A 135,609-nucleotide genomic window follows, 5' to 3' on the forward strand; every position below is an offset into this window, starting at 1 on the left:
GGAAGAAGCTGGAGGTTTGGGGCTTGCCTGAGACCTCAGGATATGGATCAGGAAGATGTTGAGAGGGAAAATCAAACTTCCCAGGTGCTCCTGCTCTGGGGAAGAGGCCAGAAAAAGGGGAGGAAATTGTCGCCATCCGGATAATCTTTCTACAGGCCAAAAAACAACAACAAAAAAACCAAAACAAAACAAAACAAAAAAAAAAACCACACCAAAAAAACCAACAAAAAAACACCCCAAAATAAACTAAAACAAAAACAAAAAACCCAACAACAACAAAACACCAAACAAAAACCCCACAAAATATCCCCCCCCAAAAAAACCCAAATAAAGGAGGGAAAAGAGAATCTTTCTCCTAATTTGAAATCTGACCTCACTGGGGATGTTCCAGGTGCTCTTTGCTATTGATTTCTAGTTTTTCAAGGCTCTTCAAATCCAGTTTAACTTGTAAATCATCTTTGCTATAAACCTGGTGTCAAAAACCTCAATATTTGTGTCACCCAGTGCCTGTATTATTTTTCTCCTGTTCCTTTTAAATCTGAGTTTTTTGCATGACTTCTTTTCCTCCTGCTCCCCAGCTTTCAGATATTTCACCTGGGAGGGAAATATTTTTAAGTGCAAAGGCTCTTTTTAGTGAAAAGTTGCTACCAGAGGATGTGTAAAGGTTCTTAAAGGATGATCTCTTTTCAGGTTAATTAACAAAATAACAGAAGAAAAAGAGTAGGAAAGGCATCTGGTGGAGGGAATGGTGTATTTTCCTCTTCCCGAAATCCCATCCTCAGAAGGGATCACTGTCCATGGACCCCACAATAGCACCTTATATTTCTCCTCAGGGGTTTTGGGGATTTTCTGTGCCACTCCCCATAGCTCAGGGGGGTCTGTCAGCAGCCCAGCCCCTTTCCCTCTCCCTGAGGCACTCGTTTTTCCGTGCAGGAGCTAAAATCCCTGTTGCAGTGAGGATGACCTCCAGGTGCAGGCAGCAGGATGCCTTTCCCCATGGCTTTTACCCAAATCTGAGCTTTCCCCCTTCCCCTGGCAGGCTCCAGAGCTCTGCAGGAGGCTGGGCAGGAGTTTGAGCCTCCTGTGATCCATGAATAATCCCAGCTTGCTTTCTTTTTAACCCCCCCCCCCCCCCCTTGTTTTTTCTGTCTACCTCGGGTACTCTGAATACCCTCCTTGGCTGCCTCAAAACACCCTGGGCTCGGCTCCTCACCACCCTGTGCCCTCCCCCGGCCCTGGGGCCACAGGCAGCACATTCTGGGCCCATGGCTGCATTATCTTCTCCCCATTTCTGGTCTGCAATCCTGTCCTTCCTCCTGTGCTGGGACTGGGAATGTGTCCTGCAGATGCCTTCTGGACTAAACATCAAGGACTCCTCCTAAAAATCTGTCTGGGCTTTGCATTGCCACCCTTGTGCAGCAGCTGGTTTCTGTTCTTAGTGTTAATGGTCCTTTTTTAAAAAGGAAAAGGAGTTCTTGGGGGAAAAAAAATTCCAATTAAAGCTGTTACTCTGCAGTGCTCCTGGTTAGATGCCATCTGCTGCTGTCTCTTCATCCCAAAGCAGGGTAGGATTAATTTAGTGGGGTCTCCACTGTGCCAACACCCAGAGCCAGTGATCCTCAATCCCATCTCCTCCCCTCAGCCTCTCCATCCCACTTTCTCCAGGGGAAAAGTGGCTGGAAAAGCTCTCACCTCCCAGAGCACCCTCCAGAGAGTGCTCAAACTCCAGGTAAGGAACTTCCTCAAGTGGGACAAGATGGGGTTGAAGGATTTGTTTTAGTACAGGATTTGTTTTAGAGGAGTTTTCCTGGTTGTTTTCTGGCTGGAGAAAAACACCCTTGTGTTTAGCCAAGGCTGTTGTAGTGCTCCCAATCCCAGTGGAGGTCAGATCCCAAGCCAGGGAAGGGAAAGATTCTGGTTTCTGCTGGGGCTCTCAGGCCCCTCCTGCCCTGCCCCAGCTCTGTGGGGTGGGCACAGGTGATGCCCCACCTGCTCTGGGAGATAGGGGCACCAGCCAGGTGATCTGGGGAGTTCCCCCTTGGCTTCTTCCCTGCTGCCTGGCTCCCTGGAGCATTTCAGCTTCAAGGAAGGAAAGGATCTGGCTTTTTATTCCTCAAGGGACAAAGTGCCTCATCGCAGGTCACCTTGCAAAGGCACCCCCACAGCACTTTCTCCTCTGCTTCAGCCCTCACAAGTGAGGAATCATCTCCCGTGGGCTCATCCAGCTCCAAAAGGCTGAGGGAGAGGTGCCAGGAGGGACATGGAGGGGGAAGTGACCCCGTGGTTATCGGGGTCTCCACACAAAGTGTGGTTTGCAGGGAAATCTGGAGCCTGTGACGAAAGACTCCGGAGCTCTCCGGGCGTTCGTTTTCATCCCCAGAAATCCCTGCTGGAAACCACGGGGCTTGTTTCCTTCCCAGCTCTTCATTCAAAGCCTGTTGTGGATAAGCAGGACACGGTGTGAGGAGCTGGTTGTTCCCAAGGCTTCCTCAGGTTTTTCTTTTGCCACCAAATCCCCCCTTGCCAGGGCTGTCCCCTGATCCAGGCCCCTGTGGGGGCCTCATTCCCATGCCAGGTGGAGACCTGATGGTTTGTTTTGTGGAACGCCTTCAGTGGGGATCACAATAGATTCCCTGGAATCCTGCCCTGGGTGCTGGGATTTGCTGGCATTCCTGGCACACCCACTCCTGTTCCGGGTTTGGGTTTCCTTGTTTGCTGGCTCCTTAATTTTTTTTTTTACCTTAACAGCCCAAGGTGACTTAATCAGGCCTGATCCCTCACAAAAAAAGGGCTTGAATGGCTGGAATTTAAGGGAGATGATGATCATCCCGGGAAATGCAACTCCCATTCCATGTTCACAGCATGACCCGCTCAAGCCTCCTTTCAAAACCCTTTTTTTTAATTTTTTTTTTATTTTTTTTTTTTTTTTTTTTTTTGTAACAGGCTTTACCAAAAGCATCCCCTGGGGCTCTCATCTTCACAGCTCAGCAGGTTTAATCCATCGCTGGAATTCAGGGGCTTCTCAACAACAAATGGCACCTTTGGGCTTTTTTTTTTTTTTTTTTTAATTATTTATTTTTTATAATTGTGGGGAAAGAAGGATCCCAAGGGGTGTCTGATTGCTGGATTTTGGCGAGGAGGACCCTGATGTCCAAGTGAAAAGGAAGAGGGCTCTGGCTGGGGGGGAGGAATGTGTAAATCTTTTCCTGCCTAACAGCCTCACTCGGTGTTGGGAGTGCCGCTGGTTGTGGTTTCTCTTTCATCCCCTAGCCCTGAATCACCCTCCTGCTCTGCTGAGATCATCTCCAAGGGGCTGGGACCAAACCAGCCCCTAAGGATGGCCTCAGCATCCCTTCAGCAGCCTCTGCAATACAATTGTGGGTTCCTCTGATATCCCCCAACACAAGAGCAATTAAAGCTTCCAGCTCTGTGGCATCATCCAGCACAGATGGAATCCTTGGGACTGAACCACAGAGGGATACTTGGATCTGCCCGAGTGAAGCAGGGGTCACCTCTCCCCCTCCCCATGGATAATCCAGGCTGGTAGCATTCCTGGGAAGAAATCTCCTCCTTTGATTCAAGCTGGTTTTATTAAATAAGCCAGGCAGAGCCGGCTGGGGGGATTTGGTTCTGCTCGATGATTCACTTTTATCATCCTAAGCAATCAGATCTGGCACGGGAGACCTTTCACCCTTCCTTTAAAGAAAGGGAATTGATGCTCCCTCCCCGTGGAGGGAGAGTCTCTCCTGCCCTTTGTGTCAGACATGTTGGCAACCCCTTCTCCCCAGGTTTCATCCCACTCACCTATAAATAACTCCTAAAAACACCTCTGCAGGTGATAATTAATCTGAGGCCTCTGTGGCTGCTCCAGCTGAAATTGCCTGGGCTGTCTGATGCCAGCTCCCTGTCACCCTCAGGCAGTGCCAGGGATCCAAACTGCCGTGGGATGGGACATGTCCAGTGCCAAACCCTCTGGAATGGCAGGGATAACTCTGGGGGATGATGCAGGAGCATTCTGGACCACTTCCCATGGGCATTGTCCCTGCACTGCTCCCCAGGCTGGCCCCCAAAGCCACCTTATATTTTGTGGATGCGCTTGAGTTTGGGGTGGGTTTGGGTGTTCTTTGTTAAATGAGGCTGGTGCTGCTCCTGGCAGGTTGGTTTCCTTCATCCACACTCCTCATCTTCTCATGTCATGCTTCCTTACAGTGGGAAGTGAGCTCCTGGAAAACCTCCCCAGCCTGGAGTTGTGGCTGGGTACCAGCAGCAGTAAGTATTCACTTTTTACAAAGACACCCAAAAGGTGGATTATCAAATAAATGAATTAAATGATTAATTGCAGGTCTGAGGGTGAGCATCCAAGTGAAAGTGTCCAGGGCAAGGGACCCACCTTTGGGCAGAGCCCTGCACAGGTAAGGAAAAGGGAGTGTTCCAGTGCCTGTGAATAACCAGAATATTTATTTATATGGACGTTTCTCTAAGGGGGAATGGCTTTCAGCTGACAGAGAATAGGTTTAGATGGAATATTAGGAAGAAATTCTTCCCTGTGAGGGTGGTGAGGTTGCCCAGAGAAGCTGTGTCTGCCCTTAGATCCCTGGAAATGTCCAAGGCCAGGCTGGCCAGGGCTTGGACACCATGTCATGTCCCTGTAGCGACACTGGGGAGGTGGAGGAGCCTCAGATCCACCCAGAGCTCCCATGGCAGTGGGAAAACCTCTGCCCTTGAGGACTGGGCTCAGGCTGAGAAACCCTGTGGCTGCAGAAGAATGCCAGCAATTGCTGTCATTTCCCATGCTCTGGCTGGTGGGAAGCAGAGAGAGATGACAGCTGCATCCTCCCTCCCTGGAGCCAGGGCTGCTCTGTCCCCCAGGACACCCCATCCCAAAACCAGATTGCTCCAGGGCAGCTGGGGTGGGTCTGAGCAGTCCAAAAGACCTGGGAAGCAGCACTGCCTCTTTCCCAGACTGACTGGATGTTAAAATCCAGTCAAAAAGTGCCTGGGTGGGAGCAGAAATCAGCAGCTCTGGGGGGAGAAGCTGCTGAGGTGGGAGGTGTTTGTACCCCCGTTCTCCAAGGGCAGCAAGGGCATTTTGGCTGCTCCCTTTTCCCAGATTTGAAAGATTTGCAGGAAAAGCCCAGCCTGCGGTGCCTGGGGAGCTCAGGGAGAGGAGCAATGGTTGGCCCTGCCTCAGTTTCCCCTTTTGGGAAGTGTCCCAGTCTCAGCTCTGGTGCTTTTGGCTGGACTGTGGCTGTGGATTTCTCCATCTCCCAGTGAGGGAAGCCAGGCTGGAAGCTCTGCCCTGGTTTTTTGGCTCTGTTTGGCCCCCAGCTAAGGGGCAATAAGAGGGGACATCATCCCCTGATTAACCCTTCTCCTGGGCAGGTTTGGAGGGCCTGAGCTCTGGTGATGATCCCAGCTCCTTCCTTGTCCCAAATGCTTTGGCTCCTAACTGGCTCTGGAAATCCTCTCCTGGCAGCAGAGCCCATGTTCCTGGAGCACCTGGCGGGGCTGGGAGATAAATAAGTCCTTCTGGAGTTCCAGCCACCCACCTGGGAATTTAAAAAAAAATACTTGGGAAACATCCCAGAAAATTTAGGGGATTTGGGGGATTTTTTCCCAGAACTTTTCGGGATTTTTTTTGCCTTTTTTTTTAAAAAAAGGATTCTTTTGTGTGGATTTTTTGGCATTTTAAATGGGATTTTTATAAGATTTAGGGGCTTCAGGGGCACCCAAAAAATTTAGGGAGTGGTCTGGGAAAATTTGGGAAATATTTGGGAAGGTTAGGAAAAACTTGGGAATTTTTAAGGACATTTTAAGGGATTTTTTGAGGATATTTTGTGATTTTTTTAAATGTTTTTTTGAGGGTTTTTGAGTGGCTTAATGTTATTTTGGAGTCTGAGACTACCCAAAATTAAGGAGGAGTGTGGAAAAATGTTGGGAAAAATCTGGGGAAAGGGAAAGAAATTTTGGGATTTTGGGGGGAATTTTTCAGGATCTTTTCTGGATTATTTTTAAATGTTTTTTGAATTTTTTTATTTTATTTTTAAGGGGATTTTTATGGGATTTTGGGGGTCTGGAAACCTCCCCAAAATAAGGGAAACACCTGGGAAGATTTAGGTAAAACTGGAGAAAATTAAAAAGATTATTAAGAGGTTTTGGGTGAGAGAATTGTGGATTTTAGGGGATTTTTAAGGATTTTTGGGGTCCTTGGGTGAAGTTTTGGGGTCCTCACGTAAATTTTGGGAGTCCTGGGGCAGATTTTAGGGAAATTCTGAGATTTGTGGATGAATTTTAGGAGACTGATGGGGATTTTGGGGGTCCTGGGGTGGAATTTGGGAGGCTGTGCTGGCTTGATGGGAAGGGTGGCTTTTCCCTGCTCCTGCCTGTGGGTGATCCCAGAGTGTCCTCTGCTGGGCACAGGGATGCTTGTCCAGCCCTGGCCCTGGGCGTTCTTTCTCAAGGGAAAATAAAGAGCAGGATAAAGCAGTGAGGGCGAGGAGGGCAAAGGGAGGAAGAAGAGGAGGGTACCTGGATTCTGCAGCTGTTTTTCTTTGGCTGTGTCAGAAGTATTTCTGAAATGAAATAAGTCATGGGATGGGCATTGCGACACTTCCTTCCTTTAAGTTTTACTTCTCCTGCATGAAGGGGTTGGGATGTTTTCATATATTTTTCCTCGGCTGTGCTCCTCTGATCTGAAATCAAAGAGTTTTCCCCTTGTCCACACAGAGAAAGTCACTGGGTTGATCCAGAGCCAGCCTGCAGCAGGGCACTCGGAGAACTTCTCCTCAAGGGTATTTTGGAGTGGGATTTTTTTTGGCACTGGACACTGCTGGGATGCTCAGAGGGGACTGGAGCCAGCACTGGCTGTGCTGTGACAGCCCAGAGAGGTCACCCAGGGTCTCCTCTCCAGCTGCACTGCTGTCACCAGAGCCCCAGGAACAGCCGGAGCTGTCACCTCAGGAATGTCTGGAGCTGCAGCAGCTGCATTTCCCAAACAGGGCAGCCCTTACACACCGTGGGGAGTCTGCACACCCCAAAGAAAGTTTTCCTTCTGTTTGTGGTGGCAGGAACAGGGAAAGGGAAGTGCTGGACAGGTTGTGGGCAGGGTGGGTGTCCAGGAGATTTGGGAACTGCAGTGAGGACAGGCTGAGCACAGAGATTGCCTTGAACTTCCTCTGAAATCCCGGCTTTTCCAAACAGCCAGAGAAAAGAGCAGCAGCAGGTACTCAGGATACCCCAGTTCAGAGCCCAGAATATTCAGCTGGGAGCTGTGGCAGCCCCAGGATGTCACCTCTCAGCAAGGACCAAGTCACCAGGCAGCAGGGACAGGAATGAAGGGGATTTTTTTTTTAGTATCTCCCTTCTCCAGCTTTTTCCATGAACAAACAAGTATCCCTCCCCTCACAGCTCTCAAGACAGAAAACACAGCAGCCTTTATTTTTGGTATTTGGGGTTTATTTATAGGGCTGGGCTTTGGGGTCTTTCCCTGAGCATCACTTACAAAGAACAAATCAGCTGTGGGGGTTGATAAAGAATGCTTACAAAGATCTCAGCAGCAGGTGAGCTCCAGGTACAGCACACCTGCCTGATGGGGAGTTTGGGGGAAACCCCAGTGGTTTTCCAGCAGCTTCCCTGCCAGAAACCTTGGTTTTGTTCAGGGTTTGCACTCACAAAGATGTGCATTGAGCTTGGTTTGCGTGACAGGAGTTGAGTGTACAACATTTGCCTCTCTTACAACAGCAGCCACGCAGAGATTTCAAACAGAAATCTGACCAGATGGTGCTCTTAAAGTCCTCCAAAATCCCTACATACCTCTGCTGCAGGTAGAGGTTAAAAGAAAAAGTCACTGAGAGTCCTCTCTGCACACTGATGGGGGATTTCAGACTCAGACCTTCCCAAGCAACTGAAGCATTCCTACACGAGGCATTTTTAACCACCCATTCTTAATTAAAAGGCCAAAATCAGATCAGTGGGACCAGCCAAGGATCCCTATCATCCCTCAGCTGAAAATCATAGTGTTTAATTTATTGCAGTGAAATTTGTGCTATTCTCTGACCCTGCCGCGGGTCTGGAGCAGGAGCTTTGTCACCCACCACCGTGGGGAGCTACTGGGACTTGGCTTTGGCGGGCTTCCCCGTCCTGCCCTTCTTGCAGAAGCACCTGCGGCAGCAGCACAGGCAGCACTTGAAGGAGATGAAGAGAGAGAGGAGCGTGACGGCGGCCAGGAAGGCGATGACGTCCAGCGAGTGGTACTGCACCCAGTTGAGGTCGTGGGCAGCCGGGCGCAGGTGAGGGGCCCCCTTGTGCCTCATCACAAACTCCACCCAGTGCACGGCCAGGTCCAGCGGGTGGATGGGCCTGTCCAGGTGCAGGTCCGAGAGGCGCTGGATGTTCTCCTTGTACCTGCCGAGGAGAAGGCGTTCAAACATGGGATTGATGCCTTAGGATTTTGGCTTTTATGGTTTTTTAAATCCTCTACTGCTTTAGGGTGTAACTCCAAAACTCCACAGCTTGTCAGCAGCTGCTCTGCCGTTGTATTCAGACAAAACAATCCCTTCTAGGCCTGGGACTCAAGGGCACAAAATGTAAACAACAGTGAATTGGGATGGGAGCAAACTGGGGGTAAATTACTTCATTACCTGAAGCTGTAGTTGGAGGATTAACCCCTGATATGCAAATGGATCAAACTTAAAATGGTCTCAGAAACTCGTGACCATTGTCCATCTTGGGTGCCAAGGTGTACCTATGGAAGGCTTTTAATAAATACCTGCATTTTATCCTCTTAATCTTGTCTAGCCTCTCTTCTAGGTAGCCACTCCAAGGCACCAGTTTTCTGGCACCCCAGATGGGAGAAGAAAGGCTTTGGAAAACCCTTGGACCAGAGAAACATAAATATCCACTTCATTCTGCTAATCTTGTCTCGCTTTTGTTCTAGGTAGCCACTCCAAGGCATCAGTATCACAGGGTGGGGTGTGTTGGAAGAACCTTAAAGCTTGTCCCTCATGGGCAGAGACACCTTCCACCAGGCCAGGTTGCTCCAAACCCCATCCAGGCCACTTCCAGGGATGGGGCAGCCACAGCTTCTCTGGGCTCTTGTGCTACTGAGCCCCTTGAGAAGGACAATGGCAAAGTTGCAGGCCCAGGAAAGCACTGTTTCCAATGACAAAACAAACAAACAAACAAACAGACAACAACAAAATGAGGGAAAGCTTGGTTTGGGCTTTCTGCAAAATCTCTGGGGTGAAGGTCTCTGGCTGAATAATGGGGTTAAAAAAAGCTGGGCAGCTTTTCCAGCTGCATTATCATTGTTGTTTCTGTTGGTATAGTACTATTGCTGTTGCTGCCATAAAAATTGGGAAATTGGCTAGGAAACAATGTCAATAAGCTGCTCTTTCTCAGGAACGTGGTGGAGTTTCTTAGTCCTTAGCATCTTCAAATGGGAGCAGGGAAGAGCTCTCATGTCTGAAAGAAATCTCTGTGCTGCCTTTAAACCCCTTGGGCGTGCTGACTGCAGCGCTGTGACGTTCCCTGGGCTTCCTCAGTGCATCCCTGCATCTTCCTCCTGCTCCATGCTGGGATTGTCCAGCCTTGCTGAGCCAAGCAAGCAGCTCTCTGTGCTCACAGAATTCCTCACGAGCACTGAAGGGGAGGGGGTGGGGGGTGGGAAAGGCCTGAGAAAACTCACCTGTAAGATAAATGAGTGATAAATATGTTTGATAAACCCTTTTCAGGCTCCCCATTGACCTGTGTGACCACAGGGTTGGGAACAAAAGCTGTCTGCCGCTTGTGTCAAAGCCCTCTCTGTTCACTGAGATATCTTCTCTCTGTCACTGCCTTGACTTTAAGAAGGTGACACACTTTCTTGGCAACTTGGGACTCATAGCCCATGTCCCCTGCGCCCTGCATCCTCCCTTCTCAGCCACCTCTCGTCCCCTAAAGGGGACAGCCTGAAGTTAACCCAGGGTGAGCATCAGCTTCTCCATGGAAGCAGCTGCTACCAAATCCACACCTTTGACAAAAGAAGCCATTTAGGGAGAGAAAAACACTGTGTTAAGCTGGAAGTGAAGGTGCTGGGGACACACAGTAAGGAGGGGGGAGGCTGTGCCTCTGGTACTGACTTTTTCTCGTTGATCACTGCTTTCAGGGCGGTGGAAATGTCCTTGGAAGTCATCTCCAGGATGTTCAGGGTCAGCCCTGCTCCCCGGGACTCCACTCGCTTGGCGTTGTCCATCTGGTCCCCAAACAGAGGCATCAGCACCATGGGCACTGCATTGCATATTCCCTCATAAACACCATGGGAGCCTCCGTGGGTGATAAAGGCACGAGTCTTGGGGTGGGCTGTGGAGGGAAACACAGGCTTGCTTAGCTCCCAGAATTACTGACTCCCAGCAACACGTCCCTGGGGAAAAACATGCACAAAAAAGGGCCGTGGGTGGGATAAATCAAGGATTTGGGGTTGTTGTGAGCATCGTCCCCCATGACCAGACTTAGAGATTGGAACGCTGTAGACCTCTGTCTTGGTTTTGGGTGATCCTCCAACTTTAGGATGAAACCAGAGCCAGGAGAGGTTAAAAAGGATGTTATCACCAATCAGTTTTTCACCATCTCTTCCATGGCAGTGAAGGTCTCTCACAGCTGAACCTGTTCTCTTACCAACAAATGCTCTCCTGACAACAATTTCACCACTTTAAAAGCCCAAAGACCTGCCTGGAAGTGCTCCCTTGAGGACCATGAAGTTTCTTTTTCAGGCCAGAAGATGGGACAAAAACACAGCTGGGTGTTCAGGCTGCTTAGTCAGAGATAAAGACTCCCATTTTTGCCTGGTACTGAAGTGTCAGAAAACCTTTTCAAACAGAGTCATTTCATAATTTGGCAATTCCCAGCCAAGTTCCTAAAGGATGAGCCCTGGCTCCAAAAGCCAAGGCTGCAAGGAAGGTTTGTGCCCCACATGGTGGGTCAGGGGATGGTAACTCACACCTGACGCACAGATGCTGCCCTTGGGGCCTCACAGCAGCAGCCCTGGAGTACCAGCACCACCCTGCTGTGTCAGACCTACCCAGGAGGTCGTTCTGAGGCAGCCACTTGACGAGCTTCACGTTGCTGGGCAGGTTGGGGGGTGCCTTGCCCGTGTAGCGCCAAAAGACCTGGCAAGGGAAGCAAAGCCCACGTCAGATCCCAGCAGGAGAAGGGAGGGAGGAGGGAACAGTGTGGAGCTACTCTGCTGGAAGGGGAAGAGGAAACTGGTACCGTCTGAGGGACTGTTCCCAAGGCCTCTGCGATTTCCATGGCTTTCTTCATGGGAATCTCGGACACCATGGAGCCCAGCGAGAAGACAACGATGCCATGTTCTCCAGAGGCGTTGACCATGGCTTCAAATTCCTGCCAAAGGAAAGCAAGCCTTTAGTCAAAGCCCTTTCTCTTGTCAGAGGATGGAATTGCTGCCACATTCCCACAAAACTCTCTGGAAAGGGAAGAGAGCAAGCAGAGAGCACAACAAAGTTAGGACTGGGAAAACGATTTCTCATGGACAGTTCTGCATCCAAAGCAGCACAGCCAGCAGATCCAGGGAAGGGATTCTCCCCATCTTCTGAGACCTGGAATCCTGCATCCAGCTCTGGGGTCATCAGCATGAGAAGGACATGGGACTGTTGGAGCAATTCCAAAGGAGAACCATGGAGTTGACAAGGAGACAGGAGCTCCTCCCCTAAGGGGACAGGCTGGGACATGGGGGCTGTTCAGCCTGCAGAAGAGATGATTTTTGTGTGGAGACCTCAGAGCCCCTTTCCAGTGCCTGAAGAAGCCTAGAAGAAAGCTGGAAAAGGACTCTTCATGAGGAACAGGAGTGATGGGACAGGGAGTAATGGGTTTGAACCAAGAGAGGAAATTTGTGTTAGATATCAGGAAGAAATTCTTCTCTGTGAGGGTGGTGAGGCCATGGAAAAGGCTGCCCAGAGAAGCTGTGACTGCCCCTGGATCCCTGGAAACTGTTCAAGGGGAGGATGGAGAGGGCTTGGAGCCACCTGGGCTTATGGAAGATGTCCCTGCCCATGGCAGGAGGTGGGACTGGATGGGCTTCAATGTCCCTTCCACCCCAACCTGTTCTACGATCCTGAAGAAAATGAGTCTTGGGGAAGTAAAAATAGGCACATTTTACCCAAGCCTGGATTCAGAGTTGATGTTCTTCTTTTCAGGCCACGCAGCTACAAGAGAGAATTAAAATCCTGGAAGAGGGTCCTGACAGCAGGTAACTCAAATTTCTAGTATCTTGATTTATTGTATCTGCTGTGGGTATGATAACACTGAACTGCTGTCAGTTTTGTCTCTCTTTTGTTTGAGTGATTTAAATAAAAGAAGATTTAGTGTTGGAATCCAGGAACAAAAGGATTCCAATGAAGCAGAAAAAAACAGCCCAAGGCTGGAGCAAATATTCTTTGAAATAGAAAAAAATGTTTGGTCGAGCCAAGGAAGGAAAGGAAAAACTGGAGGAAATTTTTGCAGGCATCAGAGTTAAATAAGGGGAATACAATGAACTAAATGTTCCTGTAAGTCTGGCAATTGCCATGTTATCTCTGGGATCTGAGGGGATAACCAGAGAACCACGGAATGCTTTGGGTTGGAAGGGGCTTTAAAGATTGTCTCATTCCAACCCCCCTGCCATGGGCAGGGACAACAGAGACTGTCAGTTTATGCTCTTTTCCATATTTTTCTGGCTGTCTTGAGGCATATTTAATCCTATTTATATTCTGTGGGACATCGGTTTTACTTTGTTTTTTAGGTCTTTTTGAATTCCAAAGTCCAACTTTCTGCTCAGAAGTTCTACTATGAGGAAACTCTTTGCAGCCCTGCTTTAGGCATATGCTGATTATTCTAGTAGTGCTTTTTAATCAGCACCTATTCATACTTTTATGAAATATCTACAGTGGAGATTCATGGAAAAATAAGAGAATTAACAGGATTTATTAATGGAAAGTGGGAGATATCCCATACTGAGGAATTTTGGCACAGTTGAAGCAAAATACAGATAGAGGGCAGAGTATTTTACATAAAAGTGGCAGAAGTGTTGCTTCACTGGTGGCAGGAATTTCATTCGGGTCTGTCTGAACTGTCTGAAGTTCATGGAACATCCTCAGTTGGAAGGGACCCACAAGAATCCAACAAGAGTCCAACCCCTGGCCCTGCCCAGACACCCCAACAATCCCACCCTGTGCATCCCTGTCCAAAGGCTCCTGGAGCTCTGGCAGCCTCGGGGCTGTGCCCATTCCCTGGGGAGCCTGGGCAGTGCCAGCACGCCCTGGGGGAAGAACCTTTCCCTAAATCCAGCCTGAGCCTGCCCTGACACAGCTCCAGCCATTCCCTCAGGTCCTGTCCCTGGCCTGAGAGAGCAGAGATGGGAGCTGTCACTCCACTGTGCCCCTTAAGGAAGCTGTAGCTGTTGTAGGAAAAAGGAAGAGGGAATGGAAACAGGAAGAATTGGAAAAGAAAACCCCCTTTTCTTTTTTTTTTTTTTTTTTTTTTTGTGTGCTGGTTTGACGGGGACTGCAGTGTCCCACAAAGTAACTTTTCCCTCGTTGCTCAAGGGATGCAGCGGTGCAAAATGCATTCCCAGTCACTTTCATCTGACATCAGTTACTGCAGCCTGGGAGCTCCATCTCCTGGAGAGAGCTCACAGCGCACCCACAGCTAAACTCGGGGAGGAAAAAGCCGGGAACTAACCTGGGATAGTTTGTTTTCCCGAGTGCAGCCTATGCCTCCAACCAAGACCATGTTGGGCATGAGGGGCCTGGGGTACTCAAAGGCAAAGTCGTATTTCATGAGCCAAACAGCGGCGTGGCTGAACAGCTCGGGCACGGTCGCCTCCCGCCGCAGGAACTCGCGGATCAAGGGATCATAGGGGGAATAAAGGACAGAGCAGGCCAGGGAGCTGCCCAGGGTGGCCAGGAGGTTGCCCAGGCGCTGCCAGAAGGACATGCGGTCTGTGGAGCGTGTGAAGAACCTCGGGACGTAGGAAGGAGGGCTGGGACACATCGTGGCCTGGAATTCCAGGCTGCACGGCAGCCCCCGCAGGAAGTACACGGAGGGCAGGGACAGATGTTCTGCCAAGATCTGCCCACATGGGAAGAAGGGATCCATAAATACGGCATCAAATTTGTTTCCCTCGAGGTATTGGATCAGCTCTTTGTCAGACAGGAGACGCTTGCAGGAATCCAAGAACATGCTTGTAAAATTGGCAATTTTGGAGAGTTTTTCCAAGAAGGGCTGGGGTGTGAAACTCCTGTGGCCCATCTGTTTAAACTCTGCCTCCACAAACTCCTTGGTGTAGGACACAGAGTAGGTTTTCAAGGTGTAAAGTGGGGATGAATGGATCCGCAAATTTATCTCTGGCGCGACCACCACGATTTCATGTCCCTTGTCCCTGAGCTTCTCCACGACCGGGCGCATGCTGAGCCAGTGGCTGCCATCGATGGGTATGACCAAGAGCTTCCCACCTTTGCCAGAGGTCCACAGCAGCAGGAAAAACACAGCCCAAGAGGCAAGAGAAAGAAATCCTGTCTTTGGAGAAACCATTTCCCTTGTGCTGCTAGTGAAGTTTTAAACAGCAGTGAAACTGTGGCCAGGGATGAGGAATAAATCACGGGGTGCTTCCCACTTGAATTTTAACTAAGGTGGGTTTTTAATGTTTTACAGGCAGAAATTGGGGTAATTTTTAACTGTGTGTAAATATCGGGTTTATAATCTGTGTGCAGGGAAGTCTGTCAGTGAGTAAGGTGAAGCTGAATGTTTGGATTGACACCAGGAGGGAGGGAGTGACCAACAGCCTGTGGGGCTGAGAGACTGAATGAGAGCCATGAATGGGACTGACACAGCAATCACTACATCGTTAACATCCAGTTAATGATCAACCCCCTGCCTCAAGTCCACTGCACTGATTGGACACGGAACTCAGCTCAAATCTGACCTTTGGATCGCTTTGTGCCCCTGGAGTGTAACCAAGAAGCAAAGATTGACAGAGGTTTGATATAGAGTTGGTGGTAAAGGTTTATCTCCAGATTTGTTGCTCTATCACAGCAATTATCAAAGTGAAAGCCTTGAGTTTACTTGCAGTAAACGTGTTGTAAGCTGAGCAATAACTCCTGCTGTTGCAACACCAGGATGGTCTGAAAGCAGAATGAACCGGGGATATCGGCACTATTTGCACAGCACGGGGGGAATCTGAACAAGGGACAGTAGTTACAGTCCTGAAGGCTTCCTTTCCCAACCATCCTCTTACTTGCTGTCTTGCACTGCTGCTTGCACAAATCCAGAGGCAACAGAGCTCCCTCTGCTGTCCTTGCACACCCCTGTTTTTGGGCTGTTGGCGCACATGGAATCATGGTATAGACTCCGTTAGAATATCCTGACCCACAAGGATCACCCCTGGCCCTGCACAGACACCCCAACAATCCCACCCTGTGAGTCCCTGGGAGCACTGTCCAAAGGCTCCTGGAGCTCTGGCAGTCTCGGGGCTGTGCCCATTCCCTGGGGAGCCTGGGCAGTGCCAGCACCCTCTGGGAGAAGAACCTTACCCTAAAACCCAGCCTGACTCTCTCCTCTGGTGTTCTGTGCTTCACCCAGCTTCATGGTCAGTGGCACAGCAAAAGTGCCTGGGTATATCCACAGAGTTCATTCTGTATTTCCAATTTTTGTCCAATCAAGTCTCTTGCAATTAACTGGCATTCCACATCCCTTAGGGATATTAAATCTAGAATTATTTTGTCATTTACCTGGATATAGAGCATGCCATAAGTGATGGTGACAACTCGACCTAAGCTCTCCTGGAGAGAAACCCTCCAGCAAGCCTTGTGATCATCTCAAAGCCTAAGATTCCCACTCCCATGCCATCCTGGGATTTGATCACACCCTGCCTCAAACACAAATATCACTATAGGAAACACTTAAAAACAGCACATGGGGAACAAGCACCAACACGACCCCCAGGGTAAGCAACGACAAACCTTTGAGAGTGGCTTCTTTTCCTGACAGTTGATGCCCCCAACATAGACCATGTTGGGCATGATGGGGCGCGGATACTCAAAAACAAAGTCATATCTCATCAGCAAAACTGATGCTTGGCTGAACAGCTCCTGCATGGTTACATCCCTCTGCAGAAACTCGGAGGCCAAGTTCTTGTATTTCAAATAAAACAGGTCGCAAAGCAAAGGCTCTGAGACCCCGATCAGGAAGTTCTTCACGCGCTCTGGGAACGTCATTTGGTCAGAACTGGATGAGAAAGTCCTGGGAACGTAGGACGCAGGGCTGGGAGACTGCATGGCTTTGTAGTCTAAGGTACAAGGAAGGCCACGCATGAAGTACACAGAGGGGAGGGAGAGATATTCAGCCAGAATTGGCCCACAGGGCAGCACAGGGTCCATCATGATGGCATCGAATTTGCTGTCCTGGAGGTACTTAATGAGTTCTTTGTCATATAAGAGGTGCTGACAAGCAGAAGAGAACATGTTGGTCAGCTCTGAGATATTGCTGAGTAAAACTGAGAGCTTTAGGGGCTCAAAGCTCCTTTCCCCCAGCTCATTGTAGGATTGATCCACAAACTCCTGGGTGTAAGGCACTGAATATGTTTTGATGGTGAAGGACTGGGAGCTTTTCAAGAACAAGGCAGCATCAGGAACCACAGCCACAATTTCGTGCCCCTTCTCCCAAAGTTTCTCCAGGACCACACGCATGCTCAGCCAGTGACTTCCATCCTGAGGCATCACCAAGAGCTTCCCACCATCTGCCAGACTCCAGAAAGCAAGGAAAAGCATAAGCCCAGCATGTACCTGGTGCCTCCACATAACTGTCATGGGGCAGGAAAAGAAATGAGCTGCTCCTCCTTATGTTGTTCAGCAGCACATGAAGAAAAATCTGCTTGTACCTCATTTATATCATGATGGACTCTAATGTTTATCATTACAAAATGATGCAGGTTATTGGAGCTCGAAGGCCACACTGCTGATAAAAGCCTTGATTAAAGTGATACCAAGGCCCTTGTGCTTTTATCTGCATTTATCTCGGATTGTTCAGAATAATCAACAGAAAAAGCAGTAGTTCATGGAGAGGTTTTGCTGTGTCAGGGTTGTTTCAAGTGACTCACTACTGTGCACTCAACTGTCCTGGGCCAGATTCAAGCCAGGAATCAAATTTATGGCCACTCCACAGAGCTTTTATCAGAAGAATTGTGTTGCACTGTTGACACACAAGACCTAAGCCCCCAGTGTCTGCTCAGGAAGGTGGCTGGAGTTCACAGAGAATGTTCTCCACGGCAAGCAGGAGCCTGCACATGGAACAGCGGAGTCACCAAAGTTCGGGTAACACATTAACCAACCACCTTTCACCTTTTTAGCATAACAGTGATATAGCAGAAAGCACAGGCTGTGCTCAAGCGGGGTCACCAGAGTTTGTAGGTAAGTGGCTAGAGGCTAAACATTTTTTTGAAAAGCAATGATGCAGCAGAATATGTGGCTCTTGCTCAAGAGGGGCCTTCAATGGGATTTCAGGGTAAAGAGATTACGGGGCAAATTGGTTTGAAAGTTCTTAATAACAGTCCCTTTCTCAAATTTCAGAAGGCTTGGCTGTGGTATGTAGAAGTCCACCCTTATGGACAGAAGGGCCTGGCCAAGCAGATCTCACCTGCATATTCCTCATGGATAGGGAAAAGCTGGGTGCCGAAAGTTTGCAAGTTTACAAAAGCAATACAAGATATGGAAATGGTACCTGCACAAGAGCTGGCTGGAGAAGACAAATTCTTTTAGACCCTCCCAACCAAGCCCTCCTGAACAGAGGGAACTCTGAGCAGTTTCTCCATGCCTGGAAGACTTCTCTTGGAGCAGAATGATGGGAAATCTGAATCATGAAATGGCTACCTTCACCAAAGGCACCTGAGCATGATAAATACACTCCAAGGCTCATCATAAGCGTTATTCCAAGAATAAGACTAAGTGTGTCCTAAAAGGTTTATTTGGAGAGGAGGTCCTCTAGGTGGCCTGCTAAAGGAAAGGGGTTCTTAAAAGCCAGCAAGAAGAACTGTAATGTTTATGGAAAATGCATGAAATAGGAAGGAATTTCAGACATCAGTGGGGACGTTTAGATTGGATATGAGGAAAAATTTCTTCAAGAAAAGGATTGTCAAACAGTGGAAGGGGCTGTCCAGGGCAGTGGTGGAATCACCATCCCTGGAAGCGTTCAGAAAATGTGTGGATGTGGCACTTGGGGACACAGTTTAGACCTGGCAGTGCTGGATTAATGGTTGGGCTGTGATCTTAGAGGGCTTTTCCAGACTTAACAGTTCCATGATTTGATGCAGTCCTATTCTGCAGCTGGTGAAGAAGAACAGTGGCTCCAGCTGGCAGTGGGGTAGCATTGAAAGACCAAAGACTACAGGAGGTGGAAGGAAGGAATTCTTACCTGCCAGGGCTGCATTTCCATATTTCTGTGGTAAAAAGATCTCAAATAATGAGGTGAAGCAGCATTAAACAAACCTTAAGATGGCAGTACATACTGAGGTAGCTAACTCAGAGCTGCAGAAACACTCTTACCCTGCATAATGGCCTCTCAAATCTCATATTTGGTACATAGTTGCTCCCATCTAGTTCAGTTCTGCTAACATTTCAGGCAAACATGTATCATCTACGAGACACTAAAACAAAACCCTATAAAATAACACTAAAGATGTAAAAAAAACCCCTCAGCCCAAACCCTTGAGGCCAAGCTCAGAAAAGTTTTTTTTTCAAAAAAAAGGTCAGAAAAGTTCAGCAAAAGTTCACAGAAGTTGTGACACTGGATTTTGAGCAGCATGCAAACACACTCCACGTGTTTATGAGTGCAGAGACTGAAGTCCACAAGTCCAGCCCCTTCCAAAGGTGAGATAGCGGGAGAAAGTCAAGCAAAAGTACAGAATTGAGTGCCAAGGTTGTAAGCTGGAAACAGTACAGCAAATATTCTAGCTAAGGGAACCCATGATTATCTCTCCTGTAAGCCTACAAACCCTGGCAGACAGCCTGTACCTCTTATTAACCCCCTAAATCCCTTTTAAATTCAGAGGGTTAGTCTACAAAAAAGAAAATCTGAAGCTCTTGAGAGTCTGATTTGGGGTTTTTGGGGCATGGTGTGAAAAAATACCCCGCTTTGTTTGCTCTAAGCTTGCTGCATTTCAGTGTTAGTCATAGGACAAATATTGGGAGAAACTATCAGTTCCCCTTGCGCCTTTAGATATGATTTTCCAGATTTTACAGACCTCTGCCATATTTTTTTCCCTAGCTTTAGCTGTGCACTTTATTCCATCTCTGCTTTTCTAGCCTGAGTGCCAAGTTTGAATCCTCTTAAAAATCCTCTGTTTTTACTGTGTGAGATTGGGCTTTTTCTGAAATATCAGCCTTATCTCAGCTTTTGTAAAGCTAATATCTGAAAAACCCAGCAGAAATAGTTATTATTAAAAAATAGAATCTATGAGGATACTCTGCAAACCACAAAATCTATTTGAAAACGTATCTAAAAAAAGGCTGACTTGAATCCAACATTCATCTTAGAAGAATAAAGTAACTTATACTTTATTTTTTCAATTCTGGGTGAAAATTTAACCAAGTAGCATCACTGGCCTGGGATATATGAGCTGGAAGAATGAGCCTATGAAAGCCTCATGAAGGCCAGCAAAGGCAAATGCAAAGTTTTGCCTCTGGAATGGGATAAGCCCATGCCACAAGGATAGGTACACTACAGCTTGACTGCAGGGGATGACAAAAAGGTAATGAAAAAAATTATATTGACAGTGACAAGATTTAGTGACATGATAAGAGCCAACAAACACAAGCTGCAACATGGAAGATTTAAACTGGAGACAGAGATTAATTAGATATAATAAGGTGTGTTCACTGTAGGAGATACTTAAAATTTGACAAGACAGAGAAAAGAAAAGCCTGACCTGGAAACATTCTGATAGGAGTCTCTCAGAGAGGCCTTATAATGACCTTCCAGATGAAAATGTTTTATGAGTCCATGACAATTCAAAGCACAAAGAACTGTTCTTTAAGGGAAAAAAGAAAAAAAAAGAGAGGAAATCAGCCAGAGGATAAATGAAGACCTCCTCAAATCAGAGTGTGTCTTGCACCACATGAGCGGCCTACTCCAAAGCCAAAGCTACCTTGGAGCAGAGGCACAGGAACAATGGAGTCTCCCAGAGCTAATTCCATATACAACACTTTCTCCACCTTTCTACTCTGATAATCCTTCACAGACACCAGAACTGGCACATCTCTGCCAAAGATGAGCAGTTTGAAATCCACCTTTCTAACAAAAGCTGTCTTTCAGCTTCCTAGAGATTTCCAAAGCCCACAAGAACAACAAGAGAAAGCAGAGCGTGACCCACCTGATTTAGCTTCTTGTAAGCACAATTTACTCCGCTAATCAAAACCATGTTGGGCATCAAGGGTTTTGGGAAGTGCAAGACAAAGTCCAGCTTCATGAGCCAAATGGAAGCCTGGCGCAGGAGATCCGGCACGGTCACCTCCCGCTTGAGGAATTCTGAAGCCAGTTCTGCATAAGGTTGGAAGACAACATCGCAGAGGAAAAGATTTGGGATGTCATAGAGCATGTTCTTCACCCTCTGAAGAAAGGTCATGCGGTCTGTGAGGTCTGTAAATACTCTGGGGACATAGGAAACGGGATTGGGGCACTGGGTGGCTTGATATTCCAAACCACATGGAATTTGAAGCAGGAAATACACGGAAGGCAGGGAAAGATACTCTGCAAGGATTGCCCCACAGGGTAGGACAGGGTCTGTGAGGACAGCATCGAACTTGCTCTCCTCGAGGTACCTGATGAGCTCCTTGTTGTGGATTAAGTGTGTGCAGGTGGCCAGGAACATAGCTGAGGTCTTCTTTACCTGTTGATACTGCCTAATAACTCTTTCCAGAAAAGATCCTCCTTTAAATAAATCCGTGATTGACCCTTTGAAAACTTCATCCATCTCTTCCTGTGTGAAAGGCACTGGGTACGTTTTCATCACAAAGGTCTTTGATGGTTTGATGTGCAAGGAGACTTCAGGTGCCACCACGACCACCTCGTGTCCCCTCTGCGTCAGGATGTCCAGCACTTCCCGCATGCTGAGCCAGTGGCTCCCATCCACCGGCACCACCAGGAGCTTCCCAGCAGCAGCCAGACCCAGCAGGGACAGGAGCAGAATCACAACTGGTGGAGAAGCCCTGAGCTCCAGGCCCATTCCTGCAGGGATCAGGTGAGTGCCTCCAGGGAAAGAAACCTGCCTCAGCACCAGAGCACCGGCAGCAACTCTGTGCTTTTAAGCAATCCCTGCCACAGCTTAACTTGTGAACCTTATTTTGTTTGCCATGAGGTAAATGTGTAATCACGGGTGGGATAAAAGGCTGCATAACCAGCAGGTTCAGGTAGCTGATAAATGTGGGGAATGCACCAGATAACCCTCGTGTTTCAAAACAAAATTTTTGGCACTTTTGTCTCCTTTGAGTGCCATCTGCCAAGTCACTGTTGACCCTAGAGACCTCTGAAATTTGCTGTTACGCTGCACACAGCCATCAACAAGCCAAAATTTTCCTAGATCTGCCTGCAAACAGAGAGGCTGCTTCTCAACCTGAGAGCCCCCAACCTGCCACGTTCTTCCAGATCCCAGCTTTGGAAATACCCGGGTGAAGAAGCGGTAAAATTCATCGGCAAGGAAAGATGTAGTGAGGTAACAAGGACAGAAGCCTGGGGTGCATTTCTCAGTAAACACCAGACCCAACTACAGCAATTTGCTAATTAGGGATTGCACCTGACTGCAAGGCTTTGCCAGCCCCACAGACTCATTCATCACTCACTAAGAGAATACCAAGTTACACAAAGTTACCAAAAATTAGAAATTGTTGGGACACTTAAAACTGGACAAGACAGAGAAAGGAACATCCTGACCTAACTGGACATGTCTTGAGAGGAGGTTCTCAGAGAACTCAAATGTCCTTCCAGATGGCAGTATTTGATGAGCCTATGATAATTCAAAGCATTGAAAATCCTGCATGAAAGGAAAGAAAGAAGACAGAATTGTGGAGGAAATCAGTCAGATTGGATCAAAGGATAAATGAGTATGTCCTCAATTCAAATTGTGCCTTGCATCACATCAACAGCCTTGATGGAAGAGGCTCTGAGGAACTCACTCCAATCCAAATGCACACTGGAGCAGAGGCACAGTATCAATGGAGAGTCTCCCAGAGCTAATTCCATATGCAACACTTTCTCCACCTTTCTACTCTGATAATCCTTCACAGACACCAGAACTGGCACCTCTCTGCCAAAGATGAGCAGTTTGAAATCCACCTTTCTAACAAAAGCTGTCTTTCAGCTTCCTAGAGATTTCCAAAGCCCACAAGAACAACAAGAGAAAGCAGAGCGTGACCCACCTGATTTAGCTTCTTGTAAGCACAATTTACTCCGCTAATCAAAACCATGTTGGGCATCAAGGGTTTTGGGAAGTGCAAGACAAAGTCCAGCTTCATGAGCCAAATGGAAGCCTGGCGCAGGAGATCCGGCACGGTCACCTCCCGCTTGAGGAATTCTGAAGCCAGTTCTGCATAAGGTTGGAAGACAATATCGCAGAGGAAAAGATTTGGGATGTCATAGAGCATGTTCTTCACCCTCTGAAGAAAGGTCATGCGGTCTGTGAGGTCTGTAAATACTCTGGGGACATAGGAAACGGGATTGGGGCACTGGGTGGCTTGATATTCCAAACCACATGGAATTTGAAGCAGGAAATACACGGAAGGCAGGGAAAGATACTCTGCAAGGATTGCCCCACAGGGTAGGACAGGGTCTGTGAAGACAGCATCGAACTTGCTCTCCTCGAGGTACCTGATGAGCTCCTTGTTGTGGATTAAGTGTGTGCAGGTGGCCAGGAACATAGCTGAGGTCTTCTTTGCCTGTTGATACTGCCTAATAACTCTTTCCAGAAAAGATCCTCCTTTAAATAAATCCGTGATTGACCCTTTGAAAACTTCATCCATCTCTTCCTGTGTGAAAGGCACTGGGTATGTTTTCATCACAAAGGTCTTTGATGGTTTGATGTGCAAGGAGACTTCAGGTGCCACCACGACCACCTCGTGTCCCCTCTGCGTCAGGATGTCCAGCACTTCCCGCATGCTGAGCCAGTGGCTCCCATCCACCGGCACCACCAGGAGCTTCCCAGCAGCAGCCAGACCCAGCAGGGACAGGAGCAGAATCACAACTGGTGGAGAAGCCCTGAGCTCCAGGCCCATTCCTGCAGGGATCAGGTGAGTGCCTCCAGGGAAGGAAACCTGCTGCAGCACCAGAGCACCGGCACCTTTAGGCACTTCTAAGCTCCGTGCTTTTAAGCAATCTCTGCCACAGCCCAAGTTTTTATATCCTTCCTTTATCTGCTGTGCAGTAAATGTGTAATCACGGGTGGGATAAAAGGCTGCATAACCAGCAGGTTCAGGTAGCTGATAAATGTGGGGAATGCACCAGATAACCCTCGTGTTTCGAAACAAAACTTTTGGCACTTTTGTCTCCTTTGAGTGCCATCTGCCAAGGCACTGTAGCCCCTAGAGACCTCTGAAATTTGCTGTTATGCTGCACACTGCCATCAACAAGCCAAAATTTTCCTAGATCTGCCTGCAAACAGAGAAGCTGCTTCTCAACCTGAGAGCCCCCAACCTGCCACGTTCTTCCAGATCCCAGCTTTGGAAATACCCGGGTGTAGAAGCGGTAAAATTCATTGGCAAGGAAAGATACAGTGAGGTTACAAGGACAGAAGCCTGGGGTGCATTTCTCAGTAAACACCAGACCCAACTACAGCAATTTGCTAATTAGGGATTGCACCTGACTGCAAGGCTTTGCCAGCCCCACAGACTCATTCATCACTCACTAAGAGAATACCAAGTTACACAAAGTTACCAAAAATTAGAAATTGTTGGGACACTTAAAACTGGACAAGACAGAGAAAGGAACATCCTGACCTAACTGGACATGTCTTGAGAGGAGGTTCTCAGAGAACTCAAATGTCCTTCCAGATGGCAGTATTTGATGAGCCTATGATAATTCAAAGCATTGAAAATCCTGCATGAAAGGAAAGAAAGAAGACAGAATTGTGGAGGAAATCAGTCAGATTGGATCAAAGGATAAATGAGTATGTCCTCAATTCAAATTGTGCCTTGCATCACATCAACAGCCTTGATGGAAGAGGCTCTGAGGAACCCACTCCAATCCAAATGCACACTGGAGCAGAGGCACAGTATCAATGGAGAGTCTCCCAGTGCTAATTCCATATGCAACACTTTCTCCACCTTTCTACTCTGATAATCCTTCACAGACACCAGAACTGGCACCTCTCTGCCAAGGACAACCAGTTTGAAATCCACCTTTCTAACAAAAGCTGTCTTTCAGCTTCCTAGAGATTTCCAAAGCCCACAAGAACAAGAGAAAGCAGAGCATGACCCACCTGATTTAGCTTCTTGTAAGCACAATTTACTCCGCTAATCAAAACCATGTTGGGCATCAAGGGTTTTGGGAAGTGCAAGACAAAGTCCAGCTTCATGAGCCAAATGGAAGCCTGGCGCAGGAGATCCGGCACGGTCACCTCCCGCTTGAGGAATTCTGAAGCCAGTTCTGCATAAGGTTGGAAGACAATATCGCAGAGGAAAAGATTTGGGATGTCATAGAGCATGTTCTTCACCCTCTGAAGAAAGGTCATGCGGTCTGTGAGGTCTGTAAATACTCTTGGGACGTAGGAAGGGGGTTTGGGGCACTGGGTGGCTTGATATTCCAAACCACATGGAATTTGAAGCAGGAAATACACGGAAGGCAGGGAAAGATAGTCTGCAAGGATTGCCCCACAGGGTAGGAAAGGGTCTGTGAAGACAGCATCGAACTTGCTCTCCTCGAGGTACCTGATGAGCTCCTTGTTGTGGATTAAGTGTGTGCAGGTGGCCAGGAACATAGCTGAGGTCTTCTTTGCGTGTTGATACTGCCTAATAACTCTTTCCAGAAAAGATCCTTCTATAAATAAATCCGTGATTGACCCTTTGAAAACTTCATCCATCTCTTCCTTTGTGAAAGGCACTGGGTACGTTTTCATCACAAAGGTCTTTGATGGTTTGATGTGCAAGGAGACTTCAGGTGCCACCACGACCACCTCGTGTCCCCTCTGCGTCAGGATGTCCAGCACTTCCCGCATGCTGAGCCAGTGGCTCCCATCCACCGGCACCACCAGGAGCTTCCCAGCAGCAGCCAGACCCAGCAGGGACAGGAGCAGGATCACAACTGGTGGAGAAGCCCTGAGCCCCAGGCCCATTCCTGCAGGGATCAGGTGAGTGCCTCCAGGGAAGGAAACCTGCTGCAGCACCAGAGCACCGGCACCTTTAGGCACTTCTAAGCTCCGTGCTTTTAAGCAATCTCTGCCACAGCCCAAGTTTTTATATCCTTCCTTTATCTGCTGTGCAGTAAATGTGTAATCACGGGTGGGATAAAAGGCTGCATAACCAGCAGGTTCAGGTAGCTGATAAATGTGGGGGATGCACCAGATAACCCTCATGTTTCGAAACAAAACTTTTGGCACTTTTGTCTCCTTTGAGTGCCATCTGCCAAGGCACTGTAGCCCCTAGAGACCTCTGAAATTTGCTGTTATGCTGCACACTGCCATCAACAAGCCAAAATTTTCCTAGATCTGCCTGCAAACAGAGAAGCTGCTTCTCAACCTGAGAGCCCCCAACCTGCCACGTTCTTCCAGATCCCAGCTTTGGAAATACCCGGGTGTAGAAGTGGTAAAATTCATTGGCAAGGAAAGATACAGTGAGGTTACAAGGGCAGAAGCCTGGGGTGCATTTCTCAGTAAACACCAGACCCAACTACAGCAATTTGCTAATTAGGGATTGCACCTGACTGCAAGGCTTTGCCAGCCCCACAGACTCCTTCATCACTCACTAAGAGAATACCAAGTTACACAAAGTTACACAAAATGGCTCTGAATACATGAAATGAAAAAAACAAATGCAGAGCACACATTATAAGGATGAAGGTATAGCACAGATGCCTACAAATGGAAAGGGAGAGTAAAATTCATGAGCATTCATCCAACCGCCTGAAATACGTACTTGATTCCCATCCGCAACACAAGATTGAAGCCTCCTTAGATAGAAATCCATCACAGCACAAATTAGAAACAGTGTGACCCACCTGAGAAAGCCCCTTGTGAGCACAGTGTACTCCCCCAATTGGAATGATGTTGGGCATCAAGGGTCTTGGATAGTCGAGCACAAATTCCAACCTCAGGAGCCAAACAGAGCCCTTGCGTAGGAGATCCTGCACAGTCACATCCCGCTGCAGGAACTCGGAAGCCAGTTTTGAGAATGGATCAAAGGCAAAATCACACAGGAAAAGGTTTTGGGTGTCAAAGAGTAGATTCTTCACCCGCTGGAGAAAGGTCATGCGGTCTGTAAGTTGTGTAAATGCCCTGGGCACGTAGGAAGGAGGATTGGGACACTGAGTGGCTTCAAAATCTAACCCACATGGGACTCCTCGTAAGAAATACACAGAAGGAAGTGAAAGATGCTCAGCCAGGATCAGCCCACAAGGTACTACAGGGTCTGTAAGAAGGGCATTGAACTTGCTCTCCTCAAGATAGCTCATGAGCTCTTTGTTTTTCAGGAGATATTCACAGCTGATGGTTGACATATAACCAAGTCTTTTCATATGTTCGAACACTTTAAGAAATCTTTCAATAAAAGATCCTTCTTCAAATGAACTGTGTAGAAATGCCTTGAAATCTTTCTCCATCTCTTCCTGTGTGTAGGGGACCGAGTAAATTTTCATCACAAAGGTCTTTGATGGTTTGATGTGCAAGGAGACTTCAGGCGCCACCACAACCACCTCGTGTCCCCTCTGCGTCAGGATGTCCAGCACTTCCCGCATGCTGAGCCAGTGGCTCCCATCCACCGGCACCACCAGGAGCTTCCCAGCAGCAGCCAGACCCAGCAGGGACAGGAGCAGGACCACAGCTGGTGGAGAAGCCCTGAGCCCCGGGGCCATTCCTGCAGGGATCAGGTGAGTGCCTCCAGGGAAGGAAACCTGCTGCAGCACCAGTGCCTGCCCCACACTTTCAAATGATCTGCGCCACAGCCCAACTATGGATTTTTATTTTATTTGCTGGGTGGTAAATATGTAATCACTGGTGTGATAAAAGGCTGCACAACAAGCATGGGATTCCTGCCAAGTCCATAGAATCACCAGATAACTCCATCTGTCTCTATCAGAAGAACAGTCCAGAGTGCCCTAGGAAAGAGGCAGGGGTTGCTCTGTAACTGCCCTTCTGATTCCTGTCCTCTGGCCGGATTTCTGCACATGTGTGCGATGTGTCACATGTAGGAGATGTGTCACATGCATATCACCATTCAGACCTGCAGAGGCTTCTCCTTTCCCCTGGCAAGGACTGTCTCCTCTCCCCCTCTCCTGGAAAACTCATGTGTGGGTGACCCAGACCCCACAGCAATTGTGGAACAGCTCTTTAAAATGGTTTCTAGAATGAGAAGGCAGAAGAGATGGAAGGATGATGCCAGGTTTCTGGACAGAGATTTATGAGGACTCTGTGAGGGGGACCTTCCACAGAACAATTCAGGACCCATTTCTGGCTTTGTTTTTGCTACTGACAAAGCACCAATGCTGTCCAGCACTGGTGGGGCTTTGTGAATGCTCACGTGGCAAATCCCGGTGTGCACGGGGATATCTGTCAGATGTCACAGCCACCTCCACACTTGGGGATGGGTGGAATAGCCACAGGCTTCATGATCCCAGCCCACATCACACCAATCCTAAGGGACAGGACTGAAGAGAAAGCCAGAGCACCAAAAGAACTCACCCAACTCACCAGGCTCTCCCCTGGAACAGCAGAGGAGGCTCTCCAGGAGGAAAACTGCACAGGGCTCTTGCCAGCATACCAGGGAACCCAAAAAATTGGCATCATCACCAAGGCTGCACTCAAACCCTCAGTGCCAGTCAAGCCATGATGGATGTGTCAAATTTGACCTGCTCCAAGGCATCAGGGTTGGGCTTGTCAATCAAAAAAGAATTGTTAAGCTTTTCTGGGACTATCCATGGGAGTTGTTCATTAAAGGAACCCAGCATTTAGTCTTACTATTCACAGATTTCAACAACCTCATGGCTGGTGCAATCAACATCCCACCACAAACCCTCCTTAGAAGACCCTGGTGTTTACCTAAAACTGAGCAGCATTTAAAACCCAGGAGGAACAGCTGCCTACACAGGAAGTGGAAAGTCAGGAAGACAGCGAGAGAAAAATAGTTCCTGTCATGAGGATTCACCTCAGCAGAAAATAGGAATTTGATTTTTATCATAACACAGAATTCCCCCCTCCTTAACACAGAAATCCATCAGGGCATGGATTAAAACCAGACCCACCTGCGGTAGCTCCTTGTGAGCACAGTTTACTCCTCCAATTGGAATGATACTGGGCATCAAAGGCCTTGGGTAATCGAGTACAAAATCTAACCTCAGGAGCCAAACAGAGCCCTTGCGTAAAAGATCCAGCACAGTCACCTCCCGCTGCAGGAACTCGGATGCCAGTTTTGAGTAGGATTGAAAGACAAAATCACAGAGGAAAATATTTGGGATGTCAAAGAGCAGGTTCTTCACCCGCTGGAGAAAAGTCATGTGGTCTGTAAGGTGTGTAAGTATCCTGGGCACATAGGAAGGGGGCCTGGGACACTGAGTGGCTTCAAAATCTAACCCACATGGGACTCCTCGTAAGAAATACATGGAAGGAAGGGAAAGATGCTCAGCCAGAATTGCCCCACAGGGTAGAAATGGGTCTGTAAGGACAGCATCAAACTTGCTCTCCTCAAGGTACCTGATGAGCTCTTTGTTTTGCAGGAGATGTTCACAGCTGGAGACCTCCAATTTAGTGATTCTTTTCATACCTTCAAATACTTTAAAAAATCTTTCAAAAAAAGATCCCTCTTCAAATGAAACCTGAAAGAATGCCTTGAAATCTTTCTCCATCTCCTCCTTTGTGTAGGGAACCGAGTACATTTTCATCACAAAGGTCTTTGATGGTTTGATGTGCAAGGAGACTTCAGGCGCCACCACGACCACCTCGTGTCCCCTCTGCGTCAGGATGTCCAGCACTTCCCGCATGCTGAGCCAGTGGCTCCCATCCATCGGCACCACCAGGAGCTTCCCAGCAGCAGCCAGACCCAGCAGGGACAGGAGCAGGACCACAGCTGGTGGAGAAGCCCTGAGCCCCGGGGCCATTCCTGCAGGGATCAGGTGAGTGCCTCCAGGGAAGGAAACCTGTGTCTTCACCAGTGCCTGCCCCACACTTTCAAACGATTTGTGCCACAGCCCAACTGTGGATGGTTATTTAATGTGCAGTGTGGTAAATATGTAATCACTGGTGTGATAAAAGGCTGCACAAGAAATACGGGATTACTGCCAAGTCCATAGAATCACCAGGTAACTCCCATCTATCTCTATCAGAGGAGCACTTAAGATTGCCCCAAGAAGGAGGCAGGCGTGGCCCTGGACTTGTACTTTGGATTCCTTCTCTCTGTCTGGACATTCTGACATGCACATCACTATTCAGACCAGCTGAGATTCTTCTTCCCTCTAGGAAAGGACAGTCCCCTCTCCCTCTCTCTTGGAAGACTCATCTCCTGGAGACCCAGACCCCATGAAAGCTGTTGAACAGCTCTTTTAAGACAGTTTCCAGACTGAGAAGACAGAGAAGATGGAAAGGTGATTCCAGATTTCTGAGCAGATTCACAAACACTCTTTGAGGGGGACTTTCCACAGAACATTTCAATGCCTATTTCTGGCATTGTTTTTGTCACTGACAAAGCACCAATGGTGTCCAGCAGTGGCGGGGTTGTGTGAATGCTCACGTGGCCAATCCCACTGTACATGGGGATGTCTGTAAGGTGTCACAGCTACCTCTGTACTTGGAGCTGGGTGGAATTGTCACACACTGGGCTTTGTGATCCCCAACCTGCACCACACAACTCCTATGGAACATGAATGAAGAAAAGGGCAGGGCACCAAAAGTAATCACCCAACTCTCCAGGCTCTCCCCCAGAGAAGAACAACAAGCTGTCCAGGAGGAACTGTGCACAGGGCTGTTGGCAGCACCCCAGGGAACCCAAGCACACGGCATGTTGGAGCAGTTGGTATCATGGGCAAAGCTGCACAGAAACCATCAGTGCCAGTCAAGCCATGCTGGATGTGTCAAATCAGACCTGCCCCAGGCATCAGAGCTGGGCTTTGGAGTCAGGAAAGACTTTTTAGGTTCTCTGGGACATCCCATTGGAGCTGGTCATTAAAGGAACCCAAGATTTTGTGTTACTGTCCACAAATTCTGACAACCCCTTTGCTGGTGGCATCAACGTCCCAACACAAACCTCCACAAGAACACCCTGATGATTCCCTTCTACTGCGAATCCTTTCAAAGCAAGAAGGAACAGTTGCCTACATAGGAAGTGGAAATTCAGCAAGAAAGTGAGAGAAAAACAGTTCCTGTCATGAGGATTCACCTCACTCACCCTAAACAGGAGCTGGATTCTTATTGCAACACAGAATTCCACCCTCCTGAACATACAAGTCAATCAGAGCCAGAACTAAAAACAGTGGCACCCACCTGATGTAGCTCCTTGTGAGCACAGTTTACTCCTCCAATTGGAATGATGTTGGGCATCAAAGGCCTTGGGTAATCGAGTACAAAATCTAACCTCAGGAGCCAAACAGAGCCCTTGCGTAAAAGATCCAGCACAGTCACCTCCCGCTGCAGGAACTCGGATGCCAGTTTTGAGTAGGATTGAAAGACAAAATCACAGAGGAAAATATTTGGGATGTCAAAGAGCAGGTTCTTCACCCGCTGGAGAAAAGTCATGCGGTCTGTATTGTCTGTAAATACCCTGGGCACGTAGGAAGGAGGATTGGGACACTGAGTGGCTTCAAAATCTAACCCACATGGGACTCCTCGTAAGAAATACATGGAAGGAAGGGAAAGATGCTCAGCCAGAATTGCCCCACAAGGTAGGATAGGGTCTGTAAGGACAGCATCAAACTTGCTCTCCTCAAGGTACCTGATGAGCTCTTTGTTTTGCAGGAGTTGTTCACAGCTGGAGACCTCCAATTTAGTGATTCTTTTCATACCTTCAAATACTTTAAAAAATCTTTCAAAAAAAGATCCTTCTTCAAATGTAATATGAAACAATGCCTTGAAATCTTTCTCCATCTCCTCCTTTGTGTAGGGCACCGAGTACATTTTCATCACAAAGGTCTTTGATGGTTTGATGTGCAAGGAGACTTCAGGTGCCACCACGACCACCTCGTGTCCCCTCTGCGTCAGGATGTCCAGCACTTCCCGCATGCTGAGCCAGTGGCTCCCATCCACCGGCACCACCAGGAGCTTCCCAGCAGCAGCCAGACCCAGCAGGGACAGGAGCAGAATCACAACTGGTGGAGAAGCCCTGAGCTCCAGGCCCATTCCTGCAGGGATCAGGTGAGTGCCTCCAGGGAAGGAAATCCCTGACAGCACTGGAGTACGAGTCCCTGCGTCGTGCTCTCAAACGATTTGTGCCACAGCCCAACTGTGGATGGTTATTTAATGTGCAGGGTGGTAAATGTTTAATCCCTGATATGATAAAAGGCTGCATATGACAAAAGCATGGGATTTCTGCCGAGTCCATAGAATCACCAGGTAGCTATCTATCCCTTTTATCTCTATCAGAGGAACACTAAAGAGTGCCTCAAGAAGGAGGCAGGTGTGACTCTGGGTCTGTACTTTGGATTCCTTCCCTTTGGCTAGACCTTCTGCATGTTCAGATGTGTCACGTGCAGATGTGTCACATGCACATCACCATTCAGCCCAGCAGAGGCTTCTCCTTTCCCATAATCAAAGCCCGTTGCCTCTTTCTTGGAAAACTCATCTCTAGGAGAACCAGACCGCACAGCAGCTGTGGAATGGCTCTTGAAGATGGTTTCCAGCCTGACAAGACAGAAGTGGTGGAAGGATGATGCCAGGTTTCTGAGAAGAGATTTATGAACACTTGAGTTTGTTGAACACAACGTGGCTTTTAGTGAAGGCAGAGGAAGTGCCAGCAGGGACCACATGACCAGCAGCAAGAGGCATGGTGAGGAATTTCCCAATGTGGAGCCAGGAGGGGATCAACCTTGCAGCACTGCAGGACTCTATAAATTAGAACTTGAGAACAAATGAACATATGGACACCAATTCTCTCCTGAGTTAGAGAAAAGGGAAAAGTGAAGACACGTGAGGAGAACAATATGGAGATACTAAGGGGCCTCAGAGGTGAGATTCTTCCAGAAGCTGTGGTTAGGACTATAATACAACAAACTATTTCCCTGGAATTCATGAGGTGCATGGGGGGGATGCAGAGTTCACCTGCAGCCCATGAGAAAGAGTGCTCACACTGGAGTGCGTGGATGCTGAAAAGCTGTGATCTAGTGAGAAACTCAAACAGAGAGAGAAGACCCTTGCTTCAAGGGATAGAAAAAAAAGACCCTTGCTTCCAAACTAGAACAACTCATCCTTAAAAGACTACAGCCCATGAACTAAAATGACTCACACAAACAAGTTGTAGAAGACTGCTTTGCCTGTAGGAGGGACTCACGTTGTAGCAGGTTGGGCATGACTGCGACTCATGAAAATTAGAACTGCATTGGGAAAGCTCACAGAGAACTGTCCCATGAAAAAGACCCCATGGCACAGTAGAAGAGACTTCTCTCCCTAAGTAAACTGAAGGAAGATTTTTACAAGTGACAAACTGACTAAAAACCCCCATGTTTTGTCTCCCTGCACTGTTGGTGGGAAGGAAAGAAGGGTGAGGTGCACAGGGGAAGATATTCTAAAGGTTTATTTTACTTCTCATTATTCTCTGTTAATTCTGTTAATAGTTTTTCCTTTATACCTTTTAAGTTTTGAGCCTCTTCTGCCCTTAAAGTTTCTTCCCAATCCTTACCTCTACTCATGAACCCCTTTTGTTTTTCCTTTCCCCCTTGTCTGCTCAACTATAGCAGGAGAGAATGAGTAAAAATTTTTTTTCTGGGTGCCTAGCTTCTAGCCAGTGTTAAATTCTGACACCACTCTGTGAGGGGGATCTTCCACAGAACAATTCAGGACCCATTTCTGGCTTTGTTTTTGCTACTGACAAAGCACCAGTGCTGTCCAGCACTGGTGGGGCTTTGTGAATGCTCACGTGGCAAATCCCGGTGTGCATGGGGATATCTGTCAGATGTCACAGCCACCTCCACACTTGGGGATGGGTGGAATAGCCACAGGCTTCATGATCCCAGCCCACATCACACCAATCCTAAGGGACAGGACTGAAGAGAAAGCCAGAGCACCAAAAGAACTCACCCAACTCACCAGGCTCTCCCCTGGAACAGCAGAGGAGTCTCTCCAGGAGAAAAACTGCACAGGGCTCTTGCCAGCATACCAGGGAACCCAAAAAATTGGCATCATCACCAAGGCTGCACTCAAACCCAAACCCTCAGCCATGGTGGATGTGTCAAATCTGACCTGCTCCAGGCAGGAGCTGGGCACTCTTTCTGGTGGAATCAATGTCCCATCACAGAACTTCACCAGAAAACCCCAGTGATTCCCTTCAACTAAGAAGCCTTTAAAAGCCAGAAGGAACATTTGCCTACACTGGCATTAGACAGAAACAGTTCCTTGCATGAGGATTCACCTCACTCAGCAGAGACAGGAATGCAGTGCCTATTGCATAAAAAAACTACCCCCCTCCTAACACAGAAATCCATCAAGGCATGGATTAATACCATACCCACCTGAGGCAGTTCCTTGTGAGCACAGTTTACTCCTCCAATTGGAATGATGTTGGGCATCAAAGGCCTTGGATACTCTAAAACAAATTCTGACCTCAGGAGCCAAACAGAGCCCTGGCGTAAGAGATCCTGCACAGTTACGTCCTGCTGCAGGAACTCAGATGCCAATTTTGAATAGGGTTCAAAGGCAAAATCACAGAGGAAAGTATCTGGGATGTCATGAAGAAGGTTCTTCACCCGCTGGAGAAAGGTCATGAGGTCTGTAAGTTGTGTAAATCCCCTGGGGACATAGGAAGGGGGCCTGGGACACTGAGTGGCTTCAAAATCTAAACCACATGGTATTCCACGTAAGAAATACACGGCAGGAAGTGAAAGGTGCTTTGCCAGGATCGCCCCGCAGAGTAAGACTGGGTCTGTAAGGACAGCATCGAACTTGCTCTCCTCAAGGTACCTGATAAGCTCTTTGTTTTGCAGGAGATGTCCACAGCTGGAGACCCCAAAATTAGTGATTCTTTTAATACCTTGGTACGCTTTAACAAATCTTTCCAGAAAAGATCCTTGTTCAAATGAAAAATGAAAAAATGCCTGGAATTCTTTCTTCAAATCTTCCTTTGTGTAGGGGACTGGGTACATTTTCATCACAAAGGTCTCTGATGGTTTGATGCGCATAGTGACTTCAGGTGCCACCACAACCACCTCATGTCCCCTCTGTCCCAGGATATCCACCACTTCCCGCATGCTGAGCCAGTGGCTCCCATCCACCGGCACCACCAGGAGCTTCCCAGCAGCAGCCAGACCCAGCAGGGACAGGAGCAGAATCACAACTGGTGGAGAAGCCCTGAGCCCCGTGGCCATTCCTGCAGGGATCAGGTGAGTGCCTCCAGGGAAGGAGATCCCCAGCTTAGTGATTTTAAGCAATCTGGTCTCTGGTTTTTATGGAAGATCTTTGGATTTATTTGCATTTGGTAAATGTTTAAACATGGACATGGCAAAGATGGCAGAAAAGCTGTTAAAGTTCATCCCAACTGGCAGACACAAATCAGGGCAGGAGCTACCCTGGGAAACACTCCCCTCTCTGTATTGGTGGAACACCGGGTTTGGAGTAACGCTGCCTAGTTATGTAGGGAGGGGGTGAGGAAGTCCAAGGTGCAGCTGGAACTGAACTTGGCCAGGGGTGAAAATAATGAGAAGGGCCACTGCAGGTCTGTCAGCCACTACAGGAAGGTCAAAGGTAGTGTTTCCCCCCCACCCCCCAAGATTAGGAAACTGGTAATAATGGACAAGGTGAAGGCCGAGTGACTCAAGAACTTTTCTTGCCTCAGCCTTCACCGGCAACCTCTCTTCCCACACTTCTCAAGTAGATGGATGGCAAGATGGGGCTGGGGAAGCAAAATTCCACCCAGTGTAAGAGAAGATCAGCTTGGTGACCACTTGAGGAACCCAAATGTAAGGGCACCTGATGACCCAACCCATGGGACCCCATGAGATGCATCCCAGAGTCCTGAGGGAATTGGTTGATGGAGTTGCCAAGGCACTCTCCATGATACTTGAAAAGTCCTGGCAGTTAGGTGAAGTCACAGGGAAAAGGGAAACTTTGGACCCACCTTGAAAAAGGACAGAAAGGAATCCCCTGGGAACTACCAACCTGTCAGCCTCACCTTTGTGCCTGGGAAGATTACAGAACAGATCCTTCTAGGAGACATTCTATGATTTAAGTAAAAGGAGGATCCTTCAACAAGTGGTCTGCTCAAAAGAGCTGATTAACAGATCTTCAATTTTCCAAACAAGAATTTTCAGTGCAAGATAATTCCTTCTCTCCTGATATTCTATATCATTTTCTGTTTGCAAAAGACTGGAAAAAATATTAAAGCTTCACATGGGAAATGGTCTGGATTCTTCACCAGTTTTATATTGTGACACTGCAAGGAAAATGGAAAATTTGCTATCAAAGTTCATTTCCCTGCAAAGCCTCTTTTTGGAAGGATAAAGTAGAGGCTGGAAGGAGGAGGGACATAGCCATGGTTTTTGCCAGCTGTACTTAAAACTCGATTAGCAACTCAGAAACACCATTCTAGATCAGTCTGGGAAGAGTTTGCCCCTGGGCCATGAAAACAAACAATATTAATGCACAGATAGGATTTGCAGACAAGCCCTAATCATGAAAACTATTACACAGAAGTAATTTTGACAGCAGAATCATTTAGTGTTGACATTGATAGCCTGCACCAGAATATTTTTAAGGACATTTATAAAATTATTGTGGCTCTAGGCACATCCTTTGTAGGGAAACTTTTGGGAAGGCAGCATAAAGCTCTTGCGGATGCAGAGGCTGCCAGTGCAACCAGAACATTATCTACCACTTTGTGCATCATGGTGCTTAATTTCTAAATTATGAAAGGCAGGGTCTATTAACCAAAAGGATTCCCTGTTTTTAAAAATTAATTGTAACAGTAAAACCAATTAACGGACACAGAGACACACAAAGCATTCGCAAACAGCATTTAACATTCATATATTTTACCATGGCAATCACTGACCTGAGATAGTGGCTTTTTCTTTCCACAATTTATACCTTCAATAAAAACTATGTTGGTCATCACTGGCATGGGATACTCAAACCCCAGATCTGTTCTTTCAAGCCAAATGGATCCATGGCTTAAGAGCTCCTCCACTGTTACTTGTCTGTGAAGAACATCTGAGCCCAGAAGTTTAAATGGGAAATAGGCAAAATGGCAAAGGAATGGAATGGAAATGGAAGGAATCTGTGAACTTGGGAACTGAGTTTTACACATGCTGGATAAACACAATGTGGTCTGAGCTATGTGTAAATGCTCTTGGAAAGTAGGAAGGCAGGTATGGGGACTGAGTAACCTGCAATTCTGAACTGCAAGGAAATCCCCAGAGAGAGAAAACAGATGGGACTGAGAGACGCAGAGACAGGATTTGTCTGCAAGATACAAGAGGATCCATGAGAACAATGTCAAATTTACTGCCTTGGAGATACTGCATCAGATCCTTGTTGCACAGCAGACTGCCACAGGAGGTGTAGAGGTTGGAGATGAGCCAGACTTTTTCAAGGACAGCAGTAATTCTTTGATGAAAATATTTTCTTTCAAAAAGATCATGTGGAGGCCCAGGGGCCTATGACTGTGGAGGCCCAAAAGCCTGTGACAAGAATCCCCACACCCCAGTTGTGGAAAGGAGGCCCTAAACAATGCCTCCAGTCTGGGGTTAGAGACACCTCTCTCCCACAGATCTCTGCAGCTGTATGTTAATATGTTGTTTCCCGTTGGTTTATGTCACCCAGTTCAGCCCCAGTTCACCTTATCTGTACTTTCCCTAGAATGTTCTCCCCTCCCTGTTTCCCTATTGGCCCCAGTTTGGTGCATTTCTCCGCCTCCATTACCCTATTGGTCCCCCTTAGTAAGTTGCTCCGCCTATGCACCACTTTCCCCTATTCCCATTGGCCTTTGACCCTCAGATCCACCCCTGTTGGGGAAGGTGAAACAGGGAAACCTTATGAATGTAATTGTTTGGCAGAAGATTCTAAAAATGTGAGGGCTAGAATCAAAGTAGAAATGAAAGCCTGCTTTGAGTCATAGGCTACTGAGTACTGTTTAACCAAAGAACAATAGCCTAGCCAGCTAGAGGAGAATCCCTGTTGATAAAACAATGTCCTTCTGCTGATAGAAAAGTACAAAGGTCAAGAAGCAAGGAAAGAACTTGTAAAGTTTTGTAGAATCTAAAATGCAACACTGTATGTTAATATAGGGAAGCGCATAGGCTGTATGTAAATTCTTTAGTGGGTGTGTCTCATGGTGATTGGTTACTAAGAATTAAAATATTCACGATAGAAAAAGATATATTGGATTGTAACAAGAGCTTCGCTCTCTTAGCTCTCTTTTCTCTTAACTCTTACCTCTTACCCCTTACCCCTTAGCCTTTCCCTCTTACCCCTCTACCCCTCTCCCCCACTCCTAACTCCCAGCCCCCTCTCCCTGCTCCTACCCCTCTCGTCTTCCCTGCTCTCTCCCTCTGCTTTTTCCCTCTTTCCCTCTGCTCTCTTACTCCCTCCCTCCCCCATCCAACCTCACCTCCCCTGTTCTACCTGTTCTCTCTCCCCTCCCCCGGACCACGTGGATGCCGAGGCTGGTGGCGGACGCGGGTCTCCCCTCCTTTCACCCTTATAATAAATTGCTTATACTTGAACAGCTTGACCCTGGAGAAGTCTCTCACCGCGAGCGAGCATTTTTTACACTCCAATACACCCCTGTTTCCCATTATATAATCCTGGACCCTCCAATCATCACTGTCTTTGTCCATGGACACCTTCAGTGTGTGGCTGCAATACACCTTCACTGGAGCTCCATACAAAGACCCTTTTGGGAACGCTTTCAGAAGGTAGCAGCCATCACCACCATCGCACATGCTGCTACAAGATCATTCTCAAGAGTTATAAATAACCATGTAGTTGTTGGCTTTCACTATTATGCATTGGCTTTTGCAAATTATTATTAATCATACAGTTTGTAATCACTTTTAACTGGTTTTGATACGGTATAATTTTTCAGCTTTTGTGGCCAATGTCCTGGCCCTGTGTAGCTCATATATATACCAGTGTGATAAACATATATTATAGTTTAGACTTTTGCAAAATATTAAAATAGAGACCATGTGTTATGCATTGTAATGTTAACTTTTGCAGAAGTGGCTAATGCCTTTGTTTTTTTAACTAATGGACAATAGTGAGAATAACTCAGATAAGTCTGTGGAAATAGCTAAAACTCTCCATATGAGTAGATAACATTGAAAGAACCACACATGTAACACAAAAGAAAGGATGTGAAGAGGATTTCTGCCACTGATCATTCGACTATGAATAACTCCCCATTTGTTGTTGTGAGAAAATAGCATACACAACTCTCAAAAATCAAATCTACACTATTGCACGACGGGTCAAACCAAGCTAAAGAATTCCTGGAACGTGTAAAAGAACTCAAAAGAATGCTTGAATATGTATAATCTTCATAAATACTCATTTCATCAATGCAGTGAAAAAGTAGATAAGAAGAGTTATTACCTGGTGTGCATCTAGCTATGGCTATGCATCCAGCACTGTAAAGGTCCTTTTTTATCGCTTATTAAACTTTCAACATTTTAAAGACTGAGGCTCATTTCTCACAGCAAGGGAGCGCACACGTGCTCTCAGCTCTTCCCTATGTCATGGCACTGGATACCTTTTGAGGGTGCAATATGCAGATTCCACACTTGAGTTTGCATCTGGTGCCATGGTGACAATGTTATAATACATAGTTGTATAATTCGGGTTTTATTGTATATGTATATAAGCAGAAAAAAGAAATAAAAATTGTTACAAATGTCAAACACACATGCACAGCAAGGAATTGCAACAGCCAGGAGCCGAAGGAGAAGGGTAATTTGCAGAAGAACAGGATGGCACCAAGGAGAACAAGGCCCACCCGAGCAAGATAGGCGTACTGATGACCCTGTGATTTACGCCTGATACCGACCTGATCTGATTCTCCAGACCATGCATCTCAATACTCAGTTCCCACGAAAACCACTCAAACCTTTCCTTCCTTTCTTGGAAACTTAGTACCAACAGAAAATATGAATATGCAACAAATTCTGGAAGAAAGAAAAAACTAAGTCTGCACAGCCTCAGGCTGTAAAAACTGTATAAAACCTCATCTCTCCAAAGGACAGGTGGTGAACTTGGGGGAGTCAGTGCGATAGAGGCTGAATCAGAGTTCACTCAGCGCTGATCCTGGGCTTGACGCTGACAGTGATTGTGGTTGTTTCCATAACTCAGTTTTTGCAATTTTTTCAATAAAAGAATTATTGTATTATTGATAAATTTGGCTGATTTTATTTATAACAATGTGGTGGCCTTTCTGGCTGAGGGCCACCAGCAGCAAGCACAGGCTGAGCCGGTGATTCTCATCCATGGGCACCACCAGCAGCTTCCCACCACTGGCTGAGCACAGCAGAGACAGGAAAAGCAGAATCCCTGATGAAAGAAGAAACTGAGGAGCTGTATTTACCCACAGGAGACATGTTCCCAGAAATCCAAATTCTGCTTATCTATCTCGTCCTAGCAGCTTTTAAATACAGCCTACATACCCCCATTAACGACCTGGCTTTTCCAGCAGAACCATTCACTGGTAACTATTGAAGGCACTGATGAACCATTTAAGTGATAAATAAATGTGGGTTGTGCAGAACTTGGGCTTGGTACTTGAGGCTTCCTTCCGCCTCAATCTGTGCTGATTGATGCTAGATTGAAAATAAAATCAGGCTCTGCCAAAGTAAATCCCCTAGAATAGTGCTGGCACTTGGAAATAATCAGGCTTGCTGATATAAAAATGCTTTCTTTCTTTCCTTCTTTTTGAGAAGCATTTTACAGTTGTTCTGAAATGCTTGGTGAGTTATATTTAAAATTATAAAAGTGTGCCACTACACAGCACACTATCTACGTAAACCCGTAGGAAGAGGCTCTGGGATTTACATACAGCTCAGCACTGGAGTCAGGAACACTACCAGGTACTGATTTAATCCAAGCAGGGAGGCTTGCATCAGTGAAGGGAAAACACTGGATTGATGCTGTCACGCACACCACTCCTTGTTCTCATCCTGACCTATCTCTCTCCATCATTTTCTCCTTCCAGGAGCAATAGGAAGAAATCAGGAGTGAAATCAGTATTTCTGCAATAAATATTGCTACTGGACTATGGTCTTTATCCCCTGGAAAAAAAAAAAAAAAAGAAAAAAAAAAAGAGGGAACCTTGCCCTCAGAGAATAATTTGGTTCCACTCTGGAGCTGCTCCATGGCTTTGCCTGCAGGCAGGATATCCTGCTGCTTTCCCAGAGGATCTGCCTGGCCTTGTCCCTGAGGAGCTGTTAACCAGCTCTGATGGACAGGAGAGACAAGAGAAAGCACTGCCCGGATAAAAGTGGGGCTTAGTAACAATTTCAAAGAGATTTTAGTAAAAAAACAGAGCAACAGAAACAAACAACTCAGTGCTGGCACTAGGGAAGTGTGAGGAGTGAAGTAAAGCCCAAGGGTAGGGAAGGTTGGCTCTGGGGAAGGTGTAAAAAGCAAATCTCTTTTCTTGTGAATATTCTCTCATTCATGTGCACAAAAGCCTGTAAATTTGAGAGAAGAATAAGAATGGTTCTAGGCCAGAAGAATCCATTCTAAGGGCTCTGGGAAGACTGGCAGGTGAAAAAAGTTTGAGGGAAGAAGAGAGGAGAGTTTTAAGTAAACTTTTTAAAGTAATATTCATAAAGATAAAACTTCTTCCTTTTTAGGAAACCAAATGATGAATTGCTGAGACAGCAGCATGACACTAGCTACAGATCCATCACTGTTGAGGAGAGTTCCCTTCTCCTCTATCTCCTCTTCCAATTAATCCCTGGAATATGAGACTGTTCCACTGACAGCACAAGCAAGCAAGAATACACATCACATGCAGCAAGAAGCTAATGTACCTCCTGAGCACCACCAAGCTAATCAATGGCTTTTTAGAGCACAGATTCCCCAGCAACCACCCGTCAACATTTCCCCATCCAAACTGGATGTGTCCTAAAATAGCAGCCAAGATTTCAGATGGTTTTCATGGAAGCTGTTAGACCTTCACCACAAAATATGAGCTTTTGTCTTAAAAGCTGCTGGTACATAACAGAGAACATGATGCTCTTGCACCATGTGAGGTATAACCCAGTGAGGTATTTTTCTGACTAGATAAGCAGCTAATGGTCTTGAAGAAATATTCTCCAGCCTTCTACATGAGGCAAAGAATTACTGGAAGAGCTGTTATAATTCACCAGCCACTTTCGGCATTAATTCCTGCCAGAGAATTTCTGTGCCTGATTTCAGCTGGAATTAAACACAGCATAGCACATGATGCCCTCATGAAACAAAATCCCCAAGATGGGCAGACCTAAAGAAAGGAACTGGAGTCACATCCTGTGCTCCTGGCCTGGATTTTATGTGGATTGGCTGTAAAGAAAGTCTTAAGCTAAATTATATCCTAAGGTAGAATGCTAGGATGGTTTGGATTGAAAAGGACCTTAAAGCTCATCCTATTTCACCCCCTGCCATGGGCAGGGGCACCTTCCACTATCCCAGGTTGCTCCAAGCCTCATCCAAACTGGCCTGGGACACTTCCAGGGGTGGAACATGTCATGAATAAAATCTCTCAAGAAATCCACCCTGGTTAAAATACTGTGTTTAATTATGCACAGTTAATGTTCTTATCCCATTTGTAAACCTTGTTTGTTGTACCCGTTGTTTACTCCGATGGTTATTAGTAATGTTAATTACTTACCAGTTTTTGAAGTGTTTTAAGAGTTCTTATGAGACATTCCTCTATCCCTTTTCCTGACTTCCCTGCCACACTGTAACAAAAGCAACCCCTTAAGGAGCTATGCCGCAGAACCAAGCAACTCCCATGGGAGCTGTGCAACCGAATAATAAGCAAACTAAGGCATGCAAGACACAAAAACAATGAGCTAACAAAAGAATAAAAGGACAAAGAAACATATTCTAGCAAGCTATGATGAAAGATCATCTTCCTCCATCACCTAAGCCTGCTTAGAAACAATTTTCCTGCATCACCATGACCTAAAGAGGACTGGAAAGGACGGACCACCCTACAAAATGAGCCAGAATGACAGGCCTTGTGGTTATTTCCATGAGGATGGAAGCCTGAGCTCTGCAGAGTGTGCTGCAAAGCTGAATTGTGCCTCCTCCTTGGAGCTGCCAGTGTGAGAGCAACTGTGGTGCAAGCGACCCCTTGGGCCCCCACCGCAAGAGTTGAGCCCTAATAAAGGCATAAAACAGGAGTCTTGTCTCCTAGCCAATTTCTTTCAGAGCAGCCACATCTTCTCTGGGCAACCTCTGCCAGGGCCTCACCACCCTCTCAGGGAAGGATTCCTTCCCAATATCCCATCTAATCCTTTCCTCTGACAGCTTAAAGCCATTGCTCTTGTACCATCACTTCAGGCTCTTGTAAATAGTCTCCCTCCGGGAGAGAGAAGATACATCCCTATCAAACACCTCACTTGGATAAGACAGAGGTGTGACTGCCACAAGCTCTCCCAGCCAGCCACTGACCTGAGATAACGGCTTCTTCTTCTCTCCACAGTGGATGCCTCCAATGAAAACCATGTTGGGCATGACAGGCATGGGATACTCAAAGACAAAGTCGATCCTCCTCAGCCAGATGGATCCATGACTTAAAAGCTCTGTCATTGTCATTGGCTTTTGGAGGAACTCTGAGGCCAGCTCTTCAAACGGAGAGTAGGCAATGTTGCAGATGAAGGACTCGGAAAGGGCAATCAGGAAGTTCTTCACCCTCTCGGAGAAGGTCATGTGGTCGGTGTTTTCCGAGAACATGCGTGGCACGTAGGATGGTGGGTCTGGGCCCTGAGCGGCGCGAACCTCGAAGGCACATGGAACCAGCCGCAGGAAGAAAACGCTGGGGATGGAGAAGTGCAGGGCAATGATCTGCCCACAAGGTGACACAGGATCCGTGAGCAGGGTATCAAAGTGACTGTCTCTGATGTACTGCATCAGCTCTTGGTTGTACAGCAAGGACTTGCAGGAAGCATGAAAAAGGGTCCCACTCTTCTTGTAATCTCCCAAAAGCTTCCAGAATCTCACCAGGAAAGGCTCTTGGCTGAAAGTTCTTGCAGTAGTAGACCGTATGTGTTCTTCCATATCCTCCTTTGTGAATGGCACAGGGTAGGTTTTCAGTTCGTAGACACCCGAGGAATCAATCAGGATTTTGTTGTCCGGTGCAATGACCACAATTTCGTGCCCTCTCTTGCTCAGCTCGAGCAGCACTTTTTTCATGCTGAGCCAGTGGCTGCCCTCCATGGGGATCACCAGCAGCTTCCCAGCAGCAGCCGGGCTCAGGAGGCACAGGAAGGGGAGAAGCAGTGCCACCAGCATGGTGTGGGCTGTGCAGAGAAAAGCCCTCGCACTGGAGAGGCCAGGGCTGCTTTGCCAGTGCCTCTAGCCGTGCTCCACCTCTTCCCCTTTGTCTCACCTCCCATTTCGGGTCCACAGACCTTTGCAACAAGGTCACCGATATCAATAAATTATTAGGAAAGACTCAGGGCAGGTTTGAATTTCAAAGGTGGCTTTGAGTGAGTCAGGAAAGGTGTGTCACTGTCACACACGCCAAGTGAAGGTTATTGGCTCAATGCCACCTTCTTCCCTCAGCAGGACCCCAGCTTTGTGGCACTTCCTGCTGCCAGCCCACCACGCCTGAGGTCCAATGACAAAATGCAGGGAAAATCCGGGAATGAAATGCACCCATGGAATGGATGGAGCAGAAACACTGCTGATCCCTCATGGGAGGACTGTGCCTATCAAGGGAGCACTGCAAGGACTCTTTTCCATCGCTGCCACTGAAGACTGACAGACTTGTCATAGACTGAGGTCATTTAGCAATTTTTCAAAGCATTTTCCACCCTAATGAAATGGATGCAAGTTGTGCAGTGAAACATAACTTGCTGTAGAGGTTAATATGAGCAATCAGTGTTACAGTACCAGGGTACAGGTCGGTACAGTTTTGGTTTTGCTGATTTTTCAATAGTCAAAACCAGCTGGCAGCCTGAGAAAAATGAACTTTCCTTCATGTAGACTTGCATTTTTTTGGAGGATAAGCAGCCAGCAGAAAATCTTTCCCCATGTCTCCGTATAACTTTCGTCTAACCCCTTACCCTACCAGACATAAAATGAAGTTGTAAAAGAGCATTTCACCCTTGTACTCCAGATAACAAAGACCAACAACTCCTCTCCAGTTCACAAAGGCAGGAATCATTCACGGCCAAAGAGGGGTCAGTTCATGACCAATGTTGGGTCAGTTCATGACCTCAACCCGGTATCCAGGTCTTTGTTGGCTCTAAATTGCTGGCGGGTTATTGCTGGTGATAACCTCTCATGAAAGTTCCTAAGTAGGTGAATATGGGAAACAATTTCCTTCTCCAGGGCATCCTGGGCTTTAAATTCTTCCTGAAGCTTTTATCCCCCATGCAGTTTCTGTGTGTTCCTTCCCAAGCCTGGTGGCAAATCTTGGACTTTGCTGAGAACCTGCCCTCCAAAAGGAGCAGCAGCTCCATCACCTGCTCTGAGCCCATATTGGTAGTTTAAAACATGGATTAACTTAATGGGGAGATTTCAAACAGCTCCGAGGAAGGGCATGCACAGAAGAGGGGCCATGGCCTCAGACAAGGCTGCCAAATGAACATGGGAAGGTTGGTTCACAGAAGCCCAAATGGACATTGACAGGAGATAACCATACCCAGAAAAGCTTAAAGCCTAATTCAGCAATTTAAAAAAAAAAAACAAAAAAGGGGGAGGATGGAACTGAAAGCAGATTTCCTGTGGGGCTTAGCTATTGACACCTTGACAATAAAGGCAGATGGAAAGGAGGCAATCTAGTGGATGTCTCTGATAGCAAAGAGGTAAAACCTTCAGCCCAAGAACCTTCGGTGTGGATGAAAGGAGAATGGATATATGGAAGTATGGAGAGACAGTCCACAGGACAGCTGGGAAAGGAGGATATCAAAAATTCTTGAGTTCAACAAAAAAGACAAGCATTTGCATAGAAGCTCTATGTCACTTAAATTGTCCTAATTAAGTCTGGTAAGGCTTTAGGTTTGGCAGGATGTGATATCATCTGAATGCTGGGTATGAGGAAATAACATTTCTGCATCATGCAGGATTTCTATCTTTAAACACCCAGCTGCTGTCAGTCAGGATTTGATGTAAGGATGTGAGTGACATCCCTTGCCCAGGACAGCAGGGGGGTGAACTGAGATGATCTTGAAGGTCCCTTTCAACCCAAGCCATTCTGCAATTCCATGACACATTTCTATTTTTGCCTTTGCCCTCTAAAAACCAAAGAAAATTTTGTACCTGAGACAGTTTTCTCCTCTGAACACAGTTAATCCCTCCGATAAAAGCCATGTTTGGCATCACTGGTCTCGGGAACTCAAACACAAAATCGTATCTCATCAGCCAGAAGGATCCACGGCTCAGGAGTTCTGTCACTGTCACTTTCTTTTTGAAAAGCTCGTAGGCAAGTTCTTCAAAGTTATCATAGATAGGCTTACAGTAGAAGAGCTCCAGCAGATGGACCAGCATGTTCTTCACCCGTTGGGAAAACATCATGCTGTCTGAATTATCCAAGAATAACCTGGGGACATAGGAGGGAGGGCTTGGACACCGGGTAGCAGCGGAATCCATTCCGCAGGGAAAGCCCCGCAGGAAGTAGATGGAAGGAACAGAAAGATACTCAGCCACCAGGGGCCCACACATCAGGATGGGATCTGTGAAAACCACATCGAATTTGCTCGCTTTCAAGTCCTGCATCAGCTCCTCGTTCTGCAGCAGGCTCTTACAGTTGGTGAAGAAGATCGAGGAGATTGCTATCGTGCTTTGATACGAGGTAAGAACAACATTCAAAACAGATTGTTCAAGAAAATGGACATTAATGTAGGTCTTGAGCATTTCATCCAAGTATTCGTCTGTGTAAGGGATTGGATACACTTTCACTGTGTAATTCTGAGGCTCCTTTGTACAACCACAACAACTTGGTGTCTGTTGCTATATTTTATATATTAGTAAAGGCCTGTATGCACAAACCAGCCTTTGAAATAAGTCGTAATATTAATGGCTAAAGTCCTTGAAACCTTCATGCAGAAGAGAGAGTAAAGTAAAACAATATCCTTGTGTGTAGGAGAAAAAATGTAAACTCTGTGTGTTAGCCAATAGTAGCTTGCTCTGCCTGCGGACCCTGTAAAACCTGATAAAAGGTGTGCTAAAGATAGAAATAAACAGCGATCACAATTACTTCTGTGAAGACTGGTGAATAGCTGGGGGGTCCTTCAACATCTGGCGCTCCGATCAGAGACACCCCTGCGGGCAGAGGGGTTTTGGAGTCAGCGGAGTGGATCTGGGCGTTAGACGTCGCGGGCTTGGATAGGCACCAGATAGGCAGCCTGAGCGCGGTGAGACGCGGAGCAGTAGAACGTGGAAATTCAGGCTGCTGGGGGGGACCGAGAGGCGAGAGCGTAGTAGAAGGGTCGCAACCTTCCCTCTCGCGGGCCGCTAGCATGGATGTGGAATTTGCGGCGGCGGAAAAACTGCTTCTCAGCATCCTCGTTAAACGAGGCGAAGCAGCCCGGGAAAACAACCTGTATATGCTCATTATATGGGCTAATTATCACAGGCATTTGCAGTGCTCACTGCTTTTTGCGGTACAAGAACGGACTGATATATATCGGCTCTGATATGGGAAACGGCAATTACGGAAAAGAGCAAGGACACTGTGTTTCTTGGTCGAACTTGGCAGATTGTAATTAATACCTTAAAAAAGAGAAAAATGAGATATGCTGAGGCTGTGAACCCCGTAATTCTACCTGCGTCACAGCGGCAGACGCCTTTACCTCCCACTGCTGGGCAAACACTCCTATCTATGCTGCCCATGGAGAGAGGGAGGGAGAGTCAAAGAGAAGAAAATAATGAGAAAAAAAAAAAAAAAAAGTTCCACAGCGAATGCTGAAACAACAAACAGAATCTGTTCAGTTATGGCAGGATGTGATACATCCAGAAATATTTGCTTCATTTTTGGAGTCACTTTTAGCATTACAATTTTATTTAAGTTCCATCTTTACCACCCTGGAAGAAAAGAAGCCAAATTTAGACTGGTTTCCACCCGAACCAGGGGGACATGGGAGAGCACTGAGGTGGGCGCAGAGAACAAAGGCACCCTCGGGGCAGAGGCAGCGCAAGAAAAGTTCCAAGGCCACACTGATGAGCTGCAATGGTCGCCGTTGTTAGCACCTGGCCGTGAGAGACTTTTCATGTAACATCGCCTGCTTCTGTAAAATCGTGCCCTTTTTCCTCTGTCGGCGAACAACAAGAGAGATTGAGAGAAAAAACTGCATTTGTTAAAGTTAACTTTGTGAGGTTTTTTTTCTTTTTCTCCATTTTTCCTCTCTGCGAGAGTATGTAGAGAATGTAAAGAAAGATAACAGCAGCAGAGCTGCAGCAGCAGCAGGGCAGGCAGTCCACCCCCCACTCCCTCTCTAAGAAAAAGCACCAGGATAATACCAGTTTGTTAAAAAGTCATGATTTATTGGGTTTTCAAAATGTTTTTAATTTTGTGTTTTAAGTAATTATGAGTTTATGCAATTGCAGTTTTTAGGATTTTACTAGAGAAATTATTGTGGTTCTTTGAAAGTTAAAGAAAAAAAAAAAAAAAGAGAGAGAAAAAGTGTTTAACAGAAGTTGCCTTGCAATAGTTGGTTTTAGAACCCAAGGTTAAAATATGGTGTCATTTACAACTTCTAAGAAAACCTTCCAATTAATTTCTACAGAAATCTACAGAAGAGATTTGTGGTGTAAAAAATAATTAGTTAGGAGAACTTTACGGTACAAGACAAAGTTAAGTTAGAGCATGTATTATCTATTTGTTCATTTTTTCCACAATTTTAGTAAGGTAATTTCAATGTGAGTCCTTTTGTTATATAAAACACATATAACTGCATATATACCAATTTGGATTTTGGATTTTAGATTAAGAATTGGACTTGATGTTCTTGAAAAGCGCTACAAAAGCTAAATGGCAACTTGCCAAATCCTGTGATATTGTGGTTTTTCTCTAGAAAAACTGCACTTTAAAATCCTAACCAATTTCAGCATATACTAGGCAAATTTCTGTTATGAATAAGTATTTTTAGTAACATTTGCAGTTATTGTGGGTTATTCTCAAAGCTAGATGACATAGAATTGTGATGTATTTGTTACATTTTTATAATCTTTATAGTGAATCCATGTTATTGTTATATTGTGTTTGAAAGGTATATATCAAACTTTTATCTGCCTTTTGTAGTCACAGAATAAGATTATGTTTTTATTTAATATAGATTAAGTGTTAATAGAATTAAGGACAGTCAAGTTTTATAATGTTTAGGCTTGAATGTTTTTAAGTTAAGTTTTATAACTTAGATATTCTTTTAAGGTTAAGTTTGTTATTTCCTTTTGTCGTAAATAATTATTGTTAGGTTTAAATATTTTTTAATTTAAATTTTTATGTTTTATTGGAGACACTTGTCTAAACTGCAAAGTATAGTTATTTTTCTAGAGATATGAAGACAGCCACAACTGAAACATCTGTGATAGAAACTGCTTGTGGATAGAAGTGAATGCAGTCTGTGACACCCTTGATTTCATTGGGAGTTCTATTGTTTGTTGCAATCTCTGCAGTTTTTGTTTGTTACAGCTTTCTTATTTTTCAGTGTTTCCAGAATTTTAAGAAGATGTACCATTGCTGAGGATCAGCTGCCAAGGGGGAGGCTTCAGATTAAACCAACTGCTGAATGGTTTAATTGGTCTGGTACCTAAGGCTCCTGATCATTTGCTTTGTACAAATGCATTTTAACAGTTTGCTGTGCTGTAAGCATCTCATAGCTGCTACTATTGAGAACCTTGTTCTAAAAATATGTTAAGAGGCATCTTTCCAGTTTAAAGTCTTAGGCCCTGGCCAAGCCCTGACTTTACCTGGACAGAATGTTTGCCAAACAGATCCAGATGTTTTCTGTACCAAATCAGTATCTGAGTCACTTTTTGACTCAGCAATTTGACCCTATTAATATGACAGCTGGATCAATTTTGAAGTGAGCTTGGAGAATCATTTCCGGAGAATCCAATCCTTCACTGATGAATTTTTGTTTCTGTTTGTTTGCTAACTATGCGATGCTAGTGCAGTGTTTTAGTAATTAATAGTAGTTTTATATTACATATGTTATTAATAATGTTTATGATTTAATTGATTTTTAACTGGTATAAGTTCTTATTAATTGTGTATATGGTTTTGTGTTGATGTTGATGTTTATAACAGAAGTACATCTCATTTTTATTTTTTTTTAAGAAAAATGGAGGAAATGGATGCCCTAAAAGCATTTAATTAGTGTAATTCATTAACTTCAAGAGGAGAAGTGTCTGTGTTTTGTTGGCAGGTTCAAAAAGGTCACCTGTTCATCTGACCAGACTGTGTGCCTCTGAACACATGAGATCCAGTGAACAGAGAAGTCATCACACAGCCTTGGTACTCCAGACATGGATCAGAAGTGGAGCTGCCAGGACACAGTTGTGTCTGAACACTACACAGACAGTTGCCAACAGAAATTTTATGTTGTTATTATGATGTTGTGTCTCTACCAATTTTTCCGTTATCCTTTGTTTTAAGATTTAGAAGGATCTGAAGAATAACCTGAACATCAAAGCCCTCAGTCACCGATCAGCTGCCAGCTGACATCACAGGAGCAGTGAACATTCCAGGACTGAATCGTGCTGGAGAAATTCTGTAGAAGACCTAAGGAAAGTGTAGAGACTCCATCTAACTGTATATAAAGCAAAATGTAGTTGTGTTTTTAGCCTTTCAGCAAATTGCTTTCACGCTTAAACTACATATATACCAGAGCACCTGTGTTAAAAGTAGTTAGATAATAGTTTAAGATAAAGAGTTTAGTCTGTGTAGTAATTGCTATGTTAGTATAAAGTATAAGTATTCCCCCTTCAAGAGCTAGTGTAAGCATCTTTGAAAGTTCATTTAATGATTGGAGTTTTAGCTGTGAGCTTGCAAACATGATGTCATTTGCATGGGACAAACTGCTTATGGTAATTGTGATGTGTATAGTCCTGACCAACTGTCTGCTAACTAACATCCAAAAGTGACAGAACATATGGGTCACTCTGGCACATTGAACTGGCCAAAGGTCAATGTGTCTGAGCCCAGCCACACCTGGAGATCCCCTTCGCACCTGTCTCATAGGAGTCCCTGAATGGGATCCTCCAGCATTTAAAGGTTTAATTAGTAACAAGACCCGACTGAATTGATTGGCAATGTTGCAAGAGTGCAGTCGCACTGTTGGCTTCACATTAAGACAACTTGAAGTCTGTTGGCAAGCAAAAATTACCAAAGTTCTTAATGTTACCATAGAACCCTCAGAAGAATTAGATTTGTTAAGTTCCACCAATACCTCAGGTGGATGGATAATGTTTGAGTCCCTGACAAAAGTAATTCCAACAAAGTAATGCAGCACTGGGATGCAGTCAACCCTATAGCTGATCTCGTTACTACCATTGAAAGTAAGGCCTTTATTTGTGGTGCAATCTCACAGAACAATTACCAAAGCGATTACCTAGTTCCATATTCCTAATCTGTGGAGATAGAGCATGGAATTAGATTCCTGCTAGTCCACATAGAAGACCCTGTTATCTTGGGAAACTCACTTTATTCCACCCAAGCTTACATCGATTGCTGAATGTAGCTGATAAAATGAAAAACATCAAATAGTCAAAGCGAAGCCTGAATGAATTAAGGCTTAGCAACTCTAAAAAGGCTCACTTGTTAGACTAAGAAAGAATTGAACTTAACATCCACAATGTTAAGTGAACTTTCAGCCGATGCGAGTAGTGTACGTCATGCAGTATTATGAAATCAAGTTGCAATTGACTTTTTGCTCTTAGCACAAGGACATGGTTGTGAGGAGTTTGAAGGCATGTGCTGCTTGAATCTTACTGATCATTCAGCTTCCATCCATGAGCAACTACAACAGCTACAGGATGGGTTACATGCCCTGAAAGAAGATAGTGACCCCATTGGAAGTTGGTTCGTCAGCTGGGGCATCACTGGATGGTTGAATCTCTTGTGCTAGAAGGGGGATGGACTTTACTTATAATGTTAATTGGGATGACAGTGTAAGTTGTATGTTATCTTATCCAAAGCCTGGTTTGTGCAAAAAGGGGGAATTGTTGCTATATTTTATATATTAGTAAAGGCCTGTATGCACAAACCAGCCTTCAAAATAAGTCGTAATATTAAGGGCTAAAGTCCTTGAAACCTTCATGCAGAAGAGAGAGTAAAGCAAAACAATATCCTTGTGTGTAGGAGAAAAAATGTAAACTCTGTGTGTTAGAAAATAGTAGCATGCTCTGCCTGCGGACCCTGTAAAACCTGATAAAAGGTGTGCTAAAGATAGAAATAAACTGTTCACAATTACTTCTGTGAAGACTGGTGAATAGCTGGGGGGTCCTTCAACAGGTGTCCCTTTTGCTGCAGTTTCTCCACTACTGGGCGCATGCTGAGCCAGTGACTTCCATCCTGGGGTACCACCAGGATCTTCCGACTTTCAGCCAGGATTACAGACAGTGCCAGGAGAAGAAGTACCCCGGCACCTTGGTAAAAAAGAGCCATTTCCGTGGGCGTGAACCAGAGGGTTCTGCTCCGCAGGGATCCAGACCCTCCTTTATATGATGGTCCATGCAGACTAAGCAGGGGATTTGTTTGCTACGGGAATTAATATTTAACTTTCCAACAGGGTTGTGATTCGCCTGTAATGTTGCCCATGTTTGTGGAAGGGAAGGGAAGCCGTATTCAGAGAAAAACAGTTGTACTTTCTGTTAATGTTTAAGCTTCAAAGTCTGTCAGCACTAAGTCTGTGACACCAAGAGCAGGGGTGTCACGTTGTAACCATAGCTGTGCTTAGAGCCATTGACCTGGTAAAAATACACACCGAGAAAATAATAACAATACACCCCGCAGAATGGATGTAACTCCATTCCTGAGGCTGACACGAGGCTGATGTTGAATTCCCACACCCTGGAAGCAGCCAAAGCTGCAGCTCTTACAAAGATGGCAAAGCCACCAGGGTGTACCATGCAATCCCAAGTGTGAGGAGAACAATCCCGATTGGCTTGCTTCCTCCTGGCACTACACCAAAACAGTGAACTAATGCATGCGTTCAGGGCAAACAAAAGGAAAGGAGGCCAGCGCAGGGACACAAAGAAGGAGTTTTGGTCTTTGTTTGTGGTCTTGAAACCCCTTTTCATGTATTGTGAGCAAGACAAAAAGTAGGAGAAGGTGTGATGCCTTCCCCTAATCCCACAGCAGGAGTGTTTGGACTGTGCAAGTAAAAGCAATGCCAGAGCAAAGGCTTTTGAATGGTGCTGAGAAAGAAGTCCTTGTGATGAAAAACTATCATCATCATCATCATCATCATCATCACAGAGTTTCTCCCTTCTTTTTATAAATGGTGGTGGGACTCCCAGCATCCTCAGTCGGGAGAAAGAAATCCATGCAGCCTGAGGCAAAGGGATTTGTCTCATGACACCCAAAGGGTGCTGGCACTCCCTGGAATAGTTCCACTCTGTCACACTGGACACGGAGGAACCACCCTTAGACATGGAAAACCAATTTCTGGAGAGGGCCAGAGAGGCAGGAGAGGTGGGAGACAGCACAGACTGAAAGCAGGAGACTGAACAGATCTAGAAAGAATTCCCATTAAATGCAGGGAAGCTGGACGCAAAGAGTTTATTGCAACTGCTGTGACAAAAGCTGATCAAATTAACTTGGGAGTTGCTGCTTGCTGTGCTTTCTACTCTGGACTCAATCAGCTTTTCAATGGCAAAACCAGTTGGCTGGAAACAGCCAATACAAGATTTTTCCAGGTGCATGGAAAATGTGATTTTCACCTAACGGGAGAGTGAAGACAAGAGCTGGCAGAGATAAAATGAGGGCAGGATGCCTCCACCCTTGTAGCAAAGTTACGAATTCTTTGTAGCTCTGAGACCTTCAAGATAGAAAACAAAAGACTTGTGTTGTGTAACCAGGAAGAATTTGCCTCTTAAATCTCAAACTAGTGTTACTGTTGTGAGCCTAATGTGATAGAATGCCTTAGAAATATTTGTGTCCTAATATTCTAGTTAATAGTTATATTCTTTGTCATCCTTATCAGGTTTAGAGGGCTCTCCATAAGCGAGTCAAAGAGCAAAAAAGAAATCTGAAAGAAGAAAGAAAAAACCCACCCCTTCAGCTCAAAGTCATTGGGCAGAGATATTGTGTGACCACAATTTGGAAGTGAGGGAGCAATTTCCTAGGAAAGAGATTTGTGCCCTGCTTTGTGCCTGGAAAGAAATGTCCAGTGTTATAATTTTAGAGATTACATGGTGACTATCAAAATAGATTTTGATTTCTAGATTAGCTTTAAAAACCCTGCAGAGCAACTCTGGTAAAAGTAGATGTCAAGAAGTAGGTGTGAAAACTGATCTCAGTTCTGCATTCAGGCGTCATTCACTCTCCTGGGTTGATTATGATGTTAAATTGTATCCCCATTCGTCCACCTAACCCAGACACAGGTTTTGTATTCTTAAAATTCCATCTAAGAGTAAAAGTGAATGGAAAAGAAGTACCGAGTCTGTTATCAGAGACTGTACTCGCTCCCCCCACATCGGGAGTTTTGACTACAGCACAGACAGACAACAAGACACAGATCGCCTTGGCTTTCCAACTAGCCAGAGCAGAGAGGTCTTCCTGGACTGTTTTCTGTCCCTTTTCTGAAACAAATCGAACCTGCTTTGGACTGGGGACTCAGGGGAGCACCGGGAGCTTGCACCTGTGGACTACCGGGAGCCCAGCCTGGGCAGCGGCATTTTCCAGCGCCAGAGAGATTGAAAACAGAGCGAACACCCACAGGAAAGAGACCCTCTGAAGTTTGTCATCTCTTCTGAAAGGCAAGAGGTTTTGTAATTTGATACTGTTCATTTTTGTGCTGGGTAGTGCTGTGCCTGTGAAATAAACAGGTTTTTTCCACTTCTCTCAGAGAAATCTCTTCCCGGACCGTTTGGGGGGTGGGAGAAAGGGGCCACGTGGGTTTGCTTCCCAGGGGGGGCCCCCATTGGAGGTTTTCTCCCAAATTTGCCCTAAACCAGGACATTCACCAAATCCACGATCATATGATTATTTCTTGCCATTTCAATGCAACATTGATATATCACTCCCACAACAGGAGTAACTCAACGCAGCCAGCCAGTTTGGAAATAATTTGTTGTGAAAATACATCTGAAAAGTGAACCAACTGATGCTGATGAGCCTGGAGTTAAAAACAGAAGAGGATGCTTGGGTTTTGGATCAGATAAGAGAAATATGTGTCAGATGCCATTGAAATGTAATCAAAACTGGATATGATGGTGCTTAATACACATTCACTGAGGACAGTACTTTCCATCAGGTAGGTGAAATGCCTCTTTTGTTTGGCTTGTTAGAAAACCCTCATGAATTCAAGCAGGTCGCTGTCAAGAGACTTGGGATTTCAGCCTGTGGAAAACAACTACCCAAAGCTGGTTGAATTCAATCATGAACAGAAATAAAAAAAAAAAAGTCAGTAGCGATGAACTTGCTGAAACCACAGAATGACTTTTCATTGGGAAATGTACAATTTGTAGGTGAAGGAACATTACCTTATGCAGCGGTTTCTTCTTAGCACAGTTGATCCCCCCAATAAAGACCATGTTGGGCATCACAGGCCTGACGTACTCGAACACAAAGTCAAACCTCAGGATCCAAACGGCGGCGGAGTCCACAAGGTCCGTGAGGGACACATCCCTCTGAAGAACTTCTGAGGAAAGCTGAAGTGCTTCCCCAAAGAAACCGTTGCAGTACCCAAGCTCCAGGAGGGAAATCAGGGCATTTTCCACTCTCTGGAAAAAAGTCATGTGGTCTGAGTTGAAGCTGAAGAGTCTCGGGATGTAGGACAGAGGGCTCGGGGACTGTGCGGCTGCAAAGTGCAGGTCGCAAGGGAACCCCCTCATGACGAACGCAAGGGGAAGGGAGAGATGATGGCCGAGGATGACCCCGCACATGAAGATTGGATCCGTCAGGATGGCATCAAAGCCGCTTTGGTTGAGGAAACTCAGGGTCTCCTGGCTGCGGAACAGGTCCTTGCACTGCCCAAAGAAAGTCTTGAAATTGTTCACCGAGGCCCTGTAAATTGCCAGGACATTCAGGGGGAAAGGCTTCTCTGTCAGGTGCACAGCAACGTATTCCTGGAAGGCATTATCCAGCTCCTCCAGGGTCTGACTCACTGGGTACGTGACCACCTTGTAGGCCTGCGTCGTCTCCATCTGCCAGCTCACCTCGGGAACCAGCACCACCACCTCGTGTCCTCTCTTGCTCAGCTCCTCCACCACTTCTTGCAAGCTCAGCCAGTGGCTTCCCACCATGGGCACCACCAGGAGCTTCCCTCCATCCAAGAGGCTGGGCAGGAGAAGGAGGATGGAAACCCAGGCACAGCAAAGCCTCAGAGCCATGTGAGCTGGAGTAGGGGCCGTGGAAGAGATTTCTCCTGCAGGTTGTAGCCTGAAGGTGCTTTGGAAAGCAACTGTAGGGTGCATTGTGCTGCCTGTGCCTTTTGGCAATCCTGTTGTTAATGATTCACAGCTTTGGATTGTGGGTGGTTCTTTTTGCCTTTTCCCTCCTTGTTTGAAAGGCCAAGGTTTTGTGACCCTTTCAATGCTGAGTCTCTGCAGCTCCTCAGTGTTCAGTTAGCTCCTTGACCTGCAACTCGGATCCCTCAGGACTCCACATCTCTGTTGTGTCTTGTGTGATATCTTGCCCAGGACCCAGGGAGGCAACCTTGCTGTGCACAGCTCCCAGCCCCACAGGAACAAATACAAACAGCCTCTCCATGTTGGGGACAGGGATCCTCAGGTGATTCCTCCAGGGATAGAGCAGGAGACCCTCAGGACAAGGCTCAGAGCTCTTCTGAGCTGGAAGGAGTCTCCTCCTTTGTGGCAGGGACGCCACAAAGAGGTGCTGAGAGAGGCTGACCTCTCTCTGTACAGCCCAAGTTCTCACTTTACAGAGTTGTTTCCCAGCCTGAGAGGTGGCCCTCAGGCAGCTGAAAGCTCCTCCTGACCACGAATAAGACCAGCACTAAACGCGTTTTAGCAACCACTGGGGCCTCATTGCACACCTGACTCAGCAAAGGAGCAGGTTCAGCACAGACGTGATTTTCCCAGCCTCACAGCATTGCCATTGATGCCAAAATTAAAAATACCCACAGCTCAGGATATTCAGAGCCACGCAGCCTCCATCCCTCAGGCACACAACCTCTCTCATCTCCCTTCACATCACGGTCAGTGCACCAAAATGAAATGTATATTGCTTTCCTCAGATCAGCTTTATTTATTTTTCATGTTTTACCAATGTCTTTAATTATTTCTACTGGAAAGGTGGCAGAGAGCAGTCTTATGTCACAATGGCTTCTCAGAAAACAAACTTTTTGAGCCTCAGAGTCAAGGGGGGAAGCTCTGAGGTGAAAGAGACTAAAACACTCTCTGAATATTATAAGCAGTAAAGGAAAAACACCACAGTAAGAACTACTAAGTAGGTTCAGATTTTTATAAAGCCCATTGGGAAGCTGAACAGTTTAGCAAACAGCATTTTCTCATAAAAAACAAGTTAATTCATGTATTTTGTGAGGCCACCCAGCTGTTTGCCAAAGTGGGATCAGGTGAGGGTTAGCAGGGAAATATCCTGCCCTCCCCTCCCTCCTGCTGCAGGACCAAATTTCCATCCAAACCTTCAGTGTGAGGAGTGGGTGCAAAGGCAATCTTGGAACAGGTGAAGTTGATCATTACCTCAGTGTTTGTCAACTTGTCAAGGGCTCCCTCAGTTGGCCTGGTTATCCCAGGATATCCCAGCCAGGAATTCTGGAATTTGCTGGGTTCAAGGCATGGTGAGATCAAGGACGCTCCCTGCTCACATTTGAGCAAAGGGAGAGTGGGAAGGCTGGATTTGGGTGAAAAGTCCCAAATTTGGGGGCAGCCATGTTCAGGGAGGGGCTACAGAGCTGAGGAAGGGGTTCAAAAAATCTCCTGAGCTGAGGGAACTGGGGCTGTTTATGGAGAAAAGGAGGCTCAGGGGGACCTTGTTGCTCTCTACAACTCTCTGACAGGAGGTGGGTTGGGATGGGGATGTCTTGCTGTGTCCCAAGGGAAAGGATGAGAGGAAATGGCCTCCAGTTGCACCAGGGGAGGTTCAGAGTGAGTATTAGAAAATAAAAATAAAAGCACTGGAAGAATGGTTAAGCATTGGAATAATCTTCCCAGGGAGGTGGTGGAGTCGCCATCTCTGGAAGTGTCCAAGAGGAGCCTGGATGTGGCTCCTGGGGACGTGGTTTAGGGGTGATGATGGCAGTGAAGATGGGACTGGGTAATCCTGGAGTTGTTCTCTAAGCTTGATTTTGTCAGGTGCTGGCTGGGGCATTTGAGGCTCAGGAGGGAATTACTAGGGTAGCTAGAACACACCAGCCAAGGCTGGAATAAATCCATGACTGGAGGTCCCCAAATACCTCTTATAAACCCATGAAAAGAGATCCCCGAGCCTCTCTAATAAATTCAGGAGAATAAATCCCAAAGCCCCTCTAATAAATCTATGAAAGGTGGTCCCCAAATGCCTCTAAGAAATCCATGACAGGAGATGCCAAAATTCTTTAATAAACGCATGGCAGGAGATCCCAAAGCCTTGTAATAAATCCATGACACAAAACAACAGTTTGAAAGAGGGACCTGGTCACTGAAGAATGCCAGGATGGTTTGGATTGAAAAGGACCTTAAAGCTCATCCCATTCCACCCCCTGCCATGGGCAGGGACACCTTCCACTATCCCAGGTTGCTCCAAGCGTCATCCAGTTTGGCCTGGGACACTTCCAGGGCTAGAGCAGCCACAGCTTCTCTGGGCAACCTGTGCCAGGGCCTCCCCACCCTCTCACGGAAGGATTCCTTCCCAATATCCCATCTAATCCTTTCCTCTGACAGCTTAAAGCCATTGCTCTTGTACCATCACTTCAGGCTCTTGTGAATAGTCTCCCTCCGGGAGAGAGAAGATACATCCTTATCAAACACCTCACTTGGATCAGGCAGAGGTGTGACTGCCACAAGCTCTCCCAGCCAGCCACTGACCTGAGATAACAGCTTCTTCTTCTCTCCACAGTGGATGCCTCCAATGAAAACCATGTTGGGCATGACAGGCATGGGATACTCAAAGACAAAGTCGATCCTCCTCAGCCAGATGGATCCATGACTTAAAAGCTCTGTCATTGTCATTGGCTTTTGGAGGAACTCTGAGGCCAGCTCTTCAAACGGAGAGTAGGCAATGTTGCAGATGAAGGACTCGGAAAGGGCAATCAGGAAGTTCTTCACCCTCTCGGAGAAGGTCATGTGGTCGGTGTTTCCCGAGAACATGCGTGGCACGTAGGATGGTGGGTCTGGGCCCTGAGCGGCGCGAACCTCGAAGGCACACGGAACCAGCCGCAGGAAGAAAACACTGGGGATGGAGAAGTGCAGGGCAATGATCTGCCCACAAGGTGACACGGGATCCGTGAGCAGGGCATCAAAGTGACTGTCTCTGATGTACTGCATCAGCTCTTGGTTGTACAGCAAGGACTTGCAGGAAGCATGAAAGATGGCACCGCTCTGCCGATACTCTGCCAAAAGCTTCCAGAATCTCACCAGGAAAGGCTCTTGGCTGAAAGATTTTGAAGTAAAGGAGCGAATGTGTTCTTCTACAACCTCCTTCATCAGTGGCATAGGGTAGGTTTTCAGTTCGTAGACAAACGAGGAATCAATCAGGAGTGTGTTGTCCGGTGCAATGACCACGATTTCATGCCCTCTCTTGCTCAGCTCGAGCAGCACTTTTTTCATGCTGAGCCAGTGGCTGCCCTCCATGGGGATCACCAGCAGCTTCCCAGCAGCAGCCGGGCTCAGGAGGCACAGGAAGGGGAGAAGCAGTGCCACCAGCATGGTGTGGGCTGTGCAGAGAGGAGCCCTCGCACCGGAGAGGCCAGGGCTGCTTTGCCAGTGCCTCTAGCCGTGCTCCACCTCTTCCCCTTTGTCTCACCTCCCATTTCGGGTCCACAGACCTTAGCAACAAGGTCACCGATATCAATAAATTATTAGGAAAGACTCAGGGCAGGTTTGAATTTCAAAGGTGGCTTTGGGTGAGTCAGGAAAGGTGTGTCACCATCACACACGCCAAGTGAAGGTTATTGGCTCAATGCCACCTTCTTCCCTCAGCAGGACCCCAGCTTTGTGGCACTTCCTGCCGCCAGCCCACCATGCCCAAGGTCCGATGACAAAATGCAGGGAAAATCCGGGAATGAAATGCACCCATGGAATGGATGGAGCAGAAACACTGCTGATCCCTCATGGGAGGACTGTGCCTATCAAGGGAGCACTGCAAGGACTCTTTTCCATCGCTGCCACTGAAGACTGACAGACTTGTCATAGACTGAGGTCATTTAGCGATTTTTCAAAGCATTTTCCACCTGTCCTGGTTTAGGGCAAATTTAGGAGAAAACCTCCAGTGGGGCTTCCCCCCCCCGGGAAGCAAACTCACGTGGGTCTTTTCCCCCACCCCCCAACTGGTTCGGGAAGAGATTTCTCTGAGAGAAGTGGAAAAAACCTGTTTATTTCACAGGCACAGCACTACCCAGCACAAAAATGAATGATATCAAATTACAAAACTTCTCGCCGTTCAGAAAAGATGACAAACTTCAGAGGGTCTCTTTCCTGTGGGTGTTTGTTCTGTTATCAGTCCCTCTGGCACTGGAAAATGCCGCTGCTCAGGCTGGGCTCCCGGTAGTCCACAGGTGCAAGCTCCCGGTGCTCCCCCGAGTCCCCAGTCCAAAGCAGGTTCGATTTGTTTCAGAAAAGGGACAGAAAACAGTCCAGGAAGACCTCTCTGCTCTGGCTAGTTGGAAAGCCAAGGCGATCTGTGTCTTGTTGTCTGTCTGTGCTGTAGTCAAAACTCCCGATGTGGGGGGAGCGAGTACAGTCTCTGATAACAGACTCGGTGCTTCTTTTCCACTAACTTTTAGTCTCAGATGAAATTTTAAGAATATAAAACCTGTCTCTGGGTTAGGTGGACGAATGGGGATACAATTTAACATCATAATCAACCCAGGACACCTCCCTAATGAAATGGATGCAAGTTGTGCAGTGAAACATAACTTCCTGTAGAGGTTAATATGAGCAATCAGTGTTACAGTACCAGGGTACAGCTTAGTACAGTTGGGGTTTTGCTGATTTTTCAATAGTCAAAACCAGCTGGCAGCCTGAGAAAAATGAACTTTCCTTCATGTAGACTTGCATTTTTTTGGAGGATAAGCAGCCAGCAGAAAATCTTTCCTCATCTCTCCGTATAACTTTCGTCTAACCCCTTATCCTACCAGACATAAAATGAAGTTGTAAAAGAGCATTTCACCCTTGTACTCCAGATAACAAAGACCAACAACACCTCTCCAGTTCACAAAGGCCGGAATAATTCACGGCCAAAGAGGGGTCAGTTCATGACCAATGTTGGGTCAGTTCATGACCTCAACCCTGTATCCAGGTCCTTCTTGGCTCTAAATTGCTGGCGGGTTATTGCTGGTGATAACCTCTCATGAAAGTTCCTAAGTAGGTGAATATGGGAAACAATTTCCTTCTCCAGGGCATCCTGGGCTTTAAGTCCTTCCTGAAGTTTTATCCCCCATGCAGTTTCTGTGTGTTCCTTCCCAAGCCTGGTGGCAAATCTTGGACTTTGCTGAGAACCTGCCCTCCAAAAGGAGCAGCAGCTCCATCACCTGCTCTGAGCCCATATTGGTAGTTTAAAACATGGATTAACTTAATGGGGAGATTTCAAACAGCTCCGAGGAAGGGCATGCACAGAAGAGGGGCCATGGCCTCAGACAAGGCTGCCAAATGAACATGGGAAGGTTGGTACACAGAAGCCCAAATGGACATTGACAGGAGATAACCATACCCAGAAAAGCTTAAAACCTAATTCAGCAATTTAAAAAAAAAACCAAAAAAGGGGGAGGATGGAACTGAAAGCAGATTTCCTGTGGGGCTTAGCTATTGGCACCTTGACAATAAAGGCAGATGGAAAGGAAGCAATCTAGTGGATGTCTCTGATAGCAAAGAGGTAAAACCTTCAGTCCAAGAACCTTCAGTGTGGATGAAAGGAGAAGGGATATATGGAAGTATAGAGAGACAGTCCACAGGACAGCTGGGAAAGGAGGATATCAAAAATTCTTGAGTTCAACAAAAAAGACAAACATTTGCATAGAAGCTCTATGTCACTTAAATTGTCCTAATTAAGTCTGGTAAGGCTTTAGGTTTGGCAGGATGTGATATCATCTGAATGCTGGGTATGAGGAAATAACATTTCTGCATCATGCAGGATTTCTATCTTTAAACACCCAGCTGCTGTCAGTCAGGATTTGATGTAAGGATGTGAGTGACATCCCTTGCCCAGGACAGCAGGGGGGTGAACTGAGATGATCTTGAAGGTCCCTTTCAACCCAAGCCATTCTGCAATTCTATGACACATTTCTATTTTTGCCTTTGCCCTATAAAAACCAAAGAAAATTTTGTACCTGAGACAGTTTTCTCCTCTGAACACAGTTAATCCCTCCGATAAAAGCCATGTTTGGCATCACTGGTCTCGGGAACTCAAACACAAAATCGTATCTCATCAGCCAGAAGGATCCACGGCTCAGGAGTTCTGTCGCTGTCACTTTCTTTTTGAAAAGCTCGTAGGCAAGTTCTTCAAAGTTATCATAGATAGGCTTACAGTAGAAGAGCTCCAGCAGATGGACCAGCATGTTCTTCACCCGTTGGGAAAACATCATGCTGTCTGAATTATCCAAGAATAACCTGGGGACATAGGAGGGAGGGCTTGGACACCGGGTAGCAGCGGAATCCATTCCGCAGGGAAAGCCCCGCAGGAAGTAGATGGAAGGAACAGAAAGATACTCAGCCACCAGGGGCCCACACATCAGGATGGGATCTGTGAAAACCACATCGAATTTGCTCGCTTTCAAGTCCTGCATCAGCTCCTCGTTCTGCAGCAGGCTCTTACAGTTGGTGAAGAAGATCGAGGAGATCGCTATCGTGCTTTGATACGAGGTAAGGACAACATTCAAAACAGATTGTTCAAGAAAATGGACATTAATGTAGGTCTTGAGCATTTCATCCAAGTATTCGTCTGTGTAAGGGATTGGATACACTTTCACTGTGTAATTCTGAGGCTCCTTTGACTTCATATACAGACTGGTTGAGGGTACAACCACAACAACTTGGTGTCCCTTTTGCTGCAGTTTCTCCACTACTGGGCGCATGCTGAGCCAGTGACTTCCATCCTGGGGTACCACCAGGATCTTCCCACCTTCAGCCAGGATTACAGACAGTGCCAGGAGAAGAAGTACCCCGGCACCTTGGTAAAAAAGAGCCATTTCCGTGGGCGTGAACCAGAGGGTTCTGCTCCGCAGGGATCCAGATCCTCCTTTATATGATGGTCCATGCAGACTAAGCAGGGGATTTGTTTGCTACGGGAATTAATATTTAACTTTCCAACAGGGTTGTGATTCGCCTGTAATGTTGCCCATGTTTGTGGAAGGGAAGGGAAGCCGTATTCAGAGAAAAACAGTTGTACTTTCTGTTAATGTTTAAGCTTCAAAGTCTGTCAGCACTAAGTCTGTGACACCAAGAGCAGGGGTGTCACGTTGTAACCATAGCCGTGCTTAGAGCCATTGACCTGGTAAAAATACACGCCGAGAAAATAATAACAATACACCCCGCAAAATGGATGTAACTCCATTCCTGAGGCTGACACGAGGCTGATGTTGAATTCCCACACCCTGGAAGCAGCCAAAGCTTCAGCTCTTACAAAGATGGCAAAGCCACCAGGGTGTACCATGCAATCCCAAGTGTGAGGAGAACAATCCCGATTGGCTTGCTTCCTCCTGGCACTACACCAAAACAGTGAACTAATGCATGCGTTCAGGGCAAACAAAAGGAAAGGAGGCCAGCGCAGGGACACAAAGAAGGAGTTTTGGTCTTTGTTTGTGGTCTTGAAACCCCTTTTCATGTATTGTGAGCAAGACAAAAAGTAGGAGAAGGTGTGATGCCTTCCCCTAATCCCACAGCAGGAGTGTTTGGACTGTGCAATAAAAGCAATGCCAGAGCAAAGGCTTTTGAATGGTGCTGAGAAAGAAGTCCTTGTGATGAAAAACTATCATCATCATCATCATCATCATCATCACAGAGTTTCACCCTTCTTTTTATAAATGGTGGTGGGACTCCCAGCATCCTCAGTCGGGAGAAAGAAATCCATGCAGCCTGAGGCAAAGGGATTTGTCTCATGACACCCAAAGGGTGCTGGCACTCCCTGGAATAGTTCCACTCTGTTACACTGGACATGGAGGAACCACCCTTAGAAATGGAAAACCAATTTCTGGAGAGGGCCAGAGAGGCAGGAGAGGTGGGAGACAGCACAGACTGAAAGCAGGAGACTGAACAGATCTAGAAAGAATTCCCATTAAATGCAGGGAAGCTGGACGCAGAGAGTTTATTGCAACTGCTGTGACAAAAGCTGACCAAATTAACTTGGGAGTTGCTGCTTGCTGTGCTTTCTACTCTGGACTCAATCAGCTTTTCAATGGCAAAACCAGTTGGCTGGAAACAGCCAATACAAGATTTTTCCAGGTGCATGGAAAATGTGATTTTCACCTAACGGGAGAGTGAAGACAAGAGCTGGCAGAGATAAAATGAGGGCAGGATGCCTCCACCCTTGTAGCAAAGTTACGAATTCTTTGTAGCTCTGAGACCTTCAAGATAGAAAACAAAAGACTTGTGTTGTGTAACCAGGAAGAATTTGCCTCTTAAATCTCAAACTAGTGTCACTGTTGTGAGCCTAATGTGATAGAATGCCTTAGAAATAATTTTATCCTAATATTCTAGTTAATAGTTGCATTCTTTGTCTTCCTTATCAGGTTTAGAGGGCTCTCCATAAGCCAGTCAAAGAGCAAAAAAGAAATCTGAAAGAAGAAAGAAAAAACCACCCCTTCAGCTCAAAGTCATTGGGCAGAGATATTGCGTGACCACAATTTGGAAGTGAGGGAGCAATTTCCCAGGAAAGAGATTTGTACCCTGCTTTGTGCCTGGAAAGAAATGTCCAGTGTTATCATTTTAGATATTACATGGTGACTATCAAAATAGATTTTGATTTCTAGATTAGCTTTAAAAACCCTGCAGAGCAACTCTGGTAAAAGTAGATGTCAAGAAGTAAGTGTGAAAACTGATCTCAGTTCTGCATTCAAGTGTCATTCACCAAATCCACAATGGTATGATTATTCTTTGCCATTTCAACACAACATTTATATTTCATCCCCACAACAGGAGTAACTCAACGCAGCCAGCCAGTTTGGAAATAATTTGTCCTGAAAATACATGTGAAAAGTGAATCAACTGATGCTGATGAGCCTGGAGTTAAAAACAGAAGAGGATGCTTGGGTTTTGGATCAGATAAGAGAAATATGTGTCAGATGCTGTTAATATGTAATCAAAACTGGGTCTGGATGGTGCTTAATACACATCCACTGTGGACAGTCATTTCCATCAGGTAGGTGAAATCCCTCTTTTGTTTGGCTTGTTAGAAAACCCTCATGAATTCAAGCAGGTCGCTGTCAAGAGACTTGGGATTTCAGCCTGTGGAAAACAACTACCCAAAGCTGGTTGAATTCAATCATGAACAGAAATAAAAAAAAAAAAAGTCAATAGCAATGAACTTGCTGAAACCACAGAATGACTTTTCATTGGGAAATGTACAATTTGTAGGTGAAGGAACATTACCTTATGCAGCGGTTTCTTCTTAGCACAGTTGATCCCCCCAACAAAGACCATGTTGGGCATCACAGGCCTGACGTACTCGAACACAAAGTCAGACCTCAGGATCCAAACGGCGGCGGAGTCCACAAGGTCCGTGAGGGACACATCCCTCTGAAGAACTTCTGAGGAAAGCTGAAGTGCTTCCCCAAAGAAACCGTTGCAGTACCCAAGCTCCAGGAGGGAAATCAGGGCGTTTTCCACTCTCTGGAAAAAAGTCATGTGGTCTGAGTTGAAGCTGAAGAGTCTCGGGATGTAGGACAGAGGGCTCGGGGACTGTGCGGCTGCAAAGTGCAGGTCGCAAGGGAACCCCCTCATGACGAACGCAAGGGGAAGGGAGAGATGATGGCCGAGGATGACCCCGCACATGGAGATTGGATCCGTCAGGATGGCATCAAAGCCGCTTTGGTTGAGGAAACTCAGGGTCTCCTGGCTGCGGAACAGGTCCTTGCACTGCCCAAATAAAGTACTGAAAGAGTTCATCGAGGCCCTGTACATTGCCAGGAGATTCAGGGGGAAAGGCTTCTCTGTCAGGTGCACAGCAACGTATTCCTGGAAGGCATTATCCAGCTCCTCCAGGGTCTGACTCACTGGGTACGTGACCACCTTGTAGGCCTGCGTCGTCTCCATCTGCCAGCTCACCTCGGGAACCAGCACCACCACCTCGTGTCCTCTCTTGCTCAGCTCCTCCACCACTTCTTGCAAGCTCAGCCAGTGGCTTCCCACCATGGGCACCACCAGGAGCTTCCCTCCATCCAAGAGGCTGGGCAGGAGAAGGAGGATGGAAACCCAGGCACAGCAAAGCCTCAGAGCCATGTGAGCTGGAGTAGGGGCCGTGGAAGAGATTTCTCCTGCAGGTTGTAGCCTGAAGGTGCTTTGGAAAGCAACTGTAGGGTGCATTGTGCTGCCTGTGCCTTTTGGCAATCCTGTTGTTAATGATTCACAACTTTGGATTGTGGGTGGTTCTTTTTGCCTTTTCCCTCCTTGTTTGAAAGGCCAAGGTTTTGTGACCCTTTCAATGCTGAGTCTCTGCAGCTCCTCAGTGTTCAGTTAGCTCCTTGACCTGCAACTCGGATCCCTCAGGACTCCACATCTCTGTTGTGTCTTGTGTGATATCTTGCCCAGGACCCAGGGAGGCAACCTTGCTGTGCACAGCTCCCAGCCCCACAGGAACAAATACAAACAGCCTCTCCATGTTGGGGACAGGGATCCTCAGGTGATTCCTCCAGGGATAGAGCAGGAGACCCTAAGGACAAGGCTCAGAGCTCTTCTGAGCTGGAAGGAGTCTCCTCCTTTGTGGCAGGGATGCCACAAAGAGGTGCTGAGAGAGGCTGACCTCTCTCTGTACAGCCCAAGTTCTCACTTTACAGAGTTGTTTTCCAGCCTGAGAGGTGGCCCTCAGGCAGCTGAAAGCTCCTCCTGACCACGAATAAGACCAGCACTAAACGCGTTTTAGCAACCACTGGGGCCTCATTGCACACCTGACTCAGCAAAGGAGCAGGTTCAGCACAGACGTGATTTTCCCAGCCTCACAGCATTGCCATTGATGCCAAAATTAAAAATACCCACAGCTCAGGATATTCAGAGCCACGCAGCCTCCATCCCTCAGGCACACAACCTCTCTCATCTCCCTTCACACCACGGTCAGTGCACCAAAATGAATTGTATATTGCTTTCCTCGGATCAGCCTTATTTATTTTTCATGTTTTACCAATGTCTTTAATTATTTCTACTGGAAAGGTGGCAGAGAGCAGTCTTATGTCACAATGGCTTCTCAGAAAACAAACTTTTTGAGCCTCAGAGTCAAGGGGGGAAGCTCTGAGAAAGAGCTCTTTAGTCTCTGTGAAAGAGACTAAAACACTCTCTGAATATTATAAGCAGTAAAGGAAAAAACACCACAGTAAGAACTACTAAGTAGGTTCAGATTTTTATAAAGCCCATTGGGAAGCTGAACAGTTTAGCAAACAGCGTTTTCTCATAAAAAACAAGTTAATTCATGTATTTTGTGAGGCCACCCAGCTGTTTGCCAAAGTGGGATCAGGTGAGGGTTAGCAGGGAAATATCCTGCCCTCCCCTCCCTCCTGCTGCAGGACCAAATTTCCATCCAAACCTTCAGTGTGAGGAGTGGGTGCAAAGGCAATCTTGGAACAGGTGAAGTTGATCATTACCTCAGTGTTTGTCAACTTGTCAAAGGCTCCCTCAGTTGGCCTGGTTATCCCAGGATATCCCAGCCAGGAATTCTGGAATTTGCTGGGTTCAAGGCAGGGCGAGATCAAAGTCGCTCCCTGCTCACATGTGAGCAAAGGGAGAGTGGGAAGGCTGGATTTGGGTGAAAAGTCCCAAATTTGGGGGCAGCCATGTTCAGGGAGGGGCTACAGAGCTGAGGAAGGGGTTCAAAAAATCTCCTGAGCTGAGGGAACTGGGGCTGTTTATGGAGAAAAGGAGGCTCAGGGGGACCTTGTTGCTCTCTACAACTCTCTGACAGGAGGTGGGGTGGGATGGGGATGTCTTGCTGTGTCCCAAGGGAAAGGATGAGAGGAAATGGCCTCCAGTTGCACCGGGGGAGGTTCAGAGTGAGTATTAGAAAATAAAATTAAATGCACTGGAAGAATGGTTAAGCATTGGAATAATCTTCCCAGGGAGGTGGTGGAGTCGCCATCTCTGGAAGTGTCCAAGAGGAGCCTGGATGTGGCTCCTGGGGACGTGGTTTAGGGGTGATGATGGCAGTGAAGATGGGACTGGGTAATCCTGGAGTTGTTCTCTAAGCTTGATTTTGTCAGGTGCTGGCTGGGGCACTTGAGGCTCAGGAGGGAATTACTAGGGTAGCTAGAACTCACCAGCCAAGGCTGGAATAAATCCATGACTGGAGGTCCCCAAATACCTCTTATAAACCCATGAAAAGAGATCCCTGAGCCTCTCTAATAAATTCAGGAGAATAAATCCCAAAGCCCCTCTAATAAATCTATGAAAGGTGGTCCCCAAATGCCTCTAAGAAATCCATGACAGGAGATGCCAAAATTCTTTAATAAACGCATGGCAGGAGATCCCAAAGCCTTGTAATAAATCCATGACACAAAACAACAGTTTGAAAGAGGGACCTGGTCATTGAAGAATGCCAGGATGGTTTGGATTGAAAAGGACCTTAAAGCTCATCCCATTCCACCCCCTGCCATGGGGAGGGACACCTTCCACTATCCCAGGTTGCTCCAAGCGTCATCTAGTTTGGCCTGGGACACTTCCAGGGCTAGAGCAGCCACAGCTTCTCTGGGCAACCTGTGCCAGGGCCTCCCCACCCTCTCAGGGAAGGATTCCTTCCCAATATCCCATCTAATCCTTTCCTCTGACAGCTTAAAGCCATTGCTCTTGTACCATCACTTCAGGCTCTTGTGAATAGTCTCCCTCCGGGAGAGAGAAGATACATCCCTATCAAACACCTCACTTGGATCAGGCAGAGGTGTGACTGCCACAAGCTCTCCCAGCCAGCCACTGACCTGAGATAACAGCTTCTTCTTCTCTCCACAGTGGATGCCTCCAATGAAAACCATGTTGGGCATGACAGGCATGGGATACTCAAAGACAAAGTCGATCCTCCTCAGCCAGATGGATCCATGACTTAAAAGCTCTGTCATTGTCATTGGCTTTTGGAGGAACTCTGAGGCCAGCTCTTCAAACGGAGAGTAGGCAATGTTGCAGATGAAGGACTCGGAAAGGGCAATCAGGAAGTTCTTCACCCTCTCGGAGAAGGTCATGTGGTCGGTGTTTCCCGAGAACATGCGTGGCACGTAGGATGGTGGGTCTGGGCCCTGAGCGGCGCGAACCTCGAAGGCACACGGAACCAGCCGCAGGAAGAAAACACTGGGGATGGAGAAGTGCAGGGCAATGATCTGCCCACAAGGTGACACGGGATCCGTGAGCAGGGCATCAAAGTGACTGTCTCTGATGTACTGCATCAGCTCTTGGTTGTACAGCAAGGACTTGCAGGAAGCATGAAAGATGGCACCGCTCTGCCGATACTCTGCCAAAAGCTTCCAGAATCTCACCAGGAAAGGCTCTTGGCTGAAAGATTTTGAAGTAAAGGAGCGAATGTGTTCTTCTACAACCTCCTTCATCAGTGGCATAGGGTAGGTTTTCAGTTCGTAGACACCCGAGGAATCAATCAGGAGTGTGTTGTCCGGTGCAATGACCACGATTTCATGCCCTCTCTTGCTCAGCTCGAGCAGCACTTTTTTCATGCTGAGCCAGTGGCTGCCCTCCATGGGGATCACCAGCAGCTTCCCAGCAGCAGCCGGGCTCAGGAGGCACAGGAAGGGGAGAAGCAGTGCCACCAGCATGGTGTGGGCTGTGCAGAGAGGAGCCCTCGCACCGGAGAGGCCAGGGCTGCTTTGCCAGTGCCTCTAGCCGTGCTCCACCTCTTCCCCTTTGTCTCACCTCCCATTTCGGGTCCACAGACCTTTGCAACAAGGTCACCGATATCAATAAATTATTAGGAAAGACTCAGGGCAGGTTTGAATTTCAAAGGTGGCTTTGGGTGAGTCAGGAAAGGTGTGTCACTGTCACACACGCCAAGTGAAGGTTATTGGCTCAATGCCACCTTCTTCCCTCAGCAGGACCCCAGCTTTGTGGTACTTCCTGCCGCCAGCCCACCACGCCCAAGGTCCGATGACAAAATGCAGGGAAAATCCGGGAATGAAATGCACCCATGGAATGGATGGAGCAGAAACACTGCTGATCCCTCATGGGAGGACTGTGCCTATCAAGGGAGCACTGCAAGGACTCTTTTCCATCGCTGCCACTGAAGACTGACAGACTTGTCATAGACTGAGGTCATTTAGCGATTTTTCAAAGCATTTTCCTCCCTAATGAAATGGATGCAAGTTGTGCAGTGAAACATAACTTGCTGTAGAGGTTAATATGAGCAATCAGTGTTACAGTACCAGGGTAGAGTTCAGTACAGTTTGGGTTTTGCTGATTTTTCAATAGTCAAAACCAGCTGGCAGCCTGAGAAAAATGAATTTTCCTTCATGTAGACTTGCATTTTTTTGGAGGATAAGAAGCCAGCAGAAAATCTTTCCTCATGTCTCCGTATAACTTTCATCTAACCCCTTACCCTACCAGACATAAAATGAAGTTGCAAAAGAGCATTTCACCCTTGTACTCCAGATAACGAAGACCAGCAACACCTCTCCAGTTCACAAAGGCAGGAATCATTCACGGCCAGTGAGGGGTCAGTTCATGACCAGTGTTGGGTCAGTTCATGACCAATGTTGGGTCAGTTCATGACCTCAACCCTGTGTCCAGGTGTTTGGGCTTTTGCAGGTGTGCTTGGCTTACAGCCTCTTTACAGAGCGTGCTGACCCTAACAATGAACTGCCAAAGAAAACTAAGTGATAAATATTCCTGCTTGTTGAGCAAGAACAAGGATCAAAGAAAGGTCTGCAAGCATCTAGTAATTTGCTTTAAGATAAGGATAGTAACATGTTTAGAAAAGAACGAAAACAGTCTTATAAACTAGAGCTATAAGTTTGTATTCTATTTTTAGATGCTTGCTGTAATAAACAGAGACCCTTTTGTTCGACTAAACATGCAGATATGATACTCTGTAATGCTATGTTCTGTAAAATCAAGATTATATTGAAGGTTGTTACTGATGTTTGTATAATTATCATGGCCTTGCTAAGATTCCTTGAATTCCAGAAAGTTACTGAGCTAAGCCTTTACAGAGAACAGTGAAGAAAGGTTAAAGGAAGATAAGGTAAAGAACGAACCCCTAGACCAATGAAGACGCATGCGCAGAAATACCCGAGAAAGAACACGTCATCGGAGAGCCCGGAGAGCCGGACTGATTAAAAGGAGACACACAGAAAACGGAAGCACGGCCGCGGCGAAGCGGGATCGCTTCCCGGCTGTCCAGCGCTGTATTTTGCTTATTGCTTGCTTGCTATAATTAATAAAACTTCCCTTGATTAAAGTTTAACACTCTCTCGAGTGTATTTATAACAATTTGGTGCCGTGACTCGGATGCAATCTGTAGGACGGATCGGCACTTCCGGGAGGCGCCCCGCTCTAAGGTTTAGCGGCCCGGGGGGGCCGGTTCCTGCCTCGATTGCACCGACGAACCTAAAATTAAGGCAATAAGCAAAAGGGAGACCGGTCAACCCCTTAAATTCTGTGCAGAGAGTCCGGACGAAGATGCGGGACGTGGGACGCGTGAGTATAACGGGGATTCGTCTGGGCGGGGTCGGGATCCCGGAGTGTGGTGAGTGTGTGTGTGTCTGAGAGGGGAACCGGTAGCTGGATTCCCCAAGCAAGAGCGGACCCTCTACGAACGAGGGGAAGCGAAAGGAATTGTGTGATTGAAGGCACTCCGGAAGAATGGGACAGGGGAAGAGCAAGCCTCCTGTACCTGTTAAACTCCCACCGGTACCTAAAGATAGTCCGTTGGGTTTTATACTAGATAATTGGGAACATTTCCCGGGGACAGAAAATAAAGATAGGGCAAAAATGATTTTGTGTAGTAATTATTGTGTAGTAATATAGAGAGGAAAAGAAATTTCAAAGAATGTATTTTGGCCTATATTTGGATCAACCGAAGAGTGGGTTAAACAAAAGTTAAATTCCTGGGAACAAAGGATCCCCTTTAACCCAGAGGAAAGTGCTTATGCAAAGACCTGAGTAGAAAATCCACTAGGATTTTGATCCACTAAGATCCACTAGGACCAGGAGGTATTTAAATCTCCCTACCTTTGGTAGTTCTGTGAAGTCAATTTGAATATTTGCAAAGGGTCTTTTTGCTAAGGGTCTCCCTCCATAAGGTAATTTTCAGAGATTTTTCCTATTTGTTTTTAAACATAGGAGGCAGCTTCTAGTAATTTGCTTAGCTAAGTTTCGAATACCTGTGCTCATATACTTTGCTGCAAAATAATCTATTAACCCTTGTGCTCCCCAATGTGTTCTTTGATGTATTTTTCTAATATTCTTTGAGCTATGACTTTTGGTAGTACTTCCCGGCCATCTGGGAGAAACTATCTCCCCTCTGAGTTTTCTATTGCTCCTGTCTCTGGGAGTTTTAACTTTTCTTCCTCAGTAAATCTACTTCTTAAGTCACTATTCTTATGTTCTAGAGTTTCTTCCTGTCCCTCCCTTTTTTTCTTTTAGGGCCATTGTTCGTAATGCCGCCTGTTTTGCCTCCTGATCAGCAGCATTATTTCCTCTACTCCTCAAGTCTATTCCCTTCTGGTATCCTTTCAAATAAACCACTGCTAACCTCTTGGGCCTTCTCAGGGCCTTTAATACTGCAATTATAAGTTTTTGATGAACTAAATCTTTCCCTTGAGAGTTTATTAAACCTCTTTCTTCCCACAGTTTACCAAACATATGCACCACCCCATAACTATATCTGGAATCTGTATATATTGTCCCCTCCTTTCCTTCTAGTAATTTCAATGCCCTTAATACTGCATACAATTCACAGGCTTGGGCTGACCAAGATTTGTCTAATGGACCTGATTCTAAAACTTGAATATCAGGTCCTCTTATTATAGCATAGCCTGTTTTCCTCTTTCCTTCTATCACTCTGGAGGACCCATCCACAAACAGCTTTTCTCCTCTTTCTAATTCCTCTTCTTCCAGATCAGGTCTAATTTTAGTTTGTTCCTCAATTGTAGTTATACAGTCATGTGTCAAAGATTCACCTTCAGGTTCTCCATACAAAAATGCAGCCGGGTTTTGTACAGTTGTGGTTTTTAATATTAAGTTTAGGGCTTCAATTAAAATTCCTTCATATTTTAAAAGTCTAGCATCTGAAATCCATTTTTCCGCTTTTTGTTGTAGCACACCCCGAATGTTATGAGGGGACATTATCTTCAAATTGCTATTAAAGGTGATTTTGCTAGCTTCTTCCACCAGTAAGGCACATCCTGCTACTACTTGTAAACAGGCCAGCCTTTACTCACAAGGTCTAAGATCTTTGATAAATATCCTATTGGCTTCTTCCTCCCTGCCCACTCCTGAGTTAGGACTCCAAAAGCAATCCTATTTTCTACATTTACAAACAAGTAAAAGGGTCTCTTCAAATCTGAGAGACTCAAGACAGGAGCATGAATTAAACTTTCTTGTAGTTCCCGGAAATTTTCTGTATCTTCTAAACTCCATTTTATTACTCCCTCCTGTGTCAATTTTTGATATAAAAATTTTACTTTACTGCTATAGTTTTCAATCCACTGTCTACAATACCCTGTTAATCCCAAGATTTGACGTATCTGTCTTTTATTTTTAGGAATTAGTAGTGACAAAATTCCTTGTATTTTTTTCAGAGTCTATTTTTTCTCCCCTTTTCTAAAGTAATGGCCTAAATATTTTACTTCTTTTTCCACAAATTGGAGCTTTGCCTTAGATACTTGCAATCTTTTTAGACCCAGGAATTTTTCAAAGCATTTTCCTCCCTAATGAAATGGATGCAAGTTGTGCAGTGAAACATAACTTCCTGTAGAGGTTAATATGAGCAATCAGTGTTACAGTACCAGGGTACAGCTCAGTACAGTTGGGGTTTTGCTGATTTTTCAATAGTCAAAACCAGCTGGCAGCCTGAGAAAAATGAACTTTCCTTCATGTAGACTTGCATTTTTTTGGAGGATAAGAAGCCAGCAGAAAATCTTTCCTCATCTCTCCGTATAACTTTCGTCTAACCCCTTATCCTACCAGACATAAAATGAAGTTGTAAAAGAGCATTTCACCCTTGTACTCCAGATAACAAAGACCAACAACTCCTCTCCAGTTCACAAAGGCAGGAATCATTCACGGCCAAAGAGGGGTCAGTTCATGACCAATGTTGGGTCAGTTCATGACCTCAACCCGGTATCCAGGTCCTTCTTGGCTCTAAATTGCTGGCGGGTTATTGCTGGTGATAACTTCTCATGAAAGTTCCTAAGTAGGTGAATATGGGAAACAATTTCCTTCTCCAGGGCATCCTGGGCTTTAAATCCTTCCTGAAGCTTTTATCCCCCATGCAGTTTCTGTGTGTTCCTTCCCAAGCCTGGTGGCAAATCTTGGACTTTGCTGAGAACCTGCCCTCCAAAAGGAGCAGCAGCTCCATCACCTGCTCTGAGCCCATATTGGTAGTTTAAAACATGGATTAACTTAATGGGGAGATTTCAAACAGCTCCGAGGAAGGGCATGCACAGAAGAGGGGCCATGGCCTCAGACAAGGCTGCCAAATGAACATGGGAAGGTTGGTACACAGAAGCCCAAATGGACATTGACAGGAGATAACCATACCCAGAAAAGCTTAAAACCTAATTCAGCAATTTAAAAAAAAAAACCAAAAAAGGGGGAGGATGGAACTGAAAGCAGATTTCCTTTGGGGCTTAGCTATTGACACCTTGACAATAAAGGCAGATGGAAAGGAAGCAATCTAGTGGATGTCTCTGATAGCAAAGAGGTAAAACCTTCAGTCCAAGAACCTTCAGTGTGGATGAAAGGAGAAGGGATATATGGAAGTATGGAGAGACAGTCAACAGGACAGCTGGGAAAGGAGGATATCAAAAATTCTTGAGTTCAACAAAAAAGACAAACATTTGCATAGAAGCTCTATGTCACTTAAATTGTCCTAATTAAGTCTGGTAAGGCTTTAGGTTTGGCAGGATGTGATATCATCTGAATGCTGGGTATGAGGAAATAACATTTCTGCATCATGCAGGATTTCTATCTTTAAACACCCAGCTGCTGTCAGTCAGGATTTGATGTAAGGATGTGAGTGACATCCCTTGCCCAGGACAGCAGGGGGGTGAACTGAGATGATCTTGAAGGTCCCTTTCAACCCAAGCCATTCTGCAATTCTATGACACATTTCTATTTTTGCCTTTGCCCTATAAAAACCAAAGAAAATTTTGTACCTGAGACAGTTTTCTCCTCTGAACACAGTTAATCCCTCCGATAAAAGCCATGTTTGGCATCACTGGTCTCGGGAACTCAAACACAAAATCGTATCTCATCAGCCAGAAGGATCCACGGCTCAGGAGTTCTGTCGCTGTCACTTTCTTTTTGAAAAGCTCGTAGGCAAGTTCTTCAAAGTTATCATAGATAGGCTTACAGTAGAAGAGCTCCAGCAGATGGACCAGCATGTTCTTCACCCGTTGGGAAAACATCATGCTGTCTGAATTATCCAAGAATAACCTGGGGACATAGGAGGGAGGGCTTGGACACCGGGTAGCAGCGGAATCCATTCCGCAGGGAAAGCCCCGCAGGAAGTAGATGGAAGGAACAGAAAGATACTCAGCCACCAGGGGCCCACACATCAGGATGGGATCTGTGAAAACCACATCGAATTTGCTCGCTTTCAAGTCCTGCATCAGCTCTTCGTTCTGAAGCAGGCTCTTACAGTTGGTGAAGAAGATCGAGGAGATCGCTATCGTGCTTTGATACGAGGTAAGAACAACATTCAAAACAGATTGTTCAAGAAAATGGACATTAATGTAGGTCTTGAGCATTTCATCCAAGTATTCGTCTGTGTAAGGGATTGGATACACTTTCACTGTGTAATTCTGAGGCTCCTTTGACTTCATATACAGACTGGTTGAGGGTACAACCACAACAACTTGGTGTCCCTTTTGCTGCAGTTTCTCCACTACTGGGCGCATGCTGAGCCAGTGACTTCCATCCTGGGGTACCACCAGGATCTTCCCACCTTCAGCCAGGATTACAGACAGTGCCAGGAGAAGAAGTACCCCGGCACCTTGGTAAAAAAGAGCCATTTCCGTGGGCGTGAACCAGAGGGTTCTGCTCCGCAGGGATCCAGACCCTCCTTTATATGATGGTCCATGCAGACTAAGCAGGGGATTTGTTTGCTACGGGAATTAATATTTAACTTTCCAACAGGGTTGTGATTCGCCTGTAATGTTGCCCATGTTTGTGGAAGGGAAGGGAAGCCGTATTCAGAGAAAAACAGTTGTACTTTCTGTTAATGTTTAAGCTTCAAAGTCTGTCAGCACTAAGTCTGTGACACCAAGAGCAGGGGTGTCACGTTGTAACCATAGCCATGCTTAGAGCCATTGACCTGGTAAAAATACACGCCGAGAAAATAATAACAATACACCCCGCAAAATGGATGTAACTCCATTCCTGAGGCTGACACGAGGCTGATGTTGAATTCCCACACCCTGGAAGCAGCCAAAGCTGCAGCTCTTACAAAGATGGCAAAGCCACCAGGGTGTACCATGCAATCCCAAGTGTGAGGAGAACAATCCCGATTGGCTTGCTTCCTCCTGGCACTACACCAAAACAGTGAACTAATGCATGCGTTCAGGGCAAACAAAAGGAAAGGAGGCCAGCGCAGGGACACAAAGAAGGAGTTTTGGTCTTTGTTTGTGGTCTTGAAACCCCTTTTCATGTATTGTGAGCAAGACAAAAAGTAGGAGAAGGTGTGATGCCTTCCCCTAATCCCACAGCAGGAGTGTTTGGACTGTGCAATAAAAGCAATGCCAGAGCAAAGGCTTTTGAATGGTGCTGAGAAAGAAGTCCTTGTGATGAAAAACTATCATCATCATCATCATCATCATCATCACAGAGTTTCACCCTTCTTTTTATAAATGGTGGTGGGACTCCCAGCATCCTCAGTCGGGAGAAAGAAATCCATGCAGCCTGAGGCAAAGGGATTTGTCTCATGACACCCAAAGGGTGCTGGCACTCCCTGGAATAGTTCCACTCTGTTACACTGGACATGGAGGAACCACCCTTAGAAATGGAAAACCAATTTCTGGAGAGGGCCAGAGAGGCAGGAGAGGTGGGAGACAGCACAGACTGAAAGCAGGAGACTGAACAGATCTAGAAAGAATTCCCATTAAATGCAGGGAAGCTGGACGCAGAGAGTTTATTGCAACTGCTGTGACAAAAGCTGACCAAATTAACTTGGGAGTTGCTGCTTGCTGTGCTTTCTACTCTGGACTCAATCAGCTTTTCAATGGCAAAACCAGTTGGCTGGAAACAGCCAATACAAGATTTTTCCAGGTGCATGGAAAATGTGATTTTCACCTAACGGGAGAGTGAAGACAAGAGCTGGCAGAGATAAAATGAGGGCAGGATGCCTCCACCCTTGTAGCAAAGTTACGAATTCTTTGTAGCTCTGAGACCTTCAAGATAGAAAACAAAAGACTTGTGTTGTGTAACCAGGAAGAATTTGCCTCTTAAATCTCAAACTAGTGTCACTGTTGTGAGCCTAATGTGATAGAATGCCTTAGAAATAATTTTATCCTAATATTCTAGTTAATAGTTGCATTCTTTGTCTTCCTTATCAGGTTTAGAGGGCTCTCCATAAGCCAGTCAAAGAGCAAAAAAGAAATCTGAAAGAAGAAAGAAAAAACCACCCCTTCAGCTCAAAGTCATTGGGCAGAGATATTGCGTGACCACAATTTGGAAGTGAGGGAGCAATTTCCCAGGAAAGAGATTTGTACCCTGCTTTGTGCCTGGAAAGAAATGTCCAGTGTTATAGTTTTAGAGATTACATGGTGACTATCAAAATAGATTTTGATTTCTAGATTAGCTTTAAAAACCCTGCAGAGCAACTCTGGTAAAAGTAGATGTCAAGAAGTAAGTGTGAAAACTGATCTCAGTTCTGCATTCAAGTGTCATTCACCAAATCCACAATGGTATGATTATTCTTTGCCATTTCAACACAACATTTATATTTCATCCCCACAACAGGAGTAACTCAACGCAGCCAGCCAGTTTGGAAATAATTTGTCCTGAAAATACATGTGAAAAGTGAATCAACTGATGCTGATGAGCCTGGAGTTAAAAACAGAAGAGGATGCTTGGGTTTTGGATCAGATAAGAGAAATATGTGTCAGATGCTGTTAATATGTAATCAAAACTGGGTCTGGATGGTGCTTAATACACATCCACTGTGGACAGTCATTTCCATCAGGTAGGTGAAATCCCTCTTTTGTTTGGCTTGTTAGAAAACCCTCATGAATTCAAGCAGGTCGCTGTCAAGAGACTTGGGATTTCAGCCTGTGGAAAACAACTACCCAAAGCTGGTTGAATTCAATCATGAACAGAAATAAAAAAAAAAAAAGTCAATAGCAATGAACTTGCTGAAACCACAGAATGACTTTTCATTGGGAAATGTACAATTTGTAGGTGAAGGAACATTACCTTATGCAGCGGTTTCTTCTTAGCACAGTTGATCCCCCCAACAAAGACCATGTTGGGCATCACAGGCCTGACGTACTCGAACACAAAGTCAGACCTCAGGATCCAAACGGCGGCGGAGTCCACAAGGTCCGTGAGGGACACATCCCTCTGAAGAACTTCTGAGGAAAGCTGAAGTGCTTCCCCAAAGAAACCGTTGCAGTACCCAAGCTCCAGGAGGGAAATCAGGGCGTTTTCCACTCTCTGGAAAAAAGTCATGTGGTCTGAGTTGAAGCTGAAGAGTCTCGGGATGTAGGACAGAGGGCTCGGGGACTGTGCGGCTGCAAAGTGCAGGTCGCAAGGGAACCCCCTCATGACGAACGCAAGGGGAAGGGAGAGATGATGGCCGAGGATGACCCCGCACATGGAGATTGGATCCGTCAGGATGGCATCAAAGCCGCTTTGGTTGAGGAAACTCAGGGTCTCCTGGCTGCGGAACAGGTCCTTGCACTGCCCAAATAAAGTACTGAAAGAGTTCATCGAGGCCCTGTACATTGCCAGGAGATTCAGGGGGAAAGGCTTCTCTGTCAGGTGCGCAGCAATGTATTCCTGGAAGGCATTATCCAGCTCCTCCAGGGTCTGACTCACTGGGTACGTGACCACCTTGTAGGCCTGCGTCGTCTCCATCTGCCAGCTCACCTCGGGAACCAGCACCACCACCTCGTGTCCTCTCTTGCTCAGCTCCTCCACCACTTCTTGCAAGCTCAGCCAGTGGCTTCCCACCATGGGCACCACCAGGAGCTTCCCTCCATCCAAGAGGCTGGGCAGGAGAAGGAGGATGGAAACCCAGGCACAGCAAAGCCTCAGAGCCATGTGAGCTGGAGTAGGGGCCGTGGAAGAGATTTCTCCTGCAGGTTGTAGCCTGAAGGTGCTTTGGAAAGCAACTGTAGGGTGCATTGTGCTGCCTGTGCCTTTTGGCAATCCTGTTGTTAATGATTCACAACTTTGGATTGTGGGTGGTTCTTTTTGCCTTTTCCCTCCTTGTTTGAAAGGCCAAGGTTTTGTGACCCTTTCAATGCTGAGTCACTGCAGCTCCTCAGTGTTCAGTTAGCTCCTTGACCTGCAACTCGGATCCCTCAGGACTCCACATCTCTGTTGTGTCTTGTGTGATATCTTGCCCAGGACCCAGGGAGGCAACCTTGCTGTGCACAGCTCCCAGCCCCACAGGAACAAATACAAACAGCCTCTCCATGTTGGGGACAGGGATCCTCAGGTGATTCCTCCAGGGATAGAGCAGGAGACCCTCAGGACAAGGCTCAGAGCTCTTCTGAGCTGGAAGGAGTCTCCTCCTTTGTGGCAGGGATGCCACAAAGAGGTGCTGAGAGAGGCTGACCTCTCTCTGTACAGCCCAAGTTCTCACTTTACAGAGTTGTTTCCCAGCCTGAGAGGTGGCCCTCAGGCAGCTGAAAGCTCCTCCTGACCACGAATAAGACCAGCACTAAACGCGTTTTAGCAACCACTGGGGCCTCATTGCACACCTGACTCAGCAAAGGAGCAGGTTCAGCACAGACGTGATTTTCCCAGCCTCACAGCATTGCCATTGATGCCAAAATTAAAAATACCCACAGCTCAGGATATTCAGAGCCACGCAGCCTCCATCCCTCAGGCACACAACCTCTCTCATCTCCCTTCACACCACGGTCAGTGCACCAAAATGAATTGTATATTGCTTTCCTCGGATCAGCCTTATTTATTTTTCATGTTTTACCAATGTCTTTAATTATTTCTACTGGAAAGGTGGCAGAGAGCAGTCTTATGTCACAATGGCTTCTCAGAAACAAACTTTTTGAGCCTCAGAGTCAAGGGGGGAAGCTCTGAGAAAGAGCTCTTTAGTCTCTGTGAAAGAGACTAAAACACTCTCTGAATATTATAAGCAGTAAAGGGAAAAACACCACAGTAAGAACTACTAAGTAGGTTCAGATTTTTATAAAGCCCATTGGGAAGCTGAACAGTTTAGCAAACAGCGTTTTCTCATAAAAAACAAGTTAATTCATGTATTTTGTGAGGCCACCCAGCTGTTTGCCAAAGTGGGATCAGGTGAGGGTTAGCAGGGAAATATCCTGCCCTCACCCTCCCTCCTGCTGCAGGACCAAATTTCCATCCAAACCTTCAGTGTGAGGAGTGGGTGCAAAGGCAATCTTGGAACAGGTGAAGTTGATCATTACCTCAGTGTTTGTCAACTTGTCAAAGGCTCCCTCAGTTGGCCTGGTTATCCCAGGATATCCCAGCCAGGAATTCTGGAATTTGCTGGGTTCAAGGCAGGGCGAGATCAAAGTCGCTCCCTGCTCACATGTGAGCAAAGGGAGAGTGGGAAGGCTGGATTTGGGTGAAAAGTCCCAAATTTGGGGGCAGCCATGTTCAGAGAGGGGCTACAGAGCTGAGGAAGGGGTTCAAAAAATCTCCTGAGCTGAGGGAACTGGGGCTGTTTATGGAGAAAAGGAGGCTCAGGGGGACCTTGTTGCTCTCTACAACTCTCTGACAGGAGGTGGGGTGGGATGGGGATGTCTTGCTGTGTCCCAAGGGAAAGGATGAGAGGAAATGGCCTCCAGTTGCACCGGGGGAGGTTCAGAGTGAGTATTAGAAAATAAAATTAAATGCACTGGAAGAATGGTTAAGCATTGGAATAATCTTCCCAGGGAGGTGGTGGAGTCGCCATCTCTGGAAGTGTCCAAGAGGAGCCTGGATGTGGCTCCTGGGGACGTGGTTTAGGGGTGATGATGGCAGTGAAGATGGGACTGGGTAATCCTGGAGTTGTTCTCTAAGCTTGATTTTGTCAGGTGCTGGCTGGGGCACTTGAGGCTCAGGAGGGAATTACTAGGGTAGCTAGAACTCACCAGCCAAGGCTGGAATAAATCCATGACTGGAGGTCCCCAAATACCTCTTATAAACCCATGAAAAGAGATCCCCGAGCCTCTCTAATAAATTCAGGAGAATAAATCCCAAAGCCCCTCTAATAAATCTATGAAAGGTGGTCCCCAAATGCCTCTAAGAAATCCATGACAGGAGATGCCAAAATTCTTTAATAAATGCATGGCAGGAGATCCCAAAGCCTTGTAATAAATCCATGACACAAAACAACAGTTTGAAAGAGGGACCTGGTCATTGAAGAATGCCAGGATGGTTTGGATTGAAAAGGACCTTAAAGCTCATCCCATTCCACCCCCTGCCATGGGCAGGGACACCTTCCACTATCCCAGGTTGCTCCAAGCGTCATCTAGTTTGGCCTGGGACACTTCCAGGGCTAGAGCAGCCACAGCTTCTCTGGGCAACCTGTGCCAGGGCCTCCCCACCCTCTCAGGGAAGGATTCCTTCCCAATATCCCATCTAATCCTTTCCTCTGACAGCTTAAAGCCATTGCTCTTGTACCATCACTTCAGGCTCTTGTAAATAGTCTCCCTCCGGGAGAGAGAAGATACATCCCTATCAAACACCTCACTTGGATCAGGCAGAGGTGTGACTGCCACAAGCTCTCCCAGCCAGCCACTGACCTGAGATAACAGCTTCTTCTTCTCTCCACAGTGGATGCCTCCAATGAAAACCATGTTGGGCATGACAGGCATGGGATACTCAAAGACAAAGTCGATCCTCCTCAGCCAGATGGATCCATGACTTAAAAGCTCTGTCATTGTCATTGGCTTTTGGAGGAACTCTGAGGCCAGCTCTTCAAACGGAGAGTAGGCAATGTTGCAGATGAAGGACTCGGAAAGGGCAATCAGGAAGTTCTTCACCCTCTCGGAGAAGGTCATGTGGTCGGTGTTTCCCGAGAAAATGCGTGGCACGTAGGATGGTGGGTCTGGGCCCTGAGCGGCGCGAACCTCGAAGGCACACGGAACCAGCCGCAGGAAGAAAACGCTGGGGATGGAGAAGTGCAGGGCAATGATCTGCCCACAAGGTGACATGGGATCTGTGAGCAGGGCATCAAAGTGACTGTCTCTGATGTACTGCATCAGCTCTTGGTTGTACAGCAAGGACTTGCAGGAAGCATGAAAAAGGGTCCCACTCTTCTTGTAATCTCCCAAAAGCTTCCAGAATCTCACCAGGAAAGGCTCTTGGCTGAAAGTTCTTGCAGTAGTAGACCGTATGTGTTCTTCCATATCCTCCTTTGTGAATGGCACAGGGTAGGTTTTCAGTTCGTAGACACCCGAGGAATCAATCAGGAGTGTGTTGTCCGGTGCAATGACCACGATTTCGTGCCCTCTCTTGCTCAGCTCGAGCAGCACTTTTTTCATGCTGAGCCAGTGGCTGCCCTCCATGGGGATCACCAGCAGCTTCCCAGCAGCAGCCGGGCTCAGGAGGCACAGGAAGGGGAGAAGCAGTGCCAGCAGCATGGTGTGGGCTGTGCAGAGAGGAGCCCTCGCACCGGAGAGGCCAGGGCTGCTTTGCCAGTGCCTCTAGCCGTGCTCCACCTCTTCCCCTTTGTCTCACTTCCCATTTCAGGTCCACAGACCTTTGCAACATTATATATGATATAATATCAATAAGTTATTAGGAAAGACTCAGGGAAGGTTTGAATTTCAAAGGTGGCTTTGGATGAGTCAGGAAAGGTGTGTCACCATCACACATGCCAAGTGAAGGTTATTGGCTCAATGCCACCTTCTTCCCTCAGCAGGACCCCACCTTTGTGGCACTCCCTGCAGCCAGCCCACCACGCCCAAGGTCCGATGACAAAATGCAGGGAAAATCCAGGAATGAAATGCACCCATGGAATGGATGGAGCAGAAACACTGCTGATCCCTCATGGGAGGACTGTGCCTATCAAGGGAGCACTGCAAGGTCTCTTTTCCATCGCTGCCACTGAAGACTGACAGACTTGTCATAGACTGAGGTCATTTAGCAATTTTTCAAAGCATTTTCCACCCTAATGAAATGGATGCAAGTTGTGCAGTGAAACATAATTGCTGTAGAGGTTAATATGAGCAATCAGTGTTACAGTACCAGGGTACAGGTCGGTACAGTTTTGGTTTTGCTGATTTTTCAATAGTCAAAACCAGCTGGCAGCCTGAGAAAAATGAACTTTCCTTCATGTAGACTTGCATTTTTTTGGAGGATAAGAAGCCAGCAGAAAATCTTTCCTCATGTCTCCGTATAACTTTCGTCTAACCCCTTATCCTACCAGACATAAAATGAAGTTGCAAAAGAGCATTTCACCCTTGTACTCCAGATAACGAAGACCAGCAACACCTCTCCAGTTCACAAAGGCAGGAATAATTCACGGCCAAAGAGGGGTCAGTTCATGACCAATGTTGGGTCAGTTCATGACCAATGTTGGGTCAGTTCATGACCTCAACCCTGTGTCCAGGTGTTTGGGCTTTTGCAGGTGTGCTTGGCTTACAGCCTCTTTACAGAGCGTGCTGACCCTAACAATGAACTGCCAAAGAAAACTAAGTGATAAATATTCCTGCTTGTTGAGCAAGAACAAGGATCAAAGAAAGGTCTGCAAGCATCTCGTAATTTGCTTTAAGATAAGGATAGTAACATGTTTAGAAAAGAACGAAAACAGTCTTATAAACTAGAGCTATAAATTTGTATTCTATTTTTAGATGCTTGCTGTAATAAACAGAGACCCTTTTGTTCGACTAAACATGCAGATATGATACTCTGTATTGCTATGTTCTGTAAAATCAAGATTATATTGAAGGTTGTTACTGACGTTTGTATAATTATCATGGCCTTGCTAAGATTCCTTGAATTCCAGAAAGTTACTGAGCTAAGCCTTTACAGAGAACAGTGAAGAAAGGTTAAAGGAAGATAAGGTAAAGAACGAACCCCTAGACCAATGAAGACGCATGCACAGAAATACCCGAGAAAGGACACGTCATCGGAGAGCCCGGAGAGCCGGACTGATTAAAAGGAGACACACAGAAAATGGAAGCACGGCCGCGGCGAAGCAGGATCGCTTCCTGGCTGTCCAGCGCTGTATTTTGCTTATTGCTTGCTTGCTATAATTAATAAAACTTCCCTTGATTAAACTTTAACACTCTCTCGAGTGTATTTATAACAATTTGGTGCCGTGACTCGGATGAAATCTGTAGGATGGATCGGCACTTCCGGGAGGCGCCCCGCTCTAAGGTTTAGCGGCCCGGGGGGGCCGGTTCCTGCCTCGATTGCACCGACAAACCTAAAATTAAGGCAATAAGCAAAAGGGAGACCAGTCGACCCCTTAAATTCTGTGCACAGAGTCCGGACGAAGACGCGGGACGTGGGACGCGTGAGTATAACGGGGATCCGTCTGGGCGGGGTCGGGATCCCGGAGTGTGGTGAGTGTGTGTGTGTCTGAGAGGGGAACCGGCAGCTGGATTCCCCAAGCAAGAGCGGACCCTCTATGAACGAGGGGAAGCGAAAGGAATTGTGTGATTGAAGGCACTCCGGAAGAATGGGACAGGGGAAGAGCAAGCCTCCTGTACCTGTTAAACTCCCACCGATACCTAAAGATAGTCCGTTGGGTTTTATACTAGATAATTGGGAACATTTCCCAGGGACAGAAAATAAAGATAGGGCAAAAATGATTTTGTGTAGTAATTATTGTGTAGTAATATAGAGAGGAAAAGAAATTTCAAAGAATGTATTTTGGCCTATATTTGGATCAACCGAAGAGTGGGTTAAACAAAAGTTAAATTCCAGGGAACAAAGGATCCCCTTTAACCCAGAGGAAAGTGCTTATGCAAAGGCCTGAGTAGAAAATCCACTAGGATTTTGATCCACTAAGATCCACTAGGACCAGGAGGTATTTAAATCTCCCTACCTTTGGTAGTTCTGTGAAGTCAATTTGAATATTTGCAAAGGGTATTTTTGCTAAGGGTCTCCCTCCATAAGGTAATTTTCAGAGATTTTTCCTATTTGTTTTTAAACATAGGAGGCAGCTTCTAGTAATTTGCTTAGCTAAGTTTCGAATACCTGTGCTCATATACTTTGCTGCAAAATAATCTATTAACCCTTGTGCTCCCCAATGTGTTCTTTGATGTATTTTTCTAATATTCTTTGAGCTATGACTTTTGGTAGTACTTCCCGGCCATCTGGGAGAAACTATCTCCCCTCTGAGTTTTCTATTGCTCCTGTCTCTGGGAGTTTTAACTTTTCTTCCTCAGTAAATCTACTTCTTAAGTCACTATTCTTATGTTCTAGAGTTTCTTCCTGTCCCTCCCTTTTTTTCTTTTAGGACCATTGTTCGTAATGCCGCCTGTTTTGCCTCCTGATCAGCAGCATTATTTCCTCTACTCCTCAAGTCTATTTCCTTCTGTTGTCCTTTCAAATAAACCACTGCTAACCTCTTGGGCCTTCTCAGGGCCTTTAATACTGCAATTATAAGTTTTTGATGAACTAAATCTTTCCCTTGAGAGTTTATTAAACCTCTTTCTTCCCACAGTTTACCAAACATATGCACCACCCCATAACTATATCTGGAATCTGTATATATTGTCCCCTCCTTTCCTTCTAGTAATTTCAATGCCCTTAATACTGCATACAATTCACAGGCTTGGGCTGACCAAGATTTGTCTAATGGACCTGATTCTAGAACTTGAATATCAGGTCCTCTTATTATAGCATAGCCTGTTTTCCTCTTTCCTTCTATCACTCTGGAGGACCCATCCACAAACAGCTTTTCTCCGCTTTCTAATTCCTCTTCTTCCAGATCAGGTCTAATTTTAGTTTGTACCTCAATTGTAGTTATACAGTCATGTGTCAAAGATTTACCTTCAGGTTCTCCATACAAAAATGCAGCCGGGTTTTGTACAGTTGTGGTTTTTAATATTAAGTTTAGGGCTTCAATTAAAATTCCTTCATATTTTAAAAGTCTAGCATCTGAAATCCATTTTTCCGCTTTTTGTTGTAGCACACCCCGAATGTTATGAGGGGACATTATCTTCAAATTGCTATTAAAGGTGATTTTGCTAGCTTCTTCCACCAGTAAGGCACATCCTGCTACTACTTGTAAACAGGCCAGCCTTTACTCACAAGGTCTAAGATCTTTGATAAATACCCTATTGGCTCCTTCCTCCCTGCCCACTCCTGAGTTAAGACTCCAAAAGCAATCCTATTTTCTACATTTACAAACAAGTAAAAGGGTCTCTTCAAATCTGAGAGACTCAAGACAGGAGCATGAATTAAACTTTCTTGTAGTTCCCGGAATTTTTCTGTATCTTCTAAACTCTATTGTATTACTCCCTCCTGTGTCAATTTTTGATATAAAAATTTTACTTTACAGCTATAGTTTTCAATCCACTGTCTACAATACCCTGTTAATCCCAAGATTTGACGTATCTGTCTTTTATTTTTAGGAATTAGTAGTGACAAAATTCCTTGTATTTTTTTCAGAGTCTATTTTTTCTCCTCTTTTCTAAAGTAATGGCCTAAATATTTTACGTCTTTTTCCACAAATTGGAGCTTTGCCTTAGATACTTGCAATCTTTTTAGACCCAGGAATTTTTCAAAGCATTTTCCTCCCTAATGAAATGGATGCAAGTTGTGCAGTGAAACATAACTTGCTGTAGAGGTTAATATGAGCAATCAGTGTTACAGTACCAGGGTACAGGTCGGTACAGTTTTGGTTTTGCTGATTTTTCAATAGTCAAAACCAGCTGGCAGCCTGAGAAAAATGAACTTTCCTTCATGTAGACTTGCATTTTTTTGGAGGATAAGAAGCCAGCAGAAAATCTTTCCTCATGTCTCCGTATAACTTTCGTCTAACCCCTTATCCTACCAGACATAAAATGAAGTTGCAAAAGAGCATTTCACCCTTGTACTCCAGATAACAAAGACCAACAACTCCTCTCCAGTTCACAAAGGCCGGAATAATTCACGGCCAAAGAGGGGTCAGTTCATGACCAATGTTGGGTCAGTTCATGACCTCAACCCTGTATCCAGGTCCTTCTTGGCTCTAAATAGCTGGGGGGTTATTGCTGGTGATAACCTCTCATGAAAGTTCCTAAGTAGGTGAATATGGGAAACAATTTCCTTCTCCAGGGCATCCTGGGCTTTAAATTCTTCCTGAAGCTTTTATCCCCCATGCAGTTTCTGCGTGTTCCTTCCCAAGCCTGGTGGCAAATCTTGGACTTTGCTGAGAACCTGCCCTCCAAAAGGAGCAGCAGCTCCATCACCTGCTCTGAGCCCATATTGGTAGTTTAAAACATGGATTAACTTAATGGGGAGATTTCAAACAGCTCCGAGGAAGGGCATGCACAGAAGAGGGGCCATGGCCTCAGACAAGGCTGCCAAATGAACATGGGAAGGTTGGTACACAGAAGCCCAAATGGACATTGACAGGAGATAACCATACCCAGAAAAGCTTAAAACCTAATTCAGCAATTTAAAAAAAAAATCCAAAAAAGGGGGAGGATGGAACTGAAAGCAGATTTCCTGTGGGGCTTAGCTATTGGCACCTTGACAATAAAGGCAGATGGAAAGGAGGCAATCTAGTGGATGTCTCTGATAGCAAAGAGGTAAAACCTTCAGTCCAAGAACCTTCGGTGTGGATGAAAGGAGAAGGGATATATGGAAGTATGGAGAGACAGTCCACAGGACAGCTGGGAAAGGAGGATATCAAAAATGCTTGAGTTCAACAAAAAAGACAAACATTTGCATAGAAGCTCTATGTCACTTAAATTGTCCTAATTAAGTCTGGTAAGGCTTTAGGTTTGGCAGGATGTGATATCATCTGAATGCTGGGTATGAGGAAATAACATTTCTGCATCATGCAGGATTTCTATCTTTAAACACCCAGCTGCTGTCAGTCAGGATTTGATGTAAGGATGTGAGTGACATCCCTTGCCCAGGACAGCAGGGGGGTGAACTGAGATGATCTTGAAGCTCCCTTTCAACCCAAGCCATTCTGCAATTCTATGACACATTTCTATTTTTGCCTTTGCCCTATAAAAACCAAAGAAAATTTTGTACCTGAGACAGTTTTCTCCTCTGAACACAGTTAATCCCTCCGATAAAAGCCATGTTTGGCATCACTGGTCTCGGGAACTCAAACACAAAATCGTATCTCATCAGCCAGAAGGATCCACGGCTCAGGAGTTCTGTCGCTGTCACTTTCTTTTTGAAAACCTCGTAGGCAAGTTCTTCAAAGTTATCATAGATAGGCTTACAGTAGAAGAGCTCCAGCAGATCGACCAGCATGTTCTTCACCCGTTGGGAAAACATCATGCTGTCTGAATTATCCAAGAATAACCTGGGGACATAGGAGGGAGGGCTTGGACACCGGGTAGCAGCGGAATCCATTCCGCAGGGAAAGCCCCGCAGGAAGTAGATGGAAGGAACAGAAAGATACTCAGCCACCAGGGGCCCACACATCAGGATGGGATCTGTGAAAACCACATCGAATTTGCTCGCTTTCAAGTCCTGCATCAGCTCCTCGTTCTGCAGCAGGCTCTTACAGTTGGTGAAGAAGATCGAGGAGATTGCTATCGTGCTTTGATACGAGGTAAGAACAACATTCAAAACAGATTGTTCAAGAAAATGGACATTAATGTAGGTCTTGAGCATTTCATCCAAGTATTCGTCTGTGTAAGGGATTGGATACACTTTCACTGTGTAATTCTGAGGCTCCTTTGACTTCATATACAGACTGGTTGAGGGTACAACCACAACAACTTGGTGTCCCTTTTGCTGCAGTTTCTCCACTACTGGGCGCATGCTGAGCCAGTGACTTCCATCCTGGGGTACCACCAGGATCTTCCCACCTTCAGCCAGGATTACAGACAGTGCCAGGAGGAGAAGTACCCCGGCACCTTGGTAAAAAAGAGCCATTTCCGTGGGCGTGAACCAGAGGGTTCTGCTCCGCAGGGATCCAGACCCTCCTTTATATGATGGTCCATGCAGACTAAGCAGGGGATTTGTTTGCTACGGGAATTAATATTTAACTTTCCAACAGGGTTGTGATTCGCCTGTAATGTTGCCCATGTTTGTGGAAGGGAAGGAAAGCCGTATTCAGAGAAAAACAGTTGTACTTTCTGTTAATGTTTAAGCTTCAAAGTCTGTCAGCACTAAGTCTGTGACACCAAGTGCAGGGGTGTCACGTTGTAACCATAGCCGTGCTTAGAGCCATTGACCTGGTAAAAATACACGCCGAGAAAATAATAACAATACACCCCGCAGAATGGATGTAACTCCATTCCTGAGGCTGACATGAGGCTGATGTTGAATTCCCACACCCTGGAAGCAGCCAAAGCTGCAGCTCTTACAAAGATGGCAAAGCCACCAGGGTGTACCATGCAATCCCAAGTGTGAGGAGAACAATCCCGATTGGCTTGCTTCCTCCTGGCACTACACCAAAACAGTGAACTAATGCATGGGTTCAGGGCAAACAAAAGGAAAGGAGGCTGGCACAGGGACACAAAGAAGGAGTTTTGGTCTTTGTTTGCAGTCTTGAAACCCCTTTTCATGTATTGTGAGCAAGACAAAAAGTAGGAGAAGGTGTGATGCCTTCCACTAATCCCACAGCAGGAGTGTTTGGACTGTGCAATAAAAGCAATGCCAGAGCAAAGGCTTTTGAATGGTGCTGAGAAAGAAGTCCTTGTGATGAAAAACTATCATCATCATCATCATCATCACAGAGTTTCTCCCTTCTTTTTATGAATGGTGGTGGGACTCCCAGCATCCTCAGTCGGGAGAAAGAAATCCATGCAGCCTGAGACAAAGGGATTTGTCTCATGACACCCAAAGGGTGCTGGCACTCCCTGGAATAGTTCCACTCTGTCACACTGGACACGGAGGAACCACCCTTAGACATGGAAAACCAATTTCTGGAGAGGGCCAGAGAGGCAGGAGAGGTGGGAGACAGCACAGACTGAAAGCAGGAGACTGAACAGATCTAGAAAGAATTCCCATTAAATGCAGGGAAGCTGGACGCAAAGAGTTTATTGCAACAGCTGTGACAAAAGCTGATCAAATTAACTTGGGAGTTGCTGCTTGCTGTGCTTTCTACTCTGGACTCAATCAGCTTTTCAATGGCAAAACCAGTTGGCTGGAAACAGCCAATACAAGATTTTTCCAGGTGCATGGAACATGTGATTTTCACCTAACGGGAGAGTGAAGACAAGAGCTGGCAGAGATTAAATGAGGGCAGGATGCCTCCACCCTTGTAGCAAAGTTACGAAATCTTTGTAGCTCTGAGACCTTCAAGATAGAAAACGAAAGACTTGTGTTGTGTAACCAGGAAGAATTTGCCTCTTAAATCTCAAACTAGTGTCACTGTTGTGAGCCTAATGTGATAGAATGCCTTAGAAATAATTTCATCCTAATATTCTAGTTAATAGTTGCATTCTTTGTCTTCCTTATCAGGTTTAGAGGGCTCTCCATAAGCCAGTCAAAGAGCAAAAAAGAAATCTGAAAGAAGAAAGAAAAAACCCACCCCTTCAGCTCAAAGTCATTGGGCAGAGATATTGTGTGACCACAATTTGGAAGTGAGGGAGCAATTTCCCAGGAAAGAGATTTGTGCCCTGCTTTGTGCCTGGAAAGAAATGTCCAGTGTTATCATTTTAGAGATTACATGGTGACTATCAAAATAGATTTCGATTTCTAGATTAGCTTTAAAAACCCTGCAGAGCAAATCTGGTAAAAGTAGATGTCAAGAAGTAAGTGTGAAAACTGATCTCAGTTCTGCATTCAAGTGTCATTCACCAAATCCACAATGGTATGATTATTGTTTGCCATTTCAACACAACATTTATATTTCATCCCCACAACAGGAGTAACTCAACGCAGCCAGCCAGTTTGGAAATAATTTGTCCTGAAAATACATGTGAAAAGTGAATCAACTGATGCTGATGAGCCTGGAGTTAAAAACAGAAGAGGATGCTTGGGTTTTGGATCAGATAAGAGAAATATGCGTCAGATGCCATTGAAATGTAATCAAAACTGGGTCTGGATGGTGCTTAATACACATCCACTGTGGACAGTCATTTCCATCAGGTAGGTGAAATGCCTCTTTTGTTTGGCTTGTTAGAAAACCCTCATGAATTCAAGCAGGTCGCTGTCAAGAGACTTGGGATTTCAGCCTGTGGAAAACAACTACCCAAAGCTGGTTGAATTCAATCATGAACAGAAATAAAAAAAAAAAAGTCAATAGCGATGAACTTGCTGAAACCACAGAATGACTTTTCATTGGGAAATGTACAATTTGTAGGTGAAGGAACATTACCTTATGCAGCGGTTTCTTCTTAGCACAGTTGATCCCCCCAATAAAGACCATGTTGGGCATCACAGGCCTGACGTACTCGAACACAAAGTCAAACCTCAGGATCCAAACGGCGGCGGAGTCCACGAGGTCCATGAGGGACACATCCCTCTGAAGAACTTCTGAGGAAAGCTGAAGTGCTTCCCCAAAGAAACCGTTGCAGTACCCAAGCTCCAGGAGGGAAATCAGGGCGTTTTCCACCCTCTGGAAAAAAGTCATGTGGTCTGAGTTGAAGCTGAAGAGTCTCGGGATGTAGGACAGAGGGCTCGGGGACTGTGCGGCTGCAAAGTGCAGGTCGCAAGGGAACCCCCTCATGACGAACGCAAGGGGAAGGGAGAGATGATGGCCGAGGATGACCCCGCACATGAAGATTGGATCCGTCAGGATGGCATCAAAGCCGCTTTGGTTGAGGAAACTCAGGGTCTCCTGGCTGCGGAACAGGTCCTTGCACTGCCCAAATAAAGTCTTGAAAGAGTTCATCGAGGCCCTATACATTGCCAGGAGATTCAGGGGGAAAGGCTTCTCTGTCAGGTGCGCAGCAACGTATTCCTGGAAGGCATTATCCAGCTCCTCCAGGGTCTGACTCACTGGGTACGTGACCACCTTGTAGGCCTGCGTCGTCTCCATCTGCCAGCTCACCTCGGGAACCAGCACCACCACCTCGTGTCCTCTCTTGCTCAGCTCCTCCACCACTTCTTGCAAGCTCAGCCAGTGGCTTCCCACCATGGGCACCACCAGGAGCTTCCCTCCATCCAAGAGGCTGGGCAGGAGAAGGAGGATGGAAACCCAGGCACAGCAAAGCCTCAGAGCCATGTGAGCTGGAGTAGGGGCCGTGGAAGAGATTTCTCCTGCAGGTTGTAGCCTGAAGGTGCTTTGGAAAGCAACTGTAGGGTTCATTATGCTGCCCGTGCCTTTTGGCAATCCTGTTGTTAATGATTCACAGCTTTGGATTGTGGGTGGTTCTTTTTGCCTTTTCCCTCCTTGTTTGGAAAGCCAAGGTTTTGTGACCCTTTCAATGCTGAGTCACTGCAGCTCCTCAGTGTTCAGTTAGCTCCTTGACCTGCAACTCGGATCCCTCAGGACTCCACATCTCTGTTGTGTCTTGTGTGATATCTTGCCCAGGACCCAGGGAGGCAACCTTGCTGTGCACAGCTCCCAGCCCCACAGGAACAAATACAAACAGCCTCTCCATGTTGAGGACAGGGATCCTCAGGTGATTCCTCCAGGGATAGAGCAGGAGACCCTCAGGACAAGGCTCAGAGCTCTTCTGAGCTGGAAGGAGTCTCCTCCTTTGTGGCAGGGATGCCACAAAGAGGTGCTGAGAGAGGCTGACCTCTCTCTGTACAGCCCAAGTTTTCCCTTTACAGAGTTGTTTCCCAGCCTGAGAGGTGGCCCTCAGGCAGCTGAAAGCTCCTCCTGACCACGAATAAGACCAGCACTAAACGCGTTTTAGCAACCACTGGGGCCTCATTGCACACCTGACTCAGCAAAGGAGCAGGTTCAGCACAGACGTGATTTTCCCAGCCTCACAGCATTGCCATTGATGCCAAAATTAAAAATACCCACAGCTCAGGATATTCAGAGCCACGCAGCCTCCATCCCTCAGGCACACAACCTCTCTCATCTCCCTTCACACCACGGTCAGTGCACCAAAATGAATTGTATATTGCTTTCCTCGGATCAGCCTTATTTATTCTTCATGTTTTACCAATGTCTTTAATTGTTTCTACTGGAAAGGTGGCAGAGAGCAGTCTTATGTCACAATGGCTTCTCAGAAAACAAACTTTTTGAGCTTCAAGGGGGGAAGCTCTGAGGTGAAAGAGACTAAAACACTCTCTGAATATTATAAGCAGTAAAGGAAAAAACACCACAGTAAGAACTACTAAGTAGGTTCAGATTTTTATAAAGCCCATTGGGAAGCTGAACAGTTTAGCAAACAGTGTTTTCTCATAAAAAAACAGGTTAATTCATGTATTTTGTGAGGCCACCCAGCTGTTTGCCAAAGTGGGATCAGGTGAGGGTTAGCAGGGAAATATCCTCCCCTCCCTCCTGCTGCAGGACCAAATTTCCATCCAAACCTTCAGTGTGAGGAGTGGGTGCAAAGGCAATCCTGGAACAGGTGAAGTTGATCATTACCTCAGTGTTTGTCAACTTGTCAAAGGCTCCCTCAGTTGGCCTGGTTATCCCAGGATATCCCAGCCAGGAATTCTGGAATTTGCTGGGTTCAAGGCAGGGTGAGATCAAGGACGCTCCCTGCTCACATGTGAGCAAAGGGAGAGTGGGAAGGCTGGATTTGGGTGAAAAGTCCCAAATTTGGGGGCAGCCATGTTCAGGGAGGGGCTACAGAGCTGAGGAAGGGGTTCAAAAAAATCTCCTGAGCTGAGGGAACTGGGGATGTTTATGGAGAAAAGGAGGCTCAGGGGGACCTTGTTGCTCTCTACAACTCTCTGACAGGAGGTGGGGTGGGATGGGGATGTCTTGCTGTGTCCCAAGGGAAAGGATGAGAGGAAATGGCCTCCAGTTGCACCGGGGGAGGTTCAGAGTATTAGAAAATAAAAATAAAAGCACTGGAAGAATGGTTAAGCATTGGAATAATCTTCCCAGGGAGGTGGTGCAGTCGCCATCTCTGGAAGTGTCCAAGAGGAGCCTGGATGTGGCTCCTGAGGACGTGGTTTAGGGGTGATGATGGCAGTGAAGATGGGACTGGGTAATCCTGGAGTTGTTCTCTAAGCTTGATTTTGTCAGGTGCTGGCTGGGGCATTTGAGGCTCAGGAGGGAATTACTAGGCTAGCTACAACACACCAGCCAAGGCTGGAATAAATCCATGACTGGAGGTCCCCAAATACCTCTTATAAACCCATGAAAAGAGATCCCCGAGCCTCTCTAATAAATTCAGGAGAATAAATCCCAAAGCCCCTCTAATAAATCTATGAAAGGTGGTCCCCAAATGCCTCTAAGAAATCCATGACAGGAGATGCCAAAATTCTTTAATAAACGCATGGCAGGAGATCCCAAAGCCTTGTAATAAATCCATGACACAAAACCAACAGTTTGAAAGAGGGACCTGGTCACTGAAGAATGCCAGGATGGTTTGGATTGAAAAGGACCTTAAAGCTCATCCCATTCCACCCCCTGCCATGGGCAGGGACACCTTCCACTATCCCAGGTTGCTCCAAGCGTCATCCAGTTTGGCCTGGGACACTTCCAGGGCTAGAGCAGCCACAGCTTCTCTGGGCAACCTGTGCCAGGGCCTCACCACCCTCTCACGGAAGGATTCCTTCCCAATATCCCATCTAATCCTTTCCTCTGACAGCTTAAAGCCATTGCTCTTGTACCATCACTTCAGGCTCTTGTAAATAGTCTCCCTCCTGGAGAGAGAAGATATATCCTTATCAAACAACTCACTTGGATCAGGCAGAGATGTGACTGCCACAAGCTCTCCCAGCCAGCCACTGACCTGAGATAACGGCTTCTTCTTCTCTCCACAGTGGATGCCTCCAATGAAAACCATGTTGGGCATGACAGGCATGGGATACTCAAAGACAAAGTCGATCCTCCTCAGCCAGATGGATCCATGACTTAAAAGCTCTGTCATTGTCATTGGCTTTTGGAGGAACTCTGAGGCCAGCTCTTCAAACGGAGAGTAGGCAATGTTGCAGATGAAGGACTCGGAAAGGGCAATCAGGAAGTTCTTCACCCTCTCGGAGAAGGTCATGTGGTCGGTGTTTTCCGAGAACATGCGTGGCACGTAGGATGGTGGGTCTGGGCCCTGAGCGGCGCGAACCTCGAAGGCACACGGAACCAGCCGCAGGAAGAAAACACTGGGGATGGAGAAGTGCAGGGCAATGATCTGCCCACAAGGTGACACAGGATCCGTGAGCAGGGTATCAAAGTGACTGTCTCTGATGTACTGCATCAGCTCTTGGTTGTACAGCAAGGACTTGCAGGAAGCATGAAAGATGGCACCGCTCTGCCGATACTCTGCCAAAAGCTTCCAGAATCTCACCAGGAAAGGCTCTTGGCTGAAAGATTTTGAAGTAAAGGAGCGAATGTGTTCTTCTACAACCTCCTTCATCAGTGGCATAGGGTAGGTTTTCAGTTCGTAGACACCCGAGGAATCAATCAGGAGTGTGTTGTCCGGTGCAATGACCACGATTTCATGCCCTCTCTTGCTCAGCTCGAGCAGCACTTTTTTCATGCTGAGCCAGTGGCTGCCCTCCATGGGGATCACCAGCAGCTTCCCAGCAGCAGCCGGGCTCAGGAGGCACAGGAAGGGGAGAAGCAGTGCCACCAGCATGGTGTGGGCTGTGCAGAGAGGAGCCCTCGCACCGGAGAGGCCAGGGCTGCTTTGCCAGTGCCTCTAGCCGTGCTCCACCTCTTCCCCTTTGTCTCACCTCCCATTTCGGGTCCACAGACCTTTGCAACAAGGTCACCGATATCAATAAATTATTAGGAAAGACTCAGGGCAGGTTTGAATTTCAAAGGTGGCTTTGGGTGAGTCAGGAAAGGTGTGTCACTGTCACACACGCCAAGTGAATGTTATTGGCTCAATGCCACCTTCTTCCCTCAGCAGGACCCCAGCTTTGTGGTACTTCCTGCCGCCAGCCCACCACGCCCAAGGTCCGATGACAAAATGCAGGGAAAATCCGGGAATGAAATGCACCCATGGAATGGATGGAGCAGAAACACTGCTGATCCCTCATGGGAGGACTGTGCCTATCAAGGGAGCACTGCAAGGACTCTTTTCCATCGCTGCCACTGAAGACTGACAGACTTGTCATAGACTGAGGTCATTTAGCGATTTTTCAAAGCATTTTCCTCCCTAATGAAATGGATGCAAGTTGTGCAGTGAAACATAACTTCCTGTAGAGGTTAATATGAGCAATCAGTGTTACAGTACCAGGGTAGAGTTCAGTACAGTTTGGGTTTTGCTGATTTTTCAATAGTCAAAACCAGCTGGCAGCCTGAGAAAAATGAATTTTCCTTCATGTAGACTTGCATTTTTTTGGAGGATAAGAAGCCAGCAGAAAATCTTTCCTCATGTCTCCGTATAACTTTCATCTAACCCCTTATCCTACCAGACATAAAATGAAGTTGCAAAAGAGCATTTCACCCTTGTACTCCAGATAACGAAGACCAGCAGCACCTCTCCAGTTCACAAAGGCAGGAATCATTCACGGCCAGTGAGGGGTCAGTTCATGACCAGTGTTGGGTCAGTTCATGACCAATGTTGGGTCAGTTCATGACCTCAACCCTGTGTCCAGGTGTTTGGGCTTTTGCAGGTGTGCTTGGCTTACAGCCTCTTTACAGAGCGTGCTGACCCTAACAATGAACTGCCAAAGAAAACTAAGTGATAAATATTCCTGCTTGTTGAGCAAGAACAAGGATCAAAGAAAGGTCTGCAAGCATCTAGTAATTTGCTTTAAGATAAGGATAGTAACATGTTTAGAAAAGAACGAAAACAGTCTTATAAACTAGAGCTATAAGTTTGTATTCTATTTTTAGATGCTTGCTGTAATAAACAGAGACCCTTTTGTTCGACTAAACATGCAGATATGATACTCTGTAATGCTATGTTCTGTAAAATCAAGATTATATTGAAGGTTGTTACTGATGTTTGTATAATTATCATGGCCTTGCTAAGATTCCTTGAATTCCAGAAAGTTACTGAGCTAAGCCTTTACAGAGAACAGTGAAGAAAGGTTAAAGGAAGATAAGGTAAAGAACGAACCCCTAGACCAATGAAGACGCATGCGCAGAAATACCCGAGAAAGAACACGTCATCGGAGAGCCCGGAGAGCCGGACTGATTAAAAGGAGACACACAGAAAACGGAAGCACGGCCGCGGCGAAGTGGGATCGCTTCCCGGCTGTCCAGCGCTGTATTTTGCTTATTGCTTGCTTGCTATAATTAATAAAACTTCCCTTGATTAAAGTTTAACACTCTCTCGAGTGTATTTATAACAATTTGGTGCCGTGACTCGGATGCAATCTGTAGGACGGATCGGCACTTCCGGGAGGCGCCCCGCTCTAAGGTTTAGCGGCCCGGGGGGGCCGGTTCCTGCCTCGATTGCACCGACGAACCTAAAATTAAGGCAATAAGCAAAAGGGAGACTGGTCGACCCCTTAAATTCTGTGCAGAGAGTCCGGACGAAGACGCGGGACGTGGGACGCGTGAGTATAACGGGGATCCGTCTGGGCGGGGTCGGGATCCCGGAGTGTGGTGAGTGTGTGTGTGTCTGAGAGGGGAACCGGTAGCTGGATTCCCCAAGCAAGAGCGGACCCTCTACGAACGAGGGGAAGCGAAAGGAATTGTGTGATTGAAGGCACTCCGGAAGAATGGGACAGGGGAAGAGCAAGCCTCCTGTACCTGTTAAACTCCCACCGGTACCTAAAGATAGTCCGTTGGGTTTTATACTAGATAATTGGGAACATTTCCCGGGGACAGAAAATAAAGATAGGGCAAAAATGATTTTGTGTAGTAATTATTGTGTAGTAATATAGAGAGGAAAAGAAATTTCAAAGAATGTATTTTGGCCTATATTTGGATCAACCGAAGAGTGGGTTAAACAAAAGTTAAATTCCTGGGAACAAAGGATCCCCTTTAACCCAGAGGAAAGTGCTTATGCAAAGACCTGAGTAGAAAATCCACTAGGATTTTGATCCACTAAGATCCACTAGGACCAGGAGGTATTTAAATCTCCCTACCTTTGGTAGTTCTGTGAAGTCAATTTGAATATTTGCAAAGGGTCTTTTTGCTAAGGGTCTCCCTCCATAAGGTAATTTTCAGAGATTTTTCCTATTTGTTTTTAAACATAGGAGGCAGCTTCTAGTAATTTGCTTAGCTAAGTTTCGAATACCTGTGCTCATATACTTTGCTGCAAAATAATCTATTAACCCTTGTGCTCCCCAATGTGTTCTTTGATGTATTTTTCTAATATTCTTTGAGCTATGACTTTTGGTAGTACTTCCCGGCCATCTGGGAGAAACTATCTCCCCTCTGAGTTTTCTATTGCTCCTGTCTCTGGGAGTTTTAACTTTTCTTCCTCAGTAAATCTACTTCTTAAGTCACTATTCTTATGTTCTAGAGTTTCTTCCTGTCCCTCCCTTTTTTTCTTTTAGGGCCATTGTTCGTAATGCCGCCTGTTTTGCCTCCTGATCAGCAGCATTATTTCCTCTACTCCTCAAGTCTATTCCCTTCTGGTATCCTTTCAAATAAACCACTGCTAACCTCTTGGGCCTTCTCAGGGCCTTTAATACTGCAATTATAAGTTTTTGATGAACTAAATCTTTCCCTTGAGAGTTTATTAAACCTCTTTCTTCCCACAGTTTACCAAACATATGCACCACCCCATAACTATATCTGGAATCTGTATATATTGTCCCCTCCTTTCCTTCTAGTAATTTCAATGCCCTTAATACTGCATACAATTCACAGGCTTGGGCTGACCAAGATTTGTCTAATGGACCTGATTCTAAAACTTGAATATCAGGTCCTCTTATTATAGCATAGCCTGTTTTCCTCTTTCCTTCTATCACTCTGGAGGACCCATCCACAAACAGCTTTTCTCCTCTTTCTAATTCCTCTTCTTCCAGATCAGGTCTAATTTTAGTTTGTTCCTCAATTGTAGTTATACAGTCATGTGTCAAAGATTCACCTTCAGGTTCTCCATACAAAAATGCAGCCGGGTTTTGTACAGTTGTGGTTTTTAATATTAAGTTTAGGGCTTCAATTAAAATTCCTTCATATTTTAAAAGTCTAGCATCTGAAATCCATTTTTCCGCTTTTTGTTGTAGCACACCCCGAATGTTATGAGGGGACATTATCTTCAAATTGCTATTAAAGGTGATTTTGCTAGCTTCTTCCACCAGTAAGGCACATCCTGCTACTACTTGTAAACAGGCCAGCCTTTACTCACAAGGTCTAAGATCTTTGATAAATACCCTATTGGCTCCTTCCTCCCTGCCCACTCCTGAGTTAAGACTCCAAAAGCAATCCTATTTTCTACATTTACAAACAAGTAAAAGGGTCTCTTCAAATCTGAGAGACTCAAGACAGGAGCATGAATTAAACTTTCTTGTAGTTCCCGGAATTTTTCTGTATCTTCTAAACTCTATTGTATTACTCCCTCCTGTGTCAATTTTTGATATAAAAATTTTACTTTACAGCTATAGTTTTCAATCCACTGTCTACAATACCCTGTTAATCCCAAGATTTGACGTATCTGTCTTTTATTTTTAGGAATTAGTAGTGACAAAATTCCTTGTATTTTTTTCAGAGTCTATTTTTTCTCCTCTTTTCTAAAGTAATGGCCTAAATATTTTACGTCTTTTTCCACAAATTGGAGCTTTGCCTTAGATACTTGCAATCTTTTTAGACCCAGGAATTTTTCAAAGCATTTTCCTCCCTAATGAAATGGATGCAAGTTGTGCAGTGAAACATAACTTGCTGTAGAGGTTAATATGAGCAATCAGTGTTACAGTACCAGGGTACAGGTCGGTACAGTTTTGGTTTTGCTGATTTTTCAATAGTCAAAACCAGCTGGCAGCCTGAGAAAAATGAACTTTCCTTCATGTAGACTTGCATTTTTTTGGAGGACAAGCAGCCAGCAGAAAATCTTTCCTCATGTCTCCGTATAACTTTCGTCTAACCCCTTATCCTACCAGACATAAAATGAAGTTGCAAAAGAGCATTTCACCCTTGTACTCCAGATAACAAAGACCAACAACACCTCTCCAGTTCACAAAGGCCGGAATAATTCACGGCCAAAGAGGGGTCAGTTCATGACCAATGTTGGGTCAGTTCATGACCTCAACCCTGTATCCAGGTCCTTCTTGGCTCTAAATTGCTGGGGGGTTATTGCTGGTGATAACCTCTCATGAAAGTTCCTAAGTAGGTGAATATGGGAAACAATTTCCTTCTCCAGGGCATCCTGGGCTTTAAATTCTTCCTGAAGCTTTTATCCCCCATGCAGTTTCTGTGTGTTCCTTCCCAAGCCTGGTGGCAAATCTTGGACTTTGCTGAGAACCTGCCCTCCAAAAGGAGCAGCAGCTCCATCACCTGCTCTGAGCCCATATTGGTAGTTTAAAACATGGATTAACTTCATGGGGAGATTTCAAACAGCTCCGAGGAAGGGCATGCACAGAAGAGGGGCCATGGCCTCAGACAAGGCTGCCAAATGAACATGGGAAGGTTGGTACACAGAAGCCCAAATGGACATTGACAGGAGATAACCATACCCAGAAAAGCTTAAAACCTAATTCAGCAATTTAAAAAAAAAATCCAAAAAAGGGGGAGGATGGAACTGAAAGCAGATTTCCTGTGGGGCTTAGCTATTGGCACCTTGACAATAAAGGCAGATGGAAAGGAGGCAATCTAGTGGATGTCTCTGATAGCAAAGAGGTAAAACCTTCAGTCCAAGAACCTTCGGTGTGGATGAAAGGAGAAGGGATATATGGAAGTATGGAGAGACAGTCCACAGGACAGCTGGGAAAGGAGGATATCAAAAATGCTTGAGTTCAACAAAAAAGACAAACATTTGCATAGAAGCTCTATGTCACTTAAATTGTCCTAATTAAGTCTGGTAAGGCTTTAGGTTTGGCAGGATGTGATATCATCTGAATGCTGGGTATGAGGAAATAACATTTCTGCATCATGCAGGATTTCTATCTTTAAACACCCAGCTGCTGTCAGTCAGGATTTGATGTAAGGATGTGAGTGACATCCCTTGCCCAGGACAGCAGGGGGGTGAACTGAGATGATCTTGAAGGTCCCTTTCAACCCAAGCCATTCTGCAATTCTATGACACATTTCTATTTTTGCCTTTGCCCTATAAAAACCAAAGAAAATTTTGTACCTGAGACAGTTTTCTCCTCTGAACACAGTTAATCCCTCCGATAAAAGCCATGTTTGGCATCACTGGTCTCGGGAACTCAAACACAAAATCGTATCTCATCAGCCAGAAGGATCCACGGCTCAGGAGTTCTGTCGCTGTCACTTTCTTTTTGAAAAGCTCGTAGGCAAGTTCTTCAAAGTTATCATAGATAGGCTTACAGTAGAAGAGCTCCAGCAGATCGACCAGCATGTTCTTCACCCGTTGGGAAAACATCATGCTGTCTGAATTATCCAAGAATAACCTGGGGACATAGGAGGGAGGGCTTGGACACCGGGTAGCAGCGGAATCCATTCCGCAGGGAAAGCCCCGCAGGAAGTAGATGGAAGGAACAGAAAGATACTCAGCCACCAGGGGCCCACACATCAGGATGGGATCTGTGAAAACCACATCGAATTTGCTCGCTTTCAAGTCCTGCATCAGCTCCTCGTTCTGCAGCAGGCTCTTACAGTTGGTGAAGAAGATCGAGGAGATTGCTATCGTGCTTTGATACGAGGTAAGAACAACATTCAAAACAGATTGTTCAAGAAAATGGACATTAATGTAGGTCTTGAGCATTTCATCCAAGTATTCGTCTGTGTAAGGGATTGGATACACTTTCACTGTGTAATTCTGAGGCTCCTTTGACTTCATATACAGACTGGTTGAGGGTACAACCACAACAACTTGGTGTCCCTTTTGCTGCAGTTTCTCCACTACTGGGCGCATGCTGAGCCAGTGACTTCCATCCTGGGGTACCACCAGGATCTTCCCACCTTCAGCCAGGATTACAGACAGTGCCAGGAGGAGAAGTACCCCGGCACCTTGGTAAAAAAGAGCCATTTCCGTGGGCGTGAACCAGAGGGTTCTGCTCCACAGGGATCCAGACCCTCCTTTATATGATGGTCCATGCAGACTAAGCAGGGGATTTGTTTGCTACGGGAATTAATATTTAACTTTCCAACAGGGTTGTGATTCGCCTGTAATGTTGCCCATGTTTGTGGAAGGGAAGGAAAGCCGTATTCAGAGAAAAACAGTTGTACTTTCTGTTAATGTTTAAGCTTCAAAGTCTGTCAGCACTAAGTCTGTGACACCAAGTGCAGGGGTGTCACGTTGTAACCATAGCCGTGCTTAGAGCCATTGACCTGGTAAAAATACACGCCGAGAAAATAATAACAATACACCCCGCAGAATGGATGTAACTCCATTCCTGAGGCTGACATGAGGCTGATGTTGAATTCCCACACCCTGGAAGCAGCCAAAGCTGCAGCTCTTACAAAGATGGCAAAGCCACCAGGGTGTACCATGCAATCCCAAGTGTGAGGAGAACAATCCCGATTGGCTTGCTTCCTCCTGGCACTACACCAAAACAGTGAACTAATGCATGGGTTCAGGGCAAACAAAAGGAAAGGAGGCTGGCACAGGGACACAAAGAAGGAGTTTTGGTCTTTGTTTGCAGTCTTGAAACCCCTTTTCATGTATTGTGAGCAAGACAAAAAGTAGGAGAAGGTGTGATGCCTTCCACTAATCCCACAGCAGGAGTGTTTGGACTGTGCAATAAAAGCAATGCCAGAGCAAAGGCTTTTGAATGGTGCTGAGAAAGAAGTCCTTGTGATGAAAAACTATCATCATCATCATCATCATCATCACAGAGTTTCTCCCTTCTTTTTATAAATGGTGGTGGGACTCCCAGCATCCTCAGTCGGGAGAAAGAAATCCATGCAGCCTGAGGCAAAGGGATTTGTCTCATGACACCCAAAGGGTGCTGGCACTCCCTGGAATAGTTCCACTCTGTCACACTGGACACGGAGGAACCACCCTTAGACATGGAAAACCAATTTCTGGAGAGGGCCAGAGAGGCAGGAGAGGTGGGAGACAGCACAGACTGAAAGCAGGAGACTGAACAGATCTAGAAAGAATTCCCATTAAATGCAGGGAAGCTGGACGCAAAGAGTTTATTGCAACTGCTGTGACAAAAGCTGATCAAATTAACTTGGGAGTTGCTGCTTGCTGTGCTTTCTACTCTGGACTCAATCAGCTTTTCAATGGCAAAACTAGTTGGCTGGAAACAGCCAATACAAGATTTTTGCAGGTGCATGGAACATGTGATTTTCACCTAACGGGAGAGTGAAGACAAGAGCTGGCAGAGATTAAATGAGGGCAGGATGCCTCCACCCTTGTAGCAAAGTTACGAAATCTTTGTAGCTCTGAGACCTTCAGGATAGAAAACAAAAGACTTGTGTTGTGTAACCAGGAAGAATTTGCCTCTTAAATCTCAAACTAGTGTCACTGTTGTGAGCCTAATGTGATAGAATGCCTTAGAAATAATTTCATCCTAATATTCTAGTTAATAGTTGCATTCTTTGTCTTCCTTATCAGGTTTAGAGGGCTCTCCATAAGCCAGTCAAAGAGCAAAAAAGAAATCTGAAAGAAGAAAGAAAAAACCCACCCCTTCAGCTCAAAGTCATTGGGCAGAGATATTGTGTGACCACAATTTGGAAGTGAGGGAGCAATTTCCCAGGAAAGAGATTTGTGCCCTGCTTTGTGCCTGGAAAGAAATGTCCAGTGTTATCATTTTAGAGATTACATGGTGACTATCAAAATAGATTTCGATTTCTAGATTAGCTTTAAAAACCCTGCAGAGCAAATCTGGTAAAAGTAGATGTCAAGAAGTAAGTGTGAAAACTGATCTCAGTTCTGCATTCAAGTGTCATTCACCAAATCCACAATGGTATGATTATTGTTTGCCATTTCAACACAACATTTATATTTCATCCCCACAACAGGAGTAACTCAACACAGCCAGCCAGTTTGGAAATAATTTGTCCTGAAAATACATGTGAAAAGTGAATCAACTGATGCTGATGAGCCTGGAGTTAAAAACAGAAGAGGATGCTTGGGTTTTGGATCAGATAAGAGAAATATGTGTCAGATGCCATTGAAATGTAATCAAAACTGGGTCTGGATGGTGCTTAATACACATCCACTGTGGACAGTCATTTCCATCAGGTAGGTGAAATCCCTCTTTTGTTTGGCTTGTTAGAAAACCCTCATGAATTCAAGCAGGTCGCTGTCAAGAGACTTGGGATTTCAGCCTGTGGAAAACAACTACCCAAAGCTGGTTGAATTCAATCATGAACAGAAATAAAAAAAAAAAAGTCAATAGCGATGAACTTCCTGAAACCACAGAATGACTTTTCATTGGGAAATGTACAATTTGTAGGTGAAGGAACATTACCTTATGCAGCGGTTTCTTCTTAGCACAGTTGATCCCCCCAATAAAGACCATGTTGGGCATCACAGGCCTGACGTACTCGAACACAAAGTCAAACCTCAGGATCCAAACGGCGGCGGAGTCCACAAGGTCCGTGAGGGACACATCCCTCTGAAGAACTTCTGAGGAAAGCTGAAGTGCTTCCCCAAAGAAACCGTTGCAGTACCCAAGCTCCAGGAGGGAAATCAGGGCGTTTTCCACCCTCTGGAAAAAAGTCATGTGGTCTGAGTTGAAGCTGAAGAGTCTCGGGATGTAGGACAGAGGGCTCGGGGACTGTGCGGCTGCAAAGTGCAGGTCGCAAGGGAACCCCCTCATGACGAACGCAAGGGGAAGGGAGAGATGATGGCCGAGGATGACCCCGCACATGAAGATTGGATCCGTCAGGATGGCATCAAAGCCGCTTTGGTTGAGGAAACTCAGGGTCTCCTGGCTGCGGAACAGGTCCTTGCACTGCCCAAATAAAGTCTTGAAAGAGTTCATCGAGGCCCTGTACATTGCCAGGAGATTCAGGGGGAAAGGCTTCTCTGTCAGGTGCGCAGCAATGTATTCCTGGAAGGCATTATCCAGCTCCTCCAGGGTCTGACTCACTGGGTACGTGACCACCTTGTAGGCCTGCGTCGTCTCCATCTGCCAGCTCACCTCGGGAGCCAGCACCACCACCTCGTGTCCTCTCTTGCTCAGCTCCTCCACCACTTCTTGCAAGCTCAGCCAGTGGCTTCCCACCATGGGCACCACCAGGAGCTTCCCTCCATCCAAGAGGCTGGGCAGGAGAAGGAGGATGGAAACCCAGGCACAGCAAAGCCTCAGAGCCATGTGAGCTGGAGTAGGGGCCGTGGAAGAGATTTCTCCTGCAGGTTGTAGCCTGAAGGTGCTTTGGAAAGCAACTGTAGGGTTCATTATGCTGCCTGTGCCTTTTGGCAATCCTGTTGTTAATGATTCACAGCTTTGGATTGTGGGTGGTTCTTTTTGCCTTTTCCCTCCTTGTTTGAAAGGCCAAGGTTTTGTGACCCTTTCAATGCTGAGTCACTGCAGCTCCTCAGTGTTCAGTTAGCTCCTTGACCTGCAACTCGGATCCCTCAGGACTCCACATCTCTGTTGTGTCTTGTGTGATATCTTGCCCAGGACCCAGGGAGGCAACCTTGCTGTGCACAGCTCCCAGCCCCACAGGAACAAATGCAAACAGCCTCTCCATGTTGGGGACAGGGATCCTCAGGTGATTCCTCCAGGGATAGAGCAGGAGACCCTCAGGACAAGGCTCAGAGCTCTTCTGAGCTGGAAGGAGTCTCCTCCTTTGTGGCAGGGATGCCACAAAGAGGTGCTGAGAGAGGCTGACCTCTCTCTGTACAGCCCAAGTTTTCCCTTTACAGAGTTGTTTCCCAGCCTGAGAGGTGGCCCTCAGGCAGCTGAAAGCTCCTCCTGACCACGAATAAGACCAGCACTAAACGCGTTTTAGCAACCACTGGGGCCTCATTGCACACCTGACTCAGCAAAGGAGCAGGTTCAGCACAGACGTGATTTTCCCAGCCTCACAGCATTGCCATTGATGCCAAAATTAAAAATACCCACAGCTCAGGATATTCAGAGCCACGCAGCCTCCATCCCTCAGGCACACAACCTCTCTCATCTCCCTTCACACCACGGTCAGTGCACCAAAATGAATTGTATATTGCTTTCCTCGGATCAGCCTTATTTATTTTTCATGTTTTACCAATGTCTTTAATTATTTCTACTGGAAAGGTGGCAGAGAGCAGTCTTATGTCACAATGGCTTCTCAGAAAACAAACTTTTTGAGCTTCAAGGGGGGAAGCTCTGAGGTGAAAGAGACTAAAACACTCTCTGAATATTATAAGCAGTAAAGGAAAAAACACCACAGTAAGAACTACTAAGTAGGTTCAGATTTTTATAAAGCCCATTGGGAAGCTGAACAGTTTAGCAAACAGTGTTTTGTCATAAAAAAACAAGTTAATTCATGTATTTTGTGAGGCCACCCAGCTGTTTGCCAAAGTGGGATCAGGTGAGGGTTAGCAGGGAAATATCCTCCCCTCCCTCCTGCTGCAGGACCAAATTTCCATCCAAACCTTCAGTGTGAGGAGTGGGTGCAAAGGCAATCCTGGAACAGGTGAAGTTGATCATTACCTCAGTGTTTGTCAACTTGTCAAAGGCTCCCTCAGTTGGCCTGGTTATCCCAGGATATCCCAGCCAGGAATTCTGGAATTTGCTGGGTTCAAGGCAGGGTGAGATCAAGGACGCTCCCTGCTCGCATGTGAGCAAAGGGAGAGTGGGAAGGCTGGATTTGGGTGAAAAGTCCCAAATTTGGGGGCAGCCATGTTCAGGGAGGGGCTACAGAGCTGAGGAAGGGGTTCAAAAAAATCTCCTGAGCTGATGGAACTGGGGATGTTTATGGAGAAAAGGAGGCTCAGGGGGACCTTGTTGCTCTCTACAACTCTCTGACAGGAGGTGGGGTGGGATGGGGATGTCTTGCTGTGTCCCAAGGGAAAGGATGAGAGGAAATGGCCTCCAGTTGCACCGGGGGAGGTTCAGCGTGAGTATTAGAAAATAAAAATAAAAGCACTGGAAGAATGGTTAAGCATTGGAATAATCTTCCCAGGGAGGTGGTGCAGTCGCCATCTCTGGAAGTGTCCAAGAGGAGCCTGGATGTGGCTCCTGGGGACGTGGTTTAGGGGTGATGATGGCAGTGAAGATGGGACTGGGTAATCCTGGAGTTGTTCTCTAAGCTTGATTTTGTCAGGTGCTGGCTGGGGCATTTGAGGCTCAGGAGGGAATTACTAGGGTAGCTAGAACACACCAGCCAAGGCTGGAATAAATCCATGACTGGAGGTCCCCAAATACCTCTTATAAACCCATGAAAAGAGATCCCCGAGCCTCTCTAATAAATTCAGGAGAATAAATCCCAAAGCCCCTCTAATAAATCTATGAAAGGTGGTCCCCAAATGCCTCTAAGAAATCCATGACAGGAGATGCCAAAATTCTTTAATAAACGCATGGCAGGAGATCCCAAAGCCTTGTAATAAATCCATGACACAAAACAACAGTTTGAAAGAGGGACCTGGTCACTGAAGAATGCCAGGATGGTTTGGATTCAAAAGGACCTTAAAGCTCATTCCATTCCACCCCCTGCCATGGGCAGGGACACCTTCCACTATCCCAGGTTGCTCCAAGCATCATCCAGTTTGGCCTGGGACACTTCCAGGGCTAGAGCAGCCACAGCTTCTCTGGGCAACCTGTGCCAGGGCCTCCCCACCCTCTCAGGGAAGGATTCCTTCCCAATATCCCATCTAATCCTTTCCTCTGACAGCTTAAAGCCATTGCTCTTGTACCATCACTTCAGGCTCTTGTAAATAGTCTCCCTCCTGGAGAGAGAAGATACATCCCTATCAAACACCTCACTTGGATAAGACAGAGGTGTGACTGCCACAAGCTCTCCCAGCCAGCCACTGACCTGAGATAACGGCTTCTTCTTCTCTCCACAGTGGATGCCTCCAATGAAAACCATGTTGGGCATGACAGGCATGGGATACTCAAAGACAAAGTCGATCCTCCTCAGCCAGATGGATCCATGACTTAAAAGCTCTGTCATTGTCATTGGCTTTTGGAGGAACTCTGAGGCCAGCTCTTCAAACGGAGAGTAGGCAATGTTGCAGATGAAGGACTCGGAAAGGGCAATCAGGAAGTTCTTCACCCTCTCGGAGAAGGTCATGTGGTCGGTGTATTCTGAGAAAATGCGTGGCACATAGGATGGTGGGTCTGGGCCCTGAGCGGCGCGAACCTCGAAGGCACACGGAACCAGCCGCAGGAAGAAAACGCTGGGGATGGAGAAGTGCAGGGCAATGATCTGCCCACAAGGTGACACAGGATCCGTGAGCAGGGCATCAAAGTGACTGTCTCTGATGTACTGCATCAGCTCTTGGTTGTACAGCAAGGACTTGCAGGAAGCATGAAAGATGGCACCGCTCTGCCGATACTCTGCCAAAAGCTTCCAGAATCTCACCAGGAAAGGCTCTTGGCTGAAAGATTTTGAAGTAAATGAGCGAATGTGTTCTTCTACAACCTCCTTCATCAGTGGCATAGGGTAGGTTTTCAGTTCGTAGACACCCGAGGAATCAATCAGGAGTGTGTTGTCCGGTGCAATGACCACAATTTCGTGCCCTCTCTTGCTCAGCTCGAGCAGCACTTTTTTCATGCTGAGCCAGTGGCTGCCCTCCATGGGGATCACCAGCAGCTTCCCAGCAGCAGCCGGGCTCAGGAGGCACAGGAAGGGGAGAAGCAGTGCCAGCAGCATGGTGTGGGCTGTGCAGAGAGGAGCCCTCGCACTGGAGAGGCCAGGGCTGCTTTGCCAGTGCCTCTAGCCGTGCTCCACCTCTTCCCCTTTGTCGCACCTCCCATTTCAGGTCCACAGACCTTTGCAACAAGGTCACCGATATCAATAAATTATTAGGAAAGACTCAAGGCAGGTTTGAATTTCAAAGGTGGCTTTGCGTAAGTCAGGAAAGGTGTGTCACCATCACACACGCCAAGTGAAGGTTATTGGCTCAATGCCACCTTCTTCCCTCAGCAGGACCCCAGCTTTGTGGCACTTCTTGCCACCAGCCCACCACGCCCAAGGTCTGATGACAAAATGCAGGGAAAATCCGGGAATGAAATGCACCCATGGAATGGATGGAGCAGAAACACTGCTGATCCCTCATGGGAGGACTGTGCCTATCAAGGGAGCACTGCAAGGACTCTTTTCCATCGCTGTCACTGAAGACTGACAGACTTGTCATAGACTGAGGTCATTTAGCGATTTTTCAAAGCATTTTCCACCTGTCCTGGTTTAGGGCAAATTTAGGAGAAAACCTCCAGTGGGGCTTCCCCCCCCCGGGAAGCAAACTCACGTGGGTCTTTTCCCCCACCCCCCAACTGGTTCGGGAAGAGATTTCTCTGAGAGAAGTGGAAAAAACCTGTTTATTTCACAGGCACAGCACCACCCAGCACAAAAATGAATGATATCAAATTACAAAACTTCTCGCCGTTCAGAAAAGATGACAAACTTCAGAGGGTCTCTTTCCTGTGGGTGTTTGTTCTGTTATCAGTCCCTCTGGCACTGGAAAATGCCGCTGCTCAGGCTGGGCTCCCGGTAGTCCACAGGTGCAAGCTCCCGGTGCTCCCCCGAGTCCCCAGTCCAAAGCAGGTTCGATTTGTTTCAGAAAAGGGACAGAAAACAGTCCAGGAAGACCTCTCTGCTCTGGCTAGTTGGAAAGCCAAGGCGATCTGTGTCTTGTTGTCTGTCTGTGCTGTAGTCAAAACTCCCGATGTGGGGGGAGCGAGTACAGTCTCTGATAACAGACTCGGTGCTTCTTTTCCACTAACTTTTAGTCTCAGATGGAATTTTAAGAATATAAAACCTGTCTCTGGGTTAGGTGGACGAATGGGGATACAATTTAACATCATAATCAACCCAGGACACCTCCCTAATGAAATGGATGCAAGTTGTGCAGTGAAACATAACTTCCTGTAGAGGTTAATATGAGCAATCAGTGTTACAGTACCAGGGTACAGCTTAGTACAGTTGGGGTTTTGCTGATTTTTCAATAGTCAAAACCAGCTGGCAGCCTGAGAAAAATGAACTTTCCTTCATGTAGACTTGCATTTTTTTGGAGGATAAGCAGCCAGCAGAAAATCTTTCCTCATCTCTCCGTATAACTTTCGTCTAACCCCTTATCCTACCAGACATAAAATGAAGTTGTAAAAGAGCATTTCACCCTTGTACTCCAGATAACAAAGACCAACAACACCTCTCCAGTTCACAAAGGCCGGAATAATTCACGGCCAAAGAGGGGTCAGTTCATGACCAATGTTGGGTCAGTTCATGACCTCAACCCTGTATCCAGGTCCTTCTTGGCTCTAAATTGCTGGCGGGTTATTGCTGGTGATAACCTCTCATGAAAGTTCCTAAGTAGGTGAATATGGGAAACAATTTCCTTCTCCAGGGCATCCTGGGCTTTAAATCCTTCCTGAAGCTTTTTTCCCCCATGCAGTTTCTGTGTGTTCCTTCCCAAGCCTGGTGGCAAATCTTGGACTTTGCTGAGAACCTGCCCTCCAAAAGGAGCAGCAGCTCCATCACCTGCTCTGAGCCCATATTGGTAGTTTAAAACATGGATTAACTTCATGGGGAGATTTCAAACAGCTCCGAGGAAGGGCATGCACAGAAGAGGGGCCATGGCCTCAGACAAGGCTGCCAAATGAACATGGGAAGGTTGGTACACAGAAGCCCAAATGGACATTGACAGGAGATAACCATACCCAGAAAAGCTTAAAACCTAATTCAGCAATTTAAAAAAAAAACCAAAAAAGGGGGAGGATGGAACTGAAAGCAGATTTCCTGTGAGGCTTAGCTATTGGCACCTTGACAATAAAGGCAGATGGAAAGGAAGCAATCTAGTGGATGTCTCTGATAGCAAAGAGGTAAAACCTTCAGTCCAAGAACCTTCAGTGTGGATGAAAGGAGAAGGGATATATGGAAGTATAGAGAGACAGTCCACAGGACAGCTGGGAAAGGAGGATATCAAAAATTCTTGAGTTCAACAAAAAAGACAAACATTTGCATAGAAGCTCTATGTCACTTAAATTGTCCTAATTAAGTCTGGTAAGGCTTTAGGTTTGGCAGGATGTGATATCATCTGAATGCTGGGTATGAGGAAATAACATTTCTGCATCATGCAGGATTTCTATCTTTAAACACCCAGCTGCTGTCAGTCAGGATTTGATGTAAGGATGTGAGTGACATCCCTTGCCCAGGACAGCAGGGGGGTGAACTGAGATGATCTTGAAGGTCCCTTTCAACCCAAGCCATTCTGCAATTCTATGACACATTTCTATTTTTGCCTTTGCCCTATAAAAACCAAAGAAAATTTTGTACCTGAGACAGTTTTCTCCTCTGAACACAGTTAATCCCTCCGATAAAAGCCATGTTTGGCATCACTGGTCTCGGGAACTCAAACACAAAATCGTATCTCATCAGCCAGAAGGATCCACGGCTCAGGAGTTCTGTCGCTGTCACTTTCTTTTTGAAAAGCTCGTAGGCAAGTTCTTCAAAGTTATCATAGATAGGCTTACAGTAGAAGAGCTCCAGCAGATCGACCAGCATGTTCTTCACCCGTTGGGAAAACATCATGCTGTCTGAATTATCCAAGAATAACCTGGGGACATAGGAGGGAGGGCTTGGACACCGGGTAGCAGCGGAATCCATTCCGCAGGGAAAGCCCCGCAGGAAGTAGATGGAAGGAACAGAAAGATACTCAGCCACCAGGGGCCCACACATCAGGATGGGATCTGTGAAAACCACATCGAATTTGCTCGCTTTCAAGTCCTGCATCAGCTCTTCGTTCTGAAGCAGGCTCTTACAGTTGGTGAAGAAGATCGAGGAGATCGCTATCGTGCTTTGATACGAGGTAAGAACAACATTCAAAACAGATTGTTCAAGAAAATGGACATTAATGTAGGTCTTGAGCATTTCATCCAAGTATTCGTCTGTGTAAGGGATTGGATACACTTTCACTGTGTAATTCTGAGGCTCCTTTGACTTCATATACAGACTGGTTGAGGGTACAACCACAACAACTTGGTGTCCCTTTTGCTGCAGTTTCTCCACTACTGGGCGCATGCTGAGCCAGTGACTTCCATCCTGGGGTACCACCAGGATCTTCCCACCTTCAGCCAGGATTACAGACAGTGCCAGGAGAAGAAGTACCCCGGCACCTTGGTAAAAAAGAGCCATTTCCGTGGGCGTGAACCAGAGGGTTCTGCTCCGCAGGGATCCAGACCCTCCTTTATATGATGGTCCATGCAGACTAAGCAGGGGATTTGTTTGCTACGGGAATTAATATTTAACTTTCCAACAGGGTTGTGATTCGCCTGTAATGTTGCCCATGTTTGTGGAAGGGAAGGGAAGCCGTATTCAGAGAAAAACAGTTGTACTTTCTGTTAATGTTTAAGCTTCAAAGTCTGTCAGCACTAAGTCTGTGACACCAAGTGCAGGGGTGTCACGTTGTAACCATAGCCGTGCTTAGAGCCATTGACCTGGTAAAAATACACGCCGAGAAAATAATAACAATACACCCCGCAGAATGGATGTAACTCCATTCCTGAGGCTGACACGAGGCTGATGTTGAATTCCCACACCCTGGAAGCAGCCAAAGCTGCAGCTCTTACAAAGATGGCAAAGCCACCAGGGTGTACCATGCAATCCCAAGTGTGAGGAGAACAATCCCGATTGGCTTGCTTCCTCCTGGCACTACACCAAAACAGTGAACTAATGCATGCGTTCAGGGCAAACAAAAGGAAAGGAGGCCAGCGCAGGGACACAAAGAAGGAGTTTTGGTCTTTGTTTGTGGTCTTGAAACCCCTTTTCATGTATTGTGAGCAAGACAAAAAGTAGGAGAAGGTGTGATGCCTTCCCCTAATCCCACAGCAGGAGTGTTTGGACTGTGCAATAAAAGCAATGCCAGAGCAAAGGCTTTTGAATGGTGCTGAGAAAGAAGTCCTTGTGATGAAAAACTATCATCATCATCATCATCATCATCATCACAGAGTTTCACCCTTCTTTTTATAAATGGTGGTGGGACTCCCAGCATCCTCAGTCGGGAGAAAGAAATCCATGCAGCCTGAGGCAAAGGGATTTGTCTCATGACACCCAAAGGGTGCTGGCACTCCCTGGAATAGTTCCACTCTGTTACACTGGACACGGAGGAACCACCCTTAGACATGGAAAACCAATTTCTGGAGAGGGCCGGAGAGGCAGGAGAGGTGGGAGACAGCACAGACTGAAAGCAGGAGACTGAACAGATCTAGAAAGAATTCCCATTAAATGCAGGGAAGCTGGACGCAAAGAGTTTATTGCAACTGCTGTGACAAAAGCTGACCAAATTAACTTGGGAGTTGCTGCTTGCTGTGCTTTCTACTCTGGACTCAATCAGCTTTTCAATGGCAAAACCAGTTGGCTGGAAACAGCCAATACAAGATTTTTCCAGGTGCATGGAAAATGTGATTTTCACCTAACGGGAGAGTGAAGACAAGAGCTGGCAGAGATAAAATGAGGGCAGGATGCCTCCACCCTTGTAGCAAAGTTACGAATTCTTTGTAGCTCTGAGACCTTCAAGATAGAAAACAAAAGACTTGTGTTGTGTAACCAGGAAGAATTTGCCTCTTAAATCTCAAACTAGTGTCACTGTTGTGAGCCTAATGTGATAGAATGCCTTAGAAATATTTGTGTCCTAATATTCTAGTTAATAGTTGCATTCTTTGTCTTCCTTATCAGGTTTAGAGGGCTCTCCATAAGCCAGTCAAAGAGCAAAAAAGAAATCTGAAAGAAGAAAGAAAAAACCACCCCTTCAGCTCAAAGTCATTGGGCAGAGATATTGCGTGACCACAATTTGGAAGTGAGGGAGCAATTTCCCAGGAAAGAGATTTGTACCCTGCTTTGTGCCTGGAAAGAAATGTCCAGTGTTATAATTTTAGAGATTACATGGTGACTATCAAAATAGATTTTGATTTCTAGATTAGCTTTAAAAACCCTGCAGAGCAACTCTGGTAAAAGTAGATGTCAAGAAGTAAGTGTGAAAACTGATCTCAGTTCTGCATTCAAGTGTCATTCACCAAATCCACAATGGTATGATTATTCTTTGCCATTTCAACACAACATTTATATTTCATCCCCACAACAGGAGTAACTCAACGCAGCCAGCCAGTTTGGAAATAATTTGTCCTGAAAATACATGTGAAAAGTGAATCAACTGATGCTGATGAGCCTGGAGTTAAAAACAGAAGAGGATGCTTGGATTTTGGATCAGATAAGAGAAATATGTGTCAGATGCTGTTAATATGTAATCAAAACTGGGTCTGGATGGTGCTTAATACACATCCACTGTGGACAGTCATTTCCATCAGGTAGGTGAAATCCCTCTTTTGTTTGGCTTGTTAGAAAACCCTCATGAATTCAAGCAGGTCGCTGTCAAGAGACTTGGGATTTCAGCCTGTGGAAAACAACTACCCAAAGCTGGTTGAATTCAATCATGAACAGAAATAAAAAAAAAAAAAGTCAATAGCGATGAACTTGCTGAAACCACAGAATGACTTTTCATTGGGAAATGTAGAATTTGTAGGTGAAGGAACATTACCTTATGCAGCGGTTTCTTCTTAGCACAGTTGATCCCCCCAACAAAGACCATGTTGGGCATCACAGGCCTGACGTACTCGAACACAAAGTCAGACCTCAGGATCCAAACGGCGGCAGAGTCCACGAGGTCCGTGAGGGACACATCCCTCTGAAGAACTTCTGAGGAAAGCTGAAGTGCTTCCCCAAAGAAACCGTTGCAGTACCCAAGCTCCAGGAGGGAAATCAGGGCGTTTTCCACTCTCTGGAAAAAAGTCATGTGGTCTGAGTTGAAGCTGAAGAGTCTCGGGATGTAGGACAGAGGGCTCGGGGACTGTGCGGCTGCAAAGTGCAGGTCGCAAGGGAACCCCCTCATGACGAACGCAAGGGGAAGGGAGAGATGATGGCCGAGGATGACCCCGCACATGGAGATTGGATCCGTCAGGATGGCATCAAAGCCGCTTTGGTTGAGGAAACTCAGGGTCTCCTGGCTGCGGAACAGGTCCTTGCACTGCCCAAATAAAGTACTGAAAGAGTTCATCGAGGCCCTGTACATTGCCAGGAGATTCAGGGGGAAAGGCTTCTCTGTCAGGTGCGCAGCAATGTATTCCTGGAAGGCATTATCCAGCTCCTCCAGGGTCTGACTCACTGGGTACGTGACCACCTTGTAGGCCTGCGTCGTCTCCATCTGCCAGCTCACCTCGGGAACCAGCACCACCACCTCGTGTCCTCTCTTGCTCAGCTCCTCCACCACTTCTTGCAAGCTCAGCCAGTGGCTTCCCACCATGGGCACCACCAGGAGCTTCCCTCCATCCAAGAGGCTGGGCAGGAGAAGGAGGATGGAAACCCAGGCACAGCAAAGCCTCAGAGCCATGTGAGCTGGAGTAGGGGCCGTGGAAGAGATTTCTCCTGCAGGTTGTAGCCTGAAGGTGCTTTGGAAAGCAACTGTAGGGTGCATTGTGCTGCCTGTGCCTTTTGGCAATCCTGTTGTTAATGATTCACAGCTTTGGATTGTGGGTGGTTCTTTTTGCCTTTTCCCTCCTTGTTTGAAAGGCCAAGGTTTTGTGACCCTTTCAATGCTGAGTCACTGCAGCTCCTCAGTGTTCAGTTAGCTCCTTGACCTGCAACTCGGATCCCTCAGGACTCCACATCTCTGTTGTGTCTTGTGTGATATCTTGCCCAGGACCCAGGGAGGCAACCTTGCTGTGCACAGCTCCCAGCCCCACAGGAACAAATACAAACAGCCTCTCCATGTTGGGGACAGGGATCCTCAGGTGATTCCTCCAGGGATAGAGCAGGAGACCCTCAGGACAAGGCTCAGAGCTCTTCTGAGCTGGAAGGAGTCTCCTCCTTTGTGGCAGGGATGCCACAAAGAGGTGCTGAGAGAGGCTGACCTCTCTCTGTACAGCCCAAGTTCTCACTTTACAGAGTTGTTTCCCAGCCTGAGAGGTGGCCCTCAGGCAGCTGAAAGCTCCTCCTGACCACGAATAAGACCAGCACTAAACGCGTTTTAGCAACCACTGGGGCCTCATTGCACACCTGACTCAGCAAAGGAGCAGGTTCAGCACAGACGTGATTTTCCCAGCCTCACAGCATTGCCATTGATGCCAAAATTAAAAATACCCACAGCTCAGGATATTCAGAGCCACGCAGCCTCCATCCCTCAGGCACACAACCTCTCTCATCTCCCTTCACACCACGGTCAGTGCACCAAAATGAATTGTATATTGCTTTCCTCAGATCAGCCTTATTTATTTTTCATGTTTTACCAATGTCTTTAATTATTTCTACTGGAAAGGTGGCAGAGAGCAGTCTTATGTCACAATGGCTTCTCAGAAAACAAACTTTTTGAGCCTCAGAGTCAAGGGGGGAAGCTCTGAGAAAGAGCTCTTTAGTCTCTGTGAAAGAGACTAAAACACTCTCTGAATATTATAAGCAGTAAAGGGAAAAACACCACAGTAAGAACTACTAAGTAGGTTCAGATTTTTATAAAGCCCATTGGGAAGCTGAACAGTTTAGCAAACAGCGTTTTCTCATAAAAAACAAGTTAATTCATGTATTTTGTGAGGCCACCCAGCTGTTTGCCAAAGTGGGATCAGGTGAGGGTTAGCAGGGAAATATCCTGCCCTCACCCTCCCTCCTGCTGCAGGACCAAATTTCCATCCAAACCTTCAGTGTGAGGAGTGGGTGCAAAGGCAATCTTGGAACAGGTGAAGTTGATCATTACCTCAGTGTTTGTCAACTTGTCAAAGGCTCCCTCAGTTGGCCTGGTTATCCCAGGATATCCCAGCCAGGAATTCTGGAATTTGCTGGGTTCAAGGCAGGGCGAGATCAAAGTCGCTCCCTGCTCACATGTGAGCAAAGGGAGAGTGGGAAGGCTGGATTTGGGTGAAAAGTCCCAAATTTGGGGGCAGCCATGTTCAGGGAGGGGCTACAGAGCTGAGGAAGGGGTTCAAAAAATCTCCTGAGCTGAGGGAACTGGGGCTGTTTATGGAGAAAAGGAGGCTCAGGGGGACCTTGTTGCTCTCTACAACTCTCTGACAGGAGGTGGGGTGGGATGGGGATGTCTTGCTGTGTCCCAAGGGAAAGGATGAGAGGAAATGGCCTCCAGTTGCACCGGGGGAGGTTCAGAGTGAGTATTAGAAAATAAAATTAAATGCACTGGAAGAATGGTTAAGCATTGGAATAATCTTCCCAGGGAGGTGGTGGAGTCGCCATCTCTGGAAGTGTCCAAGAGGAGCCTGGATGTGGCTCCTGGGGACGTGGTTTAGGGGTGATGATGGCAGTGAAGATGGGACTGGGTAATCCTGGAGTTGTTCTCTAAGCTTGATTTTGTCAGGTGCTGGCTGGGGCACTTGAGGCTCAGGAGGGAATTACTAGGGTAGCTAGAACTCACCAGCCAAGGCTGGAATAAATCCATGACTGGAGGTCCCCAAATACCTCTTATAAACCCATGAAAAGAGATCCCCGAGCCTCTCTAATAAATTCAGGAGAATAAATCCCAAAGCCCCTCTAATAAATCTATGAAAGGTGGTCCCCAAATGCCTCTAAGAAATCCATGACAGGAGATGCCAAAATTCTTTAATAAATGCATGGCAGGAGATCCCAAAGCCTTGTAATAAATCCATGACACAAAACAACAGTTTGAAAGAGGGACCTGGTCATTGAAGAATGCCAGGATGGTTTGGATTGAAAAGGACCTTAAAGCTCATCCCATTCCACCCCCTGCCATGGGCAGGGACACCTTCCACTATCCCAGGTTGCTCCAAGCGTCATCTAGTTTGGCCTGGGACACTTCCAGGGCTAGAGCAGCCACAGCTTCTCTGGGCAACCTGTGCCAGGGCCTCCCCACCCTCTCAGGGAAGGATTCCTTCCCAATATCCCATCTAATCCTTTCCTCTGACAGCTTAAAGCCATTGCTCTTGTACCATCACTTCAGGCTCTTGTAAATAGTCTCCCTCCGGGAGAGAGAAGATACATCCCTATCAAACACCTCACTTGGATCAGGCAGAGATGTGACTGCCACAAGCTCTCCCAGCCAGCCACTGACCTGAGATAACAGCTTCTTCTTCTCTCCACAGTGGATGCCTCCAATGAAAACCATGTTGGGCATGACAGGCATGGGATACTCAAAGACAAAGTCGATCCTCCTCAGCCAGATGGATCCATGACTTAAAAGCTCTGTCATTGTCATTGGCTTTTGGAGGAACTCTGAGGCCAGCTCTTCAAACGGAGAGTAGGCAATGTTGCAGATGAAGGACTCGGAAAGGGCAATCAGGAAGTTCTTCACCCTCTCGGAGAAGGTCATGTGGTCGGTGTTTCCCGAGAACATGCGTGGCACGTAGGATGGTGGGTCTGGGCCCTGAGCGGCGCGAACCTCGAAGGCACACGGAACCAGCCGCAGGAAGAAAACACTGGGGATGGAGAAGTGCAGGGCAATGATCTGCCCACAAGGTGACACAGGATCCGTGAGCAGGGTATCAAAGTGACTGTCTCTGATGTACTGCATCAGCTCTTGGTTGTACAGCAAGGACTTGCAGGAAGCATGAAAGATGGCACCGCTCTGCCGATACTCTGCCAAAAGCTTCCAGAATCTCACCAGGAAAGGCTCTTGGCTGAAAGATTTTGAAGTAAAGGAGCGAATGTGTTCTTCTACAACCTCCTTCATCAGTGGCATAGGGTAGGTTTTCAGTTCGTAGACACCCGAGGAATCAATCAGGAGTGTGTTGTCCGGTGCAATGACCACGATTTCATGCCCTCTCTTGCTCAGCTCGAGCAGCACTTTTTTCATGCTGAGCCAGTGGCTGCCCTCCATGGGGATCACCAGCAGCTTCCCAGCAGCAGCCGGGCTCAGGAGGCACAGGAAGGGGAGAAGCAGTGCCACCAGCATGGTGTGGGCTGTGCAGAGAGGAGCCCTCGCACCGGAGAGGCCAGGGCTGCTTTGCCAGTGCCTCTAGCCGTGCTCCACCTCTTCCCCTTTGTCTCACCTCCCATTTCGGGTCCACAGACCTTTGCAACAAGGTCACCGATATCAATAAATTATTAGGAAAGACTCAGGGCAGGTTTGAATTTCAAAGGTGGCTTTGGGTGAGTCAGGAAAGGTGTGTCACTGTCACACACGCCAAGTGAAGGTTATTGGCTCAATGCCACCTTCTTCCCTCAGCAGGACCCCAGCTTTGTGGTACTTCCTGCCGCCAGCCCACCACGCCCAAGGTCCGATGACAAAATGCAGGGAAAATCCGGGAATGAAATGCACCCATGGAATGGATGGAGCAGAAACACTGCTGATCCCTCATGGGAGGACTGTGCCTATCAAGGGAGCACTGCAAGGACTCTTTTCCATCGCTGCCACTGAAGACTGACAGACTTGTCATAGACTGAGGTCATTTAGCGATTTTTCAAAGCATTTTCCTCCCTAATGAAATGGATGCAAGTTGTGCAGTGAAACATAACTTGCTGTAGAGGTTAATATGAGCAATCAGTGTTACAGTACCAGGGTAGAGTTCAGTACAGTTTGGGTTTTGCTGATTTTTCAATAGTCAAAACCAGCTGGCAGCCTGAGAAAAATGAATTTTCCTTCATGTAGACTTGCATTTTTTTGGAGGATAAGAAGCCAGCAGAAAATCTTTCCTCATGTCTCCGTATAACTTTCATCTAACCCCTTACCCTACCAGACATAAAATGAAGTTGCAAAAGAGCATTTCACCCTTGTACTCCAGATAACGAAGACCAGCAACACCTCTCCAGTTCACAAAGGCAGGAATCATTCACGGCCAGTGAGGGGTCAGTTCATGACCAGTGTTGGGTCAGTTCATGACCAATGTTGGGTCAGTTCATGACCTCAACCCTGTGTCCAGGTGTTTGGGCTTTTGCAGGTGTGCTTGGCTTACAGCCTCTTTACAGAGCGTGCTGACCCTAACAATGAACTGCCAAAGAAAACTAAGTGATAAATATTCCTGCTTGTTGAGCAAGAACAAGGATCAAAGAAAGGTCTGCAAGCATCTAGTAATTTGCTTTAAGATAAGGATAGTAACATGTTTAGAAAAGAACGAAAACAGTCTTATAAACTAGAGCTATAAGTTTGTATTCTATTTTTAGATGCTTGCTGTAATAAACAGAGACCCTTTTGTTCGACTAAACATGCAGATATGATACTCTGTAATGCTATGTTCTGTAAAATCAAGATTATATTGAAGGTTGTTACTGATGTTTGTATAATTATCATGGCCTTGCTAAGATTCCTTGAATTCCAGAAAGTTACTGAGCTAAGCCTTTACAGAGAACAGTGAAGAAAGGTTAAAGGAAGATAAGGTAAAGAACGAACCCCTAGACCAATGAAGACGCATGCGCAGAAATACCCGAGAAAGAACACGTCATCGGAGAGCCCGGAGAGCCGGACTGATTAAAAGGAGACACACAGAAAACGGAAGCACGGCCGCGGCGAAGCGGGATCGCTTCCCGGCTGTCCAGCGCTGTATTTTGCTTATTGCTTGCTTGCTATAATTAATAAAACTTCCCTTGATTAAAGTTTAACACTCTCTCGAGTGTATTTATAACAATTTGGTGCCGTGACTCGGATGCAATCTGTAGGACGGATTGGCACTTCCGGGAGGCGCCCCGCTCTAAGGTTTAGCGGCCCGGGGGGGCCGGTTCCTGCCTCGATTGCACCGACGAACCTAAAATTAAGGCAATAAGCAAAAGGGAGACCGGTCGACCCCTTAAATTCTGTGCAGAGAGTCCGGACGAAGATGCGGGACGTGGGACGCGTGAGTATAACGGGGATTCGTCTGGGCGGGGTCGGGATCCCGGAGTGTGGTGAGTGTGTGTGTGTCTGAGAGGGGAACCGGTAGCTGGATTCCCCAAGCAAGAGCGGACCCTCTACGAACGAGGGGAAGCGAAAGGAATTGTGTGATTGAAGGCACTCCGGAAGAATGGGACAGGGGAAGAGCAAGCCTCCTGTACCTGTTAAACTCCCACCGGTACCTAAAGATAGTCCGTTGGGTTTTATACTAGATAATTGGGAACATTTCCTGGGGACAGAAAATAAAGATAGGGCAAAAATGATTTTGTGTAGTAATTATTGTGTAGTAATATAGAGAGGAAAAGAAATTTCAAAGAATGTATTTTGGCCTATATTTGGATCAACCGAAGAGTGGGTTAAACAAAAGTTAAATTCCTGGGAACAAAGGATCCCCTTTAACCCAGAGGAAAGTGCTTATGCAAAGACCTGAGTAGAAAATCCACTAGGATTTTGATCCACTAAGATCCACTAGGACCAGGAGGTATTTAAATCTCCCTACCTTTGGTAGTTCTGTGAAGTCAATTTGAATATTTGCAAAGGGTCTTTTTGCTAAGGGTCTCCCTCCATAAGGTAATTTTCAGAGATTTTTCCTATTTGTTTTTAAACATAGGAGGCAGCTTCTAGTAATTTGCTTAGCTAAGTTTCGAATACCTGTGCTCATATACTTTGCTGCAAAATAATCTATTAACCCTTGTGCTCCCCAATGTGTTCTTTGATGTATTTTTCTAATATTCTTTGAGCTATGACTTTTGGTAGTACTTCCCGGCCATCTGGGAGAAACTATCTCCCCTCTGAGTTTTCTATTGCTCCTGTCTCTGGGAGTTTTAACTTTTCTTCCTCAGTAAATCTACTTCTTAAGTCACTATTCTTATGTTCTAGAGTTTCTTCCTGTCCCTCCCTTTTTTTCTTTTAGGGCCATTGTTCGTAATGCCGCCTGTTTTGCCTCCTGATCAGCAGCATTATTTCCTCTACTCCTCAAGTCTATTCCCTTCTGGTATCCTTTCAAATAAACCACTGCTAACCTCTTGGGCCTTCTCAGGGCCTTTAATACTGCAATTATAAGTTTTTGATGAACTAAATCTTTCCCTTGAGAGTTTATTAAACCTCTTTCTTCCCACAGTTTACCAAACATATGCACCACCCCATAACTATATCTGGAATCTGTATATATTGTCCCCTCCTTTCCTTCTAGTAATTTCAATGCCCTTAATACTGCATACAATTCACAGGCTTGGGCTGACCAAGATTTGTCTAATGGACCTGATTCTAAAACTTGAATATCAGGTCCTCTTATTATAGCATAGCCTGTTTTCCTCTTTCCTTCTATCACTCTGGAGGACCCATCCACAAACAGCTTTTCTCCTCTTTCTAATTCCTCTTCTTCCAGATCAGGTCTAATTTTAGTTTGTTCCTCAATTGTAGTTATACAGTCATGTGTCAAAGATTCACCTTCAGGTTCTCCATACAAAAATGCAGCCGGGTTTTGTACAGTTGTGGTTTTTAATATTAAGTTTAGGGCTTCAATTAAAATTCCTTCATATTTTAAAAGTCTAGCATCTGAAATCCATTTTTCCGCTTTTTGTTGTAGCACACCCCGAATGTTATGAGGGGACATTATCTTCAAATTGCTATTAAAGGTGATTTTGCTAGCTTCTTCCACCAGTAAGGCACATCCTGCTACTACTTGTAAACAGGCCAGCCTTTACTCACAAGGTCTAAGATCTTTGATAAATATCCTATTGGCTTCTTCCTCCCTGCCCACTCCTGAGTTAGGACTCCAAAAGCAATCCTATTTTCTACATTTACAAACAAGTAAAAGGGTCTCTTCAAATCTGAGAGACTCAAGACAGGAGCATGAATTAAACTTTCTTGTAGTTCCCGGAAATTTTCTGTATCTTCTAAACTCCATTTTATTACTCCCTCCTGTGTCAATTTTTGATATAAAAATTTTACTTTACTGCTATAGTTTTCAATCCACTGTCTACAATACCCTGTTAATCCCAAGATTTGACGTATCTGTCTTTTATTTTTAGGAATTAGTAGTGACAAAATTCCTTGTATTTTTTTCAGAGTCTATTTTTTCTCCCCTTTTCTAAAGTAATGGCCTAAATATTTTACTTCTTTTTCCACAAATTGGAGCTTTGCCTTAGATACTTGCAATCTTTTTAGACCCAGGAATTTTTCAAAGCATTTTCCTCCCTAATGAAATGGATGCAAGTTGTGCAGTGAAACATAACTTCCTGTAGAGGTTAATATGAGCAATCAGTGTTACAGTACCAGGGTACAGCTCAGTACAGTTGGGGTTTTGCTGATTTTTCAATAGTCAAAACCAGCTGGCAGCCTGAGAAAAATGAACTTTCCTTCATGTAGACTTGCGTTTTTTTGGAGGATAAGCAGCCAGCAGAAAGTCTTTCCTCATCTCTCCGTATAACTTTCGTCTAACCCCTTATCCTACCAGACATAAAATGAAGTTGTAAAAGAGCATTTCACCCTTGTACTCCAGATAACAAAGACCAGCAACACCTCTCCAGTTCACAAAGGCCGGAATAATTCACGGCCAAAGAGGGGTCAGTTCATGACCAATGTTGGGTCAGTTCATGACCTCAACCCGGTATCCAGGTCCTTCTTGGCTCTAAATTGCTGGCGGGTTATTGCTGGTGATAACTTCTCATGAAAGTTCCTAAGTAGGTGAATATGGGAAACAATTTCCTTCTCCAGGGCATCCTGGGCTTTAAATCCTTCCTGAAGCTTTTATCCCCCATGCAGTTTCTGTGTGTTCCTTCCCAAGCCTGGTGGCAAATCTTGGACTTTGCTGAGAACCTGCCCTCCAAAAGGAGCAGCAGCTCCATCACCTGCTCTGAGCCCATATTGGTAGTTTAAAACATGGATTAACTTAATGGGGAGATTTCAAACAGCTCCGAGGAAGGGCATGCACAGAAGAGGGGCCATGGCCTCAGACAAGGCTGCCAAATGAACATGGGAAGGTTGGTACACAGAAGCCCAAATGGACATTGACAGGAGATAACCATACCCAGAAAAGCTTAAAACCTAATTCAGCAATTTAAAAAAAAAAACCAAAAAAGGGGGAGGATGGAACTGAAAGCAGATTTCCTTTGGGGCTTAGCTATTGACACCTTGACAATAAAGGCAGATGGAAAGGAAGCAATCTAGTGGATGTCTCTGATAGCAAAGAGGTAAAACCTTCAGTCCAAGAACCTTCAGTGTGGATGAAAGGAGAAGGGATATATGGAAGTATGGAGAGACAGTCCACAGGACAGCTGGGAAAGGAGGATATCAAAAATTCTTGAGTTCAACAAAAAAGACAAACATTTGCATAGAAGCTCTATGTCACTTAAATTGTCCTAATTAAGTCTGGTAAGGCTTTAGGTTTGGCAGGATGTGATATCATCTGAATGCTGGGTATGAGGAAATAACATTTCTGCATCATGCAGGATTTCTATCTTTAAACACCCAGCTGCTGTCAGTCAGGATTTGATGTAAGGATGTGAGTGACATCCCTTGCCCAGGACAGCAGGGGGGTGAACTGAGATGATCTTGAAGGTCCCTTTCAACCCAAGCCATTCTGCAATTCTATGACACATTTCTATTTTTGCCTTTGCCCTATAAAAACCAAAGAAAATTTTGTACCTGAGACACAAAAGAAAAATTTTGTACCTGAACACAGTTAATCCCTCCGATAAAAGCCATGTTTGGCATCACTGGTCTCGGGAACTCAAACACAAAATCGTATCTCATCAGCCAGAAGGATCCACGGCTCAGGAGTTCTGTCGCTGTCACTTTCTTTTTGAAAAGCTCGTAGGCAAGTTCTTCAAAGTTATCATAGATAGGCTTACAGTAGAAGAGCTCCAGCAGATGGACCAGCATGTTCTTCACCCGTTGGGAAAACATCATGCTGTCTGAATTATCCAAGAATAACCTGGGGACATAGGAGGGAGGGCTTGGACACCGGGTAGCAGCGGAATCCATTCCGCAGGGAAAGCCCCGCAGGAAGTAGATGGAAGGAACAGAAAGATACTCAGCCACCAGGGGCCCACACATCAGGATGGGATCTGTGAAAACCACATCGAATTTGCTCGCTTTCAAGTCCTGCATCAGCTCCTCGTTCTGCAGCAGGCTCTTACAGTTGGTGAAGAAGATCGAGGAGATCGCTATCGTGCTTTGATACGAGGTAAGAACAACATTCAAAACAGATTGTTCAAGAAAATGGACATTAATGTAGGTCTTGAGCATTTCATCCAAGTATTCGTCTGTGTAAGGGATTGGATACACTTTCACTGTGTAATTCTGAGGCTCCTTTGACTTCATATACAGACTGGTTGAGGGTACAACCACAACAACTTGGTGTCCCTTTTGCTGCAGTTTCTCCACTACTGGGCGCATGCTGAGCCAGTGACTTCCATCCTGGGGTACCACCAGGATCTTCCCACCTTCAGCCAGGATTACAGACAGTGCCAGGAGAAGAAGTACCCCGGCACCTTGGTAAAAAAGAGCCATTTCCGTGGGCGTGAACCAGAGGGTTCTGCTCCGCAGGGATCCAGACCCTCCTTTATATGATGGTCCATGCAGACTAAGCAGGGGATTTGTTTGCTACGGGAATTAATATTTAACTTTCCAACAGGGTTGTGATTCGCCTGTAATGTTGCCCATGTTTGTGGAAGGGAAGGGAAGCCGTATTCAGAGAAAAACAGTTGTACTTTCTGTTAATGTTTAAGCTTCAAAGTCTGTCAGCACTAAGTCTGTGACACCAAGTGCAGGGGTGTCACGTTGTAACCATAGCCGTGCTTAGAGCCATTGACCTGGTAAAAATACACGCCGAGAAAATAATAACAATACACCCCGCAAAATGGATGTAACTCCATTCCTGAGGCTGACACGAGGCTGATGTTGAATTCCCACACCCTGGAAGCAGCCAAAGCTGCAGCTCTTACAAAGATGGCAAAGCCACCAGGGTGTACCATGCAATCCCAAGTGTGAGGAGAACAATCCCGATTGGCTTGCTTCCTCCTGGCACTGCACCAAAAAAGTGAACTAATGCATGCGTTCAGGGCAAACAAAAGGAAAGGAGGCCAGCGCAGGGACACAAAGAAGGAGTTTTGGTCTTTGTTTGTGGTCTTGAAACCCCTTTTCATGTATTGTGAGCAAGACAAAAAGTAGGAGAAGGTGTGATGCCTTCCCCTAATCCCACAGCAGGAGTGTTTGGACTGTGCAAGTAAAAGCAATGCCAGAGCAAAGGCTTTTGAATGGTACTGAGAAAGAAGTCCTTGTGATGAAAAACTATCATCATCATCATCATCATCATCATCACAGAGTTTCTCCCTTCTTTTTATAAATGGTGGTGGGACTCCCAGCATCCTCAGTCGGGAGAAAGAAATCCATGCAGCCTGAGACAAAGGGATTTGTCTCATGACACCCAAAGGGTGCTGGCACTCCCTGGAATAGTTCCACTCTGTTACACTGGACACGGAGGAACCACCCTTAGACATGGAAAACCAATTTCTGGAGAGGGCCAGAGAGGCAGGAGAGGTGGGAGACAGCACAGACTGAAAGCAGGAGACTGAACAGATCTAGAAAGAATTCCCATTAAATGCAGGGAAGCTGGACGCAAAGAGTTTATTGCAACTGCTGTGACAAAAGCTGACCAAATTAACTTGGGAGTTGCTGCTTGCTGTGCTTTCTACTCTGGACTCAATCAGCTTTTCAATGGCAAAACTAGTTGGCTGGAAACAGCCAATACAAGATTTTTCCAGGTGCATGGAACATGTGATTTTCACCTAACGGGAGAGTGAAGACAGGAGCTGGCAGAGATAAAATGAGGGCAGGATGCCTCCACCCTTGTAGCAAAGTTACGAATTCTTTGTAGCTCTGAGACCTTCAAGATAGAAAACAAAAGACTTGTGTTGTGTAACCAGGAAGAATTTGCCTCTTAAATCTCAAACTAGTGTCACTGTTGTGAGCCTAATGTGATAGAATGCCTTAGAAATAATTTTATCCTAATATTCTAGTTAATAGTTGCATTCTTTGTCTTCCTTATCAGGTTTAGAGGGCTCTCCATAAGCCAGTCAAAGAGCAAAAAAGAAATCTGAAAGAAGAAAGAAAAAACCACCCCTTCAGCTCAAAGTCATTGGGCAGAGATATTGCGTGACCACAATTTGGAAGTGAGGGAGCAATTTCCCAGGAAAGAGATTTGTACCCTGCTTTGTGCCTGGAAAGAAATGTCCAGTGTTATCATTTTAGATATTACATGGTGACTATCAAAATAGATTTTGATTTCTAGATTAGCTTTAAAAACCCTGCAGAGCAACTCTGGTAAAAGTAGATGTCAAGAAGTAAGTGTGAAAACTGATCTCAGTTCTGCATTCAAGTGTCATTCACCAAATCCACAATGGTATGATTATTCTTTGCCATTTCAACACAACATTTATATTTCATCCCCACAACAGGAGTAACTCAACGCAGCCAGCCAGTTTGGAAATAATTTGTCCTGAAAATACATGTGAAAAGTGAATCAACTGATGCTGATGAGCCTGGAGTTAAAAACAGAAGAGGATGCTTGGGTTTTGGATCAGATAAGAGAAATATGTGTCAGATGCTGTTAATATGTAATCAAAACTGGGTCTGGATGGTGCTTAATACACATCCACTGTGGACAGCCATTTCCATCAGGTAGGTGAAATCCCTCTTTTGTTTGGCTTGTTAGAAAACCCTCATGAATTCAAGCAGGTTGCTGTCAACTTGGTATTTCAGCATGTGGAAAACAACTACCCAAAGCTGGTTGAATTCAATCATGAACAGAAATAAAAAAAAAAAAGTCAATAGCGATGAACTTGCTGAAACCACAGAATGACTTTTCATTGGGAAATGTACAATTTGTAGGTGAAGGAACATTACCTTATGCAGCGGTTTCTTCTTAGCACAGTTGATCCCCCCAATAAAGACCATGTTGGGCATCACAGGCCTGACGTACTCGAACACAAAGTCAAACCTCAGGATCCAAACGGCGGCAGAGTCCACGAGGTCCGTGAGGGACACATCCCTCTGAAGAACTTCTGAGGAAAGCTGAAGTGCTTCCCCAAAGAAACCGTTGCAGTACCCAAGCTCCAGGAGGGAAATCAGGGCGTTTTCCACTCTCTGGAAAAAAGTCATGTGGTCTGAGTTGAAGCTGAAGAGTCTCGGGATGTAGGACAGAGGGCTCGGGGACTGTGCGGCTGCAAAGTGCAGGTCGCAAGGGAACCCCCTCATGACGAACGCAAGGGGAAGGGAGAGATGATGGCCGAGGATGACCCCGCACATGAAGATTGGATCCGTCAGGATGGCATCAAAGCCGCTTTGGTTGAGGAAACTCAGGGTCTCCTGGCTGCGGAACAGGTCCTTGCACTGCCCAAAGAAAGTACTGAAAGTGTTCACCGAGGCCCTGTACATTGCCAGGACATTCAGGGGGAAAGGCTTCTCTGTCAGGTGCACAGCAACGTATTCCTGGAAGGCATTATCCAGCTCCTCCAGGGTCTGACTCACTGGGTACGTGACCACCTTGTAGGCCTGCGTCGTCTCCATCTGCCAGCTCACCTCGGGAACCAGCACCACCACCTCGTGTCCTCTCTTGCTCAGCTCCTCCACCACTTCTTGCAAGCTCAGCCAGTGGCTTCCCACCATGGGCACCACCAGGAGCTTCCCTCCATCCAAGAGGCTGGGCAGGAGAAGGAGGATGGAAACCCAGGCACAGCAAAGCCTCAGAGCCATGTGAGCTGGAGTAGGGGCCGTGGAAGAGATTTCTCCTGCAGGTTGTAGCCTGAAGGTGCTTTGGAAAGCAACTGTCGGGTGCATTGTGCTGCCTGTGCCTTTTGGCAATCCTGTTGTTAATGATTCACAACTTTGGTTTGTTGGTTGGTCGTTTTGCCTTTTCCCTCCTTGTTTGAAAGGCCAAGGTTTTGTGACCCTTTCAATGCTGAGTCACTGCAGCTCCTCAGTGTTCAGTTAGCTCCTTGACCTGCAACTCGGATCCCTCAGGACTCCACATCTCTGTTGTGTCTTGTGTGATATCTTGCCCAGGACCCAGGGAGGCAACCTTGCTGTGCACAGCTCCCAGCCCCACAGGAACAAATACAAACAGCCTCTCCATGTTGGGGACAGGGATCCTCAGGTGATTCCTCCAGGGATAGAGCAGGAGACCCTCAGGACAAGGCTCAGAGCTCTTCTGAGCTGGAAGGAGTCTCCTCCTTTGTGGCAGGGATGCCACAAAGAGGTGCTGAGAGAGGCTGACCTCTCTCTGTACAGCCCAAGTTCTCACTTTACAGAGTTGTTTCCCAGCCTGAGAGGTGGCCCTCAGGCAGCTGAAAGCTCCTCCTGACCACGAATAAGACCAGCACTAAACGCGTTTTAGCAACCACTGGGGCCTCATTGCACACCTGACTCAGCAAAGGAGCAGGTTCAGCACAGACGTGATTTTCCCAGCCTCACAGCATTGCCATTGATGCCAAAATTAAAAATACCCACAGCTCAGGATATTCAGAGCCACGCAGCCTCCATCCCTCAGGCACACAACCTCTCTCATCTCCCTTCACACCACGGTCAGTGCACCAAAATGAATTGTATATTGCTTTCCTCAGATCAGCCTTATTTATTTTTCATGTTTTACCAATGTCTTTAATTATTTCTACTGGAAAGGTGGCAGAGAGCAGTCTTATGTCACAATGGCTTCTCAGAAAACAAACTTTTTGAGCCTCAGAGTCAAGGGGGGAAGCTCTGAGAAAGAGCTCTTTAGTCTCTGTGAAAGAGACTAAAACACTCTCTGAATATTATAAGCAGTAAAGGGAAAAACACCACAGTAAGAACTACTAAGTAGGTTCAGATTTTTATAAAGCCCATTGGGAAGCTGAACAGTTTAGCAAACAGCGTTTTCTCATAAAAAACAAGTTAATTCATGTATTTTGTGAGGCCACCCAGCTGTTTGCCAAAGTGGGATCAGGTGAGGGTTAGCAGGGAAATATCCTGCCCTCCCCTCCCTCCTGCTGCAGGACCAAATTTCCATCCAAACCTTCAGTGTGAGGAGTGGGTGCAAAGGCAATCTTGGAACAGGTGAAGTTGATCATTACCTCAGTGTTTGTCAACTTGTCAAAGGCTCCCTCAGTTGGCCTGGTTATCCCAGGATATCCCAGCCAGGAATTCTGGAATTTGCTGGGTTCAAGGCAGGGCGAGATCAAAGTCGCTCCCTGCTCACATGTGAGCAAAGGGAGAGTGGGAAGGCTGGATTTGGGTGAAAAGTCCCAAATTTGGGGGCAGCCATGTTCAGGGAGGGGCTACAGAGCTGAGGAAGGGGTTCAAAAAATCTCCTGAGCTGAGGGAACTGGGGCTGTTTATGGAGAAAAGGAGGCTCAGGGGGACCTTGTTGCTCTCTACAACTCTCTGACAGGAGGTGGGGTGGGATGGGGATGTCTTGCTGTGTCCCAAGGGAAAGGATGAGAGGAAATGGCCTCCAGTTGCACCGGGGGAGGTTCAGAGTGAGTATTAGAAAATAAAATTAAATGCACTGGAAGAATGGTTAAGCATTGGAATAATCTTCCCAGGGAGGTGGTGGAGTCGCCATCTCTGGAAGTGTCCAAGAGGAGCCTGGATGTGGCTCCTGAGGACGTGGTTTAGGGGTGATGATGGCAGTGAAGATGGGACTGGGTAATCCTGGGGTTCTTCTCTAAGCTTGATGAATCTGTTAGGTGCAGGCTGGGCCATTCCAGGCTCAGGAGGGAATTACTAGGGTAACTAGAACACACCAGCCAAGGCTGGAATAAATCCATGACTGGAGATCCCAAAATACCTCTTATAAATCCATGAAAAGGAATTCCTACTCTTGGGGACATGGGCATGTACATGACGGACTTTCATAGACAGTTTCTCTACCCTAGTAGTGGTATCTTTCCACTCATCAGCAGCCTCATTTGGTTTTCCTCTGTGCTGCTAATTAGCCTTTTTCCAATTCTCCAGCCATCCTCACAGAGCATTGGCCTCCATCCATGAATCCGTGTAGTGGTAGAGCTTTGGCCACTTCTCTCTTTCAGCAATGTCCAGGGCCAGTTGAACAGCTTTGAGTTCCGCAAGTTGGCTTGATCCACCTTCTCCTTCAGTGGCCTCTGCGACCTGTCGTGTGGGGCTCCATACGGCTGCTTTCCACTTCCGGTTCATCCCTACGATGCGACAGGAACCATCAGTGAACAGAGCGTAGCGTGTTTCTTCTGCTGGCAGTTGGTTGTACGGTGAAGCTTCTTCAGCCCATGTCACTTGTTCCTGCTCCTCTTCATCAGTGAGACCAAAGTTTTCACCTTCCGGCCAGTTTGTAATTATCTCCAAAATCCCAGGGCGATTTGGGTTTCCAATACGGGCGCGCTGCGTGATGAGGGCGATCCACTTGCTCCATGTAGTGTCGGTGGCGTGGTGGGTAGCAGGAACCTTTCCTTTAAACATCCACCCCAGCACTGGCAGTCGGGGTGCCAGGAGGAGTTGTGCTTCTGTGCCAATCACTTCTGAGGCGGCTTGGACTCTTTCATAGGCAGCTAAGATTTCCTTTTCTGTGGGAGTGTAGTTGGCTTCGGACCCTCTGTAGCTTCGGCTCCAGAATCCCAGTGGTTGGCCTCGAGTCTCACCAGGCTCTTTCTGCTCTAGGAGAGACCATGGCTCCCAGCTGCAGAGTAAAGCATGTTCTTCATGTCTGGTCCTGTTCTGACTGGGCCAAGGGCTACTGCATGAGCGATCTCCTGCTTGATCTGGTGTCGTGGTTTTAAAGCATTAGCTAAAAAATCACTAGAAAACTTACTCATTTCTTGCTGTGAGATATGGATTAGAAGAAGAGCGAAACAGGCTTGAAACTTAAAAGGAATAAAGAAAATTTATTAACAAAACTACAAGAATAAGAATAAAACCTCCAGAAACCCTTTTTCCCCACTACCCAACCATTCTCCTTGTTCACATGACAACACAGAGAAAACAAAAACACTTGGTGGTTAAAACAGTCCCAACTTTGCTATAGTCTTTTCATCCGTCTTTGTAGAGAAAAAAGAAGTCCTCTTTTGTTAATCTTTTTTGACAAGAAAATCTTGTCAATCTTTTTTCACAAGAAAACCATTTTCTCATGGTTTTCTATTTTTCTGATGCCACTCACCCGGAAAACTCTGTCATCAGTTCTCTCCTCCCATTTCACACCACTCTGAGGGTGTGTTATGGGTCATAAATCCAGGGGTGTCATTTTAAGGATGAGTTATTCAAAGGCAGAAGTGCTCTTCATCTGTCTCTGTGAGCATCTCTAGAAACAGAAGTTTTCTCTTTGCCTCTTAAGGGCCACAAATCTTCAACAACTGTCACTTCTCCTTTTCTTTTCCAGCATCTCATAGGATTACAACTACATCACCATTTGCTTAGATCCACACTTTGAAATACTCTAGTCCCCCCAAAATACTCTTTCATGAATTAAAGGAGTTTTTCAGAACACTATTGTCCATCTCCATAGTTTTAGCAAAAGAATATTTCAGCTTATTAAAGCATCTCCTTATTTCTCTCCCCCATCTGAAGATAAATTCCATTCTTCACTGTCTTTGATAGTTTATGTTGTCTCTTTACCTGTTGATCACTCTCTCTCTTCCCCTCTCTCTGGAAAAAAAGGATTAATCTGCAAGTCTCATCTGGGTAGTGAAAGAGTTAAAATCTTGCCCAGGCCTTGGGGATGGTGCCGTGATCTCTGCTGGGGCAGCAGCTGGAGCTGTTTGCCATGGAAGATTTTTGGTAGCTGGAGGAGTGTGGCCACTGTCTCAGCACACCGCAGCTCAGGAGCTTTCCCTCCCCTTCATTGGCAGTCTCTGGTGAAAGCCAGCAGCGGCAGAAACTGCAGCCGAGCCAGGAACTGGCCTGGCAGGCCCTCTGTATAAGGCTCAGCGAGCCCTCTGGGAAGGGGCTCCTGTCACTTCACTGTCTCCATCCCTCCATCCTCCTCAGGACCTGCAGAACTCCGGCCAGCCCCTCTCCCCCCTTCGTGGCCTTGTCTGGCCTGGAGGGGGGGGGGGGTGGCTGTTGTAGTGACCTAGTGGTTAAAGTTCTAACCTCTGCTGGATTCCAATTGCAGGAAGGCAAAGTTCAAAGGATGCCACCTTGGAAATACCTGGGCCTGGAAATTACTGCATGGATTGTTGTTCCACAAAAATTGGAAATTATTGGTAATCCTAAAACTCTAGCAGATCTCCATTCCCTATGCGGGTCACTAAACTGGGTCAGACCCTGGCTAGGTCTCACAAATGAAGACCTGAGTCCCCTGCTCAATTTCTTAAAAGGGGAGAGAGAGTTACTGTCTCCCAGGGAGCTGACTCCAGAAGCAAAAACTGTAATTGAAAAGGCACAAAAGGCCTTGACAGAAAGACAGGCACACCGCTTCAAACCGGAGCTGCCTTTCAAATTTACTGTCCTGGGGAAATTGCCACACCTACATGGGTTAATATTCCAGTGGGCCGAGGGGCAGAGAGACCCACTCTTAATAATAGAATGGGTTTTCCTCTCCCATCAAAGACCCAAAACTATCACCAAGCCACAAGAGCTGATGGCTCAGCTGATTCAAAAGGCCAGGATAAGGCTGCGGGAACTGGCAGGTTGTGATTTTATGTGTATTCACCTCCCAGTCAGGCTCTCTGGAGAAGGCAAAAACTCCCCTGAGAGAATGACCAAAGAGATGTTTGAGCATCTGCTGCAGAGCAATGCTAACCTCCAGTTTGCTCTGGACAGCTATAGTGGGCAAATTTCGGTCCATGCACCATCACACAAATTGTTTCATGAGGAATTCCACCTTATTCCTTGTGAGAAAAGGAGCCAAAGGCCACTCAAAGCCCTCACAGTGTTCACTGATGCATCTGGGACATCCCACAAGTCGGTGATGACTTGGAGAAATCCATAGACTCAGCTTTGGGAAGCTGATGTTGAGTTTGTAGAGGGGTCACCCCAGATAGCTGAACTGGCTGCGGTCGTGAGAGCCTTTGGGAAATTTTCAGAACTGATTAATTTGGTTACTGACTCAGCCTACGTAGCAGGATTGGTGTCCAGAGTGGAACAGGCAGTTCTCAAGGACACTGAGAACAAACATCTCTTTAGATTGCTTTCAAAACTGATTTATTTGGTTTCAAATCGAGAACAACCTTTCTATGTGATGCACATAAGATCTCACACCCTGTTGCCAGGTGAAATTGCTGAGGGGAACCAGAAGGCTGATTCCCTTGCTGCCCCAGCTGAAAAGGTACGTCTCCCAGATGTGTTTCAACAGGCAAAGTTAAGTCACCAGCAATACCATCAAAATGTGCCAGGACTGATTCGTCAGTTCCAGCTGACACAGGATCAGGCTAAAGCCATTGTGGCTACCTGTCCCAATTGTCAGCTCCAGGCAGTGCCATCATTAGGCATCGGGGTTAATCCCCGAGGCCTTAAGAGCTGTGAGGTGTGGCAAACAGATACCACTCACATCCCCAGTTTTGGTCGCCTTAAGTATGTACATGTGAGTATTGATACATACTCAGGAGCGGTGTATGCCTCTGCTCATGCAGGAGAAAAGTCTGTGCATGCTAAACAACATTTAGTACAAGCCTTTTCCGTATTGGGAATCCCTAAGCAAATTAAAACAGATAATGGCCCAGCGTATCAATCCAAGGAGTTCCTGGAATTTGTCCAGCAGTGGGGGGTGGAACATAAAACGGGCATCCCCCACTCCCCCACATGTCAAGCAGCTATTGAGTGTACACACCAGACGCTCAAACAAATCCTAGCCAGGCAAGGTAGCGAGGCTGTGTGGATGTCTCCACAACAGAAACTCTGTAAAGCTCTGTTTACCATTAACTTCCTCATTTGAACTGCTCATTTGAAAACATGAATCCTCCTGTAACTCAGCATTTTAACAGTGGTGATCAGTTTAAATTGTCACAGCGTCCACCGGTTTTAATCAGGGACCCTGAAATTTGGCAAACCAAGGGTCCCTATGAACTTGTCACCTGGGGGCGTTGTTACGCGTGTGTATCCACCCCCACAGGCCCCCGATGGATTCCTAAGAAATGGGTAAAACCTTTTGTTCCAAAGAATCCAGCCCCAGCAAGAAGAGAAGAGAAGCAAGTGGCTGTTGCTTCCAAGAGAAGACGCCGCCGGAGAGAGCGAGAAGAAACCTTTCTAGCCTCT

The 135,609-nt window shown here is 46.3% G+C and overlaps 24 protein-coding genes across 27 annotated transcripts; all 24 read right to left on the bottom strand.

Annotated features, from left to right (window-relative positions):
- Positions 1 to 7,433: 7,433 nt before the first annotated feature.
- LOC131579459 (UDP-glucuronosyltransferase 1A1-like) lies at positions 7,434 to 34,774 on the bottom strand. Of its 4 annotated transcripts, XM_058839432.1 has the most exons (6): positions 20,487 to 21,302; positions 15,993 to 16,086; positions 11,248 to 11,379; positions 11,057 to 11,144; positions 10,119 to 10,338; positions 7,434 to 8,403 (listed from the first exon to the last, which is right to left on the bottom strand). In XM_058839432.1, exons 1-6 carry the CDS (start codon positions 21,245 to 21,247, stop codon positions 8,106 to 8,108), a joined length of 1,593 nt encoding a protein of 530 aa, XP_058695415.1. In that variant the 5' UTR covers positions 21,248 to 21,302; the 3' UTR covers positions 7,434 to 8,105. The 4 variants fall into 4 exon arrangements, with proteins under 4 accessions (XP_058695415.1, XP_058695414.1, XP_058695412.1 ...); XM_058839431.1 differs by lacking the exons at positions 15,993 to 16,086; positions 20,487 to 21,302 and adding an exon at positions 33,868 to 34,774; XM_058839429.1 differs by lacking the exon at positions 15,993 to 16,086 and having other exon boundaries at positions 20,396 to 21,299.
- On the bottom strand, positions 21,975 to 23,342 carry LOC131579470 (UDP-glucuronosyltransferase 1A1-like). The gene has a single exon (XM_058839443.1). It carries the CDS (start codon positions 23,286 to 23,288, stop codon positions 22,383 to 22,385), a length of 906 nt encoding a protein of 301 aa, XP_058695426.1. The 5' UTR covers positions 23,289 to 23,342; the 3' UTR covers positions 21,975 to 22,382.
- LOC131579388 (UDP-glucuronosyltransferase 1A1-like) lies at positions 24,440 to 25,423 on the bottom strand. Its single transcript, XM_058839205.1, has one exon. The coding sequence runs from the start codon at positions 25,340 to 25,342 to the stop codon at positions 24,440 to 24,442; it is 903 nt and encodes a 300-aa protein (XP_058695188.1). The 5' UTR covers positions 25,343 to 25,423.
- On the bottom strand, positions 26,092 to 27,149 carry LOC131579463 (UDP-glucuronosyltransferase 1A1-like). The gene has a single exon (XM_058839437.1). It carries the CDS (start codon positions 27,073 to 27,075, stop codon positions 26,107 to 26,109), a length of 969 nt encoding a protein of 322 aa, XP_058695420.1. The 5' UTR covers positions 27,076 to 27,149; the 3' UTR covers positions 26,092 to 26,106.
- LOC131579469 (UDP-glucuronosyltransferase 1A1-like) lies at positions 28,342 to 29,581 on the bottom strand. The gene has a single exon (XM_058839442.1). The coding sequence runs from the start codon at positions 29,311 to 29,313 to the stop codon at positions 28,366 to 28,368; it is 948 nt and encodes a 315-aa protein (XP_058695425.1). The 5' UTR covers positions 29,314 to 29,581; the 3' UTR covers positions 28,342 to 28,365.
- Positions 30,656 to 31,663, bottom strand: LOC131579566 (UDP-glucuronosyltransferase 1A1-like). The gene has a single exon (XM_058839717.1). It carries the CDS (start codon positions 31,541 to 31,543, stop codon positions 30,656 to 30,658), a length of 888 nt encoding a protein of 295 aa, XP_058695700.1. The 5' UTR covers positions 31,544 to 31,663.
- Positions 34,775 to 58,588: 23,814 nt separating the features above from the next.
- LOC131579946 (UDP-glucuronosyltransferase 1A1-like) lies at positions 58,589 to 60,025 on the bottom strand. Its single transcript, XM_058840534.1, has one exon. It carries the CDS (start codon positions 59,546 to 59,548, stop codon positions 58,589 to 58,591), a length of 960 nt encoding a protein of 319 aa, XP_058696517.1. The 5' UTR covers positions 59,549 to 60,025.
- A 1,759-nt stretch (positions 60,026 to 61,784) lies between these two features.
- On the bottom strand, positions 61,785 to 63,177 carry LOC131579947 (UDP-glucuronosyltransferase 1-6-like). Its single transcript, XM_058840535.1, has 2 exons — positions 63,174 to 63,177; positions 61,785 to 63,074 (listed from the first exon to the last, which is right to left on the bottom strand). The coding sequence occupies exons 1-2, from the start codon at positions 63,175 to 63,177 to the stop codon at positions 62,140 to 62,142; spliced, it is 939 nt and encodes a 312-aa protein (XP_058696518.1). The 3' UTR covers positions 61,785 to 62,139.
- A 68-nt stretch (positions 63,178 to 63,245) lies between these two features.
- Positions 63,246 to 66,358, bottom strand: LOC131579462 (UDP-glucuronosyltransferase 1-6-like). Its single transcript, XM_058839436.1, has 2 exons — positions 65,423 to 66,358; positions 63,246 to 63,326 (listed from the first exon to the last, which is right to left on the bottom strand). Exons 1-2 carry the CDS (start codon positions 66,353 to 66,355, stop codon positions 63,261 to 63,263), a joined length of 999 nt encoding a protein of 332 aa, XP_058695419.1. The 5' UTR covers positions 66,356 to 66,358; the 3' UTR covers positions 63,246 to 63,260.
- A 2,395-nt stretch (positions 66,359 to 68,753) lies between these two features.
- On the bottom strand, positions 68,754 to 70,555 carry LOC131579464 (UDP-glucuronosyltransferase 1A1-like). Its single transcript, XM_058839438.1, has one exon. The coding sequence runs from the start codon at positions 69,784 to 69,786 to the stop codon at positions 68,827 to 68,829; it is 960 nt and encodes a 319-aa protein (XP_058695421.1). The 5' UTR covers positions 69,787 to 70,555; the 3' UTR covers positions 68,754 to 68,826.
- Positions 70,556 to 74,983: 4,428 nt separating this feature from the next.
- Positions 74,984 to 76,667, bottom strand: LOC131579948 (UDP-glucuronosyltransferase 1-6-like). The gene is made up of 2 exons (XM_058840536.1): positions 76,638 to 76,667; positions 74,984 to 76,296 (listed from the first exon to the last, which is right to left on the bottom strand). Exons 1-2 carry the CDS (start codon positions 76,665 to 76,667, stop codon positions 75,319 to 75,321), a joined length of 1,008 nt encoding a protein of 335 aa, XP_058696519.1. The 3' UTR covers positions 74,984 to 75,318.
- Positions 76,668 to 77,706: 1,039 nt separating this feature from the next.
- On the bottom strand, positions 77,707 to 79,537 carry LOC131579950 (UDP-glucuronosyltransferase 1-6-like). Its single transcript, XM_058840537.1, has 2 exons — positions 78,602 to 79,537; positions 77,707 to 77,787 (listed from the first exon to the last, which is right to left on the bottom strand). The coding sequence occupies exons 1-2, from the start codon at positions 79,532 to 79,534 to the stop codon at positions 77,707 to 77,709; spliced, it is 1,014 nt and encodes a 337-aa protein (XP_058696520.1). The 5' UTR covers positions 79,535 to 79,537.
- A 2,158-nt stretch (positions 79,538 to 81,695) lies between these two features.
- On the bottom strand, positions 81,696 to 83,046 carry LOC131579468 (UDP-glucuronosyltransferase 1A1-like). The gene has a single exon (XM_058839441.1). It carries the CDS (start codon positions 82,963 to 82,965, stop codon positions 82,006 to 82,008), a length of 960 nt encoding a protein of 319 aa, XP_058695424.1. The 5' UTR covers positions 82,966 to 83,046; the 3' UTR covers positions 81,696 to 82,005.
- A 5,443-nt stretch (positions 83,047 to 88,489) lies between these two features.
- On the bottom strand, positions 88,490 to 89,539 carry LOC131579951 (UDP-glucuronosyltransferase 1-6-like). Its single transcript, XM_058840538.1, has 2 exons — positions 89,536 to 89,539; positions 88,490 to 89,436 (listed from the first exon to the last, which is right to left on the bottom strand). Exons 1-2 carry the CDS (start codon positions 89,537 to 89,539, stop codon positions 88,502 to 88,504), a joined length of 939 nt encoding a protein of 312 aa, XP_058696521.1. The 3' UTR covers positions 88,490 to 88,501.
- Positions 89,540 to 89,622: 83 nt separating this feature from the next.
- LOC131579952 (UDP-glucuronosyltransferase 1-6-like) lies at positions 89,623 to 92,696 on the bottom strand. The gene is made up of 2 exons (XM_058840539.1): positions 91,719 to 92,696; positions 89,623 to 89,688 (listed from the first exon to the last, which is right to left on the bottom strand). The coding sequence occupies exons 1-2, from the start codon at positions 92,625 to 92,627 to the stop codon at positions 89,623 to 89,625; spliced, it is 975 nt and encodes a 324-aa protein (XP_058696522.1). The 5' UTR covers positions 92,628 to 92,696.
- Positions 92,697 to 95,147: 2,451 nt separating this feature from the next.
- On the bottom strand, positions 95,148 to 96,320 carry LOC131579466 (UDP-glucuronosyltransferase 1A1-like). Its single transcript, XM_058839440.1, has one exon. It carries the CDS (start codon positions 96,109 to 96,111, stop codon positions 95,152 to 95,154), a length of 960 nt encoding a protein of 319 aa, XP_058695423.1. The 5' UTR covers positions 96,112 to 96,320; the 3' UTR covers positions 95,148 to 95,151.
- Positions 96,321 to 101,392: 5,072 nt separating this feature from the next.
- On the bottom strand, positions 101,393 to 102,808 carry LOC131579953 (UDP-glucuronosyltransferase 1-6-like). The gene is made up of 2 exons (XM_058840541.1): positions 102,798 to 102,808; positions 101,393 to 102,553 (listed from the first exon to the last, which is right to left on the bottom strand). Exons 1-2 carry the CDS (start codon positions 102,806 to 102,808, stop codon positions 101,644 to 101,646), a joined length of 921 nt encoding a protein of 306 aa, XP_058696524.1. The 3' UTR covers positions 101,393 to 101,643.
- A 1,935-nt stretch (positions 102,809 to 104,743) lies between these two features.
- On the bottom strand, positions 104,744 to 105,838 carry LOC131579461 (UDP-glucuronosyltransferase 1-6-like). Its single transcript, XM_058839435.1, has one exon. The coding sequence runs from the start codon at positions 105,770 to 105,772 to the stop codon at positions 104,759 to 104,761; it is 1,014 nt and encodes a 337-aa protein (XP_058695418.1). The 5' UTR covers positions 105,773 to 105,838; the 3' UTR covers positions 104,744 to 104,758.
- Positions 105,839 to 108,299: 2,461 nt separating this feature from the next.
- On the bottom strand, positions 108,300 to 109,259 carry LOC131579954 (UDP-glucuronosyltransferase 1A1-like). The gene has a single exon (XM_058840542.1). The coding sequence runs from the start codon at positions 109,257 to 109,259 to the stop codon at positions 108,300 to 108,302; it is 960 nt and encodes a 319-aa protein (XP_058696525.1).
- Positions 109,260 to 111,496: 2,237 nt separating this feature from the next.
- LOC131579955 (UDP-glucuronosyltransferase 1-6-like) lies at positions 111,497 to 113,200 on the bottom strand. The gene is made up of 2 exons (XM_058840543.1): positions 113,171 to 113,200; positions 111,497 to 112,829 (listed from the first exon to the last, which is right to left on the bottom strand). The coding sequence occupies exons 1-2, from the start codon at positions 113,198 to 113,200 to the stop codon at positions 111,852 to 111,854; spliced, it is 1,008 nt and encodes a 335-aa protein (XP_058696526.1). The 3' UTR covers positions 111,497 to 111,851.
- Positions 113,201 to 115,008: 1,808 nt separating this feature from the next.
- On the bottom strand, positions 115,009 to 116,079 carry LOC131579460 (UDP-glucuronosyltransferase 1-6-like). Its single transcript, XM_058839434.1, has one exon. It carries the CDS (start codon positions 116,065 to 116,067, stop codon positions 115,024 to 115,026), a length of 1,044 nt encoding a protein of 347 aa, XP_058695417.1. The 5' UTR covers positions 116,068 to 116,079; the 3' UTR covers positions 115,009 to 115,023.
- Positions 116,080 to 118,236: 2,157 nt separating this feature from the next.
- On the bottom strand, positions 118,237 to 120,271 carry LOC131579465 (UDP-glucuronosyltransferase 1A1-like). The gene has a single exon (XM_058839439.1). The coding sequence runs from the start codon at positions 119,497 to 119,499 to the stop codon at positions 118,540 to 118,542; it is 960 nt and encodes a 319-aa protein (XP_058695422.1). The 5' UTR covers positions 119,500 to 120,271; the 3' UTR covers positions 118,237 to 118,539.
- Positions 120,272 to 121,231: 960 nt separating this feature from the next.
- Positions 121,232 to 126,389, bottom strand: LOC131579956 (UDP-glucuronosyltransferase 1-6-like). The gene is made up of 3 exons (XM_058840544.1): positions 126,360 to 126,389; positions 125,086 to 126,018; positions 121,232 to 121,285 (listed from the first exon to the last, which is right to left on the bottom strand). The coding sequence occupies exons 1-3, from the start codon at positions 126,387 to 126,389 to the stop codon at positions 121,232 to 121,234; spliced, it is 1,017 nt and encodes a 338-aa protein (XP_058696527.1).
- A 1,735-nt stretch (positions 126,390 to 128,124) lies between these two features.
- Positions 128,125 to 129,239, bottom strand: LOC131579957 (UDP-glucuronosyltransferase 1-6-like). Its single transcript, XM_058840545.1, has one exon. It carries the CDS (start codon positions 129,166 to 129,168, stop codon positions 128,125 to 128,127), a length of 1,044 nt encoding a protein of 347 aa, XP_058696528.1. The 5' UTR covers positions 129,169 to 129,239.
- Between the last annotated feature and the right edge of the window lie 6,370 nt (positions 129,240 to 135,609).

This window comes from Poecile atricapillus, chromosome 5 (genome assembly GCF_030490865.1).
Source record: "Poecile atricapillus isolate bPoeAtr1 chromosome 5, bPoeAtr1.hap1, whole genome shotgun sequence".
Lineage (NCBI taxonomy): Eukaryota > Metazoa > Chordata > Aves > Passeriformes > Paridae > Poecile > Poecile atricapillus.

Coding starts and splice junctions, on each gene's coding strand:
- LOC131579459 (XM_058839432.1), bottom strand. CDS start 21,247: ATGGGCCTGGAGCTCAGGGCTTCTCCACCAGTTGTGATTCTGCTCCTG. Junction 16,087..20,486: donor GCTTCCATTTGGCTCATGAA/GCTGGACTTTGT, acceptor TTTGCTGATGAG/ATATGACTTTGTTTTTGAGT. Junction 11,145..11,247: donor TGGGAACAGTCCCTCAGACG/GTACCAGTTTCC, acceptor TTCCCTTGCCAG/GTCTTTTGGCGCTACACGGG.
- LOC131579470 (XM_058839443.1), bottom strand. CDS start 23,288: ATGGGCCTGGAGCTCAGGGCTTCTCCACCAGTTGTGATTCTGCTCCTG.
- LOC131579388 (XM_058839205.1), bottom strand. CDS start 25,342: ATGGGCCTGGGGCTCAGGGCTTCTCCACCAGTTGTGATCCTGCTCCTG.
- LOC131579463 (XM_058839437.1), bottom strand. CDS start 27,075: ATGGCCCCGGGGCTCAGGGCTTCTCCACCAGCTGTGGTCCTGCTCCTG.
- LOC131579469 (XM_058839442.1), bottom strand. CDS start 29,313: ATGGCCCCGGGGCTCAGGGCTTCTCCACCAGCTGTGGTCCTGCTCCTG.
- LOC131579566 (XM_058839717.1), bottom strand. CDS start 31,543: ATGGGCCTGGAGCTCAGGGCTTCTCCACCAGTTGTGATTCTGCTCCTG.
- LOC131579946 (XM_058840534.1), bottom strand. CDS start 59,548: ATGCTGGTGGCACTGCTTCTCCCCTTCCTGTGCCTCCTGAGCCCGGCT.
- LOC131579462 (XM_058839436.1), bottom strand. CDS start 66,355: ATGCACCCTACAGTTGCTTTCCAAAGCACCTTCAGGCTACAACCTGCA. Junction 63,327..65,422: donor AGAAGAAACCGCTGCATAAG/GTAATGTTCCTT, acceptor TATTTTTACCAG/GTCAATGGCTCTAAGCACGG.
- LOC131579464 (XM_058839438.1), bottom strand. CDS start 69,786: ATGCTGGTGGCACTGCTTCTCCCCTTCCTGTGCCTCCTGAGCCCGGCT.
- LOC131579948 (XM_058840536.1), bottom strand. CDS start 76,667: ATGGTACACCCTGGTGGCTTTGCCATCTTT. Junction 76,297..76,637: donor CTGGTGGCTTTGCCATCTTT/GTAAGAGCTGCA, acceptor TAATTCCCGTAG/CAAACAAATCCCCTGCTTAG.
- LOC131579950 (XM_058840537.1), bottom strand. CDS start 79,534: ATGCACCCTACAGTTGCTTTCCAAAGCACCTTCAGGCTACAACCTGCA. Junction 77,788..78,601: donor AGAAGAAACCGCTGCATAAG/GTAATGTTCCTT, acceptor TTCTTCTTTCAG/ATTTCTTTTTTGCTCTTTGA.
- LOC131579468 (XM_058839441.1), bottom strand. CDS start 82,965: ATGCTGCTGGCACTGCTTCTCCCCTTCCTGTGCCTCCTGAGCCCGGCT.
- LOC131579952 (XM_058840539.1), bottom strand. CDS start 92,627: ATGGCTCTGAGGCTTTGCTGTGCCTGGGTTTCCATCCTCCTTCTCCTG. Junction 89,689..91,718: donor AAAGTCATTCTGTGGTTTCA/GCAAGTTCATCG, acceptor TATTTTTACCAG/GTCAATGGCTCTAAGCACGG.
- LOC131579466 (XM_058839440.1), bottom strand. CDS start 96,111: ATGCTGGTGGCACTGCTTCTCCCCTTCCTGTGCCTCCTGAGCCCGGCT.
- LOC131579461 (XM_058839435.1), bottom strand. CDS start 105,772: ATGGCTCTGAGGCTTTGCTGTGCCTGGGTTTCCATCCTCCTTCTCCTG.
- LOC131579954 (XM_058840542.1), bottom strand. CDS start 109,259: ATGCTGCTGGCACTGCTTCTCCCCTTCCTGTGCCTCCTGAGCCCGGCT.
- LOC131579955 (XM_058840543.1), bottom strand. CDS start 113,200: ATGGTACACCCTGGTGGCTTTGCCATCTTT. Junction 112,830..113,170: donor CTGGTGGCTTTGCCATCTTT/GTAAGAGCTGCA, acceptor TAATTCCCGTAG/CAAACAAATCCCCTGCTTAG.
- LOC131579460 (XM_058839434.1), bottom strand. CDS start 116,067: ATGCACCCTACAGTTGCTTTCCAAAGCACCTTCAGGCTACAACCTGCA.
- LOC131579465 (XM_058839439.1), bottom strand. CDS start 119,499: ATGCTGGTGGCACTGCTTCTCCCCTTCCTGTGCCTCCTGAGCCCGGCT.
- LOC131579956 (XM_058840544.1), bottom strand. CDS start 126,389: ATGGTACACCCTGGTGGCTTTGCCATCTTT. Junction 126,019..126,359: donor CTGGTGGCTTTGCCATCTTT/GTAAGAGCTGCA, acceptor TAATTCCCGTAG/CAAACAAATCCCCTGCTTAG. Junction 121,286..125,085: donor GAGGGATTAACTGTGTTCAG/GTACAAAATTTT, acceptor CCTTAATTTTAG/GTTCGTCGGTGCAATCGAGG.
- LOC131579957 (XM_058840545.1), bottom strand. CDS start 129,168: ATGGCTCTGAGGCTTTGCTGTGCCTGGGTTTCCATCCTCCTTCTCCTG.